General features: G+C 43.5%; 8 protein-coding genes and 1 long non-coding RNA gene across 13 annotated transcripts; 7 read left to right on the forward strand and 2 right to left on the reverse strand.

Moving 5' to 3' along the window:
* Positions 1-20,743: 20,743 nt before the first annotated feature.
* On the forward strand, positions 20,744-21,733 carry LOC143522455 (trace amine-associated receptor 13c-like). The gene has a single exon (XM_077016174.1). The coding sequence runs from the start codon at positions 20,744-20,746 to the stop codon at positions 21,731-21,733; it is 990 nt and encodes a 329-aa protein (XP_076872289.1).
* A 2,287-nt stretch (positions 21,734-24,020) lies between these two features.
* Positions 24,021-25,222, reverse strand: LOC143522456 (uncharacterized). Its single transcript, XR_013133001.1, has 3 exons — positions 25,051-25,222; positions 24,827-24,880; positions 24,021-24,738 (listed from the first exon to the last, which is right to left on the reverse strand). It is a non-coding gene; the product is annotated as an uncharacterized LOC143522456 (long non-coding RNA).
* Positions 25,223-31,575: 6,353 nt separating this feature from the next.
* On the forward strand, positions 31,576-32,568 carry LOC143523648 (trace amine-associated receptor 13c-like). Its single transcript, XM_077018205.1, has one exon. It carries the CDS (start codon positions 31,576-31,578, stop codon positions 32,566-32,568), a length of 993 nt encoding a protein of 330 aa, XP_076874320.1.
* A 6,065-nt stretch (positions 32,569-38,633) lies between these two features.
* Positions 38,634-39,617, forward strand: LOC143522457 (trace amine-associated receptor 13c-like). The gene has a single exon (XM_077016175.1). The coding sequence runs from the start codon at positions 38,634-38,636 to the stop codon at positions 39,615-39,617; it is 984 nt and encodes a 327-aa protein (XP_076872290.1).
* Positions 39,618-59,215: 19,598 nt separating this feature from the next.
* On the reverse strand, positions 59,216-60,202 carry LOC143522458 (trace amine-associated receptor 13c-like). Its single transcript, XM_077016177.1, has one exon. It carries the CDS (start codon positions 60,200-60,202, stop codon positions 59,216-59,218), a length of 987 nt encoding a protein of 328 aa, XP_076872292.1.
* Positions 60,203-71,548: 11,346 nt separating this feature from the next.
* Positions 71,549-72,535, forward strand: LOC143523649 (trace amine-associated receptor 13c-like). The gene has a single exon (XM_077018206.1). The coding sequence runs from the start codon at positions 71,564-71,566 to the stop codon at positions 72,533-72,535; it is 972 nt and encodes a 323-aa protein (XP_076874321.1). The 5' UTR covers positions 71,549-71,563.
* An 11,677-nt stretch (positions 72,536-84,212) lies between these two features.
* On the forward strand, positions 84,213-88,709 carry LOC143523650 (trace amine-associated receptor 13c-like). The gene is made up of 2 exons (XM_077018207.1): positions 84,213-85,178; positions 88,674-88,709. Exons 1-2 carry the CDS (start codon positions 84,213-84,215, stop codon positions 88,707-88,709), a joined length of 1,002 nt encoding a protein of 333 aa, XP_076874322.1.
* Positions 88,710-94,294: 5,585 nt separating this feature from the next.
* LOC143523651 (trace amine-associated receptor 13c-like) lies at positions 94,295-95,260 on the forward strand. Its single transcript, XM_077018208.1, has one exon. The coding sequence runs from the start codon at positions 94,295-94,297 to the stop codon at positions 95,258-95,260; it is 966 nt and encodes a 321-aa protein (XP_076874323.1).
* A 6,791-nt stretch (positions 95,261-102,051) lies between these two features.
* Positions 102,052-105,050, forward strand: LOC143522459 (uncharacterized). Of its 5 annotated transcripts, XM_077016180.1 has the most exons (7): positions 102,052-102,654; positions 102,758-103,026; positions 103,785-104,182; positions 104,330-104,396; positions 104,568-104,633; positions 104,709-104,834; positions 104,944-105,050. In XM_077016180.1, exons 1-3 carry the CDS (start codon positions 102,331-102,333, stop codon positions 103,891-103,893), a joined length of 702 nt encoding a protein of 233 aa, XP_076872295.1. In that variant the 5' UTR covers positions 102,052-102,330; the 3' UTR covers positions 103,894-104,182; positions 104,330-104,396; positions 104,568-104,633; positions 104,709-104,834; positions 104,944-105,050. The 5 variants fall into 5 exon arrangements, with proteins under 5 accessions (XP_076872295.1, XP_076872293.1, XP_076872294.1 ...); XM_077016178.1 differs by having other exon boundaries at positions 104,330-104,633; XM_077016179.1 differs by having other exon boundaries at positions 104,568-104,834.
* Positions 105,051-122,278: the final 17,228 nt, after the last annotated feature.

The following is a 122,278-nucleotide window of genomic DNA, read 5'->3' on the forward strand; positions in this document are numbered from 1 at the left end:
ACTGGGCCAGCAACATGAAAACCGGGACAGTCCCGGGAAAACCGGGACAGGTGGCAACCCTAGTTTTAACACAAGAATTCAAGGTGTTATAAACTGGGGTCAAACCTTGGGGAATCAGATAGGCCTGTGATTTAGGTTTACGAGTGTAGACCTTTCCTGCTCTCTGTGCTCTGTGCCCTCCTGAGAAGGGTTGATCCTGGCCAGAGCACGTTAATGGTCTTTGTTTTACTCTCAGACGATCAGATAAGTTAAGTCTTCCTAAGCTTTTTTGGAGAGGAGAGCCATTAGGAGTATGAATTCCTTGGTGCTTGTTACTGAGCGAAGGACCAGTGTTTATGTTTACATACAATTAAAGAGCTGTGGATGGGTTAGTCTCTTGCCTTCCAAGATGAAAGTAATCCACTTTGTGATTTTGCAATGTCTTTGGCTGTCTCCGCTACATGACCTTTAGAGTGCGTTAGGCAGTTGATATCTTGATGTAATCCAAAACTGTCCAGGCAAGATGAAAAATCCTTAGAAGTGGTGCAGTTTACATTGTCCATATGTATATTAAAATCACCCAGGAGAATAATATTAGGGAAGCGTGAACAGAGGAAGGTGAGAAATGCTGAAAACTCATTTATAAAATCCGTGTTGGGTTTGGGAGCACGATAAATAGCAGCTAAGACAGTGGGCTTTAGGCCACGCAACTGTATGGCTACTACTTCAAATGAATGATAAACGGGTAAAACGAGAGTGGAGGCTTTCAACTGTTCATGGTAAAGTATTGCGAGACCACCTCCTCGACCAGTGACACGCGACTGACAGATGTACACAAACCCAGCCGGAGTTAGCTCGTTCAGCTGGGAGAAGTCACCAGGTTGTTGCCAAGTCTTCGTGAGGCAGAGAAAGTCAAACTTACGGTTGAGGAGGATGTCACGGAGAAGGAGGCTTTTGCCCGTGAGAGACTGAGTGTTAAAGAGCCCGACATTAACATTAACTTCACAGTAGTCCGTAGGTGGAATGATGTTAGCCGACCTAGCTATCCTGGCTAGGACAGCATGATCAATATTCCTACCAGAGTTTCTCCGAGGGCGATGAGTTTTAGACCAAATGGTATATATGGCTGACACGTCGTCGATGTGGAAGTTCCATTGGGACCCGCGGTGGATGTATCAGCGTTGAAAGGGCCGAACGATGTCCGGGTAAGTGTGGAGTACCGGTGGCTTATACAGGCATCCCAAGTTGCAAAAGTTGATTTCAGAGAGGTTACCCCTCCGGAGGTTAAGTTGTTGACCGGGGGGGCGCGAGTGAAAGCTGTTGCTCGGTTTCTGCAACGGAAAACCTCGAGAAACCTCGTGAATTCTGAGTTAACTTACCCAGTTTTATCGCTTAATCTGCTTCTTGGAATACCCCCCAGGTGTGGGAGAGTTGTGAAACCACCGGAGATTAAATTTGTGATTCCTTAATACAGTCATCTTGGTTTTACAAAAGACAGTTACTTGAAGGTTAATAATATGATTTCATTGCATCCAACACAATTCATTTAGGTGTAAATTGTTGACATAACTGGATTAAGTAAATCCAACATACACAACTCGAAATAACCTTGGATGAAAAAGTCATGCATGCAGTGGTACAAACATTACAATTACCAAACAAACACCTTAAGACCTTAAGACTTGAAAGCTAACATTCAAACATTGACCCAAAAGAACCAACTCAAATACACACTAAATACACACACTAAATGTACAGGGACTAAATACACACAGAGCAACCAAACTAAACAAGGAACAGCTGACCGTACTTACAAGGGGCAGGGTTACAAGAGAGGCGTGAATAAAACAAAAGCAAAAACAAAATATAGACTTGAGACACAAGGGGTGGAGTCAAACATGAGACTGGTTAGCATGACAAATATGACACATTTTTATATTTTTATATTTGGTGCTTTTTTTGAAGATTATTTTGTTTGACCTTGTTGAATTTTTCATTGTAGTATCAAATCAAGTATTATTTCTGCTGGTAGAACTCCACAAATTTTGACACAACATGTAAGTTCTAGAACTGCAATAATAACTTAAATTAAATGTAATAAATAATAGTAAAAAAAAACATAACAATGCAAATCCATACTGAAATCATCTTCATGATGGTAATCAGTAGAGATTCAATTAAATGAAATTACACCATTCGATCTAATAACCAAAGCTACACCCATGTATGATGTACAGTTGTGATCAAATTTATTCAACCCCCAATGCTGCGAAGGGTTTTATGGAATTCAGTGCACATTTGTAATTGTGTTCATAATGAAATCTTACAAGGACTTGTTAAAGAACTAAATGCAACTAAGATAGCATCAATTTTTTTGTCATAAAGTATTAAATGGCCTTTTTGTGATTTCTTCATTGACACAATTATTCAACCCCTTTACGACTACCACTCCTAAGAACAGAGGTTCTTAGGAACAGAGAGCTCTGTACGAGCTTATATGTGGGTCAGAGGAAACCTCACTAATAATATCTTTATGGATTTATTTTATAATAAAATAGAGAATATTAGACAAAATTTCAAACCTTTTATAGGTAATCCAATTGGTCTGTCGTCTGGTTTGGTTGATATTGAACTAAATTTTGCATTTGTAGAAATGCTTGAAGCTTTTCATCTACTCCCACAATCAGAATTGTAGAAAATAATTTTATCATTAAATTGTACTACTTGCACACTAGACTTGGTTCCCTCAAAATTACTAAAAGAGGCATTACCAGTTGTGACTGAACCTCTTCTAATGGTACTTAACTTATCCATTACAATAGGTCACATGCCCAAATCCTGTAAATTGGTTGTCATTAAACCTCTGATCAAGAAACCAAATCACATATAATGTATATTCAAGATCATAGAAAAAGCTGTAGCCCAGCAATTATGCTTATATCTGCACAGGAATCACATATTTGAAAAGTTCCAATATGGATTTAGGCCCCACCACAGTACTGAAACAAATTATCTCCTTCCTGCCTCAGATCAAGGCTATGTATTTCTACTAGTGCTTCTGGAACTTAGTGCAGCTTTCGACACAATAGATCACAGGATCTTGCTGGAACGGTTAGAAAGTTGGATTGGAATCTTAGGCACAGCTCTTTCATGGTTCAATTTTTACTTAACTAATCACTATCAGTTTGTACAGTAGAGGTCTGCGCGGGACTGCTTTTTTAAACCTGCTCCTGCCCGCTCCAGCTTCTTTTAGTCCCGTTACCGCCCGCTCCCGCCAAAAAATCGCTTGTTTTAATCCCGCACCCTCTCGCCACATACACATTTCTGTTGCTCCTGCCCGCAATCCTAATATGAATTTAATTAATTAAATTTAGTACTTGAAATTTTCTTATGTATTTATTAAAACAGCAATATGGTGATGGATCGCGCTGTCCCATACGAACTGTGCATGCGTGTTGCTTCAAACCAGAGGTACCTGATTTGTGGCTATTGTACACCAACACTTTCTGACATCTATCACAACAAGCAAATTAATTACAAAATGACTTCCATACATCAGACATGCTTGTAGTTGGCTTAATTGTGGTGTATTTGCCTGTTTTAATTGAATTTTCCACAGCTGAAACTGGTTGACCGTCTAGTCTCTGCCATTTCAGTATCAAAATGACAAAATGACGCACACTTCATGTTCACGTGAATATTTTGAATTAGTTAATTGCCTACTTACTGAATGATTAGTTGTTTTCCTCCTGTTCCTTATGCATGGAAATCATTGCGTTATTATTATAATTTTTTAGACTATTTATTAATTTGCGTGATTTTTCTACATGTGGTCCCGCTCCCGTATCACCTGGACTAATTAAACTCCCGCTCCCGCCAATAACAATTAAATTCTGTCCCGCGCCGCAAGATATTCTGACGGGTCCCGCGAGACCTGCGGGAGTGCAGACCTCTATTGTAGAGCTCAATAATATTCTGTCCAAATGCATACAAGTGAAATATGGAATCCTGCAAGGCTACATCTTAGGACCACTATTATTTACATTATATATGCTACCATTGGGCATAGTTATAAACAAACATGGTGTCAGTATTCACTGCTATGCAGAAGACACCCAACTTTACATATCAGCCAAACATGATAACAAATCCAGATGTGGGAAAATTGAGGCCTGCGTAACAGATGTTAAATGTTGGATGTCGCTAAACTTCCTCCAACGTAATGGGGACTGTTATGTGCATGGAGTGCACGTTGTGTTTTCTGTCTACATCCATAGGTGGACTCGTTGCTGCTGTTAATCGCCCTCTGGCCGTGGACAATCAACATTGGAGAGTTCCACCAATCTGGTTACAGAAAGGCTTCATAGGCTAACCAATGGGATGCTGTGGAAGGCGGGCGGGCTGGCATAAATGATGGCTGCAAGGACGGACGGGGACAGAGAGACACCTGATTGCTGTTTGACAGAGTTGTTGTGTGGCTGAGTGGTGTGTTGTGCAGAAAACCAGTCTAGTTCTATATGCATGTTTCATGTGGTGTATGTAGGGGGTTATCAGTAGTGATGGGCCAATGAAGCCTCATGAAGCAATGAAGCTTTCCAACCCTTTGCTTTGCAAAAAGGTTCATTACTTGCGGCTTCATTCATCACTCACTAGTGACATCTGCTGGTGAATCTGTAACAGCCTTGTCATTCAGTTGGATCATACTTTCAAAGATTTGTAAATGCAATATTGTCACAAAGTTTCCATCAAACTCATGTTTAGTAACAGGAGAATCAATTAAATCATACTTAATTGTCATGTTTTAATTATTAAAATGATTTGTAGCCAATCTAATCCTTGACCATCAGTGGTTGTGTTGGGTTTTCTTTTATGTCTTGGACTTATTTGACAATGAAGATATGTTGTACTTTACTATATTGGGAATTGAGTGATTGCTGAGGCAGACTGAATGTTTTGAGTTAGAAACTGAGTTAAAAAACAGAATGTGTTTAATACTGAATACATGAAAGATCATAAGTTGTGTCTTTATATCAACCACAGATCACATAATGTTCAATTCAGAGGTACTTTGTCCTGGTTCCATAAGGCTGGAAAGCTGGATATTGGTTCCATGCATACTTATACTTTCCTTGGTTGAAAGGTAGTCAAGTTCGGTGTCTCTAGACTGCATTCCTGTAGGCTGAATTCCAATTCCGTGTACAATTCAGATTTGGAGTTACAAGGATTTCTGAAATATTGCATCTTTAGCTCTGGGTTTTAACTAGGGTTGCCACCTAGGTCTGACAAAAAACAAGGACACTGTCATACACGAACGTAAATTGTTGGGGGGGGAACGTAAAATGTTACCGGGGGCGGGTGTAAAATGGACACAGCGAGAAAAACAGACGGATTTTAATTGTTCAAAAACAGTCTAAATAGTCGTTTGAACTAACCTAAACCGGGACATTAAATGATTTTTTTTTGCCGGGACAGAATATTAAAAAGAAGGAAAACCAGGACAAACCGGGACAGCCTGGGAAAACCGGGCCAGCAACATGAAAACCGGGACAGTCCCGGGAAAACCGGGACAGGTGGCAACCCTAGTTTTAACACAAGAATTCAAGGTGTTATAAACTGGGGTCAAACCTTGGGGAATCAGATAGGCCTGTGATTTAGGTTTACGAGTGTAGACCTTTCCTGCTCTCTGTGCTCTGTGCCCTCCTGAGAAGGGTTGATCCTGGCCAGAGCACGTTAATGGTCTTTGTTTTACTCTCAGACGATCAGATAAGTTAAGTCTTCCTAAGCTTTTTTGGAGAGGAGAGCCATTAGGAGTATGAATTCCTTGGTGCTTGTTACTGAGCGAAGGACCAGTGTTTATGTTTACATACAATTAAAGAGCTGTGGATGGGTTAGTCTCTTGCCTTCCAAGATGAAAGTAATCCACTTTGTGATTTTGCAATGTCTTTGGCTGTCTCCGCTACATGACCTTTAGAGTGCGTTAGGCAGTTGATATCTTGATGTAATCCAAAACTGTCCAGGCAAGATGAAAAATCCTTAGAAGTGGTGCAGTTTACATTGTCCATATGTATATTAAAATCACCCAGGAGAATAATATTAGGGAAGCGTGAACAGAGGAAGGTGAGAAATGCTGAAAACTCATTTATAAAATCCGTGTTGGGTTTGGGAGCACGATAAATAGCAGCTAAGACAGTGGGCTTTAGGCCACGCAACTGTATGGCTACTACTTCAAATGAATGATAAACGGGTAAAACGAGAGTGGAGGCTTTCAACTGTTCATGGTAAAGTATTGCGAGACCACCTCCTCGACCAGTGACACGCGACTGACAGATGTACACAAACCCAGCCGGAGTTAGCTCGTTCAGCTGGGAGAAGTCACCAGGTTGTTGCCAAGTCTTCGTGAGGCAGAGAAAGTCAAACTTACGGTTGAGGAGGATGTCACGGAGAAGGAGGCTTTTGCCCGTGAGAGACTGAGTGTTAAAGAGCCCGACATTAACATTAACTTCACAGTAGTCCGTAGGTGGAATGATGTTAGCCGACCTAGCTATCCTGGCTAGGACAGCATGATCAATATTCCTACCAGAGTTTCTCCGAGGGCGATGAGTTTTAGACCAAATGGTATATATGGCTGACACGTCGTCGATGTGGAAGTTCCATTGGGACCCGCGGTGGATGTATCAGCGTTGAAAGGGCCGAACGATGTCCGGGTAAGTGTGGAGTACCGGTGGCTTATACAGGCATCCCAAGTTGCAAAAGTTGATTTCAGAGAGGTTACCCCTCCGGAGGTTAAGTTGTTGACCGGGGGGGCGCGAGTGAAAGCTGTTGCTCGGTTTCTGCAACGGAAAACCTCGAGAAACCTCGTGAATTCTGAGTTAACTTACCCAGTTTTATCGCTTAATCTGCTTCTTGGAATACCCCCCAGGTGTGGGAGAGTTGTGAAACCACCGGAGATTAAATTTGTGATTCCTTAATACAGTCATCTTGGTTTTACAAAAGACAGTTACTTGAAGGTTAATAATATGATTTCATTGCATCCAACACAATTCATTTAGGTGTAAATTGTTGACATAACTGGATTAAGTAAATCCAACATACACAACTCGAAATAACCTTGGATGAAAAAGTCATGCATGCAGTGGTACAAACATTACAATTACCAAACAAACACCTTAAGACCTTAAGACTTGAAAGCTAACATTCAAACATTGACCCAAAAGAACCAACTCAAATACACACTAAATACACACACTAAATGTACAGGGACTAAATACACACAGAGCAACCAAACTAAACAAGGAACAGCTGACCGTACTTACAAGGGGCAGGGTTACAAGAGAGGCGTGAATAAAACAAAAGCAAAAACAAAATATAGACTTGAGACACAAGGGGTGGAGTCAAACATGAGACTGGTTAGCATGACAAATATGACACATTTTTATATTTTTATATTTGGTGCTTTTTTTGAAGATTATTTTGTTTGACCTTGTTGAATTTTTCATTGTAGTATCAAATCAAGTATTATTTCTGCTGGTAGAACTCCACAAATTTTGACACAACATGTAAGTTCTAGAACTGCAATAATAACTTAAATTAAATGTAATAAATAATAGTAAAAAAAAACATAACAATGCAAATCCATACTGAAATCATCTTCATGATGGTAATCAGTAGAGATTCAATTAAATGAAATTACACCATTCGATCTAATAACCAAAGCTACACCCATGTATGATGTACAGTTGTGATCAAATTTATTCAACCCCCAATGCTGCGAAGGGTTTTATGGAATTCAGTGCACATTTGTAATTGTGTTCATAATGAAATCTTACAAGGACTTGTTAAAGAACTAAATGCAACTAAGATAGCATCAATTTTTTTGTCATAAAGTATTAAATGGCCTTTTTGTGATTTCTTCATTGACACAATTATTCAACCCCTTTACGACTACCACTCCTAAGAACAGAGGTTCTTAGGAACAGAGAGCTCTGTACGAGCTTATATGTGGGTCAGAGGAAACCTCACTAATAATATCTTTATGGATTTATTTTATAATAAAATAGAGAATATTAGACAAAATTTCAAACCTTTTATAGGTAATCCAATTGGTCTGTCGTCTGGTTTGGTTGATATTGAACTAAATTTTGCATTTGTAGAAATGCTTGAAGCTTTTCATCTACTCCCACAATCAGAATTGTAGAAAATAATTTTATCATTAAATTGTACTACTTGCACACTAGACTTGGTTCCCTCAAAATTACTAAAAGAGGCATTACCAGTTGTGACTGAACCTCTTCTAATGGTACTTAACTTATCCATTACAATAGGTCACATGCCCAAATCCTGTAAATTGGTTGTCATTAAACCTCTGATCAAGAAACCAAATCACATATAATGTATATTCAAGATCATAGAAAAAGCTGTAGCCCAGCAATTATGCTTATATCTGCACAGGAATCACATATTTGAAAAGTTCCAATATGGATTTAGGCCCCACCACAGTACTGAAACAAATTATCTCCTTCCTGCCTCAGATCAAGGCTATGTATTTCTACTAGTGCTTCTGGAACTTAGTGCAGCTTTCGACACAATAGATCACAGGATCTTGCTGGAACGGTTAGAAAGTTGGATTGGAATCTTAGGCACAGCTCTTTCATGGTTCAATTTTTACTTAACTAATCACTATCAGTTTGTACAGTAGAGGTCTGCGCGGGACTGCTTTTTTAAACCTGCTCCTGCCCGCTCCAGCTTCTTTTAGTCCCGTTACCGCCCGCTCCCGCCAAAAAATCGCTTGTTTTAATCCCGCACCCTCTCGCCACATACACATTTCTGTTGCTCCTGCCCGCAATCCTAATATGAATTTAATTAATTAAATTTAGTACTTGAAATTTTCTTATGTATTTATTAAAACAGCAATATGGTGATGGATCGCGCTGTCCCATACGAACTGTGCATGCGTGTTGCTTCAAACCAGAGGTACCTGATTTGTGGCTATTGTACACCAACACTTTCTGACATCTATCACAACAAGCAAATTAATTACAAAATGACTTCCATACATCAGACATGCTTGTAGTTGGCTTAATTGTGGTGTATTTGCCTGTTTTAATTGAATTTTCCACAGCTGAAACTGGTTGACCGTCTAGTCTCTGCCATTTCAGTATCAAAATGACAAAATGACGCACACTTCATGTTCACGTGAATATTTTGAATTAGTTAATTGCCTACTTACTGAATGATTAGTTGTTTTCCTCCTGTTCCTTATGCATGGAAATCATTGCGTTATTATTATAATTTTTTAGACTATTTATTAATTTGCGTGATTTTTCTACATGTGGTCCCGCTCCCGTATCACCTGGACTAATTAAACTCCCGCTCCCGCCAATAACAATTAAATTCTGTCCCGCGCCGCAAGATATTCTGACGGGTCCCGCGAGACCTGCGGGAGTGCAGACCTCTATTGTAGAGCTCAATAATATTCTGTCCAAATGCATACAAGTGAAATATGGAATCCTGCAAGGCTACATCTTAGGACCACTATTATTTACATTATATATGCTACCATTGGGCATAGTTATAAACAAACATGGTGTCAGTATTCACTGCTATGCAGAAGACACCCAACTTTACATATCAGCCAAACATGATAACAAATCCAGATGTGGGAAAATTGAGGCCTGCGTAACAGATGTTAAATGTTGGATGTCGCTAAACTTCCTCCAACGTAATGGGGACTGTTATGTGCATGGAGTGCACGTTGTGTTTTCTGTCTACATCCATAGGTGGACTCGTTGCTGCTGTTAATCGCCCTCTGGCCGTGGACAATCAACATTGGAGAGTTCCACCAATCTGGTTACAGAAAGGCTTCATAGGCTAACCAATGGGATGCTGTGGAAGGCGGGCGGGCTGGCATAAATGATGGCTGCAAGGACGGACGGGGACAGAGAGACACCTGATTGCTGTTTGACAGAGTTGTTGTGTGGCTGAGTGGTGTGTTGTGCAGAAAACCAGTCTAGTTCTATATGCATGTTTCATGTGGTGTATGTAGGGGGTTATCAGTAGTGATGGGCCAATGAAGCCTCATGAAGCAATGAAGCTTTCCAACCCTTTGCTTTGCAAAAAGGTTCATTACTTGCGGCTTCATTCATCACTCACTAGTGACATCTGCTGGTGAATCTGTAACAGCCTTGTCATTCAGTTGGATCATACTTTCAAAGATTTGTAAATGCAATATTGTCACAAAGTTTCCATCAAACTCATGTTTAGTAACAGGAGAATCAATTAAATCATACTTAATTGTCATGTTTTAATTATTAAAATGATTTGTAGCCAATCTAATCCTTGACCATCAGTGGTTGTGTTGGGTTTTCTTTTATGTCTTGGACTTATTTGACAATGAAGATATGTTGTACTTTACTATATTGGGAATTGAGTGATTGCTGAGGCAGACTGAATGTTTTGAGTTAGAAACTGAGTTAAAAAACAGAATGTGTTTAATACTGAATACATGAAAGATCATAAGTTGTGTCTTTATATCAACCACAGATCACATAATGTTCAATTCAGAGGTACTTTGTCCTGGTTCCATAAGGCTGGAAAGCTGGATATTGGTTCCATGCATACTTATACTTTCCTTGGTTGAAAGGTAGTCAAGTTCGGTGTCTCTAGACTGCATTCCTGTAGGCTGAATTCCAATTCCGTGTACAATTCAGATTTGGAGTTACAAGGATTTCTGAAATATTGCATCTTTAGCTCTGGGTTTTAACTAGGGTTGCCACCTAGGTCTGACAAAAAACAAGGACACTGTCATACACGAACGTAAATTGTTGGGGGGGGAACGTAAAATGTTACCGGGGGCGGGTGTAAAATGGACACAGCGAGAAAAACAGACGGATTTTAATTGTTCAAAAACAGTCTAAATAGTCGTTTGAACTAACCTAAACCGGGACATTAAATGATTTTTTTTTGCCGGGACAGAATATTAAAAAGAAGGAAAACCAGGACAAACCGGGACAGCCTGGGAAAACTGGGCCAGCAACATGAAAACCGGGACAGTCCCGGGAAAACCGGGACAGGTGGCAACCCTAGTTTTAACACAAGAATTCAAGGTGTTATAAACTGGGGTCAAACCTTGGGGAATCAGATAGGCCTGTGATTTAGGTTTACGAGTGTAGACCTTTCCTGCTCTCTGTGCTCTGTGCCCTCCTGAGAAGGGTTGATCCTGGCCAGAGCACGTTAATGGTCTTTGTTTTACTCTCAGACGATCAGATAAGTTAAGTCTTCCTAAGCTTTTTTGGAGAGGAGAGCCATTAGGAGTATGAATTCCTTGGTGCTTGTTACTGAGCGAAGGACCAGTGTTTATGTTTACATACAATTAAAGAGCTGTGGATGGGTTAGTCTCTTGCCTTCCAAGATGAAAGTAATCCACTTTGTGATTTTGCAATGTCTTTGGCTGTCTCCGCTACATGACCTTTAGAGTGCGTTAGGCAGTTGATATCTTGATGTAATCCAAAACTGTCCAGGCAAGATGAAAAATCCTTAGAAGTGGTGCAGTTTACATTGTCCATATGTATATTAAAATCACCCAGGAGAATAATATTAGGGAAGCGTGAACAGAGGAAGGTGAGAAATGCTGAAAACTCATTTATAAAATCCGTGTTGGGTTTGGGAGCACGATAAATAGCAGCTAAGACAGTGGGCTTTAGGCCACGCAACTGTATGGCTACTACTTCAAATGAATGATAAACGGGTAAAACGAGAGTGGAGGCTTTCAACTGTTCATGGTAAAGTATTGCGAGACCACCTCCTCGACCAGTGACACGCGACTGACAGATGTACACAAACCCAGCCGGAGTTAGCTCGTTCAGCTGGGAGAAGTCACCAGGTTGTTGCCAAGTCTTCGTGAGGCAGAGAAAGTCAAACTTACGGTTGAGGAGGATGTCACGGAGAAGGAGGCTTTTGCCCGTGAGAGACTGAGTGTTAAAGAGCCCGACATTAACATTAACTTCACAGTAGTCCGTAGGTGGAATGATGTTAGCCGACCTAGCTATCCTGGCTAGGACAGCATGATCAATATTCCTACCAGAGTTTCTCCGAGGGCGATGAGTTTTAGACCAAATGGTATATATGGCTGACACGTCGTCGATGTGGAAGTTCCATTGGGACCCGCGGTGGATGTATCAGCGTTGAAAGGGCCGAACGATGTCCGGGTAAGTGTGGAGTACCGGTGGCTTATACAGGCATCCCAAGTTGCAAAAGTTGATTTCAGAGAGGTTACCCCTCCGGAGGTTAAGTTGTTGACCGGGGGGGCGCGAGTGAAAGCTGTTGCTCGGTTTCTGCAACGGAAAACCTCGAGAAACCTCGTGAATTCTGAGTTAACTTACCCAGTTTTATCGCTTAATCTGCTTCTTGGAATACCCCCCAGGTGTGGGAGAGTTGTGAAACCACCGGAGATTAAATTTGTGATTCCTTAATACAGTCATCTTGGTTTTACAAAAGACAGTTACTTGAAGGTTAATAATATGATTTCATTGCATCCAACACAATTCATTTAGGTGTAAATTGTTGACATAACTGGATTAAGTAAATCCAACATACACAACTCGAAATAACCTTGGATGAAAAAGTCATGCATGCAGTGGTACAAACATTACAATTACCAAACAAACACCTTAAGACCTTAAGACTTGAAAGCTAACATTCAAACATTGACCCAAAAGAACCAACTCAAATACACACTAAATACACACACTAAATGTACAGGGACTAAATACACACAGAGCAACCAAACTAAACAAGGAACAGCTGACCGTACTTACAAGGGGCAGGGTTACAAGAGAGGCGTGAATAAAACAAAAGCAAAAACAAAATATAGACTTGAGACACAAGGGGTGGAGTCAAACATGAGACTGGTTAGCATGACAAATATGACACATTTTTATATTTTTATATTTGGTGCTTTTTTTGAAGATTATTTTGTTTGACCTTGTTGAATTTTTCATTGTAGTATCAAATCAAGTATTATTTCTGCTGGTAGAACTCCACAAATTTTGACACAACATGTAAGTTCTAGAACTGCAATAATAACTTAAATTAAATGTAATAAATAATAGTAAAAAAAAACATAACAATGCAAATCCATACTGAAATCATCTTCATGATGGTAATCAGTAGAGATTCAATTAAATGAAATTACACCATTCGATCTAATAACCAAAGCTACACCCATGTATGATGTACAGTTGTGATCAAATTTATTCAACCCCCAATGCTGCGAAGGGTTTTATGGAATTCAGTGCACATTTGTAATTGTGTTCATAATGAAATCTTACAAGGACTTGTTAAAGAACTAAATGCAACTAAGATAGCATCAATTTTTTTGTCATAAAGTATTAAATGGCCTTTTTGTGATTTCTTCATTGACACAATTATTCAACCCCTTTACGACTACCACTCCTAAGAACAGAGGTTCTTAGGAACAGAGAGCTCTGTACGAGCTTATATGTGGGTCAGAGGAAACCTCACTAATAATATCTTTATGGATTTATTTTATAATAAAATAGAGAATATTAGACAAAATTTCAAACCTTTTATAGGTAATCCAATTGGTCTGTCGTCTGGTTTGGTTGATATTGAACTAAATTTTGCATTTGTAGAAATGCTTGAAGCTTTTCATCTACTCCCACAATCAGAATTGTAGAAAATAATTTTATCATTAAATTGTACTACTTGCACACTAGACTTGGTTCCCTCAAAATTACTAAAAGAGGCATTACCAGTTGTGACTGAACCTCTTCTAATGGTACTTAACTTATCCATTACAATAGGTCACATGCCCAAATCCTGTAAATTGGTTGTCATTAAACCTCTGATCAAGAAACCAAATCACATATAATGTATATTCAAGATCATAGAAAAAGCTGTAGCCCAGCAATTATGCTTATATCTGCACAGGAATCACATATTTGAAAAGTTCCAATATGGATTTAGGCCCCACCACAGTACTGAAACAAATTATCTCCTTCCTGCCTCAGATCAAGGCTATGTATTTCTACTAGTGCTTCTGGAACTTAGTGCAGCTTTCGACACAATAGATCACAGGATCTTGCTGGAACGGTTAGAAAGTTGGATTGGAATCTTAGGCACAGCTCTTTCATGGTTCAATTTTTACTTAACTAATCACTATCAGTTTGTACAGTAGAGGTCTGCGCGGGACTGCTTTTTTAAACCTGCTCCTGCCCGCTCCAGCTTCTTTTAGTCCCGTTACCGCCCGCTCCCGCCAAAAAATCGCTTGTTTTAATCCCGCACCCTCTCGCCACATACACATTTCTGTTGCTCCTGCCCGCAATCCTAATATGAATTTAATTAATTAAATTTAGTACTTGAAATTTTCTTATGTATTTATTAAAACAGCAATATGGTGATGGATCGCGCTGTCCCATACGAACTGTGCATGCGTGTTGCTTCAAACCAGAGGTACCTGATTTGTGGCTATTGTACACCAACACTTTCTGACATCTATCACAACAAGCAAATTAATTACAAAATGACTTCCATACATCAGACATGCTTGTAGTTGGCTTAATTGTGGTGTATTTGCCTGTTTTAATTGAATTTTCCACAGCTGAAACTGGTTGACCGTCTAGTCTCTGCCATTTCAGTATCAAAATGACAAAATGACGCACACTTCATGTTCACGTGAATATTTTGAATTAGTTAATTGCCTACTTACTGAATGATTAGTTGTTTTCCTCCTGTTCCTTATGCATGGAAATCATTGCGTTATTATTATAATTTTTTAGACTATTTATTAATTTGCGTGATTTTTCTACATGTGGTCCCGCTCCCGTATCACCTGGACTAATTAAACTCCCGCTCCCGCCAATAACAATTAAATTCTGTCCCGCGCCGCAAGATATTCTGACGGGTCCCGCGAGACCTGCGGGAGTGCAGACCTCTATTGTAGAGCTCAATAATATTCTGTCCAAATGCATACAAGTGAAATATGGAATCCTGCAAGGCTACATCTTAGGACCACTATTATTTACATTATATATGCTACCATTGGGCATAGTTATAAACAAACATGGTGTCAGTATTCACTGCTATGCAGAAGACACCCAACTTTACATATCAGCCAAACATGATAACAAATCCAGATGTGGGAAAATTGAGGCCTGCGTAACAGATGTTAAATGTTGGATGTCGCTAAACTTCCTCCAACGTAATGGGGACTGTTATGTGCATGGAGTGCACGTTGTGTTTTCTGTCTACATCCATAGGTGGACTCGTTGCTGCTGTTAATCGCCCTCTGGCCGTGGACAATCAACATTGGAGAGTTCCACCAATCTGGTTACAGAAAGGCTTCATAGGCTAACCAATGGGATGCTGTGGAAGGCGGGCGGGCTGGCATAAATGATGGCTGCAAGGACGGACGGGGACAGAGAGACACCTGATTGCTGTTTGACAGAGTTGTTGTGTGGCTGAGTGGTGTGTTGTGCAGAAAACCAGTCTAGTTCTATATGCATGTTTCATGTGGTGTATGTAGGGGGTTATCAGTAGTGATGGGCCAATGAAGCCTCATGAAGCAATGAAGCTTTCCAACCCTTTGCTTTGCAAAAAGGTTCATTACTTGCGGCTTCATTCATCACTCACTAGTGACATCTGCTGGTGAATCTGTAACAGCCTTGTCATTCAGTTGGATCATACTTTCAAAGATTTGTAAATGCAATATTGTCACAAAGTTTCCATCAAACTCATGTTTAGTAACAGGAGAATCAATTAAATCATACTTAATTGTCATGTTTTAATTATTAAAATGATTTGTAGCCAATCTAATCCTTGACCATCAGTGGTTGTGTTGGGTTTTCTTTTATGTCTTGGACTTATTTGACAATGAAGATATGTTGTACTTTACTATATTGGGAATTGAGTGATTGCTGAGGCAGACTGAATGTTTTGAGTTAGAAACTGAGTTAAAAAACAGAATGTGTTTAATACTGAATACATGAAAGATCATAAGTTGTGTCTTTATATCAACCACAGATCACATAATGTTCAATTCAGAGGTACTTTGTCCTGGTTCCATAAGGCTGGAAAGCTGGATATTGGTTCCATGCATACTTATACTTTCCTTGGTTGAAAGGTAGTCAAGTTCGGTGTCTCTAGACTGCATTCCTGTAGGCTGAATTCCAATTCCGTGTACAATTCAGATTTGGAGTTACAAGGATTTCTGAAATATTGCATCTTTAGCTCTGGGTTTTAACTAGGGTTGCCACCTAGGTCTGACAAAAAACAAGGACACTGTCATACACGAACGTAAATTGTTGGGGGGGGAACGTAAAATGTTACCGGGGGCGGGTGTAAAATGGACACAGCGAGAAAAACAGACGGATTTTAATTGTTCAAAAACAGTCTAAATAGTCGTTTGAACTAACCTAAACCGGGACATTAAATGATTTTTTTTTGCCGGGACAGAATATTAAAAAGAAGGAAAACCAGGACAAACCGGGACAGCCTGGGAAAACCGGGCCAGCAACATGAAAACCGGGACAGTCCCGGGAAAACCGGGACAGGTGGCAACCCTAGTTTTAACACAAGAATTCAAGGTGTTATAAACTGGGGTCAAACCTTGGGGAATCAGATAGGCCTGTGATTTAGGTTTACGAGTGTAGACCTTTCCTGCTCTCTGTGCTCTGTGCCCTCCTGAGAAGGGTTGATCCTGGCCAGAGCACGTTAATGGTCTTTGTTTTACTCTCAGACGATCAGATAAGTTAAGTCTTCCTAAGCTTTTTTGGAGAGGAGAGCCATTAGGAGTATGAATTCCTTGGTGCTTGTTACTGAGCGAAGGACCAGTGTTTATGTTTACATACAATTAAAGAGCTGTGGATGGGTTAGTCTCTTGCCTTCCAAGATGAAAGTAATCCACTTTGTGATTTTGCAATGTCTTTGGCTGTCTCCGCTACATGACCTTTAGAGTGCGTTAGGCAGTTGATATCTTGATGTAATCCAAAACTGTCCAGGCAAGATGAAAAATCCTTAGAAGTGGTGCAGTTTACATTGTCCATATGTATATTAAAATCACCCAGGAGAATAATATTAGGGAAGCGTGAACAGAGGAAGGTGAGAAATGCTGAAAACTCATTTATAAAATCCGTGTTGGGTTTGGGAGCACGATAAATAGCAGCTAAGACAGTGGGCTTTAGGCCACGCAACTGTATGGCTACTACTTCAAATGAATGATAAACGGGTAAAACGAGAGTGGAGGCTTTCAACTGTTCATGGTAAAGTATTGCGAGACCACCTCCTCGACCAGTGACACGCGACTGACAGATGTACACAAACCCAGCCGGAGTTAGCTCGTTCAGCTGGGAGAAGTCACCAGGTTGTTGCCAAGTCTTCGTGAGGCAGAGAAAGTCAAACTTACGGTTGAGGAGGATGTCACGGAGAAGGAGGCTTTTGCCCGTGAGAGACTGAGTGTTAAAGAGCCCGACATTAACATTAACTTCACAGTAGTCCGTAGGTGGAATGATGTTAGCCGACCTAGCTATCCTGGCTAGGACAGCATGATCAATATTCCTACCAGAGTTTCTCCGAGGGCGATGAGTTTTAGACCAAATGGTATATATGGCTGACACGTCGTCGATGTGGAAGTTCCATTGGGACCCGCGGTGGATGTATCAGCGTTGAAAGGGCCGAACGATGTCCGGGTAAGTGTGGAGTACCGGTGGCTTATACAGGCATCCCAAGTTGCAAAAGTTGATTTCAGAGAGGTTACCCCTCCGGAGGTTAAGTTGTTGACCGGGGGGGCGCGAGTGAAAGCTGTTGCTCGGTTTCTGCAACGGAAAACCTCGAGAAACCTCGTGAATTCTGAGTTAACTTACCCAGTTTTATCGCTTAATCTGCTTCTTGGAATACCCCCCAGGTGTGGGAGAGTTGTGAAACCACCGGAGATTAAATTTGTGATTCCTTAATACAGTCATCTTGGTTTTACAAAAGACAGTTACTTGAAGGTTAATAATATGATTTCATTGCATCCAACACAATTCATTTAGGTGTAAATTGTTGACATAACTGGATTAAGTAAATCCAACATACACAACTCGAAATAACCTTGGATGAAAAAGTCATGCATGCAGTGGTACAAACATTACAATTACCAAACAAACACCTTAAGACCTTAAGACTTGAAAGCTAACATTCAAACATTGACCCAAAAGAACCAACTCAAATACACACTAAATACACACACTAAATGTACAGGGACTAAATACACACAGAGCAACCAAACTAAACAAGGAACAGCTGACCGTACTTACAAGGGGCAGGGTTACAAGAGAGGCGTGAATAAAACAAAAGCAAAAACAAAATATAGACTTGAGACACAAGGGGTGGAGCCAAACATGAGACTGGTTAGCATGACAAATATGACACATTTTTATATTTTTATATTTGGTGCTTTTTTTGAAGATTATTTTGTTTGACCTTGTTGAATTTTTCATTGTAGTATCAAATCAAGTATTATTTCTGCTGGTAGAACTCCACAAATTTTGACACAACATGTAAGTTCTAGAACTGCAATAATAACTTAAATTAAATGTAATAAATAATAGTAAAAAAAAACATAACAATGCAAATCCATACTGAAATCATCTTCATGATGGTAATCAGTAGAGATTCAATTAAATGAAATTACACCATTCGATCTAATAACCAAAGCTACACCCATGTATGATGTACAGTTGTGATCAAATTTATTCAACCCCCAATGCTGCGAAGGGTTTTATGGAATTCAGTGCACATTTGTAATTGTGTTCATAATGAAATCTTACAAGGACTTGTTAAAGAACTAAATGCAACTAAGATAGCATCAATTTTTTTGTCATAAAGTATTAAATGGCCTTTTTGTGATTTCTTCATTGACACAATTATTCAACCCCTTTACGACTACCACTCCTAAGAACAGAGGTTCATTCCAGTGTTTTCCATCAGGTATTGAAAACATCTGTGGATGTCAACGAGCAGCAATCAAGCATGATAAGCACCATTTAGGCAGATTTAAAAGGACTGTGATACTCAGCTCCTTCTAGACATCTACTGGTGTGTTTCCAAGCATGGTGAAGGCAAGAGAATGGTCCCAGAAGACAAGAGAAGAGGTTATTGCTCTTCACAAGAATGGCAATGGATATAAAAAGATTGCGAAGTTGTTAAATATTCCAAGAGACACTATCGGAAGTATCATTCGCAAGTTCAAGTTAAAGGGCACAGTGGAAACGTTACCTGGTCGTGGCAGAAAGAAGATCCTGACCGCGACTGCTGTGCGCTACCTGAAGCGTAATGTGGAGAAAAATCCCCGCGTGACTGCTAAGGAACTGAAAAAAGACCTGTCAGATGTGGGCACTGAAGTTTCAGCTCAGACAATAAGGCGCGCACTGCATAACGAAGACCTCCATGCCAGAACGCCCAGACGCACCCCCTTGCTGACTCCAAAGAACAAGAAAAGTCGACTGCAGTATGCCAAAAGTCATGTGGACAAGCCACAAAGGTTTTGGGACAGTGTACTGTGGTCAGATGAAACTAAATTAGAACTGTTTGGGACAATGGACCAGCGCTATGTTTGGAGAAGGAAGAACCAGGCTTATGAACAAAAGAACACCTTGCCTACTGTGAAGCATGGCGGGGGGTCAATTATGCTTTGGGGCTGTTTTGCTTATAATGGTACAGGAAAGCTTCAACGTGTGCAGGGTACCATGAATTCCCTTCAGTACCAGGAGATCTTGGAGGAAAATGTGATGGAGTCAGTCACAAACCTGCGGCTTGGGAGACGTTGGACCTTCCAACAGGACAATGATCCGAAGCACACATCCAAGTCCACTAGAGCATGGTTGAACATGAAAGGCTGGAACAGTCTAGAGTGGCCATCGCAATCACCAGACTTAAATCCAATTGAGAACCTCTGGTGGGATCTAAAGAAGGCAGTTGCAGTGCGCAAGCCTAAGAATGTGACTGAACTGGAGGCTTTTGCCCATGAAGAATGGGCTAAGATACCCATAGGTCGCTGCAAGACACTTGTGTCAAGCTATGCTTCACGCTTGAAAGCTGTCATAACTGGAAAAGGATGTTGTACTAAGTACTAAAAAATAATGTCAATAGGGGGTTGAATAAAACTGATAATGATGTGAGCACAGTAAAGACATTTGTGGTTATTCCATCATAAATATTATGTTATGTTTGTCTAATTTATAAGTGCCTCTTTGATATAATTGTAAATAAGATGACTGAAATTATCAAAATCAATGTCAAACTGGCCAAAACACTTTATTTCAGTGGGGGTTGAATAAATTTGATCACAACTGTATCATTGCCACTTATATGCCATTCTTGGTATTGCTGGTAAAGCAGTCTATGTATTATACACCTCTGTAAATCAAAATAGAGATGTTTCATTAATCATTCTGAGGGAATACAAAGGGGATGGGGGGTTCCTATTTCATGGTACTATTATGCCATACATGAGCAGACAAACATGAATAAGTGGAGCATACAAAACTTTATTACAAAATATAAACAAAGGCAATATGACAAGAAAAACTGACTGCAGTTAGCTTTTCTTTTGCTACCTAAGCATTACATCATGCTAACGGGTGTGAGCATATGGTGACAAAACCATATAAATATCAGGTGTTGTTTCCTCAGCCTACAACACATTTTTGAAGCTTGACTTCCTGTAGCCTCAAGGGTCATTCAGATAAGTTATTTCACATTTTGATCCATGAATTTTACTGCAGTTAACCAAACTGACGACTGTTTCTATTATACCTGCCCAGAGAGATCTCTATCTACTGCAGTATATGTGTTATTGTATATATCTTTAATATGCATTGTTTTGGTGACAGTGTGTGGGAACCTGGTCATCATCATCTCTGTGTGTCACTTCAAGCAGCTTCACACACCAACTAATATGCTCATGTTGTCAATGGCTGTGTCGGATTTTCTCATCGGGGCTTTGGTGATGCCACCGACATTACTTCAAATGATTGAATCATGTTGGATTTTCAGGAGAGTTTTCTGTGCATGGTATTTGTTAACTTCGTATTTTCTCACAAGTGTATCTATATATAATGTTGCCCTCATTGCTGTGGATCGATATTTTGCTCTCTGTAACCCTTTTCTGTACACCAAAACAGTTTCAGTGAGCACAATGTGCATTGTGGTTCTATGTGATTGGTGTATGTCATTGTCATATAATATAACACTACAGTACGTTAATTTAAAATCATTAGGTGGACCAGCATGTTCCAGAGGATGCCTTTTTGTGCTGAATGATGTCTGGTCTATGGTTAATCTTCTGCTGAATTTTGCTTTTCCACTTGCTATCATTATTATATTGTATGTTCAAGTTTTTTTTATTGCCAAAAAACATGCCACAGCTATTAGAGAGCTTAATAGTCACACTAGGAGTGAGACTTCAAAGAAAACAACATACTCAATGAAATCTGAGAGAAAAGCTGCAAAAGTGCTTGGCATTTTAGTAACTGTGTTTGTGGCCTGTTTATTTCCATACTTTTTTTATACTGTATTAGGTAGTGTAATAGAAATTCAAGGAGCAACTCTACAGACATTTATGATGCTGGCTTTTCTTAATTCTGCAATTAATCCACTGATTTATGCTTTGTTTTATCCATGGTTTAGAAAATCTGTTAAATTAATTTTAACACTTCACATATTCTCCACTCACTCTACATTGATAAATATCCTTTGAGGAGTGAAATGCTCTTTGCAGTTTTCGCATACCATTTGAAGGCACTTATATCTGCACTTATACCAATTATGGTGATAGTAATCTATGGCTGTTGATTAGGTCATTCATACACAGTTATGCAACTAATATTGTAGAATCTGGAGAATTACTGTACGTTCTGATATTGGTTTCTGTTAAGTCAGCCATGTGTCTACTGATTAAGTCTTGTTATGCTCATGGTGTAGGAGATCTGTTTGTTCAAAGATTAATATTCTTTGGTGGTTGAAACCACTTTTACAATTGTCAAAGAACTTTTGAGGTTTTTGAGGGTATGTTTTATTAAATGTTTTTACACCTGTTCTACTTACTTATGTAAGATGTACCCTAGATTTTATTTCTAGATTAGACTAGAAATTTACAGGCATGATATATCCTTTTCATAAATGCTAGTCATAAAGTCAAGTCAAATTTATTTATATAGCGCTTTTTACAACACATGTTGTCACAAAGCAGCTTTACAATCGTATGGGTCCAGATCCCTAATGAGCAAGCCAAAGTGGCAAAGTGACAGTGGCAAGGAAAAACTCCCTATGATGGTGGGGATTAGGAAGAAACCTCGGGAGGACCAAGATTCAAAAGGGAACCCATCCTCCATTGGGTGGCCCGTTAGCACAAGTCCGTATTTGTGGACAAAATGTGGTTCTACAGTTATAGTTAAGGTTCTTGTTCCCTGGCCAAGCAGTCACAGTCCCTTCAGTGCAGATGGTGAGCCTCAGGTAGGAGCTAGCATCAGCACGTCCTCTTGCGACAATGGCACAGCCAACCCCAGCATCAGTACATGCACCAGCAAACCAGACCATCTCCCAGGTGCTTGTAGGTGCTTGCATGCAATCATCTTGGGTAGAAACATGCAAAAAGATAGACAGTACAGACTGAGTGTATGGACATCAATTTAAACCACCATTGATTTAAACATACATAGCTCACGTGCCAGTGATTAGGATGTGGCTCCAGCAGGCTAATCTATAGCAGCATAACTAAAGGGAGGGGTTCAGAAATTACTACAGTCATGAGGGCTCACTGAGACATTGCTTTCCAGGGTCCATGTTTCTGTGTCCCCAGCTGCCATCTAGTCAAGAAGGAACACATCCACATAGCCACATGTACCACATGGCCTCCTAGAACACTCCCTGATAAACAATCACTCATTTATTGTCTGGTCATGCCAAAGTGGCATTCACAATAAGCAGGCTCATGGGCAGAGATAAAGCCTGGGGCACCCATGGACTCGTGACAGATAGTCAAAGTCAAATTTATTTATTTATTTTGTCAGGAATGTCACCTGATAGCCATTAAGGACTCAGCTGTTCCTCATCACCACGCCCACATTCCAGGCATTCATATACACCGTCATCACAACACCTCGTCGCGAAGTATTGCCAACCATGTTGCATACCGAGCGTTATCATACCCTGCTGTTTCTCCTGTGTACCGACCTCTGCCTGTTCCCTCGACCCCGTCTTCTGCCTAACCCTCAGGTACCGTACGGACTCTGCCTTCCCGTTACGACCCCGGACCGGATAGACCACTCTCAACAAACGGCATTAGATCAACTCCGTTTATGCATTAACATCTCGCATTCTCTGGTTGTATCTATCTGCCAAATAAAGAGCACTGTGCTTTTGCATAAGGATCCCTCTCTGTCTCTTCCTGGCGTTACAAAATACTTCGCCTCTAACATGGATCCTGCAGAAGCTCAAACCTATCCGGAGTGCATAGCAGCCAGCATCGCGGCGTTGAAGGAGGAAATCACACTACTTACCGAGACGACTCGTAACCAAGGGATTACTATCCTGGCTCTCTCGGAGACCCTCCATCAAGCCACCACCGCTCAGAACCTCGGTACTCCTAGTCCCGTAATAGCCTCCGTGTTACCCTCCGGTATTCCTGTCGCTGTTCCGGAGCGATACGATGGATCCCCTGAACGCTGTAGACACTTCCTGATGCAATGTGCGTTGTACTTCATGTACCATCCTACCCAGTTCCAGACCGAACGCCAAAAGGTTCATTTCATCGTCTCCTTCCTTACTGGAGAGGCAGGTGCCTGGGGAACAGCCCTGTGGAACTGTGAAGATCCTGTTCTGGAGTCGGAAGATCAGTTCACAGCCCTCATTCGGTTGGTCTTCGATCATCCCGCAGCAGGGCTGGACATCGGCACACGGCTGTGTGAAATGCAACAAGGAGGACGCAGCGCAGCCGATTACGCCCGGGAGTTCCGCACGTTGGCTGCAGGGAGTGACTGGGGGGACTCAGAACTGAAGACCGTGTTCCGACGCGGCCTTAGCATCGACCTCCAGGTGGAATTAGCCTGTCAGAGTGACGACCTGTCCCTTACAGAGTACATGCAAGCTGCTGTAAACGTGGATAAAATATTAGCCTCTCACCGTCCCAACCGTGAGAGATCTCCTGTGTTAACTCCCCGTGTTCAGTTTCCCAAACCCCTCGGCGAGACACCCCATGCCTTCCCTGACCCCGTACGATTGAGCAGATCTCCCCTCACGCCGAAGGAACGGGCTCGTCGTGTCCGCGAGGGCCTGTGTGTTTACTGCGGTGAGGAAGGTCACTTCCGGGTTGGCTGTCCTACACGTCCAATCCACTCCAGAGACAGATCGCCCTCGCAAGAAAGAATAAAAACACCGTTGTTTTTCATTAGTGGTAGGTCCCAGCTTAGCCTTCCCATACTACTCACCTGCGGTGGTATCACCAATCACTATTCGGCTTTAGTGGACTCTGGTGCCGGAGGTGATTTCCTAGACACGGACTTAGCCAAATCACTAAACATTCCCACCGAACCAGTGAAACCCCCGCTACACATAAATGCTGTCAATGGTCAACCTATCGGTGACGGCATGGTGACCGTACGTACCAAGCCTGTCGTTCTCCGAGTTGGTATGTTCCACACAGAGCTGAGACAGTTCTACCTGGTGTCCTCTCCCCGAGATCCAGTTATACTCGGTTTTCCTTGGCTAAAGGCACATGATCCAGAAATTTCATGGAGGACTGGAGAACTCACCAAGTGGCGACCACAGTGTTTAGAATCCTGTATACACCTACCTCTCCGTTCCACTACGGTGGAGAGTCCCGACACGCCCCTCTCTGGAGTCGTACCTGAACAGTACCAGGAGTATAAGGACGTCTTTAACAAGGCTCAGGCCAGTCTATTACCCCCTCACAGACCTAGCGATTGCGCCATCGACTTTCTCCCCGGGTCGTCTTTGCCCAAGAGATCCAAGCCATACCCTCTCTCCCGTCCCGAAGATGCCGCGATGGAATCTTACATCAGTGAAGCACTGCAGAAGGGGTTCATCCGCCCATCGACGTCCCCAGTAGCAGCCGGGTTCTTCTTCGTGGAGAAGAAGGGGGGTGGACTACGTCCCTGTATTGATTATCGTGCGCTTAATGCTGTCACCTCGAAGTTCGCTTACCCCCTTCCTTTTATCTCTGCTTCGCAAGAGCGATTGATGGGAGCGACTATATTCACGAAACTGGACCTGAGGAGCGCTTACAATCTGATACGCATACGGGAGGGGGATGAGTGGAAAACTGCCTTCGTTACTGCTCGAGGTCACTATGAATACCTGGTGATGCCCTATGGGCTGTCAAACAGTCCGTCAGTATTCCAAGCCTTTATGGACGATATCTTCCGTGAGATGATAGATCGTTTTGTCTTTGTTTACATTGATGACATCCTAATTTACTCTCCCTCAATCACCGAACACGTCCAACATGTCTCCGCTGTCCTGCAACGTCTCCGAGAGAATAAACTGTATGTGAAAGCTGAGAAGTGCGAGTTCCACGTTTCTACCGTCTCGTTCCTAGGATGTACCCTCTCGCCGGGCCAGATGCACATGGATGCGGATAAGGTGGATGCAGTGACTAACTGGCCGGTACCTCGTTCGACGAAAGAACTGCAACGGTTCCTGGGATTCGTGAACTTCTGCCGTCGTTTCATTAGGAGCTTCGGTTCGATAGCGGCCCCTCTCACCGACCTCCTGAAAGGGGGGAAGAAGACGCGCTTCGTGTGGTCCTCCAAAGAGCATCAAGCGTTCAACACGTTGAAAACTGCGTTCACCAGTGCACCTATATTGCACCTCCCGGATCCTAAACTCCAGTTTATCGTCGAGGTTGACGCATCGGAGGTGGGTGTGGGCGCTGTTCTATCCCAACGACAAGGAGACCCCCCTAAACTGTTTCCCTGCGCTTACTTTTCAAAGAAGTTGAAACCGGCCGAAGTAAACTACGACGTGGGAGATAGAGAACTCCTGGCTATGAAACTAGCACTAGAACAGTGGCGTCATTGGCTGGAGGGCTCCGAACATCCGTTTATAGTATATACTGACCATAAGAACCTAGAGTATGTGAAGTCCGCCAGACGATTGAACCCGCGTCAGGCAAGATGGGCTCTGTTTTTCTCCCGGTTTAAATTCTCAGTGTGTTACAGGCCCGGTTCCAAGAATACCAAGGCGGATGCTCTGTCTAGGATCCACGACAGATCACCGAGCGATGAGGCGCCGGTGCATATTCTCAAGGACTCCTGCTTCCTCGACCTCATAAGATGGGATGTGCAAGACGACTTGGATGCGGCTTTACTCACTGACCCCAGTCCCGAAGACTGTCCCGAGGGTAAGCAATACGTCCCGGTGTCGTTGCGAGGGCGAATCCTCCAGCTCGCCCATGACACGGCAGGGACTGGACACCCGGGCATCACTCGTACTCGCCACCTCATCGCTCGGAAGTATTGGTGGCCATCGTGGGAGGACGACATTCGCGACTACGTACTCGCCTGCGAAATATGCGCTCAGTCGCGGACTCCACGCACCTTACCCACTGGTAAACTCCTCCCGTTACCTATCCCACGTCGGCCATGGTCACACATAGCGGTCGACTTTGTTACCGATCTGCCTGTCTCAGGAGGCAATACCGTAATTTTTGTCGTAGTGGACAGGTTTTCGAAAATGTGTCGTCTGATTCCTCGCCCCAAGTTACCCACAGCCATGGAAACAGCATCGGACATCTTCCACTACGTCTTCCGGATCTATGGGCTCCCAGAAGACATCCTGTCCGATCGAGGGGTTCAGTTCACCTCGCGCGTCTGGACCCAGTTCTGCAAACTGCTCGGAGTGACAGCCAGCCTGACGTCAGGATATCATCCCCAGTCCAATGGTGAGGTGGAGCGGTACAACCAAGAACTGGGCCGGTTTCTACGCCAGTACTGCGCATCTCAGAAAGACTGGCATAAATATCTCCCCTGGGCTGAGTATGCACGCAACTCCATAATACACTCCTCAACCAAACTCACTCCTTTCCAAATCGTCTACGGCTATCAACCCCCGTTTTTCCCATGGGATGAGACGCCCTCTGATATCCCTACACTAGACGAGTGGCTGACGCGCAGTGCTCGGACCTGGGAACAAGCTCACGTTCAGTTGAGACGTGCCCTCCATACCCGCCGCATGAATGCTGATCGCCGTCGTCTCCCGGCCCTGATCTATCACCCTGGTCAGCGAGTATGGCTCTCCACTAAGAATCTCAACCTGCGTCAGCCCTGCCGAAAACTCAGTCGACGTTACATCGGACCGTTTAAAGTGCTGAAGAGGGTTAACGCCGTAACCTACAAACTTCAATTGCTCCCTCATTATCGCATTAATCCCACCTTTCAGGTGTCTCTCCTTAAGCCTGTCCACTACAGCCCCATGTCTGTCTCATCTGTTCCTGCCCGTCCCCCGGAGCCGCTGGACATCGACGGTCGGCCGGCGTATATCGTCAGGGAGCTGCTGGAATCCCGACGTCGGCGTGGTGGTCTCCAATACCTCATCGATTGGGAGGGCTTCGGTCCTGAGGAGAGGACCTGGGTGGCCGCGCGGGACGTACTCTGTCCCTCGCTCATCGCCGACTTCCATGCTGCCCATCCACATTTTCCTGCCCCCCGGGGCCGTGGCCGTCCGCCTTTGCGTCGTGGAGCGTCAGGAGACGCTCCGTTGAGGGGGGGTAATGTCAGGAATGTCACCTGATAGCCATTAAGGACTCAGCTGTTCCTCATCACCACGCCCACATTCCAGGCATTCATATACACCGTCATCACAACACCTCGTCGCGAAGTATTGCCAACCATGTTGCATACCGAGCGTTATCATACCCTGCTGTTTCTCCTGTGTACCGACCTCTGCCTGTTCCCTCGACCCCGTCTTCTGCCTAACCCTCAGGTACCGTACGGACTCTGACTTCCCGTTACGACCCCGGACCGGATAGACCACTCTCAACAAACGGCATTAGATCAACTCCGTTTATGCATTAACATCTCGCATTCTCTGGTTGTATCTATGTGCCAAATAAAGAGCACTGTGCTTTTGCATAAGGATCCCTCTCTGTCTCTTCCTGACGTTACATATTTGCTTTTTACAACACATGTTACAAAACAGCTTTACCATTGTATGGGTCCAGATCCCTAATGAGCAATCCAGAGTTCTATAGTTATAATTCCAGGCCAAGTAGTCACAGTCCCTTCAATGCAGATGGTGAGTTTCCGGTAGGAGTTGGCATCAGCGCATCCACTTGTGGCAATGGCACATCCAACGCCGGCATCAACACATCCACTGGCAAGCCAAACCATGTCCTAGGTGCTTGTATCAAATCATCTTAGGTAGAAGACATGACATGGCTGGATGACAGCATCAACATGATTACCAGAAGACTCAATGACTGGGAGCCCCCGAGCTCCACACCTTCACATGTAGAATATTTACAAGACAGGATAGTCTGTCTATTTTTCACAGTTTATCTATGTTCTTATATACAGGCCAGGATCCAGGAACATCAAGTCTGATGCCCTCACCCATCAGTTAAATCCAAGGGCCTGCCCACCAGCCAGCAGCCTAAACTGCCTCCAACTTGTTTTTTGTTAGAGGCCCAACACACATCAGACAACTAAGCAGCATACTACTGGTTACCCTCCATGTGTAATGCCTGGGGTGCCAAGGAGCGATGAGGCAGACACAAATGCTGAGAAGAGCAATATTTATTAAAGGTCATTCCATACTCATTCCAAAAGAAGGGTCTTAAAGACAGGCCATAGTCATATGCGTGAGGGAGACCTTACACGAAACATAACCAACACGAAGAGACATATCTGGACAAAGAAAAACTAAAAACTAAAACACGATCACCAAAACAGGCTGTATGCAAAACAATATACGACAATGAACAGCCAAACACTGGGATTGAATAGACAAGATCAAATGAGCAAAACATGAATCCGATAACGAGAGGGCCGGGTTACAAAATACAAGGAGGGACTATGAACGCACAAGGCTACATAAACAACACATATGTGACTGACAGCTGGAGCAGGGGCTAACCGTGACACCATTTATTGGAGGCCAAAAGGCATGGACAATTTTGACCATGGTCAATAGGCATAGTCAAGCTCAACATTAGGGATATGGGATTTACATCATCAGGGAGAGGAAAGAGATCATCAACCTGCCTATGGGTGGCTGGGAGTTCATATCAATCAATCAATAAAATTTTGTTTATATAGTGCCTTTTTACAACAGTTGTTTTCACAAAGCAGTTTTACAAGTGCTGAGTCCTAGCCCCCAGTGAGCAAGCCATGGGCGACATTGGCAAGGAAAAACTCCCTAAGGGCATGAGGAAGAAACCTTGAGAGGAACCAAGACTCGGGGGGGAATCCATCCTCCTCTGGCCGACACCGGTCTCCATGACAACAACAGCAATTTAGACAGAAAGAAATAAAGAAAAGGAAAAGATGTAATAATGTCCATCTTGGTGTAGGCATATCTGGTTAGGAGGTGGCCGGCCCAGGATGGATCGCTTGTCTCTCCTCATCTCATTGTTCCTCGAGCAGGCGGGCAGCCATGTGGAGAAAATAAAACAGGGAAAATTTGCTTTGTATGAGGACATATACAGGACAGATGAAATTATAAACATTTCTGGAGTGTGGCAGCAACTCCGGCATTAAGTTAAATTATTACAGCCTAGCTAAAAAAAAAGGCAGAACCAGAAGGTAACATAGGCTTTGGGGCACTCTGAGACAATAATAATAATAATAATAATAATACATTTTATTTCTATAGCGCTTTTAGAGACCTCAAAGACACTTTACATTAAAATAGTATTCACAGTAACATAAAAGCATAAAACAGACACCATCAACAACAACAACAGTATAATTGCTAGGACTAAGGCCACAAAATCTCAATACAAATAAAACAATAAAATTACAATTTAAAAGCTAATCGAAACAGATGGGTTTTGAGGAGTGATTTGAAGGTTGGTAGGTCAGAACAGTCGCGTAATTGTTGAGGGAGAGAGTTCCAAAGTGATGGAGCAGCAACAGAAAACGCTCTATCACCCCAGGTCCGATGCTTGGTCCTAGTGCTAATTGACAGGAGATTGGCATTGGAGGAGCGAAGGCAACGGGATGGAGTATGAAAATGTAAAAGATCAGTGAGGTAAGAGGGGGTCTGACCGTGGAGGGTCTTGTGCGTAAGCAGAATCATTTTGTACTGTATGCGTTGGGGGACAGGAAGCCAGTGAAGTTTTTGAAGAACAGGTGTAATGTGGTCATGAGAACGTGTGTGAGTAAGGAGACGGGCAGCTGAGTTTTGAATATACTGAAGTTTTTTGAGGACTTTGTTAGATGAACCATAAAGAATGCTATTACAGTAGTCAATTTTGGATGTAATGAAAGCGTGGATGAGCGTTTCAGCGGCAGAAAAGGAGAGTGAAGGACGGAGACGAGCTATATTTTTGAGATGAAAGAATGCAGTTTTGGTGATGTGATTTATGTGCTGTTCAAAGGTAAGATTACTGTCGAAAATGACGCCAAGATTTCGGATGTTAGATGATGGAAGCAGAGTGTGATTGTCAATGGTAAGCTGAAGTGTATTAGTGGTTGCTGTTAGTGATTTGGGTCCAATGATGATCAGATCGGATTTGTCACAGTTAAACTTGAGAAAGTTAGCTTGCATCCATGATTTTATTTCCGTGAGGCAGCTCATCAGACGGAAGTGGAGGGCCGTGGTGACTGATTTTGAAGAGATGTAAATGGCATCCATCCACTGCACTGTCAACAAACTTGAGTGACCACGAGCAGTGACAGGATGACAGCACCAGCACCCCAGTCTACCATAAAACCCTTCATCTATGAACCCCTGGATCTTTACCTTTATCTGCTCGCTGCCCTGATGTTTTGCCTCAAACATTTGCTCAATCTTCATGGGCCTCAAACCTGGTCCTTTGCCCGCTGATCATGGGCGTGATACTGTCACACCCCTGCCACCACCCAGTCATGAAGACACACACACACACACACACACAGTCTTCAAAGACTCACTTTTTTATTTTCTCTTTGTTTTATTTTTATTATTTTATAACTGTTTTATTTGCCAAAATTTAAGACATCTCCTTTTTACATGACTCGCAACTCACTCGTGTAAAATGTCACATGTTAATCAGGATCAAGAGGGTTTTTTTAGTTTGTTTTATAATAATTTTATGCCATATGGAGACAGACTGTAACTAATTAGAAAGTTAAGCTTGCAAAAATATATTACATTATATTGTAAATTAAGGAATAGGAATATGAAAATCCTATTGAAATCAGAGTTGATCTTTTGTTACCATAGAAGTACACATCATTACATCATGCTAGTGGGTGTGAGCAGTTTCTAAACCATATAAATATCAGAGGGGTTGGTTCCTCAACCTACAACCTACTTATGAAGCTTGACTTCCTGTAGCCTCAAGGGTCATTTAAATAAGTTTATTTTACATTTTGATCCATGAATTTTACTACTTTTAATCAAACTGATGACTGTTTATATAATACCTGTCCAGAAAGATCACTATCTACTTCAGTATATGTGTTCTTGTTTATAGCTTTAATGAGTGTCATTCTGATGACTGTGTGTGGGAATCTGCTCATCATCATCTCTGTGTGTCACTTCAAGCAGCTCCACACACCAACTAACATGCTCGTCCTCTCTCTGGCTGTATCGGACTTTCTCATCGGAGTTTTTGTGATGCCACCAGCATTAATTCAATTAATTGAATCATGTTGGATTTTTACAAGAGTTTTCTGTGCATGGTATTTGTTAACTGCTTATTTTCTCACAAGTGTATCTACATATAATATTGCTCTCATTGCTGTGGATCGGTATTTTGCTCTCTCTAAGCCTTTTCTGTACACAAAAATTGTTTCAGTAAGCACAATGTGCATTGTGGTTTTATGTGACTGGGCGGTATGGCTGTCATATAATGCAACACTGCAGTACCCCAATATAGAGTCTCTAAGTAAGACAGCATGTATCAAAAACTGCTTTCATGAGTTGACTGAGGTCTGGTCTCTGGTTGATCTTCTGTTGAATTTTGTTTTTCCACTCTCTGTAATAATCATATTGTATGTTCAAGTTTTTTTTATTGCCAAGAAACATGCCACTGCCATTAGAGAGCTTAATAGTCACACTAGGACTCAGACCTCAAAGAATATGTCAGACTCAATGAAATCCGAGAGAAAAGCAGCAAAAGTGCTTGGCATTTTAGTGTCTGTGTTTGTGGCCTGTTTACTTCCATACTTTGTTTACAGTGTTTTAGGTAATGTAATTGAAATTGAAGTAGAATCATTACACAAATTCATGATGCTGGTCTACCTTAATTCAGCCATCAATCCAGTGATTTATGCTTTGTTTTATCCATGGTTTAGGAGATCTGTTAAATTAATTTTAACTTTTCAGATATTTTCCACTGACTCGGCTTTGATAAATATTCCTTGCTGAATTAAATTTTTACAATTAAAAAAAAGTCTTTACAATTGTCCCAGTAATTGGAGGTTTGGAAGAGGCTTTAATTTTAATAAATCTATTTATACCTGTTGTATTTACATATTCAAGTTGTACCCAAAATATCACACTGCACTGGAAAAAACAGGTATAATATGTTGATTATAATATTTGTCATGTATGGATGTCCATAAGGTTATTTACACAAATTGGAGAGTGCTTTCCTCCAAGCACATGTTTTACAGTGTGTTATAATGTGCTATATATATTGCATGAAGTCTAAAAATGCAAGTACTCTTGAAGTCAGTGCGGAGTTCTTGGAGGGAGTGCAGAGTTCAAAACATGGTTACAGGAATATAACAGCATTGGAAATAACTGCTGCAAGAATACATTCTTAACAAGATTCTGAATAATATGTTAAACACAGCAGCATATTTTCCATATAATTGCAAAAGAGGATAATATTCTAAATATTTCTACTAATAATAATAATAATAATAGAAAGATGGCAGAATATATTTTTATATAGTAGTGCTGGCAAAAAGAAAGAAGACATCACAATGCTTTTCTGACGCAGCACATCATGAGATGAAATGTAATTAGCATGGGAATGGGGGAAGGAGAAGTAAAATGATGTACACACAAGAGACTGAGATGCTAATGAACTAAGCAAGACAGACAAGAATAATTAAAAACATGCACACACAAATTAAAAACTACATCACATATTGATTTTTAACCCGTTTCTACAGCCTGCATTTCTCCAAGATCAGGTACCTGAACGATAACTGAACCCTGTCCTAAGCATCACTGGAAGGCTGACGTCAATGCTGTGAGGTCTTCCTGTAGCACTTTTCCTTCGAGCAGCTGCATCTCAGTGACCGCTGTCATGTATCTCTGCTTGTGTATAGTTCAGGGGGGTGTGCTGTTTCCTGTGCTCTGTTTCAGCACCTGCACCTGGTCTTTCGCACATCCTGTGATTCCTGTGCCTGTGCTGAGGTCATTTGTTCTGCCACTCCCCAGCGTTTATGTAGAAGTCACCAGGTATGAGAAGACCTCCAAAAGGTGCTTTGGGACGCCTCACCTCACCTAGAACTTGCTTGTGTTTCTGTTGCCTTTGATATTACTTCACTTTGCTAATTATTGTACTGTGTTGGAATCCTTTTTTACTAGTTCAAATTACCTTAGTCACTGTGGGTTTTTGATTTCTTTGTTGGTTTTTTTCAGTGAGGGCCATCTGGAAGTCTGTCTGGTGTGTTCTTTCAAAAAAACAAACAATACAATGTTTCATAACCATATCTTCGATTCTGTTATTCTTCATTTTCTTGACATCTGCCATCCATTGCCATTACTGCTGTCAAGTTACCTTGGTTCCATTCCACCATTTCTGTATGGACCCAACTTAGACTGGGTGATAACATGGCATCTTTAAGCCACAATGCTGAGCAACTATTGTAGTTGTGCAGAGTATGGCCCCCAGGCACCGATACCGTTGTACTATAGAGGACGGTTGTGTGCCGTCATCTCTCTCTTGAGCAAGTCTGATGCTAAGCTTCACTTTGCTATCTTAGGGTGAGGATACAGATGAACACAAGAAAGAGGACATGGTGCTCAGCTCCATGGGATCCACACACTAGAGATCGAAACCATGACGATGAGAAAGTTCTAGTGTGCTAGACATTTTACTTCACAGCCGTAGTACAGTCAATATAGTTAGTGTTTATTTAATTCATAACTACAATTTATAATTCAGATTTTATATCTTTAACAGACAAACATGATTACAAGGCACATTGAAGGCACACTGAAACAAATTTCTTATTGGTTCTTAGTGCATATTCTGTTAAATGTAAAATGTAAATGTGCTGTTAGATGAGATCTCACCATATTCATTGTAGTTAGGAAAACTACACCCATATATGGTGTACCATTGCCGCCTGCAGGCAGTGGCGGACTTAGCAATTTGGGGGCTCAAGGCGAATTTAGCTAGGGGGCCCATCAACATTAATATGCGAGAAATAAGTTCAGGTTCACACTACACGATTTTAGGCTGGTTTTTCAGTCGCCGACTGTTTTTGTAGATCGCCGACAGAAACTGGTCGGAGGCAAATCGGGGATCACTCGGCGCTCGCTCAGTCGTGTAGCGTGAACTGCTGAAAGACGCTCGCCGAGTGGTCGCCGACTCATCGCAGACGACCGGCAGATGTCTAGCATGTTTAATATGTAGCATGTTTAATATGTAGCCCAGTCGGCGACTGAGTCAACAGCAGCGTCTAGCTTCATACAACTTTACTACAACACTGTGTTTAAGTTATTGTGACAGCACTGGAGAAATAGTGCGATTGACTATATCTATGTTCACTGCAACGGAGAGATTAAATAATTCTGGCAATTTGGGACTATGGAGTGTTTAAACGGTAAAAAAAAATAATAATAATAACGAAAATGTGGAGTACATGTACATTGTTTTTTTCTTCTTCGTGGTGTTGCTGGTTCTCGCGAGAGTTTCGTTTTCATGTTCTCGTGTTTTTGGACGGCAGCCAGATGAGTCGGCGATTCCCCAGTCGTTTAATTCGTGAGCCCGCGTTGCCGATCAGTCATGTAGTGTGAAAGCCACAACAACTGAAAGATTCGCGATTACAGCACAACCAGTCGTGTAGTGCGAACGGCACAAAAACCTGACGACTGAAAAGTCGTGCAGTGTGAACCTGGCTTTAGCTAGACAAGGGGGCCCTACAGTGGGAGGGGCCCAAGGCAATTGCCTAGCAACGCCTCTATGCAAAGACCGCCGCTGCCTGCAGGTCATTCTTAGTATTTCTGGTTGAAAATATAAAAGCCTGTACAGTATATGTATCAAACTGTTTGTTTTGGCTAACTCACTGCTTTGCTCTGTCTGAGTCTTATCTCTATGGTCCATGGTTGACCACCATGCCTGCTGCATGGAAAGCCTTTTTCCTGCATGGAAAGTCTGAATTCTGTCACCCGAGCTGGTGAACGTCACATTACCACCACTGAAGTCTATTGTGGGGACCTTAATGGCTTTGAGGGGTTCATGATACGGTGTGAGCTCTACTTCACTCATCAGCCCCACTTTGCTGACCTCACCAAGGTGGCTGTTATTATCCACCAGCTCACAGGGAGAACTAAGTCCCAGAAGACTGTGTTAGTTTTAAGCTCCTCTCCGTCGCTGTCTGACTACTCTTACTTCATCCAAGAGATGAAAACTGTATTAGATCATCCACGTTAGGGTAGAATCTGCAATCAATCCTGCTGCACCAGAGGCACCATTCACACTCCATAGCCGAATATGCCAGGGGGTTTGCCATGCCATGGACTCTGCCAGCCACTATGCATTAGAAGGACCACCTGTAATAGATGCCTTCCTCAAGGGACTTGAAAAAAAGCTGCAGGCAGATATTGCCTGCAAACAGGAGGAATAATATGGTTCACCTCACCATCATGCATCGCTTCCTCTGGTAGAGGTCTTCAACACTGTTCACGTCCTTATGAAGCCCGTGCAAATGGGTGGAACTATAATTCCAAACCAGGACTGGCAAAAGAAAAAACTGAATGCAACACCTAAATATTTTCTGTCTCAATGATGTTTTATGTGTCAGTGTCACACAGGAATCAGTCTTCATTTCTGCACTGATTAACTATAGAGAAACGAGCAACATAATGTTAAGACCAGAGCCTTGCCAAAAAGCTGGAGATCCGCTTGATTCTCCTGCTGTCATTACTGTTCATGCAAGCATTGGATAGTCACTCCCCTCATTGAGGTAAAAGTTCATGTAGCACACACTGAACACATTTCTTTTTCTTTGTTCCACTCTCTTCGAGATGTATCTCTGTACAGCTTTAGACAAGGTTGCGCCATTGCGATATAAGAGAGTAAGTGAGAGAAGAATGGTATGCATTTCTTGCAGCATAAATTGCAAAATCCTAAATTAGAAGTATATTGGACGCTGTACCAACTCATCTACTCAAAGAATTATGGCATGGTAATATAGAACCTGTGCTCACTATAATTAGAGCACCCTCCCATAATTATAGACACCCCTGGTTAAGAAGTGTTCTTTGGCTTCCAATAAATTCTTTTTTTTTATAATAATAATAATAAAGGACAACAGTGCAAAAAAAATTATTACTTTCGTTAGCAGATGCAGAGAAGCTCCTCCATGCTTTTGTCTCATCAAGATTAGACTACTGTGACAATCTTTTAATTTGATGCTCTAAACATCAATTCCCTCTTGGTGTAGTACCCATACCCGCTACCACTCATCCTGCCGGCAGCGCTGGAGCAGCTCAGAGGAAAGAGGTACTACACCAAGCTCAATCTAGTGCCTATAATCTCATCAGGATTAGAGATGGAGATGAGTGGAAGACTGTATTACGAATACCGAGTTTTGCCTTATGACATTGCTACTGCCCCGTCAATTACATTCTTCTCCAAAAGATGAGTTGAGTTGAGACCATAGACCTGCTCTTTTGCTACATCTTCTGCCAGATTGTGCTAACTGAGGACATCTGTCTCCAACGGGAGGTCCAGTTCACCTTGAGGCTGTGAAGGGAGTTTATGAGTAAGCTCAACGATGAATTTTACCTCAGGTTACCATCCTAAAGCCAACGGGAAGGTGGAGAGGGTTAACCAAAAGCTGGGTAGGTTTCTGAGGACTTAATGCAGTGAACATCTGGACATTTGGTGCTCCTACCTCGCATGGGATGAATACGCCCAGAACTCTCTCCGCTATGCAGGTACCGGCCATGCACAGCCTTCGAGTGCATGTTGGGTCATCAACCACCACCATAGCCCTGGAATCCACCACCTGCATTGGAGCAACCCATGGTGGAGAGTGGTGTCAAAGAAAAACTACACACAAGCTATATCGGTCTTTACATCATCCTAAAGAAGATCAATGCAGTCACTTACAGGATTGGCATACCGGGGAGCAGCCGTGCATCGTCGGGTTTCCACGTGTCCCTGCTGAAACCAGTGAGAGATGGCCCACTCAGCGAACCAGAGGGCCGGGCTCCACCACCATTGAACCTGACGAAGGGTTATATTAAGCGACTGCCATTTAGTTTGTGTGTCTTAATGTTTCTGTCTTCACTATGGAAAGTAATGGTGCTCCAATGCCACTCATGTCTGCTGCTTCTTCCTATATAACACATTCACCAGTACATCTGCGTTAGATTTTCTCACTGGAGCTTTTGTGATGCCACCAGCATTGCTTCAATTGATTAAATACTTTCCCCTAGATGCTAAGATGTTTTTGTGATGAAGAAATTAATAGGTTGTGACTACTTTTCACTAGCAACTATACTTACTACCATTTACCATTGCTCTACCATTTAATCAGTCTGCTTTTACAGACAACAAACTGGTACTGTCCATTTAAAAAATGTGACTTAAGTTCAGAAAACATGCTAAATTAATCTCTCCTTCTGTTCTGCTGGCTGTGATTAAAAACATATTTTCCCCGCAGAAAGTTTAACATGCTTTGCCAACTTTTGCAAAAACTGCCTTTTTTAAAGACTTTCTAATTTACAAAGGATACCAGCTCTAGGAGGATATATTAAAACTTAATCTTACTTGACCGTAAGTATTTGATCTCAAAAACATGATCATCTCATGACTATGGATAGTAAATCTGTTACTAAAATAAAACGAATTCAGAACATGAATTGGGTAAACAATTTCAGAAGCAGTAGTGGAAAGATGCAGTTCACAGGCTATATGCAAGCACCCTTTGACAAATCACTGCAAGTTCATTTCTCGTTTCATTTTCAAACTTTCCAGCTCAGATATATCAAAACACATATATGTAGAATGTTTCAATATATAAATAAATGCTATATGTGGTATGAACATATGAGTTGTTTTTTTTTTTGTTACCATGGAATCACATACTTACATCATGCTAGTGGGTGTGAACAGTTTCTAAATCATATAAATATCAGAGGAACTGGATGTTAAACAAACAACTTACTTGAAGCTTATTATGAAGATTGACTTTCTGTTGCCTCACGTCAGCTAAATTAGTTATTTAACATCTTGATCCATGAATTTTACTGCTATAAACCAAACTGATGACTGTTCCTATTATACCTGTCCAGAGAAATCTCTATCTACTGCAGTATATGTGATATTGTATATATCTTTAACAAGTATTGTTTTTGTGACAGTGTGTGGGAACCTAATCATCATCATCTCTGTGTGTCACTTCAAGCAGCTCCACACACCAGCCAACATGCTCATCTTATCCATGGCTGTATCGGATTTTCTCATCGGAGCTTTTGTGATGCCTCCAGCATTGCTTCAATTGATAGAATCATGTTGGATTTTTACAAGAGTTTTCTGTGCATGGTATTTGTTAACTGCATATTTTCTCACAAGTGTATCTATATATAATGTTGCTCTCATTGCTGTGGATCGGTATTTTGCTCTATCTAAGCCTTTCCTGTACACAAAAACAGTTTCAGTGAGCACAATGTGCATTGTAATTTTATGTGACTGGGGTGTATGGCTGTCATATAATATAGCTCTACAGTACCCCAATTTAAAATCATTAGATAGGGCATCATGTTCCAAGGGATGCTTTCATGTGGTGAATGATGTCTGGTCTATGATTGACCTTGTGTTAAGTTTTGTTTTTCCACTCTCTGTAATAATCATATTGTATGTTCTAGTTTTTTTTATTGCAAAGAAACATGCCACAGCTATTAGAGAGCTTAATAGTCACAATAGAGCCTCAAAGAACATGTCAGATTCGATGAAATCTGAGAGAAAAGCAGCAAAAGTGCTTGGCATTGTAGTGTCTGTATTTGTGGCCTGTTTACTTCCATACTTTCTTTACAGTGTATTAGGCAGTGTAGTTGAAATTGAAGTTGAATCATTACACAAATTCTTGATGTTGCTTTACCTTAATTCAGCCATCAATCCAGTGATTTATGCTGTGTTTTATCCGTGGTTTAGGAGATCTGTTAAAGTAATTTTAACACTTCAGATATTCTCCAATGACTCTCATTTGATAAATATTCTTTGATGAATTAAATACTTTTTACTATTGTTATTGAACTTAAGGTTTAAGAACTGAATTTAAATGCATTTAAATGAATTTAATGCAATTTTTGAAAGTGGTTAAATGTGATTTATTAAAAAATTTATAAAAAATGTATTTATATAGCGCTTTTTACAACGGTAAAAACAAAGCTTTACAAGTGTCCGAGTCCAAGCCCCCAGTGAGCAAGCCAAGGGCAACAGTGGCAAAGAAAAACTCCCTAAGAGCATGAGGAAGAAACCTTGAGAGGAACCAAGACTCAGTGGAGGAACCCATCCTTCTCTGGCCGATGATATATGATGTCCGTGAAGGCATTTATACACAGGGCTTGAACATGGCATGGCTTTGTGTATAACTCCTACAGCTGTGCACCAAGGTTGCAAATTAGTTTGAAACACCCAGGTTTTATGAAATTCAGTTCAATTAAAACACATTTGTTAACATATAAAACCCTATTGTTCTAGTCATAAAGTCAGAGTTCTTTATAACAACACTCAGGTACAGAAATGTAACATTGGAAATAACTGCTCCAAATATAAATTCATAACATTTGATTCTGAATAATATTTTAAACAGTAACAAATATTTGCCATAGAAATATAACTAATAATATGAATACTACTACTACTAAATGGTCGCAGAGGTGGTGTCGTCGCCACACTATATGACTCAAATATAGACGTCTCTCAAAAATCAGACAACAAGTTTAATTCTGTTGAATATTTAATTCTCACTGGGTCAAATTCGTGTTCAACTAAGAAAGTGCCACAATTATTAATGTTAATTACTCTTTACCACCCTCTGGGCTCCTACTCTGAGTTTTTGCAGGACTTCCTGTCTAATATAGCCATCAGCTGATAAAGTGATTATAGTGATTTTAATCTCCACTTTGAAAATATACATGATTCTTTTACAATTAACTTTCAATAAATTCTTGTCCTCTGTAGGTGAAGACTGCAGCACCAGAGATGCAGGCTTGTAAAAGAGAAACCGAGGGACAGACTGAGCGGGGAAGTGTAGTACCTAAGCAGGTAGTAATGTAAGGATAACACAGGGACTTTATTACATGATAATGATGAGCAATGGCGATTGATTAGTATAAATATTAATTGGTATTTGCATACTTCCCAAAATCTGGCAGCCAAACGCCCTTATTCTGATAAAATAGCAAATGATCAAGACTGAAAAGTGTTGGATGAGCAGCAAGTGTCCATTTTAGTCTATCATAACATTTTAGATATTTAGATATTTAGGTGTTGAAAGGCTGCATAGTAGCCTAAAATTAAATTTGTAGCCTCTGATTAAACATGTTTTAAAAATCAGAAGTAAAATGACATTTTAAAACTTATAAATGAAAAATAAAAGCTTTGCAATTTAAGTATGACTACAGTAAGTGTAAAAAATATAAAAGTAATATTAGCAAAATATATGCCCACACTGAATGAGTAAAACGGTGTCAAATGCTTTAAAGACATGTTTGCATTGCATGAATTCATAAAGCATCTGTCACGGTCACAGCTCTGGACCCTTACCTGTGGGCGTGTCGTTATGTTTTCTGTGTGCAGTTATGTCCATGTTCGTAGTTCCGTGGGTGTGGGTCGTTTGTGAGCGTGTTCGTAGTCGCACCTGTGCCTTGTCTTGTGATCACAAGGGTATGTGGTAATCACCTATTTAATGTGCGTTCACGCAATGTCTCGTGCTCGTCTTTGTCTTGAGTCCGTGCCTGCGTGAGTGTTCGTGTGTGCTTGCGCAAACGCTCTGGACTTCACATGTGTTTTCAAATAAATGTTCACCGTATTCGTCGTTGTGCCTGCCTCCTCCACCCCATATTACAGCAAATTTATAGCCGGATACAAATACATATTATAGCTGTTTAAAGGAGGGAGCTGTGACGGGCGGGGGTGAGCAATGAAAAGGAAGCGATCACGCCAAGTCTCAGGGAAAAATTATGGTTTAATAGAAAGTGTGCAAACCTAAAACCCATGCACTATCTCCAAATTAAGGATATAAGTCAAGTCAAGTCAAGTCAGTTTATTTATATAGCACATTTAAAGGCATCAAGTGCCGGCCAAAGTGCTGAACAATTGTTACAGTATAAAACACATAAAAATATAAAACATTTAAATACAAAATATAAAACTAAGCATAAAAGTAGATAGATGAAAATAAGAAAACCCATAAGAACATTTACAATAAAATATACATAAAGGACATGTTAATGACACATTAAGATAGTTCTCTGCTATGTCTGTAGGTGACAGACTGCTCAGGACTCAAAGGCCTGTGAGAATAAGTAGGTTTTTAAATTGGTTTTAAAAATAGTTACTGTAGCCGATTCCCTTATAAAAAGTGGAAGGTTGTTCCATAGTTTTGGAGCTGCTACCGAAAAGGCCCGGTCACCTTTGAACTTTAGTCGAGACCGTGGAATGTCTAGAGTCCACTGGTTAGAGGAACGTAGTGAGCGAGGAGTAGAGCGAGAGTGAAGGAGATCCGAGATGTAGGAAGGAGCTAAGCCATGAAGAGCTTTAAAAACAAACAGTAAAACTTTAAACTCTACCCTGAATTTTACTGGTAGCCAGTGTAGTGATGCCAGCACAGGGGTGATACTGTCTCTTTTTTTAGTCCCGGTCAGGAGACGTGCAGCTGCGTTTTGAACCAACTGGAGGCGTGAAAGGCTCGACTGACAAATGCCCAAGTAAAGTGCATTGCAGTAATCCAGGCGTGAAGAAATAAAAGCATGGATGACCGTTTCCAGATCCTTAAAACATAAAATGTTTCTGAGCTTAGCTATGTTCCTGAGCTGATAAAAACTTCCTCTAACCACTGAGCTGATTTGTTTTTGGAAGTTTAGGTTTGTGTCAAAAATGAAGCCCAGGTTTCTAACATGGTCATGCAGGTTGGGTCTTAAAGAGCACAGATCATTTGCTATCACTCTAGCCGAGTCAGAATTACCAACGATAACAATGTCAGTTTTTTCTTTGTTTAATCTGAGGAAATTATTGGCCATCCAGCGTTCAACCTCCTTCAAACAATCCAACAGGTGATTTGGGGAACCAGTTTTGTTTAGGTTGAGTGGAAGGTAGACCTGCGTGTCGTCTGCATAGCAATGATAAGAAATATTATACTTTTGAAAGATGGACCCAAGAGGAAGCATGTATAAAGAAAACAGAATGGGTCCTAGGATGGATCCCTGAGGTATTCCACAGGTCACAGGTGCACAAGATGATGAGGATTGCCCCATCTTAACAGTGAAGGTTCGGTTAAATAAGTAGGATGTCAACCATTTTAGGGCCACTCCTTTAATGCCAACACTATACTTCAGACGATCCAGCAGGATTTTATGGTCAATGGTGTCGAAGGCTGCGCTTAGATCTAGTAGAATTAAGATTGCGCAGTTCCCAGAGTCCAGGGCGAGAAGTAGATCATTCAGAACTTTAAGAAGGGCAGACTCTGTGCTATGATAGGGTCTAAAACCTGATTGGAACCTGTCCATGATGTTATGCTGGCTTACATAAGAGCAAAGTTGCTGAAAAACGACTTTCTCCAAAACTTTAGCCAGAAAAGGAAGCTTAGAGATAGGTCTGAAATTCTCTAAGACTGCAGGATTTAAGCCGGGTTTTTTCAGGAGAGGCTGAATGACCGCATGCTTAAGGGAAGATGGAACAACACCACTTGAAAGACTGCTGTTTATAATTGCTTGTATACTGGGACCAATGGTTGGCAGTACTTCCTTCAAAAGTGGTGTAGGGAGCACATCCAGGCAGCAAGTTGTTGGCTTCATGTGCAGCATTAGCTCTGTAAGGTTTAACAGTGACACAGGTTCAAACTGACTTAGCTGTGCAGGGGGTGTCAGAGGAGTAGTAGGGGGTATGAGAGGAGTGCAAGGGTTGTTAACTGAGTGAACTATTAGGGAACGCAGATTATCAATTTTTGTGGTAAAAAACTTCTAAAATTTCTCACAGGTTCCAGCAGAGTCTTCGATGGTGGGAGAAATTTTGGACTGCAGCGCCGTGTTTATAGTATTGAAGAGGACTTTTGGGCTGTGAGAATGCCTTGCTATGATGTCCGAAAAATACCTTGCCCTGGCTACTTTAACACCTTGCTGGTAGTTTTTTAGGCAGTTTTTAAGAATCTGAAAGGAGATCTGAAGGTGATCTTTCTTCCATTTCCTTTCCGCTTTCCTGCACTGCTGTCTAAGTTCACGAGTATCATTGTTAAGCCATGGCTGAGGCTTAACTTTGGCCCTTCTAGATTTTAATGGGGCAATTTGGTTAATGATGTCAGTACAGATGGAAATAACATGGTCCGTAAGCTCATCTGTCCTAGTAGCTATGGGAGGATTTTCAATGTAACTTGCCACAGGAGAGGTGAGGTAGGCAGCTGAGAACTGACTGGCTGTTGCAGGTGAGATGGAACGTGTATAGACCACAGGTGGACTATACTTACATGGAGAGCATGGAATAGACATGTTAAATAAAATGGGTTTGTGGTCAGAAAAACAGATCTCCGAGACTCTCTAGTCTCTAGACTGGAAACTGAGAAACCAAGTGACAGCACCAGATCCAAAGTGTGCCCAAGCTCATGAGTGGGGCCAGAAACAGACTGAGTTAAACCAAATGCGTCAACGAGGTGTAAAAATTCTTTAACCAGAGGTTTTGAGGGACAACAAACGTGGATATTATGACCAGCGGTCAACTGGTACGACGACAAGACATATATAGACAGACAAACGACCATCAGGTGGGAACAGATCACGGGCTCCGCCCACCTGAGGGGCGTACACGACATCACAAAACAACAACAACACAGCCGCTGTGGACGGAGGCGACCGGTAGGGGGCCGCCTCACCGTGACAGGAGCACCTTTAACCTGAAGAATAAGAATTGAGCTATTAAATCTGAGAAATTCAGAAAATACATATTAGAGATGGTTTCAATAAAATCATAAAAGTGATTGTGATATAATAATGCTAAGATTGAATCCAATGACTTTAACCAGTCTTTTTTTTTTCAAGTCAATTTTTTTTTCTAATATTAATATATTTTACTAATATTGAATAGTAAAATTTAGCAGAAAGTTTAATGTTCATTTTAGCTAGTTTAGTTTAGTTGACCTGGTAGCTGTGACGGTGCACGCAGGGTGACGGATGAGGCACAGAGTCCAACGGTTCGCACAAACGTCACTCAGTGTAACGTCGGGGGTGTGCCATGATCAGGGGGCGGACGCACAGGCGCAAGAGAGCGGGACTCACAGCCACTAGCGGAAGCCATACTGGCTAACCGTGTGGTATTCGCACGAAGCGCTTTGCTCTTACGTGGCATGTTAATAAAGCACCGACAAACAGACTACAGATACTCACGAAAGGACACTTGTATTACACAAAGCACATGAGGATGAATACATACAAAGAACCAAAACATACGATGAGACAATACGGAAACGAAAACCATAAGAATACTACACAACACTCTATACCAGGAAACACAGAACACGTAAGCTACTAGAACTGAACACAATCACACAGGGCGACACATAGCTAGACTGCAACGTAAGGAAATGTAACACAACCACAACTAACCGTGCACAACACCAGGCAAACCAAACATCCAAAGGGAAACGTGAACATAACAAAAGCGAACCTCACACATAGACACAAGAACTAAGTACACACAGCTACTATCACACAGAGGAAGATAACCAAACAGTAGCACAACCAAAACTTAACTTAGACATCAATATACAAACAGTAGAACTCACAAGAACCAGATGGAAACATAAACCACACGCACCACAAGACTCTGATTTCCACACAAACACAGAAGCACACGAAAACCCTAATCCCTACAACAACATACAAACAATAGCATCAGCAAGAACCTGATAGAAACCACGAACCACAGAAGCATATAACTCTGACTCCGACAAACATTGACCCACAAAGAAAACCCAAAACACAAGGACTTTATACAAACCTAAACGAACACTCAAACAAGCAACAGCTGAAACCAATGAAACAAAAACAGGCAGAACTAAACAGAGAAGACCAGAGGAGGAGGAGCCAGGCCAGACAGACAGGAAGGGGGCGGAGCTAGGTGTGACACTCAGGGTTCATACACTTTTTTGACAATCAATTTCCATGACTTTTCCATGACTTTGAGGCAAATTTTAATGACTATACATTCTCTAAACATATGTGTAGACATGAAAAATAAGAAAAAATCCAGGCCAAAATTCCACAGTATATCATAAATTAATGACAAGCCACGTGGTTTAATTGAAAAAATAAACATTTACCGTATTTTCAATATCAATATAAACCGGAGTTACGACCTACTTTTTTTTTTATTTCGCGCGTGCACGGAGGAGCAGTGGCAGCACAGTGGAGTGTTGTGGAGTGTTGTGTACGATAAGCTGAGGCAGCACAGGCTCCACTGCAGCCCATCTCGGCAACACGATCGCTCTTTCTCGCGTTGTACGCACGAGGACATCGTTAGTTTTTTTTTCTATACTGTGTTTACGATCAAAATGTATCTAAATCTAGGGTCGCGCTTAACGACGAAAACTGCTTTATGACAGACTTTTCAGTCTCTAACCCCATCGTTAACCGTGCACATTTTGCACGCCCCGTGTCCTTGTCTTTCACAAGCCATAGCTTGTATTTGTCCAACTGAAGCAGTCATTGTTTAATCGGCATTTACTAGCATTCCCCTGATTTACATCAAAGTACAATCTACAGCTCCGCTTGGAGTCCGACGCTAACGCAGTGAACTAATGTGTGAAGTTACGTTAGCGGTCCGCACAATGAAAAAAAATGGCTATATTATATTTATTAATTTTTTCTTCCGGTTATCAGAACAACATACATTTATTGTGTCAAGCAAATTTCCATGACTTTTCCAAAACATTTGAGTATTTTTTATTTTTCCAAAACTTATCCAGGCCTGGAAATTGCTATTTTCAAATTCCATAACTTTTCCAGGTTTTTCATGACCGTACGAACCCTGGTCACTTTATTCACAAATAGTGCAGACAGCGCATGTTGAACACAAACATTAAGTGAGGGTGAGACTCAAACAAAGACGAGCACGGGACCCTGTGCGAATGCACATTAAATAGACAGACCACATAATCCCAGAGTGATGACGAGACGAGCCACAGGTGAGACTGATGAACACGCTCGGACACAATCACACCGACAAAGATCCACAGACGACTAGACGTAGACGACAAACACATGCCCAAAGGGGAGGGATCAGGGGCTGTACCGTGATAGAGCCCCCCACCAAGGGCACTACCCGGTGCCAACAGAACTGAATGCCCTTAACCCACCCCAATGGGCGGATCCGGAGCCCTCAGTCCTGTGTCTGGGAGATGACCGCCCTCGGAACATTCACAAACACACACACGAACATTAATAGACAGAGGCACAAAAGGGAAATTCGGGATACACACAGGGACGGACACAAACACAGGCGCAGACACACACAAAAATGGAGGGCTGGCGGACGCTCCTTCAGCCCTCTCAGTGGGCATGCTACCAGCTTCTTTGCAATGATAATAATTTTTATTTGTATAGCACCTTTCATACATACATGCAACCCAAAGTGCTTTACAGAATAAATAAAAAGAAACATTAAAAGGAAGCAAAGATAAGAAGACAAAAATTAAATATTAAAAGAAATTAAAGATAAAAAGGAAACAAACACAATAAAATAATCAAATAAAGTGACAAATTATAAAATAATAGACAATATAATGTAATAAAGTAAATAATATTGAGAGTTTCTTAACTAAAAGCAGATCTAAACAGGAATGTTTTGAGACTCTTCTTGAAACTGGGATGAAATGCCTCTGAGCTCTTCAGGAAGAGAGTTCCAGAGCTTTGGGCCATAGTGCCTAAAACAGTGATGGGCAACTGGTGCGGGCAACACTCAGTGTGGCCCGCAAATAGATCAATAATAATTTAATAATTAAAAGAAAAAAAACCAATAGAGCAGGACTTTTTTGTTCTTGTCACGTAGGGCTCCTTTGCCCTCTCCCGTGTCGGTGTTGTTCCTTGCCCGGTTATCCCGCCCTGCGTGTCTGTTGCCCTGGTTTCCCTCTGTCTGCCACACCCGTGTCGTCATTGTGTTCAGTTGTGTCTAGTTTAGTCCTGTGTACTTTAATCTCTGTGTTTCGCCCGTTGTCCGTTACTTGTGGTTTGTTCGGTTTTGTGGATTATCTGTCATCGCTGTTCTGGTATTTTTCGTCTCCGTTGTGAATGGCTCTCCTGTTACGACTCGTGCCTGTCTTGTTGACCACTTGGACGGCTCTCCCGTTTTGACCCATGCCTGTACAAACGACTTCGCCTATGGAATTCCCCTTATTAAATCTCACTCTTCTCAGCGTTTGTGTCCGCCTCCTCGCTCCGCAGCGCGCTTTGAGTTCAAATTCCTTTTTGCACTTTTTTATTAAGCAAATGTTTTGTCTTTGTTGCTTATTAAGGACATGTTAATGCATTTATATGCAGAAAATAGATGTATGTTGGTGCAATAAACATACAGATCTGAATTCATTTAAAATGTGTTCTTATTGAGAATAATTTGTAGTGTTTTTCATATCTAATTATTTGAAGTGCGTGGTCATGTGGCCCTCCAATAATAGTGCTGAAAAAATTTTGGCCCTCTTTATCATGGAAGTTGCCCATCCCTGGCCTAAAAGCACCCTCGCCAATCTTTAATCGTCATGGTTTTTAAATGTCTTCATGGTCTTGCTTCTCTTTACCTCAGTGAAATGATGGTTAGATATGTTCCAGTCAGGTCTCTCAGGTCTCTTTAAACCGGCTAGTTACAAAGCTGAGCCTTGGTTAAATGATACCACCCATGCACTTAGGAGACAGTGCCGTAAAGCTGAACGTAAATGGAGGAAAGATAAATTACTAGTATCATTGGAAAATCTTAGAGACAACTTTATGCAGTACCAGAGGTCAGTTAAGGAAGCAAAGTGTCAAAACTAGTAATCACTCCAGGGTGCTATTCCACGCAATTGACTCTGTTCTAAATCCTCCAACTTCTGTTTTGCTTGAGACATCAGTCTTAACGTGCAATAATTTCCTTTCACATTTTATCGATAAGGTGGCATCTGTGAGACATTCTACTGCTATGTCTGAAAATTTTAATTTACAAGTTGGTCCTATCTCAGCTGTATTTGAGCAGTTTGAACTGGTGTCTTGTTCTTCTTTAAAGAACTTAGTTCATCAGATGAGACCCACAAACTGTCCTTCTCTTAAAAAGCCACACTTAGATCCCTCAGTTTTATCCAATTTTAGACCAATTTCTCATTTATCTTATCTTTCAAAACTCTTAGAGAAAATAGTTTTTATACAAGTGCAGGCCTTTTTACAATCAAATGATATTTTTGAAAAATTCCAGGTTTTAAATCAAGGTTTTAAATCAAGGCACAGTACTGAGACTGCTCTGCTGAAAATTCACAATGATATCGCTATGTCCGTAGATAGTAGATGTCCTGTGATCCTGGTTTTGATGGACCTAACAGCAGCGTTTGATACGGTGGACCATTCTATTCTTCTATCTCGCTTGGAGCACGTTGTCTGTATTCGTGGCACCGCTTTGAAGTGGTTCACATCCTATTTGAACGATAGAACGTTCTCTGTAAATAATGCCTCTTCTTCGTGTGCACCTCTGTCATGTGGAGTTCCTCAAGGTTCTATCCTTGGTCCCCTCCTGTTTTCCTTATATATGTTGCCGCTTGGTGAGGTTATATCTGCACATAATGTTACGCAGAGGTGGGGACTCGAGTCACATGACTTGGACTCAAGTCAGACTCGAGTCATTAATATTAAGACTTTTGACTTGACTTGAAAAAATATTCAGAGACTTAGACTTGACTTGGACTTTTACACCAATAACTTGGGACTTGAATTGGACTTGAACCTGTTTACTTGCAAAGACTTGATTTTTTTTTTACCCCAAATCTAAATTTTAAAACGCATATTAATATTTATAAAGTGCGCCCCATTAATTTCATTTCCATCCTTCTGACGCAGACCGGTCCTCTGCTTTTCCACACTCTGTACGTGTGTGTGTGCATGAGCTGCAGCACAACCAATCAAATGGGGGGTTGGCGAACGTAAATTTTTACCGGGCGGGGTGTAAAATGGACACAAATTAAGTATTATATCGTGATCGATCGATCGCCAGTGGTTGGTGCCAGAGCGAACTAGTAACTCATTGAATCATAGATGTGGATCAGAGGTAAATAAACTAGATTTTTTTCCGGCGTGAGAAATCGGATGTGTGGCGTGAGAGCGTGTGAAGACGGTCAAATGCGTGTGTCTCACGCTCAATGCGTGAGAGTTGGCAACCCTGGGTTCTGTATCTGAACTCGGGGAAGAGAGCCTCTCTCTGTCACCATCATAATATCCAGTTCTATCTCAGCATGGATTGTGTATTTGAAGACATCTACGTCGAGAAAAAAATATATTGACAAAAGTGGAGCGAGTTTTCAGCTATGGGGACATCATTCATCGTGCACAAATGACATACAGTCTTTTGGCCAGCAAATGCAATGCAGAATAGTTTACTGAAATGTCTAAAGTTGCAGATTCCTGTTAATTGTTCAGTTCTTATATTTGTTTGTCTTGTGTCACTCACACATGTTCTCCAAGAAACCAGATAAGAGAACAGAGGGAAAATGCTGTTATGGTTCTTTGTATTGTGCTGTGAAAATATCAGCACTTTTTATTTGAACATGGAGTTCTACTTATGACTTTTTCACAGAATATTTATTTCTGGAAAATTGTAGTTTAAAGTATGAATATTTTTGCAGCTAAGTTTAACATTGAACTGTGCAATAAAGAGGTGTAATTTTAATTTTTTTTATACTTCGTGTTTTCAGTTGCACATGTTTTATCAAGATTTGAGGAGAATACAGATTAAAAAAAGAACGCATGTCTATTATTTACATTTAAAATATACCTGCAACATTGGTAAAAAAAAAAAAGACTCGAAAGGACTTGAAATTCAGTTTCAGACTTGGGACTTGACTTGACTGTTGCCTGTCTTGACTTGAGACTTGACTTGACTTGAGTGTCTTTGCTTGAGACTTGACTCGGGACTTGAGGTATAAAGACTTGGACTTACTTGAGACTTGCAAAACACTGACTTGGTCCCACCTCTGATGTTACGCAGATGACTTGCAGATCTACCTGAACCACATGTGATAGTATCGGATTTATCTTTTATCAATTGTGTAACTGATGTTAACCTTATGCTGCAGATTTGCACGCCCGGTGGCCATTTTTAACATTTTTTACATAGTTCACATTAAAACTAGATATCTCAAGTTGTACATATAGGAAAATTATCATTCATGGCTCAAACTGAAGTAGGCAGTTGGGAGAACATATTAATACACTTCAGTATCATATTCACATAATTTGGTTTATTTTAGAGCCTCTATTGCAGATGCTAATATGCCAGGAATGTCAAAAATGCTGACTTGAACATGACTGGAATGTATATTCACATAGTTATTCAAATGTGGTATCAGAAATTACAATAAATTTCACTAGGGTCTTTTCTAACAACACATGGAACAAAAAAATGGAACAAATCCATGCAAGCATTGAAAAGTTATTCAGCTTTATCCAAGGTATGTCAAGTGCACCACACCCATGTCTAAATATGCCACACCCGACACACACCATTAGCCAACTAAGCTAACATGCTAACAAATTCCTTACATGAAACCGAGGAGCTACGACAAACAACAACGTTGCACATATTACAGCAAAACCAGAAAATTCCAATGACTAAATTTCATGTCCAAATATGAACGTTATGATATCATATTTATGTCCAATATAGTCCGACAGCATAAGCTAGGTTACCGTAGCATCCGACACGATACAGAGTACTCCAGCACTCAAAAGCTCCAAAACTGTTTATAACCTATACTATAATGTTTAGTATTAGAATATATTAGGGGTGGGAATGGTTTACTATCTCACGATTCGATTCCGATTTTGGGGGCCACAATTCAATTCAAAAATCGATTTTCGATTCAAAACGATTTTCGATTCAAAAAACGATTTGATTTATAAAAATGTCTGCTTCAGTCTATAAAATCTGCATGATCTACTACAGTCTGCTTTGCAAGACAGAACGACACATACAGAAAATTAAGTGTCTCACATTTAATTAACAAAATTTAAGTGCTTTGGTAAAATAAAATGGTTTTTGTTGTTACCAAAATTCTTGAGCTTCATTTTGCGAGCTGTCAGGGCTGGCTCGGATGCAGTTCCCCCAGCCGTCGCTAGGGGCACCAGAGTCAGTCCCAGACTAAACCGACGTAACCGTACGTTCTCAGCCAGTCTCTGCTTTCTCTGTGATTGCTTATCGTTTAATGGTGTCTCGCCACCTCTCTCTGTTATGCTTTCTCTTTACTTATTCGAGTATCTCATGCGTCGCTTCCTGACCCATCTCAAGTTTTCCCAATCCTGTATGTCTTCCTATCCGTTTTTGCCTTTATTTTTGGGAAGGGTTTTATTTTGCTGCAGCGTTTTTTGCCAGTTACTTCTGCTGGTGTCCTTGGTTTCGTTTTCGCGTTGCATTTATCCGCGCTGTTTTTTAGTTACTGTTGTTGTTTTGTTTCTTCCTCCCGTCTCACTACGGTTGAGTGTTATTTTTCACGCGTTGTATTTTCCGCATTGGTTTTTTGTTTCTATTTACTCCGTGCCCTCATGGTTTTGCTTTCTATTCTCTTGCGCGTTGAGTCTTCCGTGTTGTTTTGTTTGTTCGTTCTGGGTCGCTGTGCGCGTTTCCCTCTCGCTAATACATGTGACGAATGTCAAACGTCTTGCTCTTGCGAGCCGGCACTTGGGTCCATCCTTCTCTATATTATTTCTCACCCTTCTCTATATTAACGCTCCCGTGTTCACCGCGTTACAAAAGCCTTGCACACGAGCTACATTGTGTCCAGTTCGGTCTTCCCCGGCATTCGGTAAAAACCAAAATGAACCCATATTTTTGCCTTAAATGAAGACCGGACAGGTTGAATATCTCTTTTCTCCATGTGTTTTGAACCTTTTCCGCGCATGAGTGTGTCCCAGAACATGCTGCGTAAAGTCTCGCGTAATTTTGTAATTACGTAACGCGAGACTTCACCACGACTTAGAATCGATTTTGGGACATTTAAAATCGATTCTGAATCGTAGTAAATGAGAATCGATTTTTGATATATGAATAAATTTTTTGGCACACCTCTAGAATATATATTTTGTACAATATCGCTTATGAAAAATTATCCATTGTTACTCACAGTACGTAGAATCGCGTCGTAGCCGGTGTACCGTCTCACTTCCGGGTTGGCGAAAATTCCGAAAATTGCCCATATATTCCACACAAAGTAATCCGTTTATGTTCAAAAGTATCCACAATCCGCATAAAAACGAACAAAATAATCCATGGCTGCTTCAGTTTCGCCGAACAGTGTGTTCTGGGGAGCTTAGCTTAGGTTAGCAAAGGGTTAGCTTATGTTGCTATGCTAGCGGCCGAAATTGGAAATGAATCGCCAGTTTCCAAGGGCTCAATTTAAAAATATACTTGACCAATCATGTCATATGAGGGCTGGTTAGCTTTGGAAGGAAGTAAACTATTGGTTAGAACAGCTTTCAATCACTTCTGAGGCTCCAGCTTGTCTCTGTGGGCTTATTGGTTCACCCTCCCCCTTCGCACCTCGCCGTGGGAGAGGTTGTAAAACCTGTCATTCAAAGTCACTACCCCACTTTAGACCAATAAAAACCACTCAAATCAAAGCAGAACCGCTGCAGCTTTGTAATGAGGTGTCAAATCAGCGTTAAGAATGCTTCTGTGACGCTTAGGGGGCAGATTTGTCAGTGTCTCATTCAGGAAGCGGATTTCGGAAAATTTTGCAGTGAGGTGAGCAAGCTTTTTAAGGTACTTAACCACAACGGATCTACGCTGTTAAGGTCTTAAATTAAAGCCTTATTAGTAAACGATTTTTAGGTGACAAAACATTAAGACATTTCACAACATAAATATGTTTTGTAAACGGATATGTCGGGAGACCCCCTCGCGGGGTGCACTTTTGTGGTCAACTTCAAAGCCGGATATCTCGCGATCGGCTGCACGTAGACGGCTGAAACTCGGTAAGCATGTAGATGGGATAGGAAATTTTGATTTAAGCGCTTTTGTTCGGAGATTCATTAATGTTTAATATGTTTTATATCGCCGCGCTTCGGCTAAGTCATAACTTTTTGTTTCTGAAACAAACAAACAAAAAACTGAATGTATTCTATTTGGTGATGCTACTGCCATAGACTTCAGTGGTTTGCCTTTTAAGTTAAATACTATTGTCAGAAATCTTGGGGTATTATTTGATCAAGAACTCAACTTTGATAAACAAATTAATTCTGTAGTTAAATCCAGTTTTTATCATTTGCGCCTGCTGGCCAAAGTCAAATCTTTCGTAGATCACACTGATTTAGAGAAGGTAATCCATGCTTTCATTAGTTCCAGACTTGACTATTGCAATGACCTTTATATTGGTGTTCATCAATCTTCTCTGAGACAACTTCAGCTCGTCCAGAATGCAGCTGCTCGTCTCTTAACACCCCCAGACGTGAACATATTACACCTGTTTTGTTTAATTTGCATTGGCTTCCTGTTCAATATAGAATTAATTTTAAAATCTTGATGTTTGTCTTTAAAGCATTGAACGGATTGGCCCCACTGTACTTATCTGATCTCTTAAGTTTTCCTGTACACGAGAGATCCCTGAGGTCATCGAGTCGTCTTTTATTAGACGTTCCGAGAACTAGATCTAAGCGTTGGGGTGATCGGGCTTTTTCAGTGGCTGCACCCCGACTTTGGAATAACCTTCCCTTAGATCTTCGATTAAATTCTGACCTGAAAATGTTTTAATCTAAGCTTAAGACTTTTTTGTTTAAACAGGCTTTTAATACCATGTAGTGGACTGATTCTGAGAAGGTAATTGATTTGGTCTTTGTGTATTCTCTGACATTACTCTCTGATGTATGCATTTTCTGATGTATTTTACTGTTTATTTAATTAAAAAAAAAATTTAATTAAATTATTAATTTTAGTAAAGTGCTTTGGTCACCTTAGCTGGTTGTTGTAAAGCGCTATATAAATAAATAAATCAATCAAATCAATCAATTATTTGATATAATTACATTTTATGTTCTTTCTTTGTAACATTTGGAGACTCAACGGAAGAAGAAGGTGGACACAATCGCTGTGAGAAATGGGATTTATTACAAGGAAATATTGATACAATGTCTGGGGAGTTGGATAGCATGAGTTTACCAACTGACACATGCTTACGAGCATGGCGAGGCATACTAGAGTGTACAAATAATCAAACAGTATAAGACAAGATACTTTCATCGAGGGGAACCTTAGAAGCTGATTAACAGGCAAAGCCATACCCAACAAAACAGAGACAACATGACTACAAGGAAGATATATGCTGTAAATAAATCAAGAAGCTAGGCTTTCACATGACAACAGCAAACAAAACCAAAAAACCACAAGAAAACAAGAAAAATGCCACCCAAACTAGAACAGAGTAGATATTATACACAGAAAACTAAATAGCAAACAAAAGGGCAAGGCTTTAACAAGGAATAAAAGACCAAACATAAATACAACCCAGCAGTGGCGTGCACAGACATTTTGGGGGGGGGGGGGGGGGGGCAAGTGCTCAGGGGGGAAAAGGGCGCTTTTTAGCACACGTGGAACACGCCATTATAAAAAAAATTACATGCATATGTTGAATGAAATTTGACTTTTATTTGTAACATTCTCTAAATGTGAGTTTTCAATGGAAAAAAGTCACACCACCAACTGATAAAATCCATATCTAATATTAACTATATACAGTCATTGTTAAGTCCTTCAGTTAACTTCTGTTTACCCTCCACTGTCTGCAGGCAGGCAAAAAGTACGAGAAGGAGTTATAGGCTACTTTCTTCCTATTCCCCACCATCTAGGGAGATTTTCCTTGCCACTGTCGCCTTTGGCTTGCTCATTAGGGATTTGGACCCATAGTATTGTTAACCTTGTAAATCCTGTAAAGCGCTTTGTGACAACATGTGTTGTGAAAAGCGCTATACAAATATATTTGATTTGATTTGAGTGTTGTCATTCACATGTCACATGAATGCAGATGGGCATTTTTCACAGGTAATGGATAACTTCATGTTTGTTTCACAAATGAATGTGTTAATTTATCTTATCTTCAGGAATTGTGCCATCATCATTCAAGGCGGCTAGGGTGGTGCCAATCCTAAAGAAACCCAACCTTGATGCCACCAACATCAGCAACTACAGACCGGTATCTCTCCTCTCATTCCTTTCTAAGATCCTTGAACGGGCTGTACACAACCAGCTATCCTCTTTTCTCTCACAGAACCAGCTTCAGGACTCCAACCAATCTGGCTTCAAGCCGGCACATTCTACGGAAACTGCACTCATTGCAGTAACTGAGAAACTCCATGCGGCTAGAGCAAATGGACTATCATCAGTTCTGATTCTGCTTGACCTTTCGGCTGCCTTTGACACAGTCAATCATGAGATCCTCCTGTCCATCCTCTCAGGCCTTGGTATCACTGGCAATGCATGGACATGGTTTGCATCCTACCTGGAGGGTCGTTCCTACCAAGTAACATGGGGAGGATCAACATCCACGCCATGCAAACTCTCCACCGGTGTTCCACAAGGCTCAGTGCTGGGTCCACTTCTTTTTTCCCTTTATACCCGCTCTCTGGGTGAGTCAATATCTGCACATGGCTTCTCTTATCACTGTTATGCGGATGACACCCAGCTCTTCTTTTCCTTCCCACCCTCTGACACACAGGTTTCAGCTCGAATCTCTGCATGTCTGAAAGACATTGCCTCTTGGATGGCAGCTCACCACCTAAAGCTTAACCCAAGCAAGACAGAGATGCTGTACATCCCTGCAAGAGCCAGTCCTCATCGTGATCTTTCTCATTCGAGAACACCGTGATCACTCCATCCATGGAAGCGCGTAGCCTTGGTGTAGTTGTCGACAATCAGCTCTCCTTCACGGCCCACGTTGCTAACACAACACGATCATGCAGATTCGCCCTTCACAACATTCGGAGGATTCGGCCATTTCTCTCTAGGGAGGCCACTCAGGTCCTTGTCCAGTCCCTTGTTATCTCAAGACTGGACTACTGCAACTGCCTACTGGCTGGTCTTCCTATGCATGCCATCAAACCCCTGCAACTGATCCAGAACGCTGCAGCTCGGTTGGTCTTCAACCTTCCCAAGTTCAGCCATGTCACTCCCTTGCTGTCCTCCCTCCACTGGCTTCCGGTAGCTGCCCGCATCAAATATAAAACCCTGGTGCTGGCCTACAAAGCAAAGAATGGTCCAGCTCCTCCTTACTTGATGGCCATGGTAAAACCCAGATGCATACCTAGAGCCCTCCGCGCCTCAAGTATGTCTCGTCTTGACCCTCCATCATCCAGGACACATGGGAGACAAGCATCCAGACTTTTCTCTGTCCTGGCTCCAAGGTGGTGGAATGAACTTCCCTTGTGTGTCCGAACATCGGAGTCACTTGCTGTCTTCAGACGCCGACTGAAGACCCACCTCTTTCAAGTGCACTTTGCATAATTATGCTTTGTCTATTGTACTTTATCGTCTCTTTCCTCAGGTATTGTGCATAATTGGGTTATAGGAATTGTTTACTGTCTTTTTCCTCAGGGGAGGTGTATATTCAGGTATAATTGTTAGGTATCATTTGACTTTCGTCTAGTGGTTTTTCCAGCTTAGAGTACCTTGTGTTCAGGACTATCTATTCTACCTTGGAGATTCCAAGCAACTACATAGCACTTTTGTAAGTCGCTCTGGATAAGAGCGTCTGCTAAATGCCATAAATGTAAATGTAAATTTATGTTGCCTAACAAAACCTATACATCAGAAAATGTTCAGCTTAACACATATATTTGCAAACTCTACCTTAATTATTTGTATGTGGTCGTCCTCACGTTATCTATCACTGATTTGGGCTAGAGCAGCTAGTTGATCAGGTGACCCGTCGGCTAAAAATGCTTAGTAGTTTGGTGCTGTATGAGACATTTAACTGCACAACAAAATGATTTCACTTTGGGCTTAGAGGGCAAACGGTACGATTTTACTTGATGTGTATGTTATCTGGCTGATGGGGCACGGGAGAAGAAGCCCATCTGTGACCGTGCGTGCTGTGCTGAAGACGCTTTCTTCTACTCGCTGAACTGAACTGCTGGTGCATTGCGTATGGTGTGACAAAGGAAGAGAGAGGTCGGGTGTGTGCAAGGTGGTGGCTCATTTCAGGGCATTGTTTTTAATTGCTCAGGTTTTCAAAAGATCGTTTCAAACCGACCTCAGTAAAATGTTAATAATAATAATAATTTTTTTAACCTAAATTTCAAAGGGCACTTTCGTTGATAAAGGGCAGAGTTAGTGGTGCTTTAGCACCACCTGATGTCTATGTCTGCACGCCTATGCAAGCCAGACTAGAATAAACTACACAACACGAGGGAAACATGAGGCTCACAAAACTTACAATCACTGGGATAGAGAAAATTACAGAACTTCCGGGAAGCTATTAAACAATACTTGTGAACGTCAACTGAAGGGTATAAATAGACAGAACATAATATATTAAACTAGACAGGTGACAGGGATACGGATAGATGAGAGGTGAATGAGGGGTGTGGAAACCAAAGGGAAACACAATGACTAACATGATTGACGAGGAAAGGGACAAGTAACTTGTGACATTCTTCTTCTAATTATTTTAATAGTTTTGCCATTAAATTTTTTTACATTATTTTATTGTTGTTTTCTTGTATTATTTTATTTTAATATGTGTGTCATTTTATTATTTTATTACCTCATTATTGTTTTATGTTTGTTTTCTTCTATTTATTCTGTAAAACACTTTGAGTTGCATGTATGTATGAGAGGTGCTATACAAATAAAGATTCTTATTAAATATTATTATTGGCTAGACAGAAAGAGAGAGAGAGGATGGTATGCCGGATAAGCAGGATGATGTTCACCTACATACAGTGAAAAAGCTGGATAAAAATTTATGTTTGATGTTTAAAAACTTTTTAGTAGCTTGGTCTGTCTCCCCTATATTGCCACAAATAAAGCTTCATGATGTCTTCTCACTATTCTTCTTTGTGCTGATGCTGCTAGGTAAAATATGTTCTATCTTAATATTATTATTATTATTATTATTATTAGTTGTTGTTGTTGTTGTTGTTGTTGTTGTTGTTGTAGTAAAAGTTGGAGTGGTTATTTCCAAGTGTTACCACATACAGAACTCTACATTGACTAGAACTATACAGGGATACCTTTTAATTGAACTTTTAACTGAAGATGTGCTTCTTCCATAATCATAGATTCCATATAATGGAATTATATACATTATATATATAATAAGAACATGTTTATATGCATTTATTAAAATTCAGTTCTCAAAAACCTCAAGTTCTGTGACAATTGTAAAAACAATTTCATTCATGAAAGAATATTTACCGAAGTAGAATCATTGGAAAATACCTGAAGTGTTAAAATTACTTTAACAGATCTCCTAAACCACGGATAAAACACAGCATAAATCACTGGGTTCATGGTTGAATTAAGGTAAATTAACATTAAGAATTTGTGTAATGATTCATCTTCAATTTCAAATAGATTACCTAATACAATGTAAACATTGTATGGAAGTAAACAGGCCACAAAAACAGACACTACAATGCCAAGCACTTTTGCTGCTTTTCTCTCAGATTTCATTGAGTCTGGCATGTTCTTTGAGGTCCTAGTGTGACTATTAAGCTCTCTAATAGCTGTGGCATGTTTCTTGGCAATGAAAAAAACTAGAACATACAATATGATTATTACAGAGACTGGAAAAACAAAACTTAACACAAGGTCAATCGTAGACCAGACATCATTCACCACATGAAAGCATCCCTTGGAACATGATGCCATATCTAATGATTTTAAATTGGGGTACTGTAGAGCTATATTATATGACAGCCATACACCCCAGTCACATAAAACTACAGTGCACATTGTGTTCACGGAAACTGTTTTTGTGTACAGGAAAGGCATAGACAGAGCAAAATATCGATCCACAGCAATGAGAGCAACATTATATATAGATATACTTGTGAGAAAATAAGCAATAAACAAATACCATGCACAGAAAACTCTTGTAAAAATCCAACATGATTCGATCAATTGAAGATATGCTGGAGGCATCACAAAAGCTCCGATGAGAAAATCCGATACAGCCATGGATAAGATGAGAATGTTAGTTGGTGTGTGGAGTTGCTTGAAGTGACACACAGAGATGATGATGAGCAGATTCCCACAAACAGTCATCAAAATGACACTGATTAAAGCTATATACAAGAAAACATATACTGAAGTAGATAGCAATCTCTCTGGACAGGTATAATAGTAACAGTCATCAGTTTGGTTTACAGCAGTAAAATTCATGGATCAAGTTGTTAAATAACAAATTTAGATGATTTGAGGCAACAGAAAGTCAAGCTTCGTAAGTAGTGCTGTAGGTTGAGGAACCAACACCTCTGATATTTATATGGTTTAGAAACTGCTCACACCCAGTAGCATGATGCAAGGATGTGCAATACCATGGTAACAAAAGATCAACTCTGACTTCAACAGGATTTTCATATTCCTACTCTTTAATTTATATTCTATCATTTATATTTATAAGTAATTTGTTTGTTTAAGAGCCAATTCCTCTGATATTTATATGATTGAGAAACAACTGCTCACACCCACTAGCAAGATGTAAGGATGTGCAGTTCCATGATAACAAAATTATCAACTCTGACTGCAGTCATATTTTTATACTTCATATATAAAATACTCCTCCAGGGATCACCACCTTATCGTGGTGGAGTGGTTTGCATGACTACATGTTCAAAGGAGCTAGGTTGTCGGGGGCAATGCCCCAAGTAGAATCTCCAATATTGGTCCTAGGTGATGGACCAGACAAAGTGTGATCCAAAAGCCCCTATGGAATTTAGAAACAACAGGACCCAGATACCCTTGCCAAGATCAGGGTTACCGGGGCATCACCCTGGAGCCAAGTCTGGGGGAGGGGCTCCTTGGCAAGCACATAATGACCGGGTCTCTACCCATGGGGATATATACCCATGGAATAGATGTAATGATGATATATCAGTCTCATTATCGAAGGTGAAGCTCAGAGTCTGCGCAGTGACCTAATACCATAGGTTGACTTATATGACTAATACCATAGGTACTTAACGCTTTACTTGAAACTTTAAAGACATTACAAAGAAAAACTAAAACTCCTATTGTTTTGTTTAGATAAAGCGAGAAAGAGAGAGAGGTCAAAAACTATATCGCTCCAATGTCTTGCTTTGTTCTTTTTTTTTGCCCTTGAACTTTCTTCCTTTTACTTTTCTTCCCTAGAGGGCGTGGCCTAATATTCTGCTTTTCTCTTATGGCGCAAATCAAATTCCTTTTAATACTTCTAAACCATGAATTTATAAATCAGATTTATCTTATTAATGATAAAACATTTTAAATGTAAAATAATTCAAACCTAAATAGACTGCATTTAGGCTCCTACAATCCATATCTAGTCAAACCGTACCCATATGCATTCCAGTATCTTTGGTGGGGAATTCTAAATGAAAGTAATTCAGAAATCTGTGTGAGCCAGGAATGTTATACTCTCTACCTAATTGCCCAAAGGACATAAACACATAATCTTTAAACAGGTCCTTTATCTGCTTCAGACCTTTATTGGCCCAGAACTTAAATGTTGAATCAATAAGCTTGGGGGTGTTGTGAAGTACATTAGCTGTGATTGGAAGATGTGGCAAAGTCTAAGTCTACAAATACATCTAAATTGAGACCAGATTCGAAGGAGACCCCACACCAGGGAATTATTGGTAGAATGTTTTTTACTAAATGGCAACGGAGCACAAACTAATGATGATAAGGACAATGGATGCGCAGACCATTGTTCCATTTCCACCCACACCGGTCTATGTCTATCAGAGGAAGTGGAAACCCAATATATTATTTTATGAATGTTGGTTGCCCAATAATACTGTATAAAAGTTGGAAGTGCCAGACCTCTGTCTTCTTTCTGCCTTTCCAAAAATGCCTTTTTTATCCGAGGAATAGTTTTATTCGAAACAAGGCAGATATGTGCTTATCTAGCTCTCGAAAAAAAGACTTGGTAGTGTTTGAAATAGGAACAGCCTAGGCAAGACAGTCATCTTGATTGAGTTAATCCTACTGTAGCAGAGGCAAACCGGGGGGTAGAGAAGGATGCATTAGCAGGTTAGTAATAATGTGGGTATTTATTAAAGAGACTCAAAAACAGAGGTCCCAACACGGGACAACCCCGTAGGGTTAACAGGCAGCAGCACAAAAGGGCAAGGCAAAAATGGAGAGTCAAAAACCAGGCAGAGAGTCAAAAACCAGAACAGTTTAAGAGCAGCAGGCAGAGGTACAAAAAGGGCTAGGCAAACAGGAGACTATCAAAAAGAGCAGAGCAAGAATCAGTAATCAGTATATCAGACAGAGTATACAGAAACACGGCTTGGTATGCAATACTTCGCACTGGTGTGTTGAGAGAAGAGTCCTTATGTAGGGTGTGGTGAGTAGCAGATTGGAGTCAGGTGTGCAGGTCAATATTCCGGTGATGGCACCCTCTGGCAGTCACGGCCGTCAGTGACATTCCTGACACCTACCCGCTAATGATATAGGAAGCAATGACCAGCGATTTAAGTCTTGTTTGACTTGTTCCAAAGCTGGTTTATAATTATAATCAAATAGATCCTTGTATCTGTGAGTTGCTGTCACTACAAGATGCTTAAAATTGTTGGGAGTTATTTTCAGTGGGTAGGCATCAAATGACATCCTTTGTGCCTGATTATTAATACTCACTCTTAGTGAGATTAATTTTGTACCCCGAAATTTTACCAAATTCTGATGATTTCTAGTGCTTTAGGGATGTAGTAATTAGGGTTAGCCAAATAAAGCAAAAGATCTTTCATATACAGCGATACTTATACAGTGTCTCTGGCCTCCCCTGTCTATTCCTATAACTTCATTTGCACCTCTTAGGGCCATTGCTAGTGGTTCAAGGGCCATGTTGAACAAAAGTGGGTTTAATGGACATCCCTGCCTGGTACTCCTATATGGTAATATTGCAAAATATAATTATTTGTGCGGACTGAAACCTGGGGTGTAGCATATAATATTTTGACCCAGGAACAAAAATTGGGACCAAATCCAAACCTTTCCAAAGTTGCCAAGAGGTATTTATATTCTATCCGATCAAAAGCTTTGTGTGCGTCCAACGGTAAAAGAACCTCTGCTGCAAGTCCAGATTTTGATGTATATCACGTTAAACAGTCAACATAAATTATTAAATGTAACACAGAGGGGCAGTCTGAATAATGAGGTGGCTTCAGGGTGCAAAAACACTTGGGTTTATTAACATTGGTCGCGCAGACAGCGCACATTGAACACTTTCACTTGTACATACATGACACTGACAAAGACGAGCACAGGACGCTACACATACAAGCTTTATACATATCGTCTAACAAGCACCACGCGAAACACATTAAACTAACGACACAGGTGAACACACACACACACCAGCCACACACCCCAATGTACATACACGGACACGGATTAAGTAGACACACACCCCAACGGGAGGGGTCCGGGGCTGTAGCGTGACCTCGCTGGTCTCTCCCCAAATGAGAGGCTGCAAATCCCCCCCACCCAGGCCCCACCCCATAACCATCAAAGCTTACCTTCTGAAGCTGAGCCTCACAGGAACTACGTAAATCACAGAGTACCAGATAACATAGCTAAACTCAAATGTTACCCACACTTGTCTTGTTCTATGAATGTACAGTCCAGATACTAAACTTTCCGTAGGTGCCTTGTAAGGTCTTATACGTGACAACCATGTTTATATTTAGTGTCACAATCTTATTAATGGACCAGTAAATAAGTAATCTTAGAAAAGGTCGAAAAATTGTCGACTACAATAAATCCACCCTTATTAAATGAGAACTGGAAAACTAAATTTGTACAATAAACTCAAGTATCCGATTCACAGACCGTACTGAATTCCCTCACAGCATCGTAGCATATTCCTCACTGAACCCAGCCCTCAGCTTGGCAACTGCTTGGGTGTAGTCTGGTTGGATGTGGTTTCAATCACCTTCTCCGGTGGTTAGCAGTTTCATTTGGCCAGCTTTTCTTTAAATTTCTTCTCTCTCGTGGAAGTAGTGGCATCTAATGACATCATCGGCTGGTCCGATTTCATAATTTATTCGCTGTGCTTGTTCTAAAAATCTAACTGTTACTGGCTACCACAATTATTTTTCTTGATTTCTTTCAGTGTTTCTTAAAGCTATAAAGTTGCCATTTGAAATGCTTTTAGTTTTTTGTCATGTCTGTGATCTGCTTTTTTTCTACAAAATTAAACAACTGAAAGGACATCCTCAGAGACTGGTGATTCCATAATTTTTGCAAGGGGTTGTACTTTCCGAAGTCATACCAAGCACTCACAGTGAACCAGCTGTTCTGTGAAGTTGAGTGACGATGTATGAGCGGATCCGTTCTGGACCGCTGTACATTTAATCAAGGTCTTGTGGACTTGGACACAGGTATGCTCTCTCATCATGTCTTTATGCGCTATTGTAGAATTTGTTTAAATTTCTTCCCAAGACAGAACTAATCCTAACTCAACTAACAAACGAACAGAGCAGGCAAGATAACTTTGCGACACACATTAGAGGAAACTATGTGAGTTCAAACAAACTCACAGCTACAGATGTTAGGCTTTAAATCAAAGTCAAATTTATTTAAATAGTGCTTTTTACAACACATATTGTCACAAAGCAGCTTTACAATTGTATGGGTCCAGGTCCCTAATGAGCAACCAGAGGTGACAGTGGCAAGGATAAACTCCCTATGATGGCGGGGATGAGGAAGAAATCTTAGGAGGACCAATACTCAAAAGGGAACCCATCCTCCATTGGGTGGCCCACTAGTTCAAATGTAGTTCTATAGTTACAGTTATAGTTTTAATTCCAGGCCAAGTAGTCACAATCCCTTCAATACAGATGGTGAGCCTCCGGTAGGAGTTGGCATCAGCGCGTCCTCTTACGGCAATGGCCCATGCAACCACGGCATCAGCACATCCACTGGCAAGCCAGACCATCTACTAGATGCGTGTATGGAATCGTCTTAGGTAGAAGCATGCAAATAAGATATAAAATACAGGTTGAGTATCTGAACATCAATTTAAACAACCATTGATTTAAATATAGCTCACGTGCCAGATATTAGCATGAGGCTCCGGCAGGCTAATCTATAACAGCAAAACTAAAGGGAAGGGTTCAGAGGTGACCACAGTCATGAGGGCTCACATTGCTTTCCACCCAAGTCATTGTCACAACTAGAGTGATCCTATGACACGGCTGGATGACAGCATCAACATCTCAGGTTACTAGAAGTCTCAACGACTGAGGGCCACCGAGCTCCACAGCTTCACATGTAGAATATTTAGCTAAGGCTTGATTAAATAGGTTAGTCTTGAGTCTAGATTTAAAGATTGGAACTGTGTCAGGATCTCGGATCAGAGCTGGAAGGCTATTCCATAACTGAGGGGCTGTAAGGATTGAAAGTAACTTTCCATCAGTTACGCTCCATCAATAATATCCTGTTATCTCTATACCAAGACTCGAGCATAATCAACTAATTTATGTGGATAGGCTTGACTCTTTGTATACAAATATTTTAATATTATTGATTCTATGATTATAGTTTTGTTTTTTTGTTCATTATAATTATCATAAGCAGAAAACACAGAAGGCATGTAATTTGTATTTGGTAGGTGTGATGATAGGAGGAGGCAGGCACGACAAAGGATTTGGTGATGACACACTTATGTTTATTCAAGGTGCAACAGTGAAGTCCGACGCGATAACACACGCACATTAAACATGCAGCTCATTCAAGCACGAACTTTACACAAAGATGAGCATGAGACATTGCGTGAACGCACATTAAATAGGTGTAGAGCACATTCCCAAGTGATCACGAGACTAGGCACAGGTGAGACTAACGAACACGCTCACAAACAACCCACACCCACGGAACTACAAATATGGACATAACTGCACGCAGATGACGTAACAACACGCCCACAAGGAGGGGTCCAGAGCTGAACCATGACAGAACCTCCCACCAGGGGCTCACTACTCCCGGAGAGTCCTGCGAAGCTGGAAAGCCCCGAACCTACACCGACGGGCCAGAGCCCGTCACACACTGGCACATGAAACACAAGTGGCACAAGAGGGAAAAGGGGATTAGGATGAAACATTGGGACTGACACAGGCACAGGCAAACAGGAAATCACTCTCCCCATCTGCAGGAGCGTGATCAGCGGCGTGAGCCCTCCTAGGGCTGCAGGTGAAGTAAAGGGCGGAGTCCCTCCGCTCCACTCCAGAGCGCGATGTACTTTTTGGCTTCCGCATGCTTAGTCCAGAATGCTGCAGCTCGGCTGGTCTTCAACCTTCCCAAGTTCAGCCATGTCACTCCCTTGCTGTGCTCCCTCCACTGGCTTCCGGTAGCTGCCCGCATCAAATATAAAACCTTGGTGCTGGCCTACAAAGCAAAGAATGGTCCAGCTCCCCCTTACTTGATGGCCATGGTAAATCCCAGAAGCATACCTAGAGCCCTCCGTGCCTCAAGTATGTCTAGTCTTGACCCTCCATCATCCAGGACACACGGGAGACAAGCATCCAGACTTTTCTCTGTCGTGGCTCCAAGGTGGTGGAATGAACTTCCCTTGTGTGTCCAAACATCAAAGTCACTTGCTGTCTTCAGACGCCGACTGAAGACCCACCTCTTTCAAGTGCACTTTACATAATTATGCTTTTGTCTACTGTGCTTTATCATCTCTTTCCTCAGGTGTTTGTTATAGGTATTGCTTACTGTCTTTTTCTCAGGTATTGTGCATAATTGGTTTATAGGAATAGCTTACTGTCCTTTTCCTCAGGTGATGTGTATATTCAGGTATAATAATGACTTGGCATAATTGTTAGGTATCATATGACTTTCGTCTAGTGGTTTTTCCAGCTTAGAGTACCTTGTGTTCAGGATTATCTATACTACCTTTGAGATTCCAAGCAACTACGTAGCACTTTTGTAAGTCGCTCTGGATAAGAGCGTCTGCTAAATGCCATAAATGTAAATGTAGTCCTGGGCACGCCCGCAATTCCTTTAGGCGCCACTGGAGGGCTGGCCTATCACCGCTCTTGGGTTGGTTCTTGAGGCATCTCTGGTGGCGCCTCGAACCTCCACGTCGGCCCTCTGACCCTGCCGAGCCTCTCTCTCGCTCCCTGCGGCATTACCAGTTCACCCCCTGACGTCTCCATCTCTTCCCCCTGCTCAGAGGTACCCCATCTCTGCGACATTGCCTCTTCTGAGGTGACGTAGGGCGAGCAGACCATCCTGCTGGCCTCTGAGGTGGAACGAGCGTCTTCCTCCGACTGGTCTCCCTTCTCAGACCTCACGGTCACCTCTGAACCGACAGAGGAGGAAGAGCCAGCTGCCTCCTTGCCCTCGCTGTCGGACTCGGCGGGGGCACGCACACGGACGGAGGGGGGCTGACGTCTTGTTCCTCTTCCTCATAATACTAGGTTGGGGCCGAGTAAATGGACGGAGGGGGGCTGATGTCTGGTTCCTCTTCGCCATAATACTTGGTTGGGGCCGAGTAAACGGAAGGAGGGGGGCTGACGTCAGGTTCCTCTTCACTGTAGTACTCTCTTGGGGCCGAGTAAATGGACGGAGGGGGGCTGACATCCTCACCCTCGCCTTTACTGTAGTACACCATAGGGGCTGAGCATACAGAGGGAGGAAGGCTGATCTCCTCCTCAGTTATGGGAGGAGCAGAGTGTTCTGACAGAGTGGAGCTGGCCTCGCTCTCCGTCTCCTCCTCTGAGCCTTCAGAAGGAGGGGGACTTTCCTCTTCTCCAGACTCCTCACTCCCAAACTCAAATTCTGCAGGGGTTAGGGCCTACGAACCTGTACCCAACACCAGTGGCTCTTCCGTGTCTTCCTCCAAGTCTGCCAGGGGGGAGAACTCCCTCAGGAGTGCATGGTACCCCTCTCTCCACGCAGCCTGGAAGAAAGCCTCAGCCTCTCGTCCTCTCGAGCCCGCGCAGGGGAAGACGTGTGACGGTGTTTGCCTTTTTTCTTCCCCTTCTTGGCCTGAGAAACATATCCTGGCATTGTCAGCTTGTCTTTCTGTAACACTGGGAGGAGGCAGGCACGACGAGCGTTTGAAAGTGACACATAAACGTTTATTCACAAAATGATCAGTGAAGTCCACCGTGGATAGCGCAACCACTCTAACACGAAACATACACAGGCACGAACTTTAAACAAAGACGAGAATGGGACATTGCGCTAATGCACTTTAAATAGACGAACTACACAATCCCCAGTGATCACGAGACGAGGCACAGGTGAGACCGATGAACATATCCATGAATGACCCACATCCCACTACGAACATGGACATAACCAGACCCAGACGACAAACACGTGCCCAAAAGGAGGGTTCCGGAGCTGTCCCGTGACAGATGCAGATTGAAGACAGCAGTAAATGGCAGAAGAACCAGAGATCCAACCAAAGGGCTAAAAAAAATCAGCCTAAAGCCATACAAACAATTCCATTTACATATGCACAAGCAGAGTCGCTGCTTCACAACATCCACTTTACTTCTCATACAAGAACTCTTAATGTCTGTTATAACTCAATACATTGAACATGGATTCATATAACATTTCGAAAATAAAATCTCCCCCTTCGCACATGGCTTTTACATTAAATTCACGGACCATGACAGTGCAAAGCGCTACAATGGAACAACTACTACTCCTTTCAGCGAATTCCCTAATGGTCAGGCACTTGGCCACTCAAGGAGTCTTAGCCCTTTAAGCAACACTGGCGGGGTGGCGCCTGCACGCCAGGGGTGCAGGAGACTAGTGGGGAAGAAAGAAGAGCTAACAGTGCTATTGTTCAGTTGTGTTGTGAATAAAGTTTTCCTCCTCTGGATTTCTGGTTTAAGCAGTTTCTGCCTCGGTTACCGAACCCGCTTCAACATCAAGGCCTGAGAGTAATTAAACCAATTCTATTTCTCTCTTTAGCATGTAGCACTTTGCTAATGAGTTAGCTTGCTAATGTAGCCTATCATTACATACCAAGAAATCAAGTGTAGCTCAAATCCTACACTTTCCTATTTGGTCACAAATCGATCACCTCCTCTAGGTCAGTGTTTGATAAATTGCCAAATTCCTATTTCTGAGGAATTCTCTTTGTATCAAATTACATCTAGTTTTCTCCCGTTCAGCAATTACATCCACCATGCGCTGACTGACGAAAAAGAAAACTCGCAGATGTCTGTATCAAAATATCCCTAGCAGTTTGCTCGGTGAATGCCCATGTGACAACTACGAACCTAAATTAAAGAAGACAATAACACATACTGCTGGCATTTCTATTCATTTTTTTTCTTTTTCATAGAGAAAAATAATGAATTTATATTTAAAGAACCATTGTCTTTTAAACTACATAAAACAATTATCCAAAAATGAAGCAGAAATAACCTGGGGTTTAGCGAATTCAGGTTACACCTGCTATATTGTTCATTGTAGCACCACATTGGGATGGGACCAGAGCAGATTACCACATCCATACCATTGTATACAATCTTCAAGCTGAGCAACTTTTCAGTCCACATATCCTTCATAGATCCTAGGCCTAGTATATTTAATGAGATGGCCTCAAACTTTTTACTTTTTAGGTCTATAATGTATGTTGAAATTGTATAGAAACAGCCCCATCCTAGCTGAAAGGCAAGGTGAATGGTTATTCACAAGAAGGGTACAAAACAAGGTGAACACCATTCTATACTGTTGTTATGTAGTGTCATGCCACTAGTTACCAATAGGAGAGTAGAGAGAAGGGGAATGAGAATGTTTTACTTATATACTATGATATTGCGTTTTTCCCTGTAATTTGTGTCTAATGCACTATGTTCAATAAATGCACCGAGTTGTACAAGAACGTGTTTCACTTACCACACAATAACATACATTGCTGGCCCCACCCTTCATGGGACCTGGACCTTGGTCATAGAATTAGATCCCACACCTATAGGCTAGATCAGGGGTGGCCAACTCGTCAGAGACAAGTGTTACAGCAAAGAGTCACATCATACACATGGGCACACTAAACATCACCCATCCTTCCTCTCTCTTTTTCTCACACACACACACACACACACACACACACACAGACCTCTGCTCAGCCAGATTTATTATAAATGTCACACACAAACATTATTATTACAAAATATTACAAAATTACAAAATGAAATTCAAAATTCAATATTAACGTAAGGATCCGGAACGCCCCTAAAGCACAGCAGGGTTGGCTAATGTGAGTGTTCCGAACCGCGCTCAGGCGCGATATGCTTCAGGACTTTGGCTGAAGGAGGTGGACCACGGCACGGCGAGGTTGCTCCTGCATGCGCTAGTCTCACATTTTCCACTATGCTGGTTGTAAAAGTGTTAGCGGCTCGCTAGGCTTGTAAACACACCTCTCACCATGAAGATGTAGCAGTCTGTCACCCTCAGAGCTGATGACATAACCGGGTCACAACACAGATAGTTTGTGCAGGTGACAACGGCCTGGCTGGGGACGTCTCCCCAATCGTTCCTGGTAACAGCATGGTTCAAATGGCTCTAGCAGGGTTGCCAACTTTTGACGTTCGCTTGGAGTGAGATTTTAACCTGGAGCCGGTGGCGAGTGTATTTTGTTGAGCGGGGGGGGTGGCGAACGAAAGTTGTTGAGCGGGGATATTGGATATTTTTTTTCGGCGTGAGATATCGGAAGTGTGGCGTGAGAGCGTGTGAAAACGGTCAAATGCGTGTATCTCACGCTCAATGCGTGAGAGTTGGCAACCCTGCTCTTGTGCGAGTGCGCCCTAAGAGCCGCATGAAACCAAGCAAAGAGCCACATGTGGCTCCAGAGCTGCGGGCTGGCCACTTCTAAACTAGATAATGCTCCCTAAGCATTCCAGGCCTTTTGTAAATCATAACTGAGATGTTAAATGCTTGTGAGGATCAATGGGAGTTTTAAAGACTGAAATTGTAACACTAAAAGTGCTAGCAAATTAAGGGAGACGGAACACGGTAATAAAATAAACACATACATACACAAATTAAAAACTATTTTAAACATGAAGCATAAATTTTTAACTAGTTTACATGCTGCAGTGAGGCACATAGCATCCTTTCATTACTCTCCATGGTCTCCACACCTGCCCTTTCTATCCAGCAGCCTGCTGCCACATAAACCCTCTTCAACAGTCAGCCATTCTGTAACAGACGAGGTGAAACAGGATGCAGAGACGAGTGTAGCTCATACACATGTTTAGTCACATAAGCAATGGCTACTTATGTAGCACACAAGGAACATGCAACGCTAACAAACAGGACTCAACACCAGTATGATGAACACTGCTATACCACAGTATTATTTTTGACTGAGTTTTCCATGGTCTTTCGAGACAATTGCATCATGTGTATCACGTGGGTGTGAGTAGATTCTACTACATATAAATGTCAGAATCGTATGCTCAGTTTCACAGTTCCATTCTGTGAATCTGAACGATTACCATTGATGTCACTACATGACTACATGATTTTGCTTTGGATCTGTGAGTGCCTTTAAATGCTGAATTCATGAATCTGACCGAAGTTAACCAAACTGCTAACTGCCTGCAGTTTTCCTGTCCGGAGAGATCTGGGTCTGCATTCTATGTGTTTCTGTGTATGTGTGCAGCAGTTACTGTTCTGCTTACAGTGTGTGGGAACATGCTTATCATCATCTCTGTGTGTCACTTCAAGCAGCTCCACACACCAACTAACATGCTTATCCTCTCTCTGGCTGTGTCAGACTTCATGGTTGGACTGTTTGTGATGCCATTCCACTTAAGTCGGATGATTGAATCCTGCTGGATTTCTGGTCCTACTGCCTGTGTGTTTTATATTTTCATCTCCTTTTTTGTCACAAGCATATCAATATATAATGTTGCTCTTATTGCTGTTGATCGCTATTTTGCCATCTCTAACCCTTTCCTCTATATTGAAAAAGTGTCTGTGAGCAGCATGTGTGGTGTGATTTTGGCTATGTGGATTTTATTATTGTCCTATAACTCTGCACTGCTTTACTCCAATGGAAACACAGGTCCAATAATATGTCCTCAACTGTGCTTTGTCATGATTCATGAGATTTGGTCTCTGGTTGATCTTGTATTTGTTTTTGTTATTCCCTGTTCTGCTATAATCATATTTTATGCTATGGTTTTTCTTATTGCCAAGAAACATGCCACTGCTATTAGAGAGATTAATGTTCAGAGTAAAGGCTCAAACAATGTGGTAGACTCAATGAAATCTGAGAGAAAAGCAGCAAAAGTTCTCAGCATTTTAGTAATTGTGTTTCTAGCATGTTTAATTCCATATTTTATTAACACTTTAATAACTGATCCCATTCAAAGAAAATCGTTTCGTAATGTTGTGACCCTCGTATATCTTAATTCTACTATTAATCCAGTCATTTATGCATTGTTTTATCCATGGTTTAGAAGATGCCTTAAAATAATTTTAACTTTTCAAATATTCAGATCAGATTCTGCATTGATGAATGTCCATTAATTCAGTGGTACTAAGAGTCATCACAATATTCTGTGTTTTAATATATGCACTTTCTCCCTGCATACTACCTTATTTGTGATGTCAATGCACTTTTGAAATGCTCTAGTGTGTTGGAATGAAAACCATCCACACAAGGTTAAAGATTAGGGTAAGCCTGAAAGATTTGCAGATGAGCCTGTTCTCTTTTGTATTTGATTAGGTTTGTTTCAGTCTCTGGGCCATTTTATGAAGATAACTGATATTGTTTTAAATTTAAATACTATAAACAAAAAATCCTCAACATCACCAAAAATATTAAAACAATTTTTTTTAAATTCTCCAAATATGTGGGAATTGGTTTGATAAGTTAAGAAATTCTAAAGCAGAGCAGCTTGCTTTGAATTGGAAATTAAATAATTTATTGTTTAATATACATTCGCTGGCCACTTTATTAGGTACACCTGTCCAACTGCTCATTAGAGCAAATGCTGAATCAGCCAATCACACGGCAGCAAATCAATGCATTTAGGCCTGTAGACATGGGCAAGACGATCTGCTGCATTTCAAACCGATCATTAGAATCGGGAAGAAAGGTGATTTAACCCTGATGAGATCCAGGCGTGGTCTACATTCTTGGGGTCCAGCTGGGTGTGGGGGACCCATTGCAATTTTTGTTAAAATAATCAGCAGATTCAGCCCAATTGCAAGTAAAATAAACAATACATATGTTAAATTAGTTTGCTCTCTTATTTATTTATTAGTTACTTTTTTATTAAAATGTAACACAATAAGGAAATCAATCATAAATCATGCTGGCTGACAGGCTGGTCCTATGGCTAGCTGCTCACGGGCTGGTGCTAACGGAGCTGGCTGCTGCTCATCCTCCTTTTCATTATCAGTATCAGACTCTGATATTTCAGAAATGTGATCCTGAAATTTCCTCTTCTGAATCATCATCAAAATCCTCTGTCTCTTCCAATATCAGCTGTAAGGCAGTCTGAACTGAGAATTGCTTTGCCATCTTTTATAGCATTTTTAGCATTTTTAGCATCATGTCCCCATGATTGGGTGAAACACACACAAACACACACATACACACACACACACACACACATACACACACATACATACACAAACATACAGGTCCAGAGAGGAGGGAGGGATAATGAGGGCTGAGAGAAAAGATGCTTCTTTCAGATCTCACCCCTTTGTCTCTATAGAGATTCTTCGTCCACTGTCTGACAATATGCAATCAACCCCTGATGTGACAACCATCAAAAGTGTTGATGGTTGCCCACCCTTGCATGCCAAACACCTCTGTCCTTTGTTTGTATATCCTTTAAAGTCATACAGACGACTATCAACTACCCAACCCAATGTTGATTGCCCACTTTGACTAGCCCAGGGCCCAGTGGACCCTGGACCCTGTATGTAATACAAATGTGAAGGGGGGGGTACGGGGGGGTGGTCATTGAAAATATTTTCTGACTTATGTTGCTCACGGAAAATGAGCCAAGGACCAATGAATCTCAGTTTGAAAAAAAAAAAATTGTAGAATTTTTTTAAGCTGATTTTTTCAAAATGGGTCCCACAGACCCTTGGACCATATAAGGGTTAAGTGACTTGAACGTGGCATGGTTGTTGGTGCATGGATGAGCTGGTCTGAGTATTTCAGAAACTGCTGATCTACTAGGATTTACATGCACAACCATATCTAGGGTTTACAGAGAATGCTCTGAAAAAGAGAAAATATCCAGTGAGCAGCAGTCCTATGGGGGCAAATGCCTCGTTGATGCCAGAGGTCAGAGGAGAATGGCCAGAGCTGATAGAACGGCAACAGAACCAAGAACTCGTTATAACCGAAGCATGCAGAAGAGCATCTCTGAACACACAACACGTCGGACCTTGAGGTGGATGGGCTACAGCAACAGAAGACCACACCGGTTGCCACTCCTGTCAGCTAAGAACAGGAAAGGGGTCAGAATTTGGTGTCATTAACATGAAAGCCTTGGTTCAGGCTTGTGGTGGTGGTGCAATTGTGTTGGGGATATTTTCCTGGCACACTTTGGGCCCATTAGTACCAGTAGTGAACCGTGACTAATTAACTGCATTAAAGAAAAAAAATTGAGACGACAGTACAGCTTTAGAGACGCAATATAATAATAAGGTTCCACAGCTCCGTGTTCCTCGGAAGTGGAATATGTAAACAACGCACAGGAGGGAATGAATCGAAACTAGCTAGCGGTGGTACGCCAATGCCAGCTAGCATCGCCGCAGCAGTTGGAAAATATCAAACAGTTAAGCCCGCCCACTAAGAGGGAAAATATGATTGGTCAATTTTGCTGTCATTTGAAACTGGTATTGTACTGAATTATAATTGACTGGCCCTCTGTAAATGAACAGCGGGCCCACCAATAAATCTCTGTCTTCTCAGCATTTGTGTCCGTCCCCTCGCTCCGCAGCGCGAGTTGCGTTACAGAGCAATCCATAATCGAAGTCGTAATCACGGGCAGGGGTCATAACAGGTGAGCCATCCAGGTTTGACAGATACAGGGGCATTGTAAAGACAGAACGAAACTAAGCAGGGTACACAGAACAAGGAGCAGACAACGGAGAATACAATACTAGAAATGAGCGAGCACAGAATCACGAGAGCTGAACACGATACAACGAAAACGGGTAAGCTAAACAACCGAGAACATGAATACATGAGGATGTACATCTAACAAACCGTAAACACATGAGCAACAATGAACACAGGGGCAACGAGATATAAGAAACACTAAAGCACGACAGAATAACCAAACAGACAATGAGTGCACGAACCACCTATAAATACTCAGGACGGGGAACATACAAACAAACCCACAAGCGCTAAACACTGGGAATATAAACCAACAAAATGAGGAGAGGAAGCAAAACCAGATGAGGACTAGAGTAGGAAAGAAGGGAAGCAAGACAGAAGAGAGATGGGGAACTCACAAGGAATGACCGACACGGGAGTAAACCACTAGGGGGTTTTTATACACAAAAACAAGACGGTGAAACGAGACTCAGGTGTACGAGACTAACGACGAGGGCGTGACAGACAGAGGGAGGAACGAATGGGAGCGGGGAGCTAGGCGGGACCAGGAAGGAGGGAGGGGCTGGACGTGACACTTAAAACCCCGCAGTGAATTTGCGTTCGTGTTCGCCGCGTAATACAACACAATAGAATACTTGGTACACAGGAAAACACAATGGCAATACTTTGTGAAAACTATGTGAGAGCAGAAGGTTTAAATAGGGAGATAGGCAGCTGGTAGTAATCAATAGTCACGAGATATCAATAGACATGAGTATGGGCATGATTGAGTGATTATTGGCAGATGTGTTCTGGGTTTGGAGTTCGTGACAGCAGAACCATTTTCTGTTTCCCTGATTGTCAAAATGTTTGAAAATATATAAGATTTTATTGCACAGTCCATGCATCTTTGGGTTTTTTTTGCCATTAATTTTCATTTTCACTCAAATAGCATACACATAATTGATCATTGTAACATAGAACACTCTAAGAGTGCAGAGATGTACTCCTAATATCACCCAAGACAAACGAAGAGTACAGAGACAATGTGGCATAATGACAAACAATAAGCAACAATGATACCAACCGAAAACACAATAAACAGAACAGGAAGATGCTAATTTCAGGAATTTCAGATGCTAATGCAATAACACAACAAGATACAAACAACTTTAAAAGACATGAACTACAACATACAATAAATCAAAAACACAGTGGGATCTAAACAAAGTTTACATGAAACATATTTAACTGTAAGAACAATGCGTAGGGCACCATAGCATTTACGAAGTTAAACATACGAGAGAAATGGGTCTTGACTTCATTGACCTCATGGGAAAAAAAGAGAAAACACAACATCCTAATGATGCTGGGGACAGATAACCAACTGTAAGCAAAGATAATTGGAATCAGCTGCAGAGTATTGTGACCAGTTTGAAAGAATATTCCTTTGTGGAAAACCCGTTTTCCATCCACCGAGTTTTTGCGCATTTTGAAAATGCGCATGAAAAAAGCTGGATGGAAAAAGTCCAAAATTCGAAAAAAGCCCCAAATATCGCAAAAAGATTTTTACGCTAGGAGGAGGTGGAAAAGTTAGACTATCGCATCGCCAAAATTCGGAAAAACTGGATGGATGTAACGTAGCTCGCGCTGCGGAGTGAGGAGACGGACACAAACGCTGAGGAGAGCGAGATTTATTAAAGGAAATACCAAAACCATGATCGAAAGGACAGGCGTGGGTCAAACCAGGAGGGCAGCCAGAACATGAAAGGTACACAGGCATACTTGGACAGGGAACTAAACAAAACGGAGAAACACGGAACAGGCAGAGATCTATACGGATGACAGAAACACAGAGCAAACTCACGAGCGGGATGAAAATAGCGAACAGGAAAGCACAACTGACAGAATGAACAAAACAACCGACAACCAGACAGGGGAAATACAGGGACTATATGAACATGGAACTAAACTAGGGACAGGTGCTAACAATGATGACGGGGGCGGGACTAACGGGCAAGGAATAACAGAAAACACGAGGAACAGACATTGGAGTGACAGCGGGGAGAGGGGGGCGTAGCCCTACATGACAATGGAAAAGGGTTTTTCACATAAACGATGACGTATCATGCCAAAGAGCAAACATGATCGCGATGTAAAGATGGCAAATGCATACAAAAACAGTTCTGGAGAGAGCAAAAATGTAATTTAACTTCTCCATGTATAGAAAAGAAAAAGAAAATTTTTTTTCAAAACCTCAACGTGCAAAAATGCGTAACTGCCAAATGGATGTAAAACCAATATTGTTTGGCGTCCTCTCACGTGATCTAAAGTTTATTCGCATAACTGTAATGAATGGAAACAAGGCTTAATTCGCATTTTTTTCTGTCGAAACTTGGAAATTGCGCATTATTTTTCCGAAAGGTTTGGATGGAAACCCGACTATTGTGGCATTGATTCTTACAGTTGTGACAGTATTGATTGCACCACTGAGGGCCCACACTTTGGACAACTGGTCGACTCACTATGACCAGACCTCATTATTGTCATAAAACTGGACATTTTGCAAGGGACTGTCCATAAGAAACAGGCAGACATTTCTAAAAGCCATGCAAGGATGAGAGACGGACCTTCTGAGGGGTTTCCACAAGTGTATACAATAGGGAACTTCCAGGACAATTTCACCAGGACATATACTATTGTTGTACAGATTGGTTAGTCCTAATTAACTGTATATTAATAGTACAAAAGTACAGATTCTGTCAGAGCAGGCCCCAGCGCTGCCCCGCCCATTTCATCCTTCTTAAAGGGAACCCCGGCTGATAACATATGTAAGCCTTAATATCATGTAATTACTCTAAATTATTAAGACACGTAAAAAATCACAAAAAGTAGCACATTTATTAGATTTTCTGTAAAATCCCGCTGCATGTAGGTCGCCATTTTTATAACTGCTGACGGGCACAGCAGGTAGTGACGTCAAATGGTTGCAGTGACTAATTTTTGTCTTACCGGTATTTCTGTGCTGATAACGTGTAATAGCGAGCTCAAATCATATTTGTCAAATATAAGGTCAAAGGGCTTTCTTTTATACATGTCTAGTAGTGACTAAATTCCAATAGTAAGACTGGGTGACAGGCTAATATGTTGTGATTCACATTTAATTAACCCTAATCTTTTTGGCCACTGCGTCTGATGTAACGAGTGACCCACACAAACGCGCACACAGATGACAGACTTTTTTTTCTCTAATCGTGAGTGGGAAGGAGAGAGAGGGGGTTCTGATTGGCCTGTTCTCCGCTCAACAACTTACATATATTCACCGCCACTCCCCCCCTCCCCCTCCCCCCCCGGTCAACAACTTTCACTGGTCAACAACTTTATCCCCCCCCTCCGGGGGGATAACCTCCCTGAAATCAACTTTTGCAACTTGGAATGCCTGCTACGGACTCCTCTACTATCTGTAATTGATTCGTATCTAGCAGATCGTCAGATTTATCAATGACCGCTAATGCTGTACCTTCAGGATCCGCAAACGAGGGAGAAGCAGTAAACGTTTGCGGTAAACGAGGGAGAAGCAGTAAACTATAGTGCTAAATGAGGGAGAAGCAGTAAACGTTAGCAGTAAACAAGGGAGAAGCAGTAATCGTTAGCGCTAAACGAGGGAGAAGCAGTAATCGTTAGCGCTAAACGAGGGAGAAGCAGTAAACGTTAGCGGTAAACAAGGGTGAAGCAGTAAACGTTAGTGGTAAACGAGGGAGAAGCAGTAAACCAGTCCCACCAGGATTTCACGGGCCTTTTTTGTGATTGTTGCGGGCTAAAATGTTTGATGTTGCGGGTGTTTTTCAAAAAAATTGCGATGGAAGTTGCGGTGTGTTTTTGCTTTTTTGTGAGTACATTACAATAGGGAGTAAATGTTGTATGGTTTCCTCTATTTAGTAGTACATTTTAATTATCTATTTACCTATTTATTCAGGGTTGCCAACTTTTCAAGATCGCTTGAAGTGAGATTTGAACCTGGAGGGGGTGGCGAACATTAATTGTTGACGGGGAGGCGGGGTTAGCGAACGTAAGTTGTTAGCGGGCGGCCTGTAAAATGGACACAAATTAAGTATTATACAGGCATGAAAATGGGTCAGGGGTTAAAAAGGTGAGAAGACCGGGGGGCGGGGCATGTGACGTCATGGGGATACGGCGACGGGGCGTTGACATGTGACGTCATGGGTATACTGCACCGGGGGGGGGGGGGGGGGGGTTGGGGGTGGCTGCTGGTGTACGGATACAGCGACAGGTGATGCCAAATATTACGGAGCTCGTAAGGTGACGTCATGTAAAAAATATAATAACGCGTGGCCACGACTTACTAACGCATGCGAACGACTTACTAACGCGTGCGAACAAGATAATTAAGTATTACTTTATATAAAGCCAGGTTTACCTTCCTTGGGCAGTCAGTTCGCGAAAATCCCTGGGATCTGCTTGCTTTGCTGTGAAAAAATAAACTTTGTTGCCGCGTGTGAAAGGCGACGTTAGTATCTCGTTCCCACGCGTTAATAAGTCGTGGCCACGCGTTATTTATTTATTTTTTACATGATGTCACCTTACGGGCTCCGTAAAATATAGTAAAATCCATAAAAAATTTTTTTTGACTGTCATGTCAATGGATTCAATGTAAACGCAATCCGTAAACGCAAGAAGCCGCTTTCGCCATTCCGGATGGCTCAGTCAAAACCATTACGTCTTAATGAACCAATACATACATCAGCGGTGAAAATTATTGTAAAAATACCAGGTTTACGTGTTTTTATTTTCTAACATGAGCTAAAGCACAGGGTAGACTCAAACGACAAGAGTTTACAACTTCATCTTCAACCTTTTCAGCCCTGGTGCGAATGTGATCCTCACACGTCCCTGGATTCACCAGTTACAACTACAGACACACTAGAAAAAAAATCTTGTTTCTTATTTTATGTCACCGTTAACTACACGGGGTTGACGCGAACTTAAATAGGTAGATAGATGGGCCTATTATCACAAGAGCTTGGGTTAGATCTGACAGTGTTCAACGCTGTAGCGAACGGCAGTAACTTTGTTTTACCGCAAAATATGAAAACGATTGAAACCATTAATAGCCCAATTAAATCCACCCAATTAAAAATGTACGATCTGGTAAATGTAGTGGTAAATGTACGATCTGGTAAATGTAGTGGTAAATATACGATCTGGTAAATATATTGGTAAATGTACGCTCTTCTGACTTGTCCGCGGTGTAGCACTAGGTCCTGCTTCTCGTCCCGCTTAGCAGTAAATGAATAACATGAATGAAGAACGTTCGTATGATTGAAACGCTATTTGGCCTCTATGAAGGTTCTGGGCGGAAACTGCTGGCCACTGTCATTGAAATAGCCAATTTCGGAAGTTCTCTGTTTGCTAATTAAGTCAATATGATAATTAAAATATAATCTCCCGACCCCCCCCCCCCCCCCCTCAACAAAAAACTCATCGGATCTACACGATTCACGTTGGTCACCCTTTTCAACTTCAAAACGGCGAATTTCGCCAAAAGGTGACAGATTTTCATGCCTGATTATATCGAGATCGATCGCCAGTGGTTGGCGCCAGAGCGAACTAGTAACTCATAGATATGGATCAGAGATAAATAAACTTTATCTCAGTTTAAAGTTTAAACTTATAAACTTTATCTCAGACCCTCGCCACTTGCGTGCGCTGCAGTGACTTCGCGGGCTACCGTTGCATTGTGGGGAATGTAGTGTTTGTGCGTGCAAAACACCGTTGGGCGGCTGTGGCCTGCGGGCCGGTTCTAATAGTAATTAAATATCATCCAGGGGGCCATAGATAATCAATTCGCGGGTCGGATCTGGACAGTTTATCCCCGCTTTCATGTAGTGTACTGGGATACTGCTTTTCCCGATCTTTTTGCCGTTATTTTCAACGCTCATGCTGCTTTCAGTGTGCTCCTCTTGAACGTATATACGGAAGTAAGGCGGGAGTTTGTCGACGTCACATCAATACGACATCAGTGATTGGTCAAATTTGCGGGAAAGTTGCGGTGATTGGCTGAAGTTGCAACACCGCCCTGAATTCGCGGGGTTTGCTTGAAGTTGCGTTGAAGTTGCAAATCGCAACATCGCGACTTTCTGGAGGGTCTGGTAAACGTTAGTGGTAAACGTTGTTGCCGGGACGCCAGGAGAGAATCCAGTGCATGTTTATGTTCACGTTTCTTCGTGCGGTTCTCGCTCCACATTCTGGGGCTTTTGGACTTTCTGTGTGGGAAAACTGTGGACACTGCATTGTGTTTTAGTCTATGTTTAAAACCAACAGCATCCGTCAACTCTCTCACCAGTTGGGCTCTACTGAATGACTCAAACACATCGGGACTGAAGTGATGAGAGCAGAGCCGTGGGACTTTTGGTAATTCTGTTCGTCCACACACTGCTTCCCAAATTTTTCTCCTCTTTTTATCTTTGGGAAAACTGTGAAGACTACTATCAGTCTTCCCACTGTCTTTCGACTGGAAATAACATCCAATGACAACACAGTGTGGCATGGTTTTCTTTAAGGTAGCTTAGCTAACTAACATTAACTCCTTCCAACCGCAGTCAAATTTAGCACGCAGCAACCATTTGACATAATCTACCCAGCAGGCATTGCGCGTCAGAAAACATGGCTGCGCCCATATGTCAAATATTTCGAATAAAAGCGTTGATTTGTAAATAAATCTACTGCTTTTGTAATTTTTTACAACATGTCTTAATTATTTAGATTAATTACAGCATATTAAGGTTTACAAGTGTTACCAGCTGGGGTTCCCTTTAAGGAAGTCGACTGCGACTCATCTTCGCTGAGTTGTTTGGTCTTTCAAGCGGTCAGCCGGTATCGTGGTTTTTCATTGTGTTACTTTCTCTTCCTTCTCTACAGTGTTTTTTCTCATCGCTATCCCCTGTCTTTTCGAGTTTTCACTCCTGCGTCCTTTGGACCATTCTCAAGTTGTCCCCCCACTATATTCCTCCTATCCAGTTTTTAGTTTTATTTAGGAAGGGTTTTTGTTTTTTGCCACATTTGGCTTTATGGTCAGTCCTTCCCTGGCAGTTTTTGTTTCCTTGCCTTCTCTCTCTCGTATTCGCGTTGATCTCATTCCGTGTTGTTTGATTTGTTATTTCCATTGCTCCTGTTCAGTTGATTTCCTTATTCGCGTTGATCTCAGTCCGCATTCCCCAGTTGAGGGTTGTTTATTTATTTTCCTTTCTGGTTATTTGCATCGCGTCATCTCCATTCCGCATTTTTCTAGTGTATCTCATTTTCTTATTTGTGTACTTACCTCGCATCGAGTCCTCTCTGTGTTTTCCTCAGTTCTCCTCGGTTTTTTTTTTTTTTTTGTTCAAGGGTGTTTTTCTTTTTTTCGCTTTTCCCGCATTCCTTTCTGACGGAGGTTTCAGTTCATTGTTTTTTGTTGTTTGTGGTTGGCTTTTGGGTTCCTACAACAAAACTGCAAGCGGTTGTGCGCGTTCGCACACCCCCGCTTAACAGATTCAGTACGAATAAAGAAAAAATGAAGGGATCAATTAAAGGGATCAATTAAAATGGGTGAAGTTCTCTTCCAGTGCAAATTACTATGCCGATAAACCCCAAGTATCATATCTGTAATTTGCTAGTTGCATGCCAATAAAGGTATACGAGTAAAATAAATCACTCTTAACATTCTGGAAATGTATGCTTACTCATTGAAAGCATCCGGACACTAAGCCATTTTTGCTGATTTTTTATACAAAATATGCCAGTAATCCAGTAGTTTAATTAATAATAAAATATCTTCAGCAGACAAGGTGTGTGTAAATGACCAAATTAATCAAAACTATATAAAAAAAGAGGGAAAATGAGGCATACTACTATTTAAATACAAAATTGTCAGGGCTGGCTCGGGTGTCATTCCTCCGGCAACCACTAGAGGCACCCGCGTCAGCCCTAGACTCAATCGGTGCAATCAGTAGTGATCCGTCTCAGCTGTTGCCATGGCTTCTTAAAGGAACCTGTTGAGACGGATCTCTGCTGAATCGTTTTGGTCATGCCAGTATGTTCTCAGCCAGTCTGTGCTTTCTCTTTGGTTGCGTTATGAATCAAGGTGTCTTGTCACCTTTCTCTTTCTTACAATCCCTTTACTTATTCGAGTCTCTATCTCCTGTGTCGCTTCCTGACCCATCTCAAGTTTTCCTTCACCTGCATTTCATCCCCCTGCCGGGTCTGCCAATGTCTCTGGAGACAGCGGACCTCCTCTTCAGGCATGTTTTCAGACAATTTGGGTTGCAAGAAGACATCGTGTCTGATGGGGGGGGTCCAGTTCAAATCGCATGTCTGGAGGGAATTCCTCAGCAAGCTGAATGTGACAAGTATGCTTCACTTCCGGTTACCATCGTCAGGCCAAAGGTCAGGTGGAGCGAGCCAAGCAAGAGCTCATTCGCTTCTTGAGAGCTTACTGCCACAACACAGCCACTCCCCCTTTCCAATTCACCTATCTATTCCATCATCACTGGCACATCACCGGTCTCTCATCAGTCTCACACCCTACTTTAGCCCACAGGTCCAGCACGCCAATGCTGTGCATTCCTTGAGCATAGAGGAGTGAGCCTGCCTGTGACATTTTCCTCCCGGCTGCCAAGTTACAGACTCTTTGTCTCTATGGCGATTACTCTTCGTTTGCTCAAATCAAATCAAAGTATTGACGGTTGCCCACCTTTGCATGGTCAACACCTTCCTTTGTTTGTATGATCCTCTGAAGTCTTAACCCTAATGTGACAACTATGAACCACACCACCTAATGTTGATTCCCCAAACGCTCTCACTTTCATCCCACATTGACCCCTCCTTAAAAAACATAATTCTCATGAGATTTCATCCTCATGATGACATCATGTGAATAAACATATTAATCAAAATAGTGGGTGTGAGCATGTCATACTCTACAAGTCATTGCTGCATAGTACAGTACACTATCTACATGAGCTTTGAATCTCCATGAGGTTGAACTGTTATCTTGGCAGCTTCTGCAAATATTTGAATTTGGGCAGTCTGAGCTATCTGAGGGGATCTGAAATTGGATACAACTTGTAAGTTGTTCTCATGAACTTTATGGAAACTAACCAAACTGATCACTGTGTCCAGTTTTCCTGTCCAGAGAGAACTATATCTACTGCAGAATATGTGATACTGTATTTGTGTGTAGCAGCTGTTGTTCTGCTAACAGTATGTGGGAACCTGCTTGTCATAATCTCTGTGTGTCACTTCAAGAAGCTCCACACACCAACTAACATGCTCATCCTCTCTCTGGCTGTTTCAGACTTTTTTGTTGGACTTTTTGTAATGCCATTACATTTAAGCCGTTTAACCGAATCCTGCTGGATTTTTGGAACAACTGTCTGTCTGTTTTTTGCTTTGGTCACCTTTTCTATTACAGGCATATCAATATATAATGTTGCTCTTATTGCAATTGATCGGTATTTTGCCATCTCTGACCCTTTTCTCTATATTGAAAAAGTGTCTGTTAGTAAAATTTGCATTGTGATTTTGTTTATGTGGTTTTTATTAATGTCTTATACCTCTGCACTGCTTTACTTTAATGGAATCTTGACAGGCCTCATAATGTGTCCTGAACAGTGCCTGATTGTGTTACAAGAGATTTGGTCTCTGGTTGATCTTGTGTTTGTTTTTGTTATTCCCTGTTCTGCTATAATCATATTTTATGCTATGGTTTTTTTTATTGCCAGGAAACATGCCACTGCCATTAGAGATATTGTTCAGAGTAAAACCTCAAAGAACATGGCAGACTCAATGAAATCTGAGAGAAAAGCAGCAAAAGTTCTCAGCATTTTAGTGGTTGTGTTTGTAGCCTGCCTGTTACCTTATTTTGTTAGTACTTTAATAAGTAATGTAATAGAATCACAATCAATTCATAATTTGGTAATACTTGTGTATCTTAATTCTACTATTAATCCACTGATTTATGCATTGTTTTACCCATGGTTTAGAAAGTGCCTTAAGGTAACTTTAACTCTTCAAATATTCAGAACAGATTCTGCATTGATGAATGTTCATTAAATGCTACCAAAGGGATATTATAAGAGTTTGCAAAAAAAAAATTTAAGCATGGAGTGTGGATCAGGAGAGTTTGCTTTGTGTCTAGTCCATCAGTGTCCAGTGTTATCTTTAAATGATCAGTGTTGGCAAAGTATGTGCTGGTTGCGAATGAAATCTAGCCAAAAACTTGAATTGCTGAGTTAGTGTGTAAATGTCACAGTCCACAGGGGAGCTGGCTCCCATTCACTCTAGTAGGAAATAGTATTTTAGTAGTACTCCATCTCCCGTTCACTCTTGTAGGAAATGGTATTTTATTTGCATTACCTTATGAAACAACTGCTTAGCATTTAAGAATCTTGGAGACAAACAAAGCATTAACAGATATATTATGGTGGGCACAGTCTTGCAATGACTTGCAGCATAGAATGTAAGAGAGACAACGGAATGTCTAAAAGTACACCGATGAGCACAGATGTGAAAATGGTGAAAGGGTACTGAGAAAACAGAGTGGGCACACTTGGTGCAGAATAACAGTCAGGCAGTTTTTTGGAGAGACAGGCAGACAGTTTTCAGACATAGGGAGTTTCCATGGTTAAGCAGAAAGGGTGGGGGCCACACTCAGTTTAACTATAAAGAAGGGGCAGAAGTAGTCTGTTTTTGGGGAACCTACACAGAGAGCTACACGCTGAGCACAGAGTAGAGTACCTTAGGCTTTTTGTCACGTTACGGAGGGCTACCTGCCGGTCGCCCCCATCCACAGTGGCAGTTGTCCTGTTTTTTTGCATTGTGTTCGTCCCTCAGGTGGGCGGGGTCTATGAGCCGCCTCACTTGATGGTCGTTTGTCTGTCTATATTGGCGCATTTCCACTAGGGCCTGCTTGGCGCGGTACGGTTCGGTACGGGTCGATTCGCAACGGAACGGTACGGTCGCGTTGTGTTTCCATTACAATGGTGAACCACCCCAATGTGGGTGGAGTCGCTGTTGGCGCGCGGGTTGTAGTGTCGTGACATCATTTGTATACGACCACAACACCGGTCGACGCCCCTTAACACATAGCATTATTGTATCTTATTTATCTTTATCTTCATTATTGTATGTGGTTGCTCTAATTATTGATAATAATTTGGTATTACTCAGACAGGCTGAACACACCCTGCATAAAAAGCATCAGTCATACAATCAAATGAAATCAAACTTTATTATGAAATATAGATATTTAAAGTACAACATATGTAAATAATATAGTTATAGTTTTAAAAAAGTGCAAAAAGCAAATATATACGTATAGCTTTATATGAAATAAATATTTATAGTACTACAAGCAACATTTTGTGTGCTTTTACTGGCGTCTGTCTCGCATGGTGTTCACAAGTTCGCCAAGCACCCCGAGGAAAGCCCGGTTGAAGGAAACATTTTCCGCCAACTCCGCTCGCCTCGTCAGTGGAAGGGGAATCTTGAACGTAAAAAATAACAAATATTAAACACAAGCATTCCCGTGAAAGCAACAGCAATATAGCGTAACTGCACAAAATGTGTAGCACGTCATCGCTGCTCATGCTGTGTTTATGGCTACAGCTAACTAGCAGCTAGCAAGGCTAAGAGCTAGCTATTGTACAGTAGTGACTGTGGTGGTAACATTAACTACAAACACAGCTCTAAATTCCTGCGTTTACAATAGATGCGTTCATATTACGTTCATATTACATCTTTTACGAGCCTAGTAGTAAAACTGTGAAATCACAATACACTCACCATTCTCCGTGGCCTCCAGCACTGACAATGTCCAGCACGTTTTCTCTTCCGTTACTGGCTGGCCGGTGACCGTATATGACATCCATTTGCTGGAACCATTTCCAGTCTTTGCGGTTTGCTCCGCTGTGTCCGTTATGGTCCTTCACCGCCCGGTAATCGCGTTAAGCTTTTTTAGCTTGGACCGACCGGCACTGCTGAACGGACCGCTGGTAGCCATGAGTGGCCATTAGCGCGGAAACCTCGCTAAAAACCTTTACATTTCTAGTGGCCCCGTCCAGTTCACCCTGGATTTTTTGATCGCTGATTATTAACAGAAAGGTTTGTACCTCGGCGTTTGACCAGGGAACAGACTTCGCTCCTTGGGTTTTAAAAATGGCTGAGGAGTCCATAGCAAAGCGGAGGAGTCGCTCTCCTGACGCAACCTGTGACGACACTCCCTGGCCAATCAGTGTCATGCTGTTACTCCACGTCACAGAACTGTACCGCTTCGGAACGGTTAGAACCTCGAGCGAGTCGGTACGAAAAAAGTACCCAAAGGGGCCGGCTCACAGGGTCCTGGTACTAATGGAAACACTCACAAACCGTCGCGAATCGAACCGTACCGCGCCAAGCAGGCCCTAGTGGAAATGCGCCATATATGTCTTGTCTTTGTACCAGTTGACTGCTGGTTATTATATCCTTAATTCGGATCGAGTCATGGGTTTTTGGATTGCACAAGTTCTTCATTAAACCCTCCTTTTTCCCTGAGACTTGGCATGATTGCTTCCATATTTCGCACTCCCTGCCCGTCACAATTTTGTTGTGTACTCCCCAGAGATCTCTGTATTAAACTGCTCTAATAAAAGGTCAAAAGACATAAGACTGAGGTTTTCTTTTGCATCAACGAACATGCTACGCTAGGTAGGAGGAGGACAAAGTACAACACACCCTAGTAGAGAGAGATCCAATACCAAGTAAATGCAGGGCCAGTATCGCCAATATTGATACCGATACTTTTTAATATTTAAGCTTCATAGAGCCAAATGATCCAAATTTCACTAAACATTGTTTGTGACTATTTTTTATTATCACAACATTTGTGTTTAGAAACAATGGAACAGTAACAAAATAAATAATACAAAAAACAAATTTGCGTATACAAATATCACTCAACACAACAAAATTTCCTGAGGTAGAGGGCTAACAAACCACAATACAAGAAAATTAACACACCACAACAAATACTGTCAACAGTTTCAAACTTATTTTTTCTCTCAAGTTGAACAATACAAGAAAATAATACAAAGAATAAGGAATGTCTTCCTGGGAAGGAATGTTGTTCCTGGCTTTAAACAAAATAAAAAACAATAACTGAAAATTGAATTAAAGTAAATATAAAGAAAGAATATGTTAAGGGTGTTTATACATTTATTTGTCCACATATATACTGTGGGCCCTCCCCCCTGTTGAAAACAAAGAATTAGAGGTTTTTATTTATTAGAGTTTTGCAAGTTTGCTCAGACAGGGGAATGTTGGTGCATTGTTTTTCCACCAAAGTAGTGGATCCTGGTCCCTTGTCATAGGCCTTTCTTCTGTGTATCTGCGCATTTAAATTACAGCATCAGTGCTAGGTCTCCGGTGGTGCTGAGACAAGCGGACAAATTCAGAGTCAAATTCTGCCCAAATCCCACCTTTTGCTGCAGATGTAGAAGTTGCAGGAGCTGGTGGCAGAACTTGTGGAACAGCTCGTGACAGAGTAGGTGGTAGTTGAAGGAGGTGCTGAGTTCTGACTCATTGACTGCATCTCTGTGACTAGGCGAGCCTTTACAGGCTCAACATTTGATAAGTCACGGAACCCCATGTTTTTGAACATGATGTCCAAGTAAGTGCTGACAGCAAGACCATAAAATGTTTCTGTGGTCCTGAAACGACAGTGACATTGAACAGACAGCTCAGCAGCTAGCTTGCTGCCTTCTCCCTCAAACACAGATAGGGTTCTTTGAAGCAGTGACACCAGGGGTATGACTTTTGACTTGTCATGCTTATTCCCCTTTGTCTATTAAGTCCCCTCCCCCCTTGCGAATGGTTCTCTGTTGTGCATTTTCAACGTCTGCATTTGTTTCCCCTGACAGTCCTATCTTCCGATATATGTTGGTTTAGTGCAGCATTCATGGAGGGGAAGAACCCTCCGTTGGTTGTAGCGTTGTTTTAGTGTAGCGTTCATGGAGGGGAAGAACCCCTCCATATTTAGTACCTTTCTTTTTGGTACAACACAGTTGACCGAAGCTACTAAAATCCATTGATTTCCAGGCTCACTTAACCTATACTTTAGTCTGTGCAGTCCTAATATATGTCAACCCTCAAGATAGGGAACCAATCTTCCTAGTTAACTTACCCATAGTGTTTACAGAAAACCTTTAAAATACCAAATTTACTGTTCCAAAGTTATGCATGTGTACGCAAGCCAAAGACATCTACTACCTTTAGTCCTAGTAAATAATTTATATGTGATAGTACTAATGATATTTGTGGTCTCCGACCCATGATGAACAGCACGCAGTGCCCTGTCACCATCACCTCTAAAGCCCAAATTATTGACACCCAAGCCGAGATAGTCGGGAATCGTTGGTTGGTCGATACCCCCTTGGAAAAAGCCATGCTGACCTACGACCAACACGACACTGCAGATCGTATTCCGTTACCCAATCAGACAATCTGGGTCAATGTGCCCCCCCCCGGAAGCAGGTTGGGTGCCGCCTCCTCTGTGTCCATCTCTTCCTCCTCAGAGGAGAAGTAGCTCTGGATGTTAGTGTCCTCTGGAGTGCTGCATTTTGGGCACTCCATGCTTTTGCCCTCAGAGGAGGGAAGAGGAAACATTTCTGCTCAGCACTCCCACTCCTTTTTGAGTGACCACGGCTTAACAGGATCTCCCTCATCTTCCTCCAGAGAGCACTCAGAGGTGGGAAGGCTGGAAACCCCACCCTGACACCTTACAATCTCTGCTGAGTGTCAGGGCTGGGTCCAGGACCATCACTCCTGTCGCCACTGGAGGGAACCCGCAAGCTGATTCTCGTGGGAGACGCAATCAGCGGTGAGGACCTGCAGCTGTGCCTTCTCCTATTTAACAGGCACGGTTGCAGTGCCTCACTGCTGAGTTGTCCGTTGCCTCTCGCTCTTGCAGCCAGCCAGTATCCCAGTTACCAAGCGTTCGTTTTCTTATGTCTCTCTATACTGTTTTTTTGAGGTCTCTTCTCCTGCGCCCTTATCGGCCTTTCTCAAGTTTTCCACCCACGCTGTTCTCTATTTTTGGTTTTTGTGCTTTTGTTTGCTGCCAGCTCCTTTCCCTGGCTTATATTTATTTTGTTCGTTTGTGTTCATTTTTGATCACTGACACGTTGAGTGGTTTCTCCGTGTGTGTTTTGTTTTTCTGCCAGTCCGTTTCTCTGGCTTGTATTTTCTTTGTTCGTTTGCGCTCCCTTTTGACACGTAGAGTTCTGTTCTCCTCCAGGTTTTTTTGTTGTTTTCACTTACCTGGTCTTACATCTAGGTCATTCCGTATTCTTTTCTGTTTTCATTTTTCTGAGTTGTTTCTCAGTTTTCTTTTTCCGTGTTTCCCACTTAGTGGCGGAGGTCTCAGTTTGTCATTTTCTTTTTTGGGTTTTGCCCCTGGGTTCATCTTGTACTAAAACCCCGTGAAGTCCCCTGTTCCCTGGGGGGTTCACATGACACTGAGCATTCCAACGGTGGTTGATATCAAAACACACAGTTTATTAGGACAAATGATGACTACTGAAAGTGGCGCTAGGCAAACATGAACCATGCACTAGGCAAACACAAAGCAGACTCACAAAGATGAGAATTAACTCTCACAATATATACTAGACACACAACAAGTAAGGGGTGTAACACATTAGGTTGACGAGACGGGTGAACATATACACAAATAACCACACCCACAGGAAGTACATATATTGCAATACCTAGATGCAGACTACACAGACACACACCTGAAGGGAGAGGTCTGAGGCTGTACTGTGACAGTAACATGTTTGTTAGTGTGTATTTGTGTCTATGAATGTTCAGAAAAGTTTACCATTTACTTCCTATGCGATAAAATTGGAAGTTGATGTTGGTATGCAGAAACTGGATGCACTAATTGCACTGCTTCTTTCTCTGTGGGTACCGATTTTAAGCAATCATCAACGTAAAAGTTCTCAATTATTGTTTTTGTTACTTCTGCAGGGAAATTCTTTACATTGTTTTCAGCTGTCTTTCTAAGGGCAAAATTGGCAATGCTCGGTGATGAAACAGCTCCAAACAAGTGCACAACCATGCGGAATTCCACAGGAGCAACATCCACATTTCCTTCAGGCCACCATAAAAAGCGCAAGAAATCAGTGTGTTCTTCTATCACCTTGACTTGGTGAAACATGGCCTGTATGTCAGCCATCATTGCTACAGGCTCTTGTCTAAATCGTGTTAACACTCCAATCAGTGTATTTGTCAAATTTGGGCCTTGGAGCAGTTCAAAATTAAGAGATGTTCCCTGAAATACTGCACCACAATCAAATACTACTCTGATTGTTTTCTTTTTGGGATGGTATACTCCATGATGAGGGAGAAACCAAATTTGACCTTCTTCTCATTTTATTTGTTCTTGGGGAACAACTTCAGCGTAGCCCTTATTGATGACATCACTAAGGAACTGCGTGTACTCCTTTTGGTAGTTTGGATCCCTTTTAAACCTTCTTTTCAGATTCAGGGGGCGCTGTTCTGCAATGACTCGGTTGTTGGGCATCATAATGCTGTCGGCTTTGAAAGGTAAGTTAATGCAATAGTGACCTTCTTTATACCCACACAGTTGTGATGCTGCATCTGTGACCTGGTGTGCTTGCTCTAACGTCCGTGTCTGCCCTTTAACCTGAAATTTAATATGCATCACACTGGGATGCCTTTGGTTACAGATGTTACGTTAGGCGTCCTTTGTAGTCATTACTTAGATGTCCTTTACACAAACATCCAAAACAAAGTCCCTTTTCCTTTAATTAAAAGTTTCAACTTCTCCCTGTGTGTCTTCCTCTCAAAGTCTGAACAGTGCTCCAAGATATGCGCACCATCACAGCAGTAGCAAGCAAGTTTCCCGTTGCTATTACTGCTTGAATTCGCTGGGGTACCACACTGGTTATGTATGAAGGTGATGTTATGACTTATATGAAGGTGATGGTTATGACTTATATGGCTTACTCATATTGAGTCTCTTAGTCCTACCCATGACTGAATCTTGTATATCACCAAATATGGGATTGGAGCATATTTTAGCCTGCTTCTCAATGAACTGTACAAGCTCTGTAAAGGTAATTTTGCCTTTGCTTTCCAACCTTTCTTCTGCCTTGGTCCGCCATTTGTCCCTCAACTTATATGGAAATTTCATCACAATGGCCTTCAAAGTAGATGCTGTGTTCAGTTCATCCATGTAGTTTAGCTTTGTCATAAGGTTACTGCAGCCTTTGAGATGCAGTGCAAAGTCATTTAGTGCCTTAGGGTCTTCAGGCTTTATGCTTTGCCATTTAAGAACTTTGTCAATGTGGGCATTGGAAATACTGTATTCGTTGCCAAATTGTTCATGCAGCAAGCACTTGGCCCTAAGGTAGCCTTGACCTGCCTCCATGTGCTGGAAACTCCTTACTAAGTCCCTTGCTTGCCCCTTTGTAAATTGCTCCAGATAGAATAGTCTGTCTCGTACATCGCTTGTCTTTTTTTCAATGTTATGTTCAAAGGACGTCATGAATGACCTAAACTGTAAGATGTCCCCATCAAAGACAGTGACGGTTTTGGTGGGAAGTAAAGACATTTGTTGTTGTTGGAGAAGCATAGAGGAAATCTCGTTTTGTTTACTCAAAAAGGCTATTAGATTGTTAGGGGGCATGACATCTTCCCTTTAAGCATCTTCCCTTTAAGGGGGTTCCCTTTAAGCTTTAAACAGAATACAGTTTAACATGAACGTAATTATAATTGGTGGTCCCTCGATGGTCAGTGTGTGGTGTCCTGGGTAAGTGATCGCTGTCGACTTTAAGATGAATTCGCGGAGGTCTGGCTGTCGTGCGAATGTTCAAACAGTTCTTAGTTATCATTGGCTAGCTGAAGCGATTGGGTTTAGCGAACTCCGCAAAAGAAATAAAAGTAGCGAACTAGTTACTTCTTGCGACAATCGTGTGTTGCATGGGCCCGGGTGCAGAACCAATACCGATTTGTTCTCGAAGGTGTGCACGCTCTTCGTCTCTAGGTAGCTACTTTGATGCAGCCAGGTAGAGAGACCGAACAAAGGGGGATCCGTCTGATGTCGTAGTTCCACATCCGACCTGACTTGGGCCATGCCCCTAGGGGGAGCACCCCCCCCCCCTTTTGTCTGTGGAGGCATGGTACCTACACAAATCAAAAATATATATACAAGTATGTCTGTCCCAATCAAACTACTGGAGTTGTGTGCATAAAGTTCATACATTCTGGGACAAGTTTGCCGTCAAAAATATAGCTACTCTGGCATTCCAGGTGACTACTACACTATTGCTAGGTGGTTACTGTGGAATTCGATCTGGTTGCTATACTGTAACTAGTGATCTCTAACAAATGACTATGGTATCCCAGGTTGTTTGTAGGGCGGTGAAAAATCAGCAACCACCTGGAACACTGTAGCACTATGTTCTCGCTAGTTGGTTGCTATGGTATCCCAGATGATTGCAGAATATTACAAAGTGGTTGCAATGCTATAACTAAGTGGTTCTTAACTGGTTGTTATTGTATAGCTTTTGGTCAAGTGGTCTTGCATGATGGTTACTATGCTATCCCTGGTGGTTGCTAGGGTGTGTTACCAAGTGGTTGCTATGGTATCCCAGGTGGCTGCTATATAATCGCTAAATGGTTGCTGTGATGTTCCTGGTGATTTAAGTAATCTTGCTAGGTCATTGCTGTAGTACCTCAGGTGGTTTCTATGTTGTTAATAGGTGGTTTCTATGTTGTTAATAGGTGGTTATGTGGTTGCCATAGAGTAATTGCATGTGCAATTAGTAATCACTAATTATAAGAAGAACTAGAAAAATAGAAAGTTGGCTTCATCAAGCCAGTGTGATTCATTCTTTTGGTTTAAATGGTTATAGAGCATAAGGAACGTGGGTGCTCTTGAGAGTTTAACCTCACAAAATGACATCATATGAATAAAGGTAATCAAATGAGTGGGTGTGAGCATGTGGTACTACATAAGTGATTGCTGCATAGTACACTACATCAGCTTTGTGTCTTCATGAGGTTTTCATCTTGACAGCTTCTGAGAAGATCTGAATTTGGGCACACTGAGCTATCTGAGGGTATCTAAAATTGGATACAACTTGTAAGCTGTTTTCATGAATTTTATGGAAGTAAACCAAAGTGATCGCTGTGTCCAGTTTTTCTGTCCGGAGAGGACAAAATCTACTGCAGCATATGTATCGTTTTATCTGTGTGTAGCAGCGGTTGCTCTGCTAACTGTGTGTGGAAACCTGCTCATCATCATCTCTGTGTGTCACTTCAAGCAGCTCCACACACCAACTAACATGCTCATCCTCTCTCTGGCTGTGTCAGACTTTTTTGTTGGACTCTTTATAATGCCATTACATTTAAGCCGTTTGACCGAATCCTGCTGGATTTTTGGAACAACTCTCTGTCTATTTTTTGTTTTGATCACCTTTTCTGTTACAGGCATATCAATATATAATGTTGCTCTTATAGCAATTGATCGGTATTTTGCCATCTCTAACCCTTTTCTCTATATTGAAAAAGTGTCTGTAAGTAAAACTTGCCTTGTGATTTGGTCTATGTGGTTTTTATTAACGTCTTATACCTCTGCACTGCTTTACTTTAATGGAGCCTCGACAGGTCTCATAATGTGTCCAGAACAGTGTGTCTTTGTCTTGCATGAGATTTGGTCTCTGGTTGATCTTGTAGTTGTTTTTGTTTTGCCCTGTTCTGCTATAATCATATTTTATGCTATGGTTTTTGTTATTGCCAGGAAACACGCCACTGCCATTGCTCAGAGTAAAACCTCAAAGAACATGGCAGACTCGATGAAATCTGAGAGAAAAGCAGCAAAAGTTCTGAGTATTTTAGTGGTTGTGTTTGTAGCCTGCTTGTTTCCATACTTTGTTAATACTTTAATAAGCAATGCAATAGAATCTCAATCAATTTATAATTTGTCAATACTTGTATATCTTAATTCCACTATTAATCCATTGATTTATGCCTTGTTTTACCCATGGTTTAGGAAGTGCCTTAAAATAATTTTAACACTTCAAATATTTCAAACAGATTCTGCACTGATGAATGTCCATTAACATGCTGCTTAGAAATGTTATAAGATTTTAGGATAACATTATCATATGATTTGGTTTGGATCAGGGAAGTTTGCTTTAAGCAAAGTTCATGGATATCCAGTGTTCTCTGCAAAGGATCAAGGTTGCTGTGCACCTGCTAATTTGGAACGAAAACCAGCCAGTCTGGCTTTTTGTGGATAAGATTGGACTCTCTGAGCATGTGCAGGACAATTAGGAAAATGACTTGTCTTTTACTATGATTATTTTCCCAATGTCAAGTCATCATATGCGGGGGCTGTATAAGCCAATATGGCATGTTATAAACACCAGAGGGCATAACCTAGATAGATTTTGTTTTTTATATAAGAAGTATCTAATTAAAATATCTAATTCTGCACATTTCTAGCTTGTGTTTTACATGATATAAACATGTGTGACCATTGTATACTTCAAGCTATGGGTCAGTTTATAGAGGCAATTAATAATATTTTTTAAATTAAATACAGGTTCATGTGCTAGTGACTTAAACCATGACCCCTGCTCCCAGTTCATGATGGTAAGCACCCCCAAGCAAGGCACCCAACCCCAAATGCTCCATGAGCATCCCGAGCCCAGTACTCACATATGGGACAAATTCAGACATTGTATTCCTGTTTGAATAAAAGGAATTGTACAATTTCAATTGTAAATAAAAGTCTATTAATATGATCACCAAAATGTATCTGTGAATTGCTTGTATTGTTTTTTCATTTGACATATGTGTGCACTTTGAGTAATATTTTTTATTGGTATTTTGCAAAGCAAAATTTATACAAAACTTGTTTTTTTCTGAAACTATGTTCAAAGCCAGGGACTGCCAGTGTTTCTGGTCTGCGTTGTGGTGTTGCAAATGATGAGGACACTCAATTTGGTGAAGCCATTTATTCCCTGCACAATATTTATTCAAATATTTCACTATTTTTGTGAAGCCAACACCTTTGCAAACTCATTTCAAACATCAGTATAGTTAGTTTGTTTCAGTAATGTAACGAGGCTCGCGCCCCGGAGCGAGAAGACGGACACAATCGCTGAGAAGAGCGAGATTTATTGCAGGGCATTCCATAATCGTCGTCACTAAGCCAGGCAGGGTCAATAACAGGAGGGCAGTCCGAGTAACACGCAAACACCGGCATACTGAACACGAGGAGACACAACCAGGGAGGGAGACACAGAGCACAAGGAATAAACGGGCGAAAATACAAAACACGAAAGAACGGGGTCAGGTACACGAACTAACAGCGCACGATAATCAAAGAATCACAACAAAATACCGGACGAAGGACAAGGGAGACTCAGGGGCTTATATGCACAGACATTAAACAAGGGGCAAGTGATGACAATGACACAGGGGTGTGGTAACAAACGAGGAATCAAAACCAATGAGCAGGGCGGGACAAACAGGCAGGGAACACGGACATGAGGGAACCCAGAGTGACAGCTACGAGAGGGGGCGTTGCCCTACGTGACAGAACCCCCCCTCAAAGCGTGCCACTCCGGGGCACGCAAGGGCAGACAGGACAGGGACAGCGGACACAGGACAGACCGGAGGAACAGACAGGGGGAAAGCAGGGCATGGAGACCGGGGCACGGCAGGGACAGGGGGACCAGAGACGGGCCAGGAGCCGGGCCGGGGCACGGCCACACAGGCAGGGACTGGGAGAGGTACGGGAGGAGGACTGGACAGGACAGGACTGGGGACAGACACGGGAGTTGGGCCAGGGGACAGGGCAGAGGAGAACACGGAGGCAAAGACAGCATGAACAACGGGCACAGGCACAAGGTGGGTGACGACTTGGGGAACAGACACGGGGACAGAGACGACACCACAGGAAACAGACACGGGAACAGGAACACAGACCTTGACAGACATAACCACGGGGACAGGGACCAAAACAAAACCAGGGATGGAATACAGGAGCAAGGGGGACACAGGCATAGAGGCAGGAACACGGGGCGGAGCAGACAACACACTGAGTCCAAGCCCACACGTGGGCAGCACAGTCTCTGGGGTGACAGGTGCGGCCGGGCGGCAGGCAGCGGGAACAGGAGCCGGCAGACAGGCAGCGGGAACAGGCAGGGTCCGCTGGCGAGCAGCGGGGACAGGCAGGGTCCGCTGGCGTGCAGCGGGAACAGGCAGGGTCCGCTGGCGTGCAGCGGGAACAGGCAGGGTCCGCTGGCGTGCAGCGGGAACAGGCAGGGTCCGCTGGCGGGCAGCGGGAACGGGAGCCGGCGTGGACGACCTCTCCAGGGTCGCGGGGACAGGAACCGGCGTGGACGACCTCTCCAGGGTCGCGGGGACAGGAACCGGCGTGGACTGCCGACGTGGACGACCCCTCCAGGGTCGCGGGGACAGGAACCGGCGTGGACTGCCGACGGGCAGCGGGGACAGGAACCGGCGTGGACGACCCCTCCCGGGTCGCGGGTACAGGAACCGGCATGGATGAGACACCCTCAGGGGGCGAAACCACCGGGCTGACGTCCTCGGGGGGCGAAACCACCGGGCTGACGTCCTCGGGGGGCGGAACCACCGGGCTGACGTCCTCGGGGGGCGGAACCACCGGGCTGACGTCCTCGGGGGGCGGAACCACCGGGCTGACGTCCTCGGGGGGCGGAACCACCGGGCTGACGTCATCGGGGGGCGTGACCGCCATACTGACGTCATCGGGGGGCGGGACCGCTAAGCCGACGTGGCATGTACTCCCCCCCAAAAAATACTTGTGGTTGTCATGAGGAGTAGCCAGCAGGATCAGAGGCGGTGGGTCCTCCTCCTCAGGGTCCTGGGTGAGCCTGGCAGAACACACAGACACACAAGCTCCTCGGTTGCTCTCTCTGCTGCGGCTCCGCCTCCCTTGAGGCGCCGGGAGCTCGCGGTGGTCAGAGAGAGTCAACCGAGGGTTAAGCGAAAACTTGTCTGTGCGCTCAGACCGTCTGCCCGCTGCTTGCACTACAGGGTTTTTTTCCCTGTCGTGTTCGCAAAACCGGGCAGACACACAGCGCTCAGATGGAGTCTCGTCGCGAAAGCCAGTAGAAAGAGACTGCACTTTCTTTGGTTGGCGACGAGACTTCCTTGTACCCGCAGCGCCAGGGGTATTCCTGTCTCTGGTTTGTTCGCACTGAAATACCGGAGAGTCGAACCGGATTAAACCAGCCGACATCCATTCACAGTGTTTGAACTCACCAGAGTCTCGCTCTCTCGCTGTGTCCTTACGAGGTCCGGTATTATGTAACGTGGCTCGCGCCACGGAGCGAGAGGACGGACACAAGTGCTGAGAAGAGCGAGATTTATTCAGGGGAATACCGTAATCGTCATCCGAAAGCCAGGCAGGGTCGATAACAGGAGGGCAGTCCGAGTAACACGCAAACACCGGCATACTGAACACGAGGAGACACAACCAGGGAGGGGGAGACAGAGCACAAGGAATAAACGGGCGAAAATACAAAACACGAAAGAACGGGGTCAGGTACACGAACTAACAGCGCACGATAATCAAAGAATCACAACAAAATACCGGACGAAGGACAAGGGAGACTCAGGGGCTTATATGCACAGACATTAAACAAGGGGCAGGTGATGACAATGACACAGGGGTGTGGTAACAAACGAGGAATCAAAACCAATGAGCAGGGCGGGACAAACAGGCAGGGAACACGGACATGAGGGAACCCAGAGTGACAGCTACGAGAGGGGGCGTTGCCCTACGTGACAGAACCCCCCCTCAAAGCGTGCCACTCCGGGGCACGCAAGGGCAGACAGGACAGGGACAGCGGACACAGGACAGACCGGAGGAACAGACAGGGGGAAAGCAGGGCATGGAGACCGGGGCACGGCAGGGACAGGGGGACCAGAGACGGGCCAGGAGCCGGGCCGGGGCACGGCCACACAGGCAGGGACTGGGCGAGGTACGGGAGGAGGACTGGACAGGACAGGACTGGGGACAGACACGGGAGTTGGGCCAGGGGACAGGGCAGAGGAGAACACGGAGGCAAAGACAGCATGAACAACGGGCACAGGCACAAGGTGGGTGACGACTTGGGGAACAGACACGGGGACAGAGACGACACCACAGGAAACAGACACGGGAACAGGAACACAGACCTTGACAGACATAACCACGGGGACAGGGACCAAAACAAAACCAGGGATGGAATACAGGAGCAAGGGGGACACAGGCATAGAGGCAGGAACACGGGGCGGAGCAGACAACACACTGAGTCCAAGCCCACACGTGGGCAGCACAGTCTCTGGGGTGACAGGTGCGGCCGGGCGGCAGGCAGCGGGAACAGGAGCCGGCAGACAGGCAGCGGGAACAGGCAGGGTCCGCTGGCGAGCAGCGGGGACAGGCAGGGTCCGCTGGCGTGCAGCGGGAACAGGCAGGGTCCGCTGGCGTGCAGCGGGAACAGGCAGGGTCCGCTGGCGTGCAGCGGGAACAGGCAGGGTCCGCTGGCGGGCAGCGGGAACGGGAGCCGGCGTGGACGACCTCTCCAGGGTCGCGGGGACAGGAACCGGCGTGGACGACCTCTCCAGGGTCGCGGGGACAGGAACCGGCGTGGACTGCCGACGTGGACGACCCCTCCAGGGTCGCGGGGACAGGAACCGGCGTGGACTGCCGACGGGCAGCGGGGACAGGAACCGGCGTGGACGACCCCTCCCGGGTCGCGGGTACAGGAACCGGCATGGATGAGACACCCTCAGGGGGCGAAACCACCGGGCTGACGTCCTCAGGGGGCGAAACCACCGGGCTGACGTCCTCGGGGGGCGGAACCACCGGGCTGACGTCCTCGGGGGGCGGAACCACCGGGCTGACGTCCTCGGGGGGCGGAACCACCGGGCTGACGTCCTCGGGGGGCGGAACCACCGGGCTGACGTCATCGGGGGGCGTGACCGCCATACTGACGTCATCGGGGGGCGGGACCGCTAAGCCGACGTGGCATGTACTCCCCCCCAAAAAATACTTGGGGTTGTCATGAGGAGTAGCCAGCAGGATCAGAGGCGGTGGGTCCTCCTCCTCAGGGTCCTGGGTGAGCCTGGCAGAACACACAGACACACAAGCTCCTCGGTTGCTCTCTCTGCTGCGGCTCCGCCTCCCTTGAGGCGCCGGGAGCTCGCGGTGGTCAGAGAGAGTCAACCGAGGGTTAAGCGAAAACTTGTCTGTGCGCTCAGACCGTCTGCCCGCTGCTTGCACTACAGGGTTTTTTTCCCTGTCGTGTTCGCAAAACCGGGCAGACACACAGCGCTCAGATGGAGTCTCGTCGCGAAAGCCAGTAGAAAGAGACTGCACTTTCTTTGGTTGGCGACGAGACTTCCTTGTACCCGCAGCGCCAGGGGTATTCCTGTCTCTGGTTTGTTCGCACTGAAATACCGGAGAGTCGAACCGGATTAAACCAGCCGACATCCATTCACAGTGTTTGAACTCACCAGAGTCTCGCTCTCTCGCTGTGTCCTTACGAGGTCCGGTATTATGTAACGTGGCTCGCGCCACGGAGCGAGAGGACGGACACAAGTGCTGAGAAGAGCGAGATTTATTCAGGGGAATACCGTAATCGTCATCCGAAAGCCAGGCAGGGTCGATAACAGGAGTAAGTAAACGTAGTGGGGTTTTGGGATTTTGATGAACTAAATAAATTGCCATTGTACGCAATAGTGGGGCAATGGGATTGTAACCCGAATTTGGATCCCAATTGCCGTTTAACACTGGAACTCCTGAGATTTCAAGGTTCTGAGGACATCACCCCTCCTTCTCCTGCCCAATTAGCAGGACCATACATATGTTAATTTCAGAGCAAGACAGGAGCAGAAAGACAGGCAGGAGCTCTGTGGCAGGAGCTCTGTGGTGCACCAGGTCTAGTCTGTGTGCAGTCTGTGTGCACCAGGTCTAGTTTGTAGTCTAAAATAAATAAATAAAGTTTAGCCCTGTTTCGGCGTTATGTGTGAAGCGCTACATATTGACATAAGTATTATTTAGAGCGGTGAACCATTATCATTAGCGTGGTATTGGCGTTATGTATGAAGCAAGCGTCTCAGATTTTCTTGTGCATGCACTTCAATAGCGCCACACATTTACATGGCTGAACCAACCATTATCACGGGTCCATATTGTTCCCGTGAAACACATTATCATTAGCGTGGTATTGGCGTTATGTATGAAGCAAACGTCCCAGATTTTCTTGTGTATGCACTTCAATAGCGCCACACATTTACATGGCTGAACCAACCATTATCACGGGTTCATATTGTTCCCGTGAAACACATTATCATTAGCGTGGTATTGGCGTTATGTATGAAGCAAGCGTCCCAGATTTTCTTGTGTATGCACTTCAATAGCAGCAACAAAGTAATAAAGGTATAGTAAAGTAATATTTATTTGTACATTTACTTATTTTTACTCATACAGCATAGTAACATAATATTTTTTTGCAGTGTTTATGCTTGTGTTTGACTGATATTTCGTTTGTGTAAATAAGATATTTCGTTCATGTAAATAACTTAGCGTCATTTATTTATTTTTACTCATACAGCATAGTAATATAATATTTTTTGCAGTGTTTATGCTTGTGTTTGACTGATATTTCGTTCGTGTAAATAAGATATTTCGTTTGTGTAAATAACTTAGCGTCATTTATTTATTTTTACTCATACAGCATAGTAATATAATATTTTTTGCAGTGTTTATGCTTGTGTTTGACTGATATTTCGTTTGTGTAAATAAGATATTTCGTTTGTGTAAATAACTTAGCGTCATTTATTTATTTTTACTCATACAGCATAGTAATATAATATTTTTTGCAGTGTTTATGCTTGTGTTTGACTGATATTCACGGATTGCCGTGAACCATTATCACGGGTCCAATCAACTTTTATTGTTCCCGTGTATGCAGGGGATTAGCCCGGTTTCGGTTTCGGCGTTATGTGTGAAGCGCCACCTATTACAATAAAGTATAATTAGTATGCGCTGTTGTGGGTGTGTTCTTCAGAGTCATGATAAAAGCTGAAACCCAAAGGCAGGCGACTTACATTTTCACTACTATCCTGTGTGGAGACGACGCAAAACACCATGGCAAGACAGAGGACGTTCACCGGTCAAGAAGTTGCGGCTTTGCTGACCAACGAGGACTGCTGTGAGTCCGATGCGGGAGAAGGACCCTCCTGTTTTTTGACCAGCGATTCATCCGATGAAGAAAGAAGCAGTACATCGGATGAGGTACAACAGAGCCCTCCAAGGAAGAGACGGACACAGGCTGACACCACACCTGCACCAACCGTACGGGCAAAAGATGGAACTGTTTGGGAGAAGGTTGGCATCGCACGCTCTCGTGTCAGCAGCTGTTTGCCTAATTCAACATTTGTTGAGCCGTCCGGGCCTACAGAGCATGCAAAGGTATAGTAACTTCATATTTCTTTCCAGTGTTTCTGCTTGTGTTTGAATGATATTTAGTACGTGTAATTTACCTAGCGTCATTTGTTTACTTTTACTAATACAGCGTAGGATCACAAGCAGACTGCAGAGTTTTCTGTGTTTGCTCGACATGGAGATGCTGCGAATCATCACAGACTGCACTGTCCATGAAGCCCGCAGAACAGACAGCAGCTGGAGTTTGTCGGTCAGCGAGTTTATGGCATTCGTAGCAATCCTATTTCTACGAGCAGTCCTCTGTCCAGTTGGAGCGATGTCGGACTGTTGGTCGGCAATGTTCGCTGTGCCTTCGATCCAGGAGACAATGGCACGGGACCGCTACCAAGAAATCATGCGGTACTTGCGCTTTGATAATAAGGACACCCGTGCGGAGCGTGCAAAGAGCGACAGATTTGCTGCGATTTCGGACATCTGGCAGCGATTTGTGAACAACTGCATTTTGTGCTATACCCCAGGCAAGGAACTGACAGTCGACGAGCAGCTGTTTCCGACCAAGGTTCGCTGTCCATTCACCCAGTACATTGCCTCAAAGCCGGACAAGTTTGGAATAAAGTTTTGGGTTGCTTCTGAGTTGAACACAAAGTACATGTGCAACGCCATTCCATACCTTGGAAAGGACCCCGATCGTCCCAAGGGGGAAAGAGTGTCCGAGAATGTGGTGATGAAGCTTATGAAGCCATACCTGGGCAAGGGCAGAACTGTAGCCACAGACAATTTTTTCACATCTCTTTCCCTGGCTAAGAAGCTGCTGGAATGCAACACGACTCTGCTTGGGACAATGAACAAGATTCGCCGAGAAGTTCCTTTGGAAGCCAAAAACGCCAAGGGACGTGAGAAGTTGTCAACGGAGGTGTACAGATCCGATGATGCGCTTCTGACGGTGTATGCCTCCAAGCCCAACAAAACAGTTTGCGTTCTGAGCACTATGCACACGCACGTGGAGATTGCAGACGACCGCAAAAAGAAGCCAAACACTGTGACGGACTACAACCGGACGAAGGTATGCATGTGTTGGCATTGATAAATCAATTTATCATACATGAATGAATTTATTCAAAATATAACATGTACTTCTTTGTATTTGTTCTTTGCAGTGCGCCGTTGACATCATGGACCAGAAGGCGCGTGCATACACAGTGCGCGCAGGAACACGCCGGTGGCCCGTTGCAGTGTTTTATAACATACTTGACCTGGCAGCGATGAACGCGCATGTTTTGTACACGGCATGTACGGGGTCCACAGAGAGTAGGAGAGTTTTTATGTGTACTCTTGCTGAGGAACTCCGTCTTCGTTTCCTACAGGAAAAGGAGTTGAAGAGAACGCCACGTCCTTCGCCTGCTCCTGGAAAGAAGACTACGTGTCAGGTGCAGACAAACTGCAACCGGAACCACAGCATAACCCCGTGCGCTGCATGCGGCAAGTACACCTGTCGCAAGTGTAGGGCAGAGTGTCCCTGGCTGTGTGGCAACTGTGTACCTAAAACTACATGAAGGTACGTCGATAAGTATATTTATATATATATATATATATATAAATATATTATATATATATACAGACAACCAATCACACACACATATATATATACACACACACTATTATTTGAACATAACCAAAAATCTCTTCTCTTTCTGTTCCACAGTCGCACATCATGAAACCCGGTGTCACGGTCTGCCCCGCATCTCCTGCCATTTCATGTCTGTTTCCGTGTTAGTCCTCTGTTTATTTCTCGTCGTGGTTGCTGGTTATTTTTCTCATGGTTGCTGGAATTGGATTCCCGTTCTGTTATGACCCATGCCTGTGACATTTTCACAGAATCAATTTATACATGAATGAATTCGTTCTAAATATAACATGTACTTCTGTGCGTGCATACACAGTGCGCGCAGGAACACGCCGGTGGCCCGTTGACCTTGGCAGCGATGAACGATGAACCTGCCGCAAATGTAAGAAAGAGGGTCCCTGGCTGGTACACATGAATAAATTCGTTCAAAATATAACATGTACTTTGTTCTTTGCAGTGCGCCGTTGACAGACATCATGAAGGTGCGTGCATACACAGTGCACGCAGGAACACGCCGGTGGCCCGTTGCATGCAGCGAGTACACCCTGGCTGTGTAGCAACTGTTGGCTACAACTACATGAAGGTACGTTGATAAGTAGGCCTACATACGTAACACCACATATGTTACGTATTTTTGTCTTCTGAAAGATTTTATTCAAAATGTAAGGTGTACCTTGAATTGTTCTCCACAGCATCAACGCGTGTGTTGCATGCGGCAAGTGCATCTGGCGAGTACACCCTCAACTTCAAGACACCCTCAACTTTCTTGACATTCCACTTCAAGAAACCCGGAATAGACATCCATGTTTGATCAAAATAAAGTTGTTTTACAGCACATGAATTTGTTCTTCCTGTCTTTTCCTCTCCTTTTCCAGTCTGCTGTTTAGATCACAACATTTATCAGCCATATATATAATTGCGCCATATAATTTCTTAGCTTTTCAAACGCGAATTCAAACGCGGAAACAGAAAGTGTAACAAATATTATATAGTGTAGTAAATATACAAAGAGCTTCAAACAATATACAAAGAGGTTCAGACAATTTTATTTATTTTTATTGTTTGACGGGACTCATTTGAGAAACTCTCTACGTGCGCTTGAATTGTATCTTTTGAAACACGAGTCTACAAAATTTCCGCTGTTTGTTGTAGGATCGGTAACATATACAGTCTGCTTGTTTGTAACCAAGTTTTTCGTGAAGTATCACGTTTGGTGCCTTGTATGAGCTTGGAGGTGAGCCGCTTGTGCTTTGGCAGGCGTATGAGCTGGGGGTGAGACGCTTCCACCGCATTACCAAGACAATGGGCGTTAATCTCTTCACAGCAGGGGAGTGGGCTACATGGACCTTACTAAGCCTTGCGAAAATTTTCGCGGCCGTCGGGTTCCTAGTGTTAACTAAATTGCCGAATGGACACCTTTGTGATTTCCTTACTGACCACACTGGTAAGTCAATAGGGGCTTCGTGGACGCCTGTAGGGGCGCCCTCGCGCTGTCCGTGGACCACGCCCGATACCGGCCACTGATCCGAAGTCAGTTTTAAGTCGTGGCACGTGGCATAATGGGCAAGCTGGCAAGGGATCCCACTTCCAATTTATTCAATGTGTTGGCATGCTATTCAAATAGATTGCAAGTGGGAGGTTTCAACACACCTCCCCCAAACCCCACCCACATCCCATTTCTAGTTTATACCATGTGTTTGCTTGGTATTGAAATAGATTGCAATTGGGATGTTGGCCACCACCCACCCCAGGTGGGCGTGTACAAGTTCAGGAATTAAAGGTAGGGGCACAGGAAGAGAACCGAAGGTCGTAGGGGTCCGAAACTTGGTGGGGGGGTAGTGTGGGACCCCCTAAACAACATATTGAAGCCCCGCCCCCAAAAGTGGGCGTGGCCGGAAGTAGATGTTCCCATGGTCCGATTGGCTCGAGACTTGATAGGGGAGTAGTGTGGGACCCCCTAAACAACATATTGAAGCCCCGCCCCCAAAAGTGGGCGTGGCCGGAAGTAGGTGTTCCCATAGGCCGATCGGCTTGAGACTTGGTAGGGGAGTAGTGTGGGACCCCTAAAACAACATATTTAAGCCCCGCCCCAAAAAGTGGGCGTGGCCGGAAGTTGTAGTTCCCATGGGCCAATCGGCTCGAAACTTTGCAGGGTAGTTCTGTTAGGGACCACAAACAACATATTAAAAGCTCGTGTCCGTAGGTGGTCGGGAAGTCGAAAAACGAACCAGGAAGTGGAACAGGAAGTGACTTTCCCGAGGTCGTAGGGTCATGAAATTTCATAGGGGATGTCTGAGAGGGCTCCGGCACAACATACTGTAAGCCCGAGTCCGAACGCCAAGCGGAATTTTCACACCGCCCAACCAAATCCTTACTAACCCTTTCGCATCCCAATTCCAATTTATCTCACATAGTGCTCATAGATGGTTCGTGGACACAAATCCTATTCACCTAGTCCATTGAAAATAATTTTCAGGAATATTTTTTTCTGATTTTTTTACAAGGCTCTGGAAGGGCCTAGACATGCGGTTTTCGGATATGTGGTCGAGGGCCCCGGGACGAACCAGCATTCGACGCCCCGACTTCGAAGCTCCTCCCTAAACCCTGATTGGCCGCATCCCAATTCCAATTTATCTCACATAGTGCTCATAGATGGTTTGTGGACACAAATCCTATTCACCTAGTCCATTGAAAATAATTTTCAGGAATATTTTTTTCTGATTTTTTTACAAGGCTCTGGAAGGGCCTAGACATGCGGTTTTCGGATATGTGGTCGAGGGCCCCGGGACGAACCAGCATTCGACGCCCCGACTTCGAAGCTCCTCCCTAAACCCTGATTGGCCGCATCCCAATCCCAATCTATTTCCATTCATTTTTCGTGGACACATTGAAAAAGCAATTACCTGTTGGCATGCTTAAATAGATGGCAAGTGGGATGGTTAGACACACAATAGATTGCAATTGGGATGTTGGCCACCACCCACCCCAGGTGGGCGTGTACAAAGTTCAGAATTAGAGTTAAGAGCACAGGAAGAGAACCGAATATCGTAGGGGCCCGAAACTTGATAGGGGGGTAGTGTGGGACCCCTAAAACAACATATTGAAGCCCCGCCCCCAAAAAGTGGGCGTGGCCGGAAGTAGGTGTTCCCATAGGCCGATCGGCTTGAGACTTCATAGGGGAGTAGTGTGGGGCCCCTAAAACAACATATTTAAGCCCCGCCCCCAAAAGTGGGCGTGGCCGGAAGTAGGTGTTCCCATGGGCCAATCGGCTCGAAACTTTGCAGGGGAGTTATGTTAGGGACCACAAACAACATACTAAAAGCTCGTGTCCGTAAGTGGGCGGGAAGTCGAAAAACAAACCAGGAAGTGGAACAGGAAGTGACTTTCCCGAGGTCGTAGGGTCATGAAATTTCATAGGGGATGTCTGGGAGGGCTTTGGAACAACATACTGTAAGCACGGAGCCCTAGGTCATACCGTTTGGGCGTGGCTAAGTTTTGAAGGTGTTTTTTTTCTAACACAGAGCAGTCACAAGCATACATTTGGGGCCGCTGAGGGGCCAAAATTTGACGTAGAGGTCCCAAAATCGGTCGGGGTCATGTATGTGATGGCCTAAAAGAGTATCCCAAGGCCCAAGTTTGTAGCTCGAAGCGTTGGCGTATGGCAGCAAAAAAGCTATTGCGCTGTAGTCGTAGGCCTAAAGGTCAAACAGAAATGTACATACATTTGGGGCCGCTGAGGGCCCAAAATTTAACCTAGGGGTCCCAAAATCGGTCGAGGTTGTCTCTGTGATGGCCCGATGGAGGATCCCAAGTTGCAAGTCCGTAGCTCAAAGCGTTGGCGTATGGCAGCCATTAATCTATTGCGCTGTAGTCGTACACCTAAAGGTCAAACACAAATGTGCACACACTTGTGGCTCCTGAGAGTCTAAACCTGCACGTATCCACACATGCCTGCAGAGTGTTATTAGACCCAACAAATTGATAAAGATAGTGCATGCACAGACTCATAGGTCATATGGTTTGGGTGTGGCTATCATTTGAATTTGCACTTTTAGGCAGAATCTCCTCTAACACTTAAAGCACAAGACCATGTGTGCGGGGCCCCTGAAGGACCAAACCTGCACGTATCCACACGTGCCTGCAGAGTGTTATTAGACCCAACAAATTGATAAAGATAGTGCATGCACAGACTCATAGGTCATATGGTTTGGGTGTGGCTATCATTTGAATTTGCACTTTTAGGCAGAATCTCCTCTAACACTTAAAGCACAAGACCATGTGTGCGGGGCCCCTGAAGGACCAAACCTGCACGTATCCACACGTGCCTGCAGAGTGTAATTAGACCCAACAAATTGATAAAGATAGTGCATGCACAGACTCATAGGTCATATGGTTTGGGTGTGGCTATCATTTGAATTTGCACTTTTAGGCAGAATCTCCTCTAACACTTAAAGCACAAGACCATGTGTGCGGGGCCCCTGAAGGACCAAACCTGCACGTATCCACACGTGCCTGCAGAGTGTTATTAGACCCAACAAATTGATAAAGATAGTGCATGCACAGACTCATAGGTCATATGGTTTGGGTGTGGCTATCATTTGAATTTGCACTTTTAGGCAGAATCTCCTCTAACACTTAAAGCACAAGACCATGTGTGTGGGGCCCCTGAAGGACCAAACCTGCACGTATCCACACGTGCTTCCAGAGTGTTAATATACCCCACCCACTGAGGAAGATACTCCGAGCACAGACCCTTAGGTCATACGGATTGGGCGTGGCTAACTTTTGAAAGTGATTTTTTTCTAACACAGAGAGGTCACGAGCATACATTTGGGGATGCTGAGGGGCCAAAATTTGACGTAGAGGTCCCAAAATCGGTCGAGGTCGTCTCTGTGATGGCCCGATGGACCATCCCAAGTTGCAAGTCCGTAGCTCGAAGCGTTGGCGTATGGCAGCCATTAATCTATTGCGCTGTAGTCGTAGGCCTTAAGGTCAAACACAAATTTTCATACATTTGGGGCCCCTGAGGGGCCAAAATTTGACGTAGAGGTCCCAAAATCGGTCGAGGTCGTCTCTGTGATGGCCCGATGGACCATCCCAAGTTGCAAGTCCGTAGCTCGAAGCGTTGGCGTATGGCAGCCATTAATCTATGGCGCTGTAGTCGTAGGCCTTAAGGTCAAATACAAATTTTCATACATTTGGGGCCCCTGAGGGGCCAAAATTTGACGTAGAGGTCCCAAAATCGGTCGAGGTCATCTGTGTGATGGCCCGATGGATCATCCCAAGTTGCAAGTCCGTAGCTCGAAGCGTTGGCGTATGGCAGCCATTAATCTATTGCGCTGTAGTCGTAGGCCTTAAGGTCAAATACAAATTTTCATACATTTGGGGCCCCTGAGGGGCCAAAATTTGACGTAGAGGTCCCAAAATCGGTCGAGGTCGTCTCTGTGATGGCCCGATGGAACAACCCGAGTTGCAAGTCCGTAGCTCGAAGCGTTGGCGTATGGCAGCCATTAATCTATTGCGCTGTAGTCGTAGGCCTTAAGGTCAAACACAAATTTTCATACATTTGGGGCCCCTGAGGGGCCAAAATTTGACGTAGAGGTCCCAAAATCGGTCGAGGTCGTCTCTGTGATGGCCCGATGGACCATCCCAAGTTGCAAGTCCGTAGCTCGAAGCGTTGGCGTATGGCAGCCATTAATCTATTGCGCTGTAGTCGTAGGCCTTAAGGTCAAACCCAAATTTTCATACATTTGGGGCCCCTGAGGGGCCAAAATTTGACGTAGAGGTCCCAAAATCGGTCGAGGTCGTCTCTGTGATGGCCCGATGGACCATCCCAAGTTGCAAGTCCGTAGCTCGAAGCGTTGGCGTATGGCAGCCATTAATCTATTGCGCTGTAGTCGTAGGCCTTAAGGTCAAACCCAAATTTTCATACATTTGGGGCCCCTGAGGGGCCAAAATTTGACGTAGAGGTCCCAAAATCGGTCGAGGTCGTCTCTGTGATGGCCCGATGGACCATCCCAAGTTGCAAGTCCGTAGCTCGAAGCGTTGGCGTATGGCAGCCATTAATCTATTGCGCTGTAGTCGTAGGCCTTAAGGTCAAACCCAAATTTTCATACATTTGGGGCCCCTGAGGGGCCAAAATTTGACGTAGAGGTCCCAAAATCGGTCGAGGTCGTCTCTGTGATGGCCCGATGGACCATCCCAAGTTGCAAGTCCGTAGCTCGAAGCGTTGGCGTATGGCAGCCATTAATCTATTGCGCTGTAGTCGTAGGCCTTAAGGACCCCATTCAAATAGATTGGAATTGGACGATTTGTACTTACCGATCCCAATTCCAATCTATTTGAATGGGACCCCATTCAAATAGATTGGAATTGTACGATTTGTACTTACCGATCCCAATTCCAATCTATTTGAATGGCATCCCAATTCCAATTTATTTGACTGATGGAAATAAATTGGAATTGGGATCCCATTCAAATAGATTGGAAGTGGGATCGGTAAGTACAAATTGTCCAATTCCAATTTATTTGAATGGCATCCCAATTCCAATTTATTTAAGTGATGGAAATAAATTGGAATTGGGATCCCATTGAAATAGATTGGAATTGGGATCGGTAAGTACAAATTGTCCAATTCCAATTTATTTGAATGGCATCCCAATTCCAATTTATTTAAGTGATGGAAATAAATTGGAATTGGGATCCCATTGAAATAGATTGGAATTGGGATCGGTAAGTACAAATTGTCCAATTCCAATTTATTTGAATGGGGTCCCATTGAAATAGATTGGAATTGGGATCGGTAAGTACAAATTGTCCAATTCCAATTTATTTGAATGGGGTCCCATTGAAATAGATTGGAATTGGGATCGGTAAGTACAAATTGTCCAATTCCAATTTATTTGAATGGGGTCCCATTGAAATAGATTGGAATTGGGATTGGTAAGTACAAATCGTCCAATTCCAATTTATTTGAATGGGGTCCCATTGAAATAGATTGGAATTGGGATCGGTAAGTACAAATTGTCCAATTCCAATTTATTTGAATGGCATCCCAATTCCAATTTATTTAAGTGATGGAAATAAATTGGAATTGGGATCCCATTGAAATAGATTGGAATTGGGATCGGTAAGTACAAATTGTCCAATTCCAATTTATTTGAATGGCATCCCAATTCCAATTTATTTAAGTGATGGAAATAAATTGGAATTGGGATCCCATTGAAATAGATTGGAATTGGGATCGGTAAGTACAAATTGTCCAATTCCAATTTATTTGAATGGGGTCCCATTGAAATAGATTGGAATTGGGATCGGTAAGTACAAATTGTCCAATTCCAATTTATTTGAATGGGATCCCATTCAAATAGACTGGAATTGGGATCGGTAAGTACAAATCGTCCAATTCCAATTTATTTGAATGGCATCCCAATTCCAATTTATTTAAGTGATGGAAATAAATTGGAATTGGGATCCCATTCAAATAGATTGGAATTGGGATCGGTAAGTACAAATCGTCCAATTCCAATTTATTTGAATGGCATCCCAATTCCAATTTATTTAACTGATGGAAATAAATTGGAATTGGGATGCGATAGAGTTTGGGTTAGTGGTGTAAAAATTCCGCTTGGCTTTCAGACTCGTACTTCCAGTATGTTGCTCCAGTGCCCCCCCAGACATCCCCCATGAAATTTCATGATCCTACGACCTCGGGAAAGTCACTTCCTGTTCCACTTCCTGGTTCGTTTTTCAACTTCCCGACCACCTACGGACACGAGCTTTTAGTATGTTGTTTGTGGTCCCAAATAGAACTCCCCTGCAAAGTTTTGAGCCGATCGGCCCATGGGAACACCTACTTCCGGTCACGCCCACTTTTAGGGGCGGGGCTTAAATATGTTGTTTGAGGGGTCCCACACTACCCCCCTATCAAGTCTCGAGCCAATCGGCCCATGGGAACACCTACTTCCGGCCACGCCCACTTTTAGGGGGCGGGGCTTCAATATGTTGTTTAGGGGGTCCCACACTACCCCCCTATCAAGTTTCGGACCCCTACGACATTCCTGAACTTGTACAAGCCCACCTGGGGTGGGTAGTGGCCAACATCCCAATTGCAATCTATTTGAATAGGCATCCCATAATAGCTGAAATAGATTGGAAGTGGGATAGGTAATCACAAAACATCCCAATTGCAATCTATTTGAATAGGCATCCCATAATAGTGGAAATAGATTGGAAGTGGGATCGGTAATCACAAAACATCCCAATTGCAATCTATTTGAATAGGCATCCCATAATAGCTGAAATAGATTGGAAGTGGGATAGGTAATCACAAAACATCCCAATTGCAATCTATTTGAATAGGCATCCCATAATAATGGAAATAAATTGGAAGTGGGATTGGTAATCACAAAACATCCCAATAGCAATCTATTTGAATAGGCATCCCATAATAGCTGAAATAGATTGGAAGTGGGATAGGTAATCACAAAACATCCCAATAGCAATCTATTTGAATAGGCATCCCATAATAGTGGAAATAGATTGGAAGTGGGATCGGTAATCACAAAACATCCCAATTGCAATCTATTTGAATAGGCATCCCATAATAGCTGAAATAGATTGGAAGTGGGATAGGTAATCACAAAACATCCCAATTGCAATCTATTTGAATAGGCATCCCATAATAGCTGAAATAGATTGGAAGTGGGATAGGTAATCACAAAACATCCCAATTGCAATCTATTTGAATAGGCATCCCATAATAGTGGAAATAGATTGGAAGTGGGATAGGTAATCACAAAACATCCCAATTGCAATCTATTTGAATAGGCATCCCATAATAATGGAAATAAATTGGAAGTGGGATTGGTAATCACAAAACATCCCAATTGCAATCTATTTGAATAGGCATCCCATAATAGCTGAAATAGATTGGAAGTGGGATAGGTAATCACAAAACATCCCAATTGCAATCTATTTGAATAGGCATCCCATAATAATGGAAATAAATTGGAAGTGGGATAGGTAATCACAAAACATCCCAATTGCAATCTATTTGAATAGGCATCCCATAATAGTGGAAATAGATTGGAAGTGGGATCGGTAATCACAAAACATCCCAATTGCAATCTATTTGAATAGGCATCCCATAATAGCTGAAATAGATTGGAAGTGGGATAGGTAATCACAAAACATCCCAATTGCAATCTATTTGAATAGGCATCCCATAATAATGGAAATAAATTGGAAGTGGGATAGGTAATCACAAAACATCCCAATTGCAATCTATTTGAATAGGCATCCCATAATAGCTGAAATAGATTGGAAGTGGGATAGGTAATCACAAAACATCCCAATTGCAATCTATTTGAATAGGCATCCCATAATAGCTGAAATAGATTGGAAGTGGGATCGGTAATCACAAAACATCCCATTTGCAATCTATTTGATGAGGCATCCCATAATAATCGGAAAAATAAATTGGAAGTGGGATGTTTTTTACTTACCTATCCCACTTCCAATTTATTTGGATGTGCTCCACACTGTGGCCGAACTGTGTATCGCTCGAAAAACGCCCGTTTTTCAATAATTTATTGCCGGCCTCATGGGGGCGCTAGAGGCGGGGCGACACCTCCCCTCGTCTTTGGGGGTCCCCCCCTCGGGGCCTGACCCATCCACCAACCCGGCAAAAATCTGGGGGCTTCGGCGCGCAGCCCCCCTTTGGGGCCGTCAATTGGCCACTTAATAGATTGGGATTGGGATGTTGCTGCGCTAACTAGAGGGCAGTCCGAGTAACACGCAAACACCGGCATACTGAACACGAGGAGACACAACCAGGGAGGGGGAGACAGAGCACAAGGAATAAACGGGCGAAAATACAAAACACGAAAGAACGGGGTCAGGTACACGAACTAACAGCGCACGATAATCAAAGAATCACAACAAAATACCGGACGAAGGACAAGGGAGACTCAGGGGCTTATATGCACAGACATTAAACAAGGGGCAGGTGATGACAATGACACAGGGGTGTGGTAACAAACGAGGAATCAAAACCAATGAGCAGGGCGGGACAAACAGGCAGGGAACACGGACATGAGGGAACCCAGAGTGACAGCTACGAGAGGGGGCGTTGCCCTACGTGACAGAACCCCCCCTCAAAGCGTGCCACTCCGGGGCACGCAAGGGCAGACAGGACAGGGACAGCGGACACAGGACAGACCGGAGGAACAGACAGGGGGAAAGCAGGGCATGGAGACCGGGGCACGGCAGGGACAGGGGGACCAGAGACGGGCCAGGAGCCGGGCCGGGGCACGGCCACACAGGCAGGGACTGGGAGAGGTACGGGAGGAGGACTGGACAGGACAGGACTGGGGACAGACACGGGAGTTGGGCCAGGGGACAGGGCAGAGGAGAACACGGAGGCAAAGACAGCATGAACAACGGGCACAGGCACAAGGTGGGTGACGACTTGGGGAACAGACACGGGGACAGAGACGACACCACAGGAAACAGACACGGGAACAGGAACACAGACCTTGACAGACATAACCACGGGGACAGGGACCAAAACAAAACCAGGGATGGAATACAGGAGCAAGGGGGACACAGGCATAGAGGCAGGAACACGGGGCGGAGCAGACAACACACTGAGTCCAAGCCCACACGTGGGCAGCACAGTCTCTGGGGTGACAGGTGCGGCCGGGCGGCAGGCAGCGGGAACAGGAGCCGGCAGACAGGCAGCGGGAACAGGCAGGGTCCGCTGGCGAGCAGCGGGGACAGGCAGGGTCCGCTGGCGTGCAGCGGGAACAGGCAGGGTCCGCTGGCGTGCAGCGGGAACAGGCAGGGTCCGCTGGCGTGCAGCGGGAACAGGCAGGGTCCGCTGGCGGGCAGCGGGAACGGGAGCCGGCGTGGACGACCTCTCCAGGGTCGCGGGGACAGGAACCGGCGTGGACGACCTCTCCAGGGTCGCGGGGACAGGAACCGGCGTGGACTGCCGACGTGGACGACCCCTCCAGGGTCGCGGGGACAGGAACCGGCGTGGACTGCCGACGGGCAGCGGGGACAGGAACCGGCGTGGACGACCCCTCCCGGGTCGCGGGTACAGGAACCGGCATGGATGAGACACCCTCAGGGGGCGAAACCACCGGGCTGACGTCCTCGGGGGGCGAAACCACCGGGCTGATGTCCTCAGGGGGCGGAACCACCGGGCTGACGTCCTCGGGGGGCGGAACCACCGGGCTGACGTCCTCGGGGGGCGGAACCACCGGGCTGACGTCATCGGGGGGCGTGACCGCCATACTGACGTCATCGGGGGGCGGGACCGCTAAGCCGACGTGGCATGTACTCCCCCCCAAAAAATACTTGTGGTTGTCATGAGGAGTAGCCAGCAGGATCAGAGGCGGTGGGTCCTCCTCCTCAGGGTCCTGGGTGAGCCTGGCAGAACACACAGACACACAAGCTCCTCGGTTGCTCTCTCTGCTGCGGCTCCGCCTCCCTTGAGGCGCCGGGAGCTCGCGGTGGTCAGAGAGAGTCAACCGAGGGTTAAGCGAAAACTTGTCTGTGCGCTCAGACCGTCTGCCCGCTGCTTGCACTACAGGGTTTTTTTCCCTGTCGTGTTCGCAAAACCGGGCAGACACACAGCGCTCAGATGGAGTCTCGTCGCGAAAGCCAGTAGAAAGAGACTGCACTTTCTTTGGTTGGCGACGAGACTTCCTTGTACCCGCAGCGCCAGGGGTATTCCTGTCTCTGGTTTGTTCGCACTGAAATACCGGAGAGTCGAACCGGATTAAACCAGCCGACATCCATTCACAGTGTTTGAACTCACCAGAGTCTCGCTCTCTCGCTGTGTCCTTACGAGGTCCGGTATTATGTAACGTGGCTCGCGCCACGGAGCGAGAGGACGGACACAAGTGCTGAGAAGAGCGAGATTTATTCAGGGGAATACCGTAATCGTCATCCGAAAGCCAGGCAGGGTCGATAACAGGAGGGCAGTCCGAGTAACACGCAAACACCGGCATACTGAACACGAGGAGACACAACCAGGGAGGGGGAGACAGAGCACAAGGAATAAACGGGCGAAAATACAAAACACGAAAGAACGGGGTCAGGTACACGAACTAACAGCGCACGATAATCAAAGAATCACAACAAAATACCGGACGAAGGACAAGGGAGACTCAGGGGCTTATATGCACAGACATTAAACAAGGGGCAGGTGATGACAATGACACAGGGGTGTGGTAACAAACGAGGAATCAAAACCAATGAGCAGGGCGGGACAAACAGGCAGGGAACACGGACATGAGGGAACCCAGAGTGACAGCTACGAGAGGGGGCGTTGCCCTACGTGACAGAACCCCCCCTCAAAGCGTGCCACTCCGGGGCACGCAAGGGCAGACAGGACAGGGACAGCGGACACAGGACAGACCGGAGGAACAGACAGGGGGAAAGCAGGGCATGGAGACCGGGGCACGGCAGGGACAGGGGGACCAGAGACGGGCCAGGAGCCGGGCCGGGGCACGGCCACACAGGCAGGGACTGGGCGAGGTACGGGAGGAGGACTGGACAGGACAGGACTGGGGACAGACACGGGAGTTGGGCCAGGGGACAGGGCAGAGGAGAACACGGAGGCAAAGACAGCATGAACAACGGGCACAGGCACAAGGTGGGTGACGACTTGGGGAACAGACACGGGGACAGAGACGACACCACAGGAAACAGACACGGGAACAGGAACACAGACCTTGACAGACATAACCACGGGGACAGGGACCAAAACAAAACCAGGGATGGAATACAGGAGCAAGGGGGACACAGGCATAGAGGCAGGAACACGGGGCGGAGCAGACAACACACTGAGTCCAAGCCCACACGTGGGCAGCACAGTCTCTGGGGTGACAGGTGCGGCCGGGCGGCAGGCAGCGGGAACAGGAGCCGGCAGACAGGCAGCGGGAACAGGCAGGGTCCGCTGGCGAGCAGCGGGGACAGGCAGGGTCCGCTGGCGTGCAGCGGGAACAGGCAGGGTCCGCTGGCGTGCAGCGGGAACAGGCAGGGTCCGCTGGCGTGCAGCGGGAACAGGCAGGGTCCGCTGGCGGGCAGCGGGAACGGGAGCCGGCGTGGACGACCTCTCCAGGGTCGCGGGGACAGGAACCGGCGTGGACGACCTCTCCAGGGTCGCGGGGACAGGAACCGGCGTGGACTGCCGACGTGGACGACCCCTCCAGGGTCGCGGGGACAGGAACCGGCGTGGACTGCCGACGGGCAGCGGGGACAGGAACCGGCGTGGACGACCCCTCCCGGGTCGCGGGTACAGGAACCGGCATGGATGAGACACCCTCAGGGGGCGAAACCACCGGGCTGACGTCCTCAGGGGGCGAAACCACCGGGCTGACGTCCTCGGGGGGCGGAACCACCGGGCTGACGTCCTCGGGGGGCGGAACCACCGGGCTGACGTCCTCGGGGGGCGGAACCACCGGGCTGACGTCCTCGGGGGGCGGAACCACCGGGCTGACGTCATCGGGGGGCGTGACCGCCATACTGACGTCATCGGGGGGCGGGACCGCTAAGCCGACGTGGCATGTACTCCCCCCCAAAAAATACTTGGGGTTGTCATGAGGAGTAGCCAGCAGGATCAGAGGCGGTGGGTCCTCCTCCTCAGGGTCCTGGGTGAGCCTGGCAGAACACACAGACACACAAGCTCCTCGGTTGCTCTCTCTGCTGCGGCTCCGCCTCCCTTGAGGCGCCGGGAGCTCGCGGTGGTCAGAGAGAGTCAACCGAGGGTTAAGCGAAAACTTGTCTGTGCGCTCAGACCGTCTGCCCGCTGCTTGCACTACAGGGTTTTTTTCCCTGTCGTGTTCGCAAAACCGGGCAGACACACAGCGCTCAGATGGAGTCTCGTCGCGAAAGCCAGTAGAAAGAGACTGCACTTTCTTTGGTTGGCGACGAGACTTCCTTGTACCCGCAGCGCCAGGGGTATTCCTGTCTCTGGTTTGTTCGCACTGAAATACCGGAGAGTCGAACCGGATTAAACCAGCCGACATCCATTCACAGTGTTTGAACTCACCAGAGTCTCGCTCTCTCGCTGTGTCCTTACGAGGTCCGGTATTATGTAACGTGGCTCGCGCCACGGAGCGAGAGGACGGACACAAGTGCTGAGAAGAGCGAGATTTATTCAGGGGAATACCGTAATCGTCATCCGAAAGCCAGGCAGGGTCGATAACAGGAGGGCAGTCCGAGTAACACGCAAACACCGGCATACTGAACACGAGGAGACACAACCAGGGAGGGGGAGACAGAGCACAAGGAATAAACGGGCGAAAATACAAAACACGAAAGAACGGGGTCAGGTACACGAACTAACAGCGCACGATAATCAAAGAATCACAACAAAATACCGGACGAAGGACAAGGGAGACTCAGGGGCTTATATGCACAGACATTAAACAAGGGGCAGGTGATGACAATGACACAGGGGTGTGGTAACAAACGAGGAATCAAAACCAATGAGCAGGGCGGGACAAACAGGCAGGGAACACGGACATGAGGGAACCCAGAGTGACAGCTACGAGAGGGGGCGTTGCCCTACGTGACAAGTAAAGGTGTGGTTTCATACGAGATATGAGAAGAATTTGACAATCAGACCTCATATTTTCCGCTTTAGGACCATATCATTTATTTATGCAATACTCTAAGTCAAAGGATGAGGCCTGAGATTGTTTGATATGAAATATATGGGTGTAATGTTATGGATAAGTATGTTTAAGAGTGTTTTCTTAAATTTGTCTCTAAACAGAAAAAACCTCAGTGTTACATCAATGGACCTGCTCCAGTTTGCATATCAGCCATGGGGTGGATGATGCAATTATCTACCTTCTTCAAAGAACCCTTTCTCATCTTGACAAGGCAGGACTGCATTTTTGACACAATTCTCTGCAACACGAGGGCTTCACAAGGGACTGTCCTGGCCCCATTCCTTTTCACCCTCTACACCAGGGGTCGGCAACCTTTGAGACACGGAGTGCCAACTTTAACATGTGTAGTCAATGAGTGTGCCGAGTAGCGAGCGAACGTAAGTTGTTGAGCGGGGGTGGCGAATGTAAGCGGGGGTGTAAATGGACACAATTATATTGCGATCAATCGCCAAGTATAAACGCCTCCGCTTAGCAGAGCGTTGAGGAGCGATTTCGATTGGAGGATCGTGCTCTCTGTCTGAGATTTTTATTACTAATTTGATTATGCCAACGGTGGCTCTACACTATGGACTTTACCAGACATGTGGACTCGAGTCACATGACTTGGACTCGAGTCCAACTCGAGTCACTAAACTGATGACTTGTGACTTGACTCGACAACATCACTGAATAGGCTACTTGCGACTTGACTTAGACTTTACCTTTACTGACTTGGACTTGGAATCGGACTTGAGCTTTAAGACTTGAAATCCTTATTTTAACATAATAAATAAGTAATATAGAATCACATAACTGGATCATTTTGTATTAAATGGTGCTGTAAAATGTGAACTGCTCAGCTCAGTTTATCCGTAACCGAGAGGGGGAGGGGGGCAGCAGCGTTGAATTTGTGCAGAGAGGACAAGCAACATGCTCCCAAAATGATCCTGTTCAATTAAAAAGATTATGCTGTTGTGAATAAAAGAAGAACTGCGACATGTAGATGTAGATGCAACCACTTCAAACTTTGTTCGACATTTGAGGCTGCACAAACAAAAGTAAGTCTCTGCTATGTATGTTTCACATAATGCTATAACGGTTAGCTAGCTAGCTGGGATGTGATAACTCAGGGGTCGCAAATTAACTTTTACAAGGGTCCACATGAGCAACTTGTGTCAGCGGTCCGCACCAACGATAATTCAAAAGCGGGGACTGGGGGGACAGATGGACGGACCAAAGTCACTGAGGCGAGAGGGGGGAGGGGGGTAAGAGACGAGAATTGCGACGACATCTCACTCAAGCGAACCGAAACACTCAAACGCCTAACGTTAGTTAGTCTGACTAACTTAATATACTACTAATCAACTGGATCAATTGTGTTAAATATTGAAATTACATCTGGTGACTTGACTAGGACTTGAAGTTTAAGACTCGCTTGTATTGATTTGGGACTTGACTCGAGACTTGATTGTATTGACTTGGGACTTACTTGTTACTTGCAACTTAGTGACTTGTTCACATGTCTGTGTAGGAGTGCCCGGATGTGTTCCTGTGGGGGATGCAGGATCTGGTGCTCCTCCATAAAACCATGGGGGGCAACAAATGGTGGGTTACCTCAAGAGGTTCCCATAGAAATGGGATAAAACTGACCATTTGTATTTTAGTTATATCAGTGTGTTTGTGTGGCATGTTTAGTCTCATTTTGCAGCTTGTTGTGTACTGGGAAAAGTTATGCTAACAGAGTAAGAGTTCCATCAAACCTGAGAAGGTTTGTAGACTTCACCCCAAAAGTGGCAGTCCTGTATGGAATGCACTCTGTATGCAAATGTACTCTGTTGTCTTTACCAGCAACCTGATTCCCATTGGTTAACCTGGTTTTTGTGACTGCTGTCCCTTTGAGATGCTGGGGGGATATAAAAAGAGAAGTTTGTGGGTGCAGGAGTCTCTTCTATCATCTGGGCTCTTCTCTCTGGGCTTTGGCTTCTTCTTCTCTCTTGGCTTCCTTTGGGGTCCTTCTCCGTGAGGCAGCCTGCACCGGTTGGTATCTCTGTTTCCATTAGGTATTATTTGTTACGATTCACGGGGACAGGTGTGACGCAATTGTAGGAATGATTGTGATTTATTAGACAACACAGGTAACGAACCACACAAAGGAAAGCAACGAGGCAAAGTGGTAAATAAATCAAGGGGAACATGCGAAAAAACAAAACAGAGAACCTACGAAAACAACTAGCCAACAGAGTACAAGCATGCCACAACAAACCTCAACAATGCACAAACACTAAAACGCAAACTTGATTACATAGAACAAGGACATAACACTAAAGCACAGACTAATAAACAGACGTATGAAACACCGCCGCTGGAGGCTATGTATAACACACGTAGGATAAGGACAAACTAAACAAGTGAACACAGAGACAAACAAAATGGCATACAACCGAATCTAAGAATAGGGGGGACACTACTAAGAACTGAACCTATGGGAAGGTAACAGAAGGAGGAGAGTGCGAACGAGTAACTGAACAATTAAACAACGAGAGAAGACCAAACCAGGCAAGACAAACCAGAACAAACCCAAAACAATGAGGTAGAAGAGAAGAGAAGGGAAGGCTCAGGATACTGGACGCTGGATGCAGATAAAAAAGGCATAAAGAGGAACAGGGACAGAGAGCACACAAACGCAAACGCAACAACCGACACGGGAGTGACACACTAGGGGGTTTATATACACAGAACTGGACGGTGAAACGAGACTCAGGTGTGGGTGTGCTAACGAGGAGGGCTTGACAGACAGAGGGAGGAACAAATGGGAGCGGGGAGCTAGGCGGGACCAGGGAGGAGGGAGGGGCGTGACATTATTGTTACTTTAATCTAGTATGGTTGTTATTGTTATATTTTGTTGGTTATTGAATAAATCTGGTTAATTGTATAGCCACGGTCTTCCTTGATTATAGCTATACTGGCCCAGATGAGTTCATTATTAGTATCAGTTAAAAGGTAAATTAATGCTAATACCAATTCCCTCTAAAGTATCCCATCTGCTACGCATGTTTATGATAAACCTCTGACAAAGCAGGCTATTGTTTATAGCAAGGTACTTTATAAAGTTGGTTAGGTATATTCTATAACCTGCACTGATCTATTTGAGAAGTGAGTTCTTTTAGATTTATATCAACTATAACTTGGAGTCAGATATTTTATAAGTTTTATGCACGTCAATCCTTCTTCAGCACCTATTTCCGTCCTTGGTTGTAGGCAAGCAGGTAGGTTAGTTAAATCTCATAACTATAACCCCTACATCTGGACTTTACCCACAATTCTGACCGGAGTACCCAGAGAAAACCCACACAGG

The sequence above is a fragment of the Brachyhypopomus gauderio genome, chromosome 9 (genome assembly GCF_052324685.1).
Source record: "Brachyhypopomus gauderio isolate BG-103 chromosome 9, BGAUD_0.2, whole genome shotgun sequence".
NCBI lineage: Eukaryota > Metazoa > Chordata > Actinopteri > Gymnotiformes > Hypopomidae > Brachyhypopomus > Brachyhypopomus gauderio.

Excerpts from the sequence above, each read along its gene's own strand:
- LOC143522459 (XM_077016178.1), top strand. The coding sequence starts at position 102,331 with ATGGCAAGACAGAGGACGTTCACCGGTCAAGAAGTTGCGGCTTTGCTG. Across the intron at positions 102,655-102,757 it reads GGCCTACAGAGCATGCAAAG|CGTAGGATCACAAGCAGACT; the intron begins GTATAGTAACTT and ends TTACTAATACAG. Across the intron at positions 103,027-103,784 it reads CGCTACCAAGAAATCATGCG|TGCGCCGTTGACATCATGGA; the intron begins GTACTTGCGCTT and ends TGTTCTTTGCAG.
- LOC143522458 (XM_077016177.1), bottom strand. The coding sequence starts at position 60,202 with ATGAATTTTACTGCTGTAAACCAAACTGATGACTGTTACTATTATACC.
- LOC143523648 (XM_077018205.1), top strand. The coding sequence starts at position 31,576 with ATGAATTTTACTACTTTTAATCAAACTGATGACTGTTTATATAATACC.
- LOC143523651 (XM_077018208.1), top strand. The coding sequence starts at position 94,295 with ATGAATTTTATGGAAGTAAACCAAAGTGATCGCTGTGTCCAGTTTTTC.
- LOC143523650 (XM_077018207.1), top strand. The coding sequence starts at position 84,213 with ATGAACTTTATGGAAACTAACCAAACTGATCACTGTGTCCAGTTTTCC. Across the intron at positions 85,179-88,673 it reads CAGATTCTGCATTGATGAAT|GTGCTGAGTTCTGACTCATT; the intron begins GTTCATTAAATG and ends TAGTTGAAGGAG.
- LOC143523649 (XM_077018206.1), top strand. The coding sequence starts at position 71,564 with ATGAATCTGACCGAAGTTAACCAAACTGCTAACTGCCTGCAGTTTTCC.
- LOC143522455 (XM_077016174.1), top strand. The coding sequence starts at position 20,744 with ATGAATTTTACTGCAGTTAACCAAACTGACGACTGTTTCTATTATACC.
- LOC143522457 (XM_077016175.1), top strand. The coding sequence starts at position 38,634 with ATGAATTTTACTGCTATAAACCAAACTGATGACTGTTCCTATTATACC.